Source organism: Lepus europaeus, chromosome 13 (assembly GCF_033115175.1).
Source record: "Lepus europaeus isolate LE1 chromosome 13, mLepTim1.pri, whole genome shotgun sequence".
NCBI lineage: Eukaryota > Metazoa > Chordata > Mammalia > Lagomorpha > Leporidae > Lepus > Lepus europaeus.
The window spans coordinates 44,429,674-44,573,852 of NC_084839.1; the positions used below are offsets into that span (position 1 = coordinate 44,429,674).

General features: G+C 41.3%; 1 protein-coding gene across 7 annotated transcripts; it reads left to right on the forward strand.

Annotated features, from left to right (window-relative positions):
* Positions 1-43,730: 43,730 nt before the first annotated feature.
* Positions 43,731-113,440, forward strand: FOXN2 (forkhead box N2). 7 transcript variants are annotated; one of them, XM_062209409.1, is made up of 8 exons: positions 43,731-43,910; positions 63,464-63,607; positions 72,661-72,788; positions 73,377-73,927; positions 88,629-88,753; positions 93,985-94,049; positions 106,846-106,914; positions 109,317-113,440. In XM_062209409.1, the coding sequence occupies exons 4-8, from the start codon at positions 73,391-73,393 to the stop codon at positions 109,838-109,840; spliced, it is 1,320 nt and encodes a 439-aa protein (XP_062065393.1). In that variant the 5' UTR covers positions 43,731-43,910; positions 63,464-63,607; positions 72,661-72,788; positions 73,377-73,390; the 3' UTR covers positions 109,841-113,440. The 7 variants fall into 7 exon arrangements, with proteins under 7 accessions (XP_062065393.1, XP_062065392.1, XP_062065396.1 ...); XM_062209408.1 differs by having other exon boundaries at positions 63,467-63,607; XM_062209412.1 differs by lacking the exon at positions 72,661-72,788 and having other exon boundaries at positions 63,467-63,660.
* Positions 113,441-144,179: the final 30,739 nt, after the last annotated feature.

The following is a 144,179-nucleotide window of genomic DNA, read 5'->3' on the forward strand; positions in this document are numbered from 1 at the left end:
ACTTCAGTCTTTACTCTGCCATTCCTGGGAAGGAAAAGAAACGTAAACTCTATAATTAGCTTAGTTGACTAGAATCCTGAGTCTGTACCTTCAGGACTTTGGATCATTTCAAAACTCCCTTAGTAAACAAAACTCTGCAGACAAGGAGGTACCACAGCATAAAATTCAGGTCAGAGTCTACGGAAAGACTCAGCAGTTACCTATCAATTGTCTACCTACAGCCAACTTGTTTTAAGCTTCCTTGGAGCTCAACTTGGGAACAGAACTATCTTCTGGAGCCATTCGGTGCTGAGTAACAGTCATCTGCTTCTTATGTACAAATAAAAGGAATCACCCTATCTGAAAACCCACTAACCATAACCCTTCAAAGACATAACATCTCTGACAGCAATTCTTTGGGTACCAAGAATTGATCACCTAGGACAAACCTTGGAAACACTGAGAATGTTTGTGCATTTCTAATATGAAAAAATGCTTTTGCTTCCTGCTTTGGAAACTTTTATCTTCCCATCTGTCTATAATCAGATAACTCAAATGATGCACAAAGAGTGGGTGAACTATTATTTACACGAACACTGGCTTAAAGCACTAAATTTTGACATAATGATACTGGCTTAAAATGATGTATGATTTGTTATAATCCGATTATTATTTAGATTTATAATGTATTTCCTTATCTTAATAGATAATCTACTATTTAAGATTGAGGGATTTGGAGATGGGGAATAAAAGAAGTGAATTAAATTAATTCATTCAACAAGTATTTTTGTGCCTACTGTATGTTTGCCTGGTATCAGCAGTGAGATGCAGAGGTGATTCCATGTTTATTGATAGCAATCCTATGATTTTTTCATGGGATTTCACATTTTACCTTCATTCAGAAGGTACCTGTATCTAGGTAGATATCGATCAATTAATCGATTTCAAACATTACATGTAGTAATGTACCAACTTTAATTATGTATTTAAGGTCAGAGTTTTATAGTTCTTAGGCTATGAGCATTATAAAGTTTAGGGAGTTAGCCCTAGGACAAATACATTCACCTTTTTAGTTCTCCTTTCTGTTGTGGGTTATTTTGTTAAAATAAGGAAAACTTATACTTTGAGAATCCATGTTACTGTTGTTACAGTGTTCTAAAATTTGCCACTTCAATACTATTGATGAAATAAATAACAATGGTTGAGAAGGAGCCAGGTTCCTAGGCTTCTACATTCCATAATTGCTTAGACCAAGAGATCAGGTGGTGAGAAAATTCCTGTGTCCAAAAAGGGAATCACAAAGGGAAAGGTTTATAGCATTGTTGCTGCCCAGCCTTTTCAAAGCTCTCTAGAGGGCAAAGGGCATAAGGGTGACTATTGCTTTAAAATAAAAGTCTCCCTAGAACCACTACTGATGCAGTTAGGAGAAGTAGACCTTAAAACACACATCTATACATTATATACACATTCTTGTTCACACGTATACACATATATTTGTCTTCTTATAGTATATATCTGATGAAAAGTAAAACAAGAAGGAGGGAACCATGTGTGAATCTCTTCCCATTTCAGGACTTTGAAAGGTACTATTTGGCTTTTTGAAGTGAAAACCTCATTGAAGGCAAGAGTAGCCAGAAAGAATTCACACCTGATGAGCCTATTTTGTTTCTTTTTTCCTCTTGACTGTATATCATTAAACAGCAGAATGGGCTGAGAACTCTTTTTGGACAAAGGGTGGTTTAGCTCTTGCTAATGCTAGAAAATTAGTCATTTTAGAGATCATACTTTGGGCAAGAAAATAAAGGTACAGTGGGGTTTTTCTTATTCCAATCACTAAAGTGGAAGTCTCATGACTTCCATAGACTTGGATTACTATATAACCTCACAGCTATATGTCAGACCCCAATAAATATGTATTGACTGAATAAATGAATACATTGAAAGATTAATTGAATTAATGAATGAGCATCAAGTGTTTCCAAATGCAGTAGCGAATACAGAAAACTACATGACATGATGGCTGCCTATCGAAAACTGTAACCAGAGAGGGGTACAAAATTAACAATCATAAAGCAGTTTGAAAATAATAAGTGATTGTAATAGTAGCAACAATGAAAGCTGGGTTAGAAATAGTTCAGTCCATAATGCTCTTAAGGATCTTGGAGGGGCTGGCGCTGTGGCATAGCAGGTAAAGCCACCACCTGCAGTGCCAGCATCCCATATGGGCGCAGGTTGGAGTCCCAGCTGCTCCACTTCCAATCCAGCTCTCTGCTATGACCTGGGAAAGCAGTAGAGGATGCTCAAGTCCTTGGGCCCCTGCACTCACACGGGAGACCCAGAGGAAGCTCCTGGCTCCTGGCTCCCGGCTTCTAAACAGCGTAGCTCCAGCCGTTGCGGCCAACTGGGAAGTGAACCAGCAGATGGAAGACCTTCTCTCCTCTCTCTCTCTCTCTGCCTCACCTTCTCTCTTTGTGTAACTCTGACTTTAAAATAAATAAATAAATCTTTAAAAAAAAAATATCTTGGAGAACTTAAAGATGACACTGAGCTGGGCCTTAAAGAACTGCTAGCATCTAAACAACCCTTCCTCCAAGTGCCTCCAAGTGGTACCTTGGAGACTCTGGGGCATATCCTCAGAATCTCCAAGGCTGGTCCTAATCATTTAAAACTTTAAGAATATTTTAAGAATATTTTAAATCTATCTGTGAGAGCTACCTGTAAAAGTAGCAATGTTTTCATTAGGGTAAGGTAAAGAAAAACAGAAAGTGATAACCACATATTTGGAATTCCTTCAGTCTTAAAATAGGGTACTTAATTTGAAAAATTGAGACTCTGAAAAATCTATGCCCAGTAAATATTGCAAATTGTCTGACTGATACAGATCCTGTGGCTTTCTTCTCACTTGACAGCAGTATCAAGTTATTGCGATACACAGTGGACTCCAGTTCCTTGCTTTAATGAAAACTACAGAAGAATCAGAGCACTTTGCTAAAGACTTAGACTAATTCAATTTGCAGATTGATCTCCAGGGAGCCCTTAGCTGCTCAAAGTCCAAAGATCAACGGATTGAATGATCAAAGCTATTCTTTGTCTGATCTAAAAGGAGTGAGGCTGTAGACCTGAACAGATAGTGAGGAATTCTCTAGCTTCTCAGATTTTGTGATATCACCACACTAATGCTGCCCTACCCAGACCTATACACTCCTAGGAGTTTAATTTCTTTTCCAGAAATATGCTTCAATGACAAAACATTTTTCTTTTCTAGCTTGCTGTCCTCTAGTTTGCTTTCTCCTTGTCTGGTCCTTAAAGCAGTTGCAGGTAAAATGAGTGTTTATTATCCCAAGAAAGGACAGGCTTTTTTTAATTTCGTGGAGGATGAGGTTACATTCTAACTTTTGGAAGATGCTGACAAGTGTTCTAAAATGAAGGCAATGTAGTAAAGCACAAGTCTCTTCTAAAATTCTTAGTGTGGGGTGTTGTGGTGTGGCAAGTAAAGCTGCCTCCTAAAATGACAGCATCCCATTTGAGTGCAGGTTCGTGTCCTGGCTGCCCTACTTCCAATCCAGCTCCCTGCTAATAGCATGGGGAAAAAAACCACTGAAGATGGCCTGAGTACTTGGGCCCCTGCTACCCATGTGGGAGATCTGGATGAAGCTCCTAGCTCCTATCTTCGGCCTGGCGGCTATTATTGCAATTTGTGGAGTGAACCAGCAGATTAAAGATCTCTCTCTGTGTGTCTCTCCCTCTCTCTACGTAACTCTGACTTTCAAATAAATAAATCTTAAAAAAAAAGTTCTTCCTTTGTATTGCTCTTGATAAAAAACAAGATGAAAATGGACAAATGTTTTCACTGAAAAACAAAACAAGTACAATTTGGGACACGCTCAATTGGACTTGCCCCAAATGGTGGAGTTAGAAATGTGACAGGGGATTCCAATACAATCCCATCAAGGTGGCATGTACCAATGCCATCTCACTAGTCCAAGTGATCAATTTCAGTTCACAATTGATCACACTGATAGGTCTAAGAGTCAAAGGGATCACATAAACAAGACTAGTGTCTGCTAATACTAACTGATAGAATCAAAAAGGGAGAGAACAATCCAACATGGGAAGCGAGATACACAGCAGACTCATAGAATGGCGGATGTCCTAAACAGCACTCTGGCCTCAGAATCAGCCCTTAAGGCATTCAGATCTGGCTGAAGAGCCCATGAGAGTATTTTAGGCATGGAAAGCCAAGACACTCTGGCAAAAAAAAAAACCTAAATGAAAGATCTCTGCAAGTGAGATCCCAGTGGAAAGAACGGGGCCATCAAAGAAGGAGGTACCTTTCTCTGAAGGGAGGAGAGAACTTCCACTTTGACTATGACCCTGTCGGAATAAGATCAAAGTCAGCGAACCCTAAAGGCTTCCATAGCCTTGGCAACTCATGACTAGAGCCTAGGGTGATTACTTATGCCATAAACAAGACTATCAAATTGTTAAGTCAACAACAGGAGTCACTGTGTCTTACTCCTCATGTGGGATCTCTGTCCTTAATGTGTTGTACAATGTGAATTAATGTTATAACTAGTACTGAAACAGTATTTTACACTTTGTGTTTCTGTGTGGGTGCAAACTGATGAAATCTTTACTTAATATATGCTAAATCGATCTTCTGTATATAAAGATAATTGAAAATGAATCTTGATGTCAATGGAAGGGGAGAGGGAGCGGGAGATGGGAGGGGTGCTAGTGGGAGGGAAGTTATGGGGGGGGAGCCATTGTAATCCATAAACTGTACTTTGGAAATTTATATTTACTAAATAAAAGTTAAAAAAAGAAAATACACAAAACAAATTATGAGTATATTTTAATGAGTCATCAGGCAAAGACCCTTGTAACCACCATCCAGGCCTAGAAATACAACTCTACCAACTCAACTCCCAGGTAGAAGCTTCTCCATATGCCTGTTACAAAGATAACCTCATTTCCCCTCATAACCACTGCTCCAAATATTAAGGCAATACTTATTTTCTTTATAGTGTGATCACCCAAGTATAATAAAATAATTCAATATGTATTGCCAGATGATTTAGCATTGACTGTTAAACATTTTTTCTTTTACAACTCTTGTAAATTAAGGTATGTCCTCTAATTCCTTTCTGTACACTGTATCAGTTGAAAAACCCCAACCATTTGACCTGTGTACTCTCCTACACCCTTAGTGTTGTAGACTATACACTCTTGCAGTTCAGCCAGTTTCTCTGTCCTCGTTAATTCCTGCATATTGCCAACTAGATCCAAAGACCAGACCAGATCAATATTTTAGGGCAGACTAAGCAAAGGTGTTTGCTTTCACATGGAGGAACATATCTGGGTGTCTCTTTTTATGATGTCAGCAGCCGCTGACACTTAATATCTGTTCATTCACCGAGGATTGAAAAGTGCTGATATTCTATTTCTACCATTTCTTTTGAATTTATTAGTTGGAATACTTTTATATAAAGATGCCTCACCTAATTTACTATTTAGTGACACAACGGCACTGCTCAAATCAGAGAGAGAGAGTGAAAAAAAGAGAGAGAATTTTCTACACACTGGTTCATACCACAAATGTCTGCAAAAAGTGGGAGTCAGGCCAGGCTGAAGTCAGGAGCCAGGAACTCTATCCAGGTCTTCCTCACAGGTGGCAGAAATCTGAGTATTTGAGCCATTACTTTTTGCCTCCCAGGCTGTGCATCAGCATTTGCTGGATCAGAAGTGGAGGTAAGACTCAAACCCAGGCACTCTGATATGGGACACAAGCATTGCAAGCGCAGCTTAACAGGCAGCACAAAAATGCCTGTACCTGGAGATAAAATCTTTACAGAGGTAATCAAGTTAAAGATGAGGTCATTAGCGTGGGCCCTAATTTAATAAGGCTGGTGATCCTTTAAGAAGAGGAAATTTAGTTGCAGTAAAAGACATAGAAGGAAAACACTGTGACAAACAGGGAGACATAACTATCTGCAAGCCAAGGAGAAAAGCCTGAAACAAATCCAGCCCTCACAATCCTCAAAGGAACTTGGACTTGTAGTCTCCCAAACTGTGAGACAATGAATGTCTACTGCTTAAATCACTTGGTTTATAGTACTTGGTTACAGCAGCCCTAGCCAACAAATATATACCTGAGGACCTGAAATCAACCATTTCTTCAAAAAATTCTGGCTTCTTTTAGTGAGAAGTGGTATTTCGAGACCACAGCCCGGGGGCGGGTGTTGTAGCACAGTGAAAAAAGTTGCTGCTTCGGATGCCCACATTCCACATAAGAGTGCCTGGTTTGAATCCCTCCTTGCTCCCAATCCAGCTTCTTGCTAAGGTAAAGTAGGAGATGGCTCAATCACTTAGGTCCCTGCCACCGACATAGGAGACCCATATGGAGTTCTGGGTTTCTGGCTTCATCCTGGCTCAGTTCTTTCATACACACACACACACACACACATATGTCTTTCAAATAAGAGAAAAAAATTTTGAAAGATCACAATCCTTTAAAAAACTTCTAGGAATGCTCATGAGTACAGGATTGGTCACTGTGTCTGGACCTCTTTGGCAAACAGATATAAAATTTTCAAAAGTCCCCACCTTTTTATGGTAAAGCAATGACAACAGAAAAGCATGCATTTTAAACATATAATACCTCTGAATTAATCATCACATTTCCAATTCAAATTCAGCACTATAGGTCTTAAAAAAAAAACTCTCTCCTGTATTGTGTTCTACCCTGGTTCTCAAGGCCAGAGGGTAAAATAGAATTATATTGGGTAATTGCTGTTTACTTTATCCCATATTACATACATCAGAGGCTCAGAAAAATACAAACACAATTACTGAGGACAGCTATAATTTGCTCACAAATTATCTCCTCATTCTCCTCCTAGTTTTAATAGTTGTTATGTATCCACATTATCAGATAGCCATACATACACCATTTTCCTCTTTAACTCTTACTTAATTTTAGTCCTGCCAGTAATTATTTGTTTAATGTTAATGAACAGTCCTTATGTCAACTTCTGAAGCTCATTCTCTGGTACATTCCTTAGGGAGAAGTGAAAGCAATATTCCTTGAGTTTTTGCATGCTGATAAATGTTTGTGCTTTTTACACATGAAGGTCAATTTTGATGAATATAAAATCTTTGGCTAACAATTCCTTTCTGAGTGTTGGAAATACGCTACTTCACTTTTCTCTAGCATGAAGCATTGCTGACAAATCTGATGATAATCTGTGTTTATCTCAGAAAATCATATATTCCTTTTACCTTAATGATTTTTTCTTTCCTTTTTCTTTAAAGCCCAATAATTTTATTAAATTATTTAGTTTTGGTTGTTTGCGGTGAATATTCTGAGATACATTGTATATTCTTTCTTTTTTTTTTAAAGACTTATTTATTTATTTGAAAGTCAGAGTTACACAGAGAGAGGAGAGGCAGAGAGAGAGAGAGAGAGAGAGAGAGAGAGAGAGGTCTTCCATCCGATGGTTCACTCCCCAAATGGCCGCAACGCCCAGAGCTATGCCAATCCAAAGCCAGGAGCCAGGAGCTTCTTCTGGGTCACCCACTCGAGTGCAGGGGCTCAAGGACTTGGGCCATCCTCTACCACTATCCCAGGCCATAGCAGAGAGCTGGATAGGAAGTGGAGCAGCTGGGACTTGAAACGGCACCCATATGGGATGCCAGTGCTTCAAGCCAGGGCGTTAACCCATTGCATCACAGCGCCGACCCTGTATATTCTTTTAATCTTTTTTTTTTTTTTGATAGGCAGAGTGGACAGTGAGAGAGAGACAGAGAGAAAGGTCTTCCTTTGCCGTTGGTTCACCCTCCAATGGCCGCTGCAGCCAGCGCATCCGAAGCCAGGAGCCAGGTGCTTCCTCCTGGTCTCCCACGTGGGTGCAGGGCCCAAGGACTTGGGCCATCCTCCACTGCACTCCCGGGCCACAGCGGAGAGCTGGCCTGGAAGAGGGGCAACCGGGACAGAATCCAGCGCCCCGACCGGGACTAGAACTCGGGGTGCCGGCGCCACAGGCAGATGATTAGCCTATTGAGCCGTGGCACCGGCCACTCCTCCTCCTTCCTTTTTCTCCACTGTCTTTATCAACTGATTTTGATTCCACTCCCAGAAGTCTGGGAGTGTTCTGCTCTGGAAGGGAACCCTGGCTGGTTCATTTCATGAGTTCAGTAGGGCCAAATTGATCTAGCTCCTTCCATCCTCGGTGTGGGCCTCTCACAGGCTCCTGCTATTAGAGTAGGAGGAAATGCCTCCCAATTTTAGCTGCTTTTGCAAAATTGGTCTACTCCACTTTCTATTCACTAAATATCTGGAGACTATTTTTTTCTCTTTTGTCTCAGGTACATTGGGGCCCTACTGATTTACCCTGCTCCCACAGAAATGACAGATCTTGTGGGTACTGGTGGTTTGTTCTCATTTGCTTGTATATTGGATTTTCTGGGGATTTCTAATTTTTATTGTAAAAATTTTTGGTTTTACTATCTAGTGCCTCTAGATGTTAGGTGGGAATTTTGGAGAAATTACAAAACTATGTCACTGGTGCCATGGTCTTAGAATCTTCTCAATCTTAATACAGTGTTAAATGTATATTTAAAACACACCAGTTCTGTCCTGCACACAGCCCCAAAGAAGATGGCTTCCCGACACAGCTGGTTGATCACAGATCTTGGAGCTAGACAAAGCCTCGGGAAGTCATTTGGTCCAGATTCCTGTGGTCACACAGGAAAAGCACAATCCTAAATTCAGAATAGATAGCAAGAGCCCTCAGAAATTAAGCACAAAGTAGAACCTATTGTTTGGCAGTTTTAAATTTTGATGTTTTCTTATAGTGATCATAAAATTAAAATCTAAATGTATAAATGTTACAAAATATTACTCATTTGAGTTAAAATAAACTAACAGTTCCAAAGCATAAATATGAGGTTTATGTTACATTTTGGTATGGATAGATGTTATGAGCCTATATTAACTTTAATCATGAACTGGAAATATTAATTTACAGTACCTTCTTTTTAAAATAAATCTGAAAATCAGTTAAAAGCAACATCCAAATCTACCAGATTGTGAATGGCTTTTTGAGTGAACCAGAATAATTTAATGCATTTTTGTGAATTAATTAGGAAATAAAGTCTTTGGTGATATTAAAATATTGAACTAACAAATGATACCATTTTTTAAATAAAGGGAAGACAGCTCTCCATAATAACAAAAAGAAATAACTACAATATGAGTACAAGATGAAAATAACCTAAAAGCAAACATAACATGTCATTAATAGAGTCCTTCCTTATCTAGCATAGGCTATAATGGAGAGAAGAGTAAGTATAATTCTGTTATCTTACCACAGGCAGTGTGCACACACTGTAAAATCCATCTCTTCATTTTCTGGTTGAAAAGATCTTTGTAGAAAAGGCCTGCCAGGGAGTGGAGGTCATGCTGATTTATTGGCAATTAAACCTGCAGGATTTCTGCACTCCCTTCAAAACAAAGTATCTGAGGCTATTCAGCCACAATGATTACATAGTGGGCTATCTCCTAAAACCCAGGAGTCTTTCTGTTAGTGCACAACAGATACAATTGACTTGGCTGTATTTAGAAAATTACTGCTATTTTCTGTGCAGATTCTTGTTGTATCTTCTCAAATAGCCTCAGTCCAAAGAATTATCTAGTTAGTCAATTTAATAAGGCAGAATCTTACCAAGTGGTATATAATTCAGCCTGGAAGTATAAGAAATTTGGTAAAACACAAATATACATTAACTTAAAGCAAATGAATTACTGAATCTGTATAATCTGACTATGATGTCTCAGTCCTAGCTTTCTGACATGTTGGCTAGTTCAAAATGTTTTGGGATTTAATGCCAATTAAGTAGCTTTTAACTACTTCATATCTAGAGACAACCCGTAAATTAGGTTAGCTGTTTAGACCATGGATGCCGTTATATATAGGCTTGTCCTACAGATTTCCACTTGTCCTACAGATGGTAACAGGCAGGCTCAAGTGTTAGAAATGACAGCATCTCAGTAATACAGGTAGGTGGGAAAGAGAAAGTTGGAAAAGTTGGACGAGGAATAAGAAAGGTGATCAAGGCCGGCGCCGTGGCTCAACAGGCTAATCCTCCGCCTTGCGGTGCCGGCACACCGGGTTCTAGTCCCGGTCGGGGCACCGATCCTGTCCCGGTTGCCCCTCTTCCAGGCCAACTCTCTGCTGTGGCCAGGGAGTGCAGTGGAGGATGGCCCAAGTGTTTGGGCTCTGCACCCCATGGGAGACCAGGATAAGCAACTGGCTCCTGCCATCGGAACAGCGCGGTGCGCTGGCCACAGCGCGCTACCACGGCGGCCATTGGAGGGTGAACCAACGGCAAAAGGAAGACCTTTCTCTCTGTCTCTCTCTCACTGTCCACTCTGCCTGTCAAAAAAAAAAAAAAAAGAAAGGTGATCAATAATTTCTGCCTATGCGCAACCTCATCTAACAGAATGAATGTTACTATACCTGAGTTAGTTCTCCTTTAAAAAAAAAAAGTGAGGAGGGGTGGGATATGGTGGGGCAGGCATTTGGTTTAGTGATTAGGAAGCTGCTTAGGATGCCTGCATCCCATACTGAAGCTCAGCCCTACTTCCAATTCCAGCTTCCTGCTAATGTGCATCGTGGTAAGCAATAAGTGAATAACTCAAATATCTGGATCCCTGCCACCTACAGGGAAGACCCAGATTGAGTTCTGGGCTCACAGTTTCAGGCTGGACCAGTCCTGACTGTTCTGAACATTTGAGGATTAACTCATTGGATGGAAAATTTCTCTCTTTCAAAGAAATAAAAGTTAATTAAAGTACAAAATTGTCACACCGGGTTCTAGTCCCGGTCGGGGCACCGGATTCTGTCCCGGTTACCCCTCTTCCAGGCCAGCTCTCTGCTATGGCCCAGGAAGGCAGTGGAGGATGGCCCAAGTCCTTGGGCCCTGCACCCGCATGGGAGACCAGGAGAAGTACCTGGCTCCTGACTTCGGAACAGCATGATGCGCCAGCCACAGCGGCCATTGGAGGGTGAACCAACGGCAAAAGGAAGACCTTTCTCTCTGTCTCTCTCTCTCACTGTCCACTCTGCCTGTCAAAAAATTTTAAAAAAATTAAATAAAATAAAATAAAGTACAAAATTGTTAAAAAGAAAACAAGAATATGTCTACTGTACACTGTATCATATAGGATCACCTGCCTCAGGCAACAGGCTACCTTCACTATCCCTAGTTTTCTCTTCCTCCCTGTTGGCCTGCTTATTCATACATCCATTTGTCCATTCATTAAATATCAATTGAGCCATTTAACATGTTCCAATTATTATTGCACACTGTTTTTCTTTCATTTTTATTTATAAATCTTTAAATAGAATACAAAGAAATGTGAATCTACATGTAATCCCAACAAATACCAATAAATATTTCACCGTGTATCTTTTTTGTCTGTTAAAAACTTCTAATGTTTTTATGTTAAAAATACTTCATGCAGACAAAATATTAGAGATCCATAAAACAAACATCCATATGTTCATTACTCAGTTTAAAATATTACACATTGACTAGCACTATGGCATAATAGGTTAATCCTCCACGTGGGGAGCTGGCATCCCATATGGGCCCGGGATTCTAATCCCAGCTACTCCTCTTCTGATTCAGCTCTCTGCCATGGCCTGGGAAAGCAGTAGAAGATGGTCCAAGTGGTTGGGCTCCTTCACCCACATGGGAAGAAGTTCCTGGCTCCTGGCTTTAGATCGGCTCAGCTCTGGCTGTTGTGGCCATTTGGGGAGTGAACCATGAGATAGAACACCTTTCTGTCTGTCTCTCCCTCTCATTGTCTGTAACTCTATCTCTCAAATAAATAAATAAAGTATTTTTTTAAAAATGTTACACAGACTATTGAAGACCTCTTCCCAGTTGTATTCAACTCCCTCACTATCAAGGCTTCTACTATTGTGAATATTATTTTTATTTCTTTTTTAGCACATAGTGTATGATGTATAGCATAGCATATTTTTTACTATAAATTTCTAACTGATAGATAAGACTGTGTTGCTTGTTTTAGAAACTTTATATGAATATAATTCTGAATATTTAGACAGGCAGAGTGGATAGTGAGAGAGAAAGAGAGAGAGAGAGAAAGGTCTTCCTTTTTGCCGTTGGTTCACCCTCCAATGGCCGCTGCGGCCGGTGCATCGTGCTGATCCGAAGCCAGGAGCCAGGTGCTTCTCCTGGTCTCCCATGTGGGTGCAGGGCCCAAGGACTTGGGCCATCCTCCACTGCCCTCCCGGGCCATAGCAGAGAGCTGGCCTGGAAGAGGGGCAACCGGGATAGAATCTGGCGCCCCAACCGGGACTAGAACCCGGTGTGCCAGCACCGCAAGGTGGAGGATTAGCCTGTTAAGCCACGGCGCCGGCCTCCCTCATCATTTTTAAAACATTTATTCATATTTTTATATATAGTCCATGTCTTTGATCTTAACTGATGGATCATAGATATTTCAGTAGATTAACATATCATGATTTATTTATTTATTCTCCTATATATTGTATATACATTGTTTCTAATTTCTTACTATTAAAAACATGGTGGAGCTGCTAATGTGGCATGGTGGGTTAAGCCAGCATCACATATGAGTGACCTTTTGAGTTCACGCTGCTCCACTTCTGATCCAGCTCCCTGCTAATGTACCTGGGAAAGCACTAGAAGATGGCCCAAGTGCTTAGGTCCCTGCCACCTATATGAAAGACCCAGATGGAGTTCCAGGTTCCTGTCTTCAGCCTGGCCCAGCCCTGGTCATCACATCCATTTGGGGAATGAACCAGCTGATGGATGGACAATCTGTCTCTGTTTCTGTCTCTGTCTCTCTCTTTCCATAACTCACTCTTTCAAATAAATAAAACTATTAAAAACATGACAATGACTATTCTATTCCTATCCCTTTGAGCATACAAAGAGGAGTTTCTCTAGGGTATATACCTAGGAATAAACCTGTCCAGATAGAGTGTAAATTACCTGGATATTTCCTAACTACCCTTCAAAGTGGTTGTATTAACTTAAACTCCTACTAGTAATATTAGTGTTAATATTTTTTACAGTGTAATATTTCTTTTACATATAAAGAAATACATATATGCCCCACATTTACATGAGTTGTATGCATATAACTTGGATAGCATGTGTATGTATCAGGGCTCAAAAGACTCAGGTCTAGATGTTCCTGCCTGGAACTCTTTCCCTCTCTTCTTTGCCCTGATCCACTTCCTCTCACCTTCCTGTCTAAAGCACAGCTCAAGTTCCACAAGAGGCTTCCTTATTACCAGGTTCTGCATATCCCTCCTTTCCTAAGACTTCCAAAGGCTGCCCCTTTAATACTCACTACCCAGCAAGTGTACTCAGTTCTCAAAAGTCCGTGTTCTGGATCCATATAGAAGGATAAGTTCCTCAAAGGTAGGGACCATCCTGAGGATCTAGTGCCATCTCCCAAAATCCAATGCCACAATCCTGATGGCTTCTTGATGAGGTTGGTGAATTATTAATGGGGTAAAGGCAGTTTGTTTTTTACCTCACAATGAGGTCAGGTCATATTCTTGGAGCACCTTCCTACAAATGGCTATTTGCTCTCATTTTGGTAATAGAGAATTAAGATGCACTCTTTGTCCAATTTCATCTATGTATTTCCTTAAAGAGATTCCCTCACATGTGCTCCTGCTTTTCTATCACACTCTCAGTAAATTCCCAATGATAGGAACACAGATTTAGTCTAATTTTCTTGAAATCACTAAAATGATAAAACTATCGTTTGAAAACCATAGCCATATACATGTCAGCAAATACACACTCAATGAAGGCAACTACAATTTATCTTTGCAAAACATGGAAGAAAATCTATTACTGATAGCCTTCAGTCTGCTCAGTTACCCAAGTACTAATCTATTCTTAGTCCTGAGTCCCTGAAAAATCCAGACTTCTTCCTTTCTTCCTTTCTTTCTTTTTTCTTTCTTTCAGATTTGTTTGTTTACTTGAAAGGCAGAGTGACGAGGAATCCTCCATCCATTGGCTCAATCTCCCAAATGGCCACAATAGCTGGGACTAGGCCACACTCAAGGCAGGAGCCAGGAACTCCATATCCTACATGGGTAGCAGGAACTCAAGTACTTGAGCTCTCAGCCACTGCTTCCTGAGCACATTATAGGGAATAGATTGGAAGCAGAGTAGCGAAGACTCAAACCAGCACTCATATATGGGATGTGGGTGTCCCAAGCAGTGACCTAACCTGTTGCAATACAATGCCTATCCCCAGATGTCTACTTTCTGTTTCTAGCTACCTTCTAGTCTTCTTCATATCCTGAGCAATATACCCTTTTTGGCTATTCTAAATCCAAATCTTGCTGTGTTGCCCTCAACAGGATATCAGAAAAATGCAGGTTCATTTTCTTATCAGATTTTACTGAAACTTTTTTCATTTTGATAGCAGCAGATTTGGTAAAAAGAATGCAGGCTTTAGATTAGATAGAATTGAGTCTGGATTTCTTGCTTATGTTAGACAAATTATTAAGCCACCCCATTAGTCAGGTAAGGAAATTAGTGCTTCTGTCTATAGTTACTGAGAGAATTAAAGGGGATAAAAATAAGTTAAATGCATTTATCTTAGTGTCCTACATACGATAGGCACTTGATAACAGCACCATTCCTCTTTCATTCTCCTTCCTCCTGTGAATCACTGTCAGCTATTTCTTCCTGAGTTAGAGATGTCACAGGAAACCCCCTAAGCGTTTAAAAAGGACTCTTCCACAGCCCACCCAAAATCATCTCTTCTCCTGTTTGCATTCCAGAAATTATACCACTACCATTAAATTATTCTGGGTTCTTACTTGATAGGTATTTTAAGTATCTTTTCCATTGTAAGGGAGTTTATCAGTTATTTAAGACAGAGAAATCTGAAGTGAACCTTTCCCAAAATATACAGTGGGGTCATTTTTTCGTATAACAAGACAATCTTATCTAGTTGTGCTAAAAAATCAGTTGAACATTTGGTGTCTCCTAAAAACAGACATGTTTTGATATACAAACAGAAACCAATGGTGCAATTACACCAGAGATAATCTGTTTCTATATACAGTGAATGTACTTTTTATTACAGGCTTCTAGAGTAGACTATTTAGAATAACTTTTTTTTTTTACATTCATTTATTTATTTATTTGAGAGATAGAGTTACCAATAGAGAAAGAGACTGAGAGAAAGGTCTTCCATTCACTGTTTCACTCCACAAATGGCCACAGCAGCTGGCGCTGTTGAAGCCAGGAGCCAGAGGCTTCCTCCAGATCTCCCACGTGTGGCAGGGGCCCAAACACTTGGGCCATCCTCCACTGCCCAGGTCCCAGGCCACTAACAAGGAACTGGATAAGAAGTGAAGCAACTGGGATTCGAACCAGCGCACCCATGGGATGCCGGCACCTCGGGCAGAGGCTTAACCTACCACGCCACAGCACTGGCCCCTAACATGTTATTCTTAAATAGTCAAAAAAACATGTTGGCATCAATAAAATCCAGCGTTAATTTCTTCCTAAGTATTTCCACAGCAAGGTCCATGCTTTGAATGGTAAAACAGCTAGAAAACAGCTCATTCATTATGAACTTACCTGAAAAAGCTACTGCAAGGCCTCAGCCACATTTTAATTATCAAAGTAGAGCTATTCTAGGCCAGTTATCTACAGGACTTAGATAACTTGAGACTAAGAAAAAAAGAAATCATTCATTAGGAAGTGTGAGAAATGTCTAAGGTTGAATTTGTTTAAATGCCAATGTGAATTAATCATTAGCATTTGCCAGAGCTGTGCAAATAACACCACCTAAGGGGCTAAACCAACAAGGAATTGTTTCAGAGCAATTAATTCACTCCCAAGCTTCTTGTACTAACACCACCTTATTTCCCCAGTGTAGATAGACAATTTGTTTTAAAACTCAACCAAAAACTGTGATATTCTGCCAACAAGATTACAGGGGTGAAAGAACAACCCCCCTAGTCAAATACAAATTGTAGTCATATTAGTATGCTAATGAGCTAAGAGATAAACTTGGGGTCAAATTTTCCCTTCTTCTGCTTAAATAGCACTTGAAAAAGGCTTATTCCTAAATGTCTGGGAAACACAGGAGCAGCAGCAATTAAGGCCTATTACGTGAATATTATCTGTTCAGCAATATGAACAACTAAAAGACTGAACTAAAACAATTCTTCCTATTGATTTACAAATTATGGAGAAACATGGCTTAAAGAAGACATTTAATTCTAAATTGGGAGTGAAATATTTTAAAAAATTTTTACATCACAATTTTAAGGATTTAGGTCTTTTTATTTTTTTATCTGGTTGAAGGAGATCTAAGGAGCCACAGAGGAAAATAGTAGAAAAAACTGAAAGGTGATATATCTTAATGAGAAAGAATGAACTGACATGTTTAGAAGATGTCAATTTCTCTATCACTTAGCAAAAAAGACTTTCCTCATTGAACCTACTCCCTTAACCTGATTTCACCTTATAAAGCAGCTTTGTGTCTTTGCAGGATTTTTCATATTTGCTTGCTTTTATGTGTTTGTGTTCATTTTATAAATTCCTTAAAATTCAGAAACAAACATGATTGCATTTGCAGCACTGAACTCAGCTCCTTGCCTGGAGGTCAGGCTCTGCAAAGCCAAGAGAAAACAAAAGCCAGGAGGTGTGGTGGAGAGTCTGAAAACAGGGTCTCACCGACTCTCTAACTGGTTTCTGTGAGCCTGTGTCCACTCCACTTTTGTTGCCATTTCCACAAGCTTCCTAACCATGGACAAGTTACCGATTCACCCTTAGCCTAAATTTGGACATTTTTAAAATGAAGATAGCATTTTAGGTTCAAAGCAGCAGTCTCAATCTTACCAGCACAATTAAATCACCTGGGGAACTTTAAAAAACCCCTGACTGGGTCCCCTTCCACAGCTTCTAAATTCATCAGTGTGGTTATTTCTAGGGTTAGGGGAGTTTTAAAGCTCCTCAGGTGATGGTAATATGCTGTTGATATAAAGAAACAATGTTCAGGGCCAGCATTGTCGCACAGCAGGTTAAGCCGCTGGTTCATGTCCTAGCTGCTCCACTTCTAATCCAGCTATCTGCTAAAGCACCTGGGAAAGCAGCTGAAGATGGCCTAAGTATTTTGGCCCCTGCCACCCATGTGGGATACCCGGGTGGAATTCCAGGCTCCTGGATTTTGCCTGGCCCAGCCTTGGCAGTTACAGCTATTTGGGTAGTGAATCAGAGTGTAGAAGATTCATTCTCTCTCTCCCCCTTTCTCAATCTCTGTCTCTTCCCCTCTCCCCTACCACCCTGTAACCTGTAACTCTGCCTTTCAAATAAATTTAAAAATTAAATAAATAAATAAATAAATCTTGAGAACCAATGATCTAAGGGGTGTTAGGAGAATTAAATAAAACAAAGAGGGCAGGGAAGAAGCTAATAAACAATAGGGAGATCAAAAATCATTTGCTTTCTCCTTTCTCCAATTTCCTTATTTGTGTTGGTAGTTGTGTTTGATCCTAGTTGGAAGCTAATGAACAGAGAAAAATAAATCCTTATTTCATTAAAACTTTTTATGTAATTTTAAACTTACAAAAAAGTGATAATGGGACAAAGAATGCCATATATCCTTCACCTAGTTTCATCAATTATTAACAATTTACCACATTTGCCCTGTCACACATATATTCATTTTTTCCCAAGCTAGTTAAGAGGTAATTGCAGAAACATGCCCTTTACGCCTAAATAGCATACGTTTGCTACAAAGACATCACCACAAGTGATGTTGAAACTAATTGGAAAATTTAACATTGATACAAGAGTACTATATAGTCAGTATGCAATTATTTCCAATTTTCCCACTAATGTCCTTATAATGTCCCTCTTGTCTCTCCCCCTTTCAGGATCCAACCCAGGATCATGCATAGTAGTTGGTTGTAATGCCATCCCATATGGGCGCTGGTTCATGTTTCCGCTGCTCCTTTTCAGATCCAGCTCTCTGCTATGGCCTAGGAAAGCAGCAGAAGATGGCCCACTTGGGCCCCTGCACCTGCGTGGGAGACCCAGAAGAAGCTCCTGGCTCCTGGCTTCAGATCAGCCCAGCTCTGGCTGTTGTGTCCATTTGGAGAGTGAACCAGTGGGTGGAAGACCTTTCTCTCTGTTAACTCTACTTCTTTTTTTTTTTTTTTTGACAGGTAGAGTTATAGACAGTGAGAGAGAGAGACAGAGAGAAAGGTCTTCCTTCCGTTGGTTCACTCCCCAAATGGCCTCTACGGCTGGCGCGCTGCACTGATCCGAAGCCAGAAGCCAGGTACTTCCTCCTGGTCTTTCATGCAGATACAGGGCCCAAGCACTTGGGCCATCCTCCACTGCCTTCCCGGGCCACAGCAGGGAGCTGGACTGGAAGAGAGCAACCGGGCTAGAACCGGCACCCATATGGGATGCTGGCGCCGCAGGCAGAGGATTAACCAAGTGAGCCACTGCATTGGCCCCTAACTCTACTTCTCAAATAAATAGATAAATAAATATTAAAAAAGTGTAAAACATAATGTTTTTTGGTGAATGTACAGAGTTGTGCAGCAATCACTACAATCCAGTTTTAGAACACATCAAATAAATGGGTCATACAATATATACAAAAGCATTTTAAAATGTTCATTGAAAAATAGAATTCAAAGGTAATTTTTTTGTGCAAGAAAAGTTTGAAATCCATGTATGGCATTTTTAATAATACACATTTTCCATGTTTTTAAGCCACACATATGCATGGATTTCAAAAAAAATTTTGCACTAAAATCCATGTTTTAATTCCATTTTCTACTGAGGTACGGAAGTACCCACGTATATTGTGTCTAGTAATTTCCTGGGCAATCTATAACCTTAGAATAAATCCTGTATGGGTCTTACTGTCCTGGCTACCCTGTTTCTACTACACCATTGATTGGATCAAGGAGAAATGAGCAATTTCCCAATCAGATTCTCTGGCTCAATATTTTGGTACCTGAGCCATTAACAGTGGAGCATAGTACTCCTAATGCTGAAGGAGCTGAACTATATTGATTCATGTCCTTTCTGAGGCCTTCTAAATTGTACCAATTCTTGTGTTTCCTCAAGTTGTTGCATTTCCTTAAAGACCATGAGATCATATATTTTTAGGAAGGTTCATTATTTATTTGGAAGGCAAAGTTACAGAGAGAGAGAAAGAGACCTTCCATTTTTACAACAGCCAGGACTGGGCCTAGCCAAAGCCAAGAGTCTGGAACTCCACCTGGATCTCCCATGTGGGTGGCTGTGGTCCAGGCACTTGGACCATCTGCTGCTGCCTTCCCAGGAGCATTAGCAGGGAGCTGGATCAGAAGTGGAGCATCCAGGACTCACAAGTGTTCTTAAGGGATGCCAGCCCTGCAGGTGGTAGCTTAACATACTGTGCCACAATGAAAGTTCCATGAAATCATATTTTTATAATGCAAACCCTTTTAAAATAATATTTTGTATAAGGACATATACAGAGATAGCAAAGTCTACAAAGAATAACAAGAGAATAATTATCTCAAAAAAGCAGAGTTGGGACAGTTGTGGCACAAAGGGTTAAGCCACTGCTTGGGACTCCAGCATCACTTATGGGAGGAATACTTTGTTCTGGATGCCTTGCTTCCAACCCAACCTCCTGGTCCTGAGCTTGGGAAGTCAGTGGAGGATGGCCCAAGTATTTGAGCCCTTGTCTCCCATGTGGGACACCTAGATGGAGTTCTGAGTTCCTGACTTCTTCCTGGCCCAGCTCTGGCTATTGGAGGTATTTGGGAGTGAACAGCAGATGGAAGACCTCTCTGTCTCTCTCTCTCTCTCTCTGTCTCTCTCTGTTTCTCTCTCTCTGTCTCTCTCTGACTTCCAAATAAATTAATCTGAAACAAATTGTGTAATGGTTACTTCTGGAGTAGGAAAGAGATGTTTTCAGAGGGGGGCAAAGAAAAGGCTTGAAAGGTATAGCAGTACTCTATTCTTTTATTCTATTCTTAGCTTGGATGGTGGTTATATTATAGTTATTTTTAATGTTAGTACATGTGTGTTTTATATACTCTGTCCTATATGACACAATTTCTCACATGAAAAAAGATTTCTAATGAGATAATTTAATAGATTTGTATTTCTTCATGCAAACATTTTCCAGACCCATATTTATTACATGAAATCTAGTAGTAGTACTCATTCAAATAAAGTGTGTATATATGTGTGTCTAAAGAATGCTATTCAAATATCATTAAACTCTGGAATTAGGAAAAACCTTAAAAGTTTTCTAGTTATTTGAAGATCTTCACTTAATAAAGAAAGAACTGAGAACTCACTCAGCATCTTGGATCCTTTCTACCAAGCTATATTACTTCCCAACATAGAGACAGTAATAATATCAGCAAAAAATACACATCAAAGATTCAATTATTTTAATACTTGTTTTATTCTTAGGAAACTTGACTGCCTTAGTACCAAAATAAATTATTTTATATAATATAAAATCTATAGATAAATAATATTTTATATCATGATTGCTGGATATCAAGAACACCCAGAAAAGAAATTACTGCAATTCAAAATGAAATTTTACTGACAACTACTAAATTTTATTCCCTGCTTATTAATTTTAAACCATATAATGAAGTGAGTTTAATGATACAGTGAGTCTTATGGATATGGGAAAAACTGCTTCCCCTTTGCAAAACCCATCAAATGTAATTGAAGATTATCTTATAATACTACATGTTATAAAAATTGGCTTATTTTCATTACTGGAAGATATATCACTACTTCTGATGATATAGTACATGGCTTAGACAGAAGAAGTAGAATGCCTATAAGACAGTTCCAGCTACATAATTTTCAGGGCCCAAGGAAAAACTGAAAATGTGGGTATTTTGTTAAAAAGACCAGGGGGCATTAAATGTACAAAATATATTTTTTCTTTATTCTGATAATTCTTTCAAATCATCATGATGGTTTTTATTTGGACTTAATGGCGTGCTCCCTTGCACAAAGCTACTTGCAGGCTGAGCATAGACGCAGGTGCTCTAGGGCCCTATTCCATGACTCCCTGTGCTCTCTCTACATGCTGTCCAGTTCACTCTCACCAACTGGAAGACCAACATATTGTGCCCTGCAAGAAGCAGGAAGTCAACCTCATGTTTCCATGGCCTACCATTCATGTATCTTCCCCTCCACAAGACTGCATCCTCCACACTGGAAGGCCCTCAGTAGCTGGATTGCAAGTGAGCAAGAGACTTGCACCTGCCAAGACATGTACCACATACACAGAAGCACTTCCAGCCCAGGACAAGGATGCCTGCCCCATGCCCTATCCCAAAATGCTACAGGGTACACATGCTGCACCTGAACCCTCCCCACACCATTCCCAGATTGCTTCTAGAGGCAGAGTGCTGGTGAAACACAATCCCATCCCTCAAGTTGCTAACCTGAGCAGAAGCAGTCATTAGGCACGGTAAAAAGGGGGAGGCCAGGCAGGGTTTCAGACTCTATAGCATGGTAGAGTCTGGAGCCAAGAACCTATCTTAGGAAACAGAGAGATGGAAAGACATGGAACCATGAGTTACTCAAGATTCTAAGCTCCCATCATATCTTCACTGTCCCATAAACTTCACTCATAAAACATATATCCAAAGATATAATTATTAATATTTTTAATATGAGACTGTAGACATTGTAGCCAAAAAGCAAAGTTCTGCTGAGGATCATGTCCCATAGGATTGTACTGATCACACTTATGAAGCCATCCCTGCCTACATAACTAGTTATTTCCAGAGTATGTAAAACACACACATACACACACACAAACATCTGTGTATATTTGTGTGTACAGGCCTATGTAAGTGTTTAAATGTCTTTTTAGATAAAAATACGACAGCTGGTGTCAAGCACCAGTCTGCAATGCAGTCATCCCAAATGGGCACCTATTCAATTCCCGGCTGCTCCACTTCCAATCCAGTTCCCTGTTAATGTGCCTGGAAAAGCAATGGAAGATGGCCCAAGTACTTGGGCCCCTGCCACCCACGTAAGAGACCCAGATGGAGTTCCTGGCTCCTGGCTTCAGCCTGGCCCAGCCCAATCAGTTGTGGCAATTTTGGGGAGTGAATAAGCAAATGGAAAATCTCTCTAAGAAAATAAAAATATTTATTTAAAAAAAAAAGAAAATATGAGTACTGTCAAGATTCAAGTCATGATGCCAAGCAATCAATAAAGGTAATTTTTCCAAAAACATTATACAGCTTTGATTTTAAGAAAAAAAGGGAAATACTGTGTACAAATACTTTAAAACTTTAAGACATTTTACCTACAATATGAAATACAGACAATTATAAAATGTTTCCAAGTTTTGGAGGATTTCAGGATCTTCAATTACAGGAAGCATCAATTTTTTTCTTCTACTACTTGGAATGTCATTTTTCTATTCCACACTCTATTTAATGATCCTCACTCAGGCTAATCCTCCGCCTTGCGGTGCCGGCACACCGGGTTCTAGTCCTGGTTGGGGCCGGATTCTATCCCGGTGGCCGCTCTTCCAGGCCAGCTCTCTGCTATGGCCCGGGAAGGCAGTGGAGGACGGCCCAAGTGCTTGGGCCCTGCACCCGCATGGGAGACCAGGAGAAGCACCTGGCTCCTGGCTTCGGATCAGCGAGATGTGCCGGCCGCAGTGGCCATTGGAGGGTGAACCAATGGCAAAAAGGAAGACCTTTCTCTCTGTCTCTCTCTCTCACTATCCACTCTGCCTGTCCAAAAAAAAAAAAAAAGATCCTCACTAATCTTAAATGCCAAAATTCAAAATTCCAACTTTTTCTTAAGGCCTTCCCCAACTAACCTGTGTTAGTCAGCATTTTTTTTTTTTTCCAATTTATTTGAAAGCAAGACAGAGATTTTCCATTTAACAGGTCATTCCCCAAATGCCCATAACAGCCAGGGTTAGAACAGGCCAAAGCCAGGAGCCCAGAACTCCCTAAGTCTCCTATGTGAGTAGCAGGGACCCATGTATTTCAGCTATCATCTGCTGCTTCCAAGCAAGCTGCAGTCAGAAGCAGAGCCAGAACTCAAACTTGGGCACCCCAATATGGTATGCAGGCATCCCAAGCAGGATCTTAACAAATGAACCAAATGCCCACCCCAGGTGACTTTTTATTACTACAACTAAAACACCTGAGAGAAGCAAATTTATAAAGAAAAGGTTCAGGGGCCGGTACTGTGCCATAGCTGGTTAAGCTGCCACCTACAGCACTGTCCTCCCACATGGGCAATGGTTCGAGCCCCGGTTGCTCCACTTACAATCCAGATTCTGTGCTAATACTCCTGGGAAAGCAGTGGAAGATGGTCCAAATGCTTGGGCCACTGCAACCACATGGGAGATCTGGAAGAAGCTCTGGGCCCCTAGCTTCAGCCTGCCCCAGCTGCAGCCATTCTGGCCATTTGGGGAGTGAACCAATGGATGGAAGATCTCTCTCTCTCTCTCTCTCTCTCTAACTCTGCCTTTCAAATAAAATAAATAAATCTTTTTTAAAAAAATAAAGAAAATGTTTATTTTCTCTCACAGTTATAAAGGTTCACAGTTCAAAACTGGACAGCCCCATTGTTCTGGTGTCTAATGAGGATGGTGGATGGCAGAACACATTCAAAGGATCACATGGTGAGTCAGGCAGCAGAAACATAGGGAACACACTTGTCATCTACATGCTGTGTCCTCTCACCTTTTAATGCTTTCATGATTTGATAGTGGGCCGCATCCTAGCAACCTAATTCAATGCATTCACCTTTATATACCGTAATTGGATTATACTAGATCCTACTCTGTTAAAATAAGACTACGGAGATCAAGTCCTTAACATATGAGTTTTTGGGACATACTCAAAACTCTTATCCAAACCGTAACATATACCAAAATTGTCTATGATTTGTTTCTTTTTCCACCACTGCTTATTGTTCATTACCATCTATGTGTATGCAGAGTGCACACTGCAGAACAGCAGGAAAAGCTGCCACCTGGGCCGGAACCGCGGCTCACTAGGCTAATCCTCCGCCTGCGGCACCGGCACCCTGGGTTCTGGTCCTGGTTGGGGCACTGGATTCTGTCCCGGTTGCTCCTCTTCTAGTCCAGCTCTCTGCTGTGGCCCAGGAAGGCAGTGGAGGATGGCCCAAGTGCTTGGGCCCTGCACCTGCATGAGAGACCAGGAGGAAGCACCTGGCTCCTGGCTTCGGATCAGCACAGCGCACCGGCCACAGTGGCCATTTGGGGGGTGAACCAACGGAAGGAAGACTTTTCTCTCTGTCTCTCTCTCTCTCACTGTCTAATTCTGCCTGTCAATAAAAAGGAAAGAAAAAAAAGAAAAGCTGTCACCTGCAACACTACCATTCCATATGGGCACCAGTTCAAGTCCTAGCTGCTCTATTTCTGATCCACCTCCCTGGTAATAAGGCCTGGGAAAAGCAGACCTTATTGAAGATGGCTCAAGTGTTTGGGCCTCAGTTACCCATGTGGGAGACCTGGATGAAGCTCTTGATCTATTTAATGTTTTGGCAAAAATATTCCTGAAACTCTTCTTCCATCCAATTATAAATTTTCTCCTTTAGCTTTTTTTTTTTCAAGGCTTTGTTTATTATGTATTTAAGAAGCTAACTAACTTCACAGATGTGTTAATGAAAGATGGGATATACCCTACCAATTTCTGTTAGGTGACATTCACACATTTTAAAAAATGCAGGAGTTGTGGAGCAGTGGGTTAAAGCCATGGCCTACAGTGCTAGCATCCCATATGGGAGACCGGTCTGAGTCCTGGCTGCTCTGGCTTCAGCCTGGCCCAGCCCCAGTCATTGCAGCCATTACAGGAATGAACCAATGGATGGAAGAGCTCTCTCTCTCCTTCTCTCTCTCTGTAACTCTGCTTTTCAAATAAATACATAAATCTTTTTTAAAAAAAAAAATAGGTAGATCCTGTGAGATGAAACTCCCTTTCAACTTTTCTTCTTTCTCCTGCCCCACACTTGAGTGTTGTGAGTACAGCATTTCAATATTTTCCCATAGAGAGGCTAACTCTCACACCTTTCTCTATGCATTACCACTTTTAATCTCTCATTTCTTTACTGTAATTGACCTAACTAGAATATTGGCCTGAAAATGAGGGCCAAGTAGTTCTAAAAATAATAGTTATTTGGATGCTAAAGTTCTGTTCTGTGCACAGACTGGGTATGGCAGATGACTAGAAAGGAAGTGAACATGACATAAAATTATTAAACAACATGAGGAGCATGGACTCTTTAGGTGAGAAAATAGGCCTATCAGTTTAAAGTAAGGTTGTATTCAGAACATACAGAAGTTTTTATTGTAGCACAAAGAAGAAAATGACAACAAAGCAAAAAGAAAATGGAAAATCCCCAACTCATGTAATTATTTGCTTTGTTAAATGATTGTCAATTTAATTTAGTCTTTGTCCAAATAATATACCGCAACCAACATACACAAGTAACCACAAAATGAATTAATTCAACAAATATTTGTTGAGTACATATTATATGCCAAGCCATGTTTGAGATGTTTATAATACATTAGTGAGCAAAACAAAGACTGCCTCTCTTGCAAAGCTCACATTCTGGTGGGAGAGACAGATTTAACCAAAATATAGTAAATACATGATCTAGAGTGATAGAAAATTTGATTGCTAATGGAAAAATTAAGCGCAATGAGGAAGGAGGACTGGGTTTCTTGGAATGTGGTTGGGGTATTTACAATATTAAGTAAGGAGATCAAGGCAAGCCTAGTTGAGAAAGCAAAATCTGAGCAAAGACTTAATGGAGGTAAGGGTATTAGAGAAGAGGTGTCTGGAGGAAGCATTTTCAAAGGCCACTGAACAGTGTGTGCCTGGCATTGTCAAGGAAGAGCAAATGTTAGTGGGAAGGGGTAGTTAGATCATGCAAGACTTTGTGGGTTATTGTAAGGACTTCGGCATTATTCTGAGTGAAATGAGGAGGCACTAAAAGAATTCTGAGCTGTGGAGTGTTATGAACTCACAAATTTTCAGAGGATCGCTCTGGCTGCTATATTAAGAAAATACTGTTTGAGAGCAAGACTAGAGACAGGGTTAGGAGGTTACTATAGTCATTCAGGTGAGAAAGTGCTGTGGCTTTGACTAGGGTGGTGGTTGGGGTGGCAGGGAGAAAGGGTCAGATTCTAGATATACTTTGAAGGCATTTTAAAAAAGAGTACAACCAAGAATGACTCCAAGGTTTGGGACTTGCATAACCAAAAAGACAGATGAAGTAACTGACCATAGATAGAAAAAAAAAAAAATGTCTGATTCTAAGTACAACACTGCTATGGAACAAAAAGTTGCATTTACTATAATTTGAAATCTCTTTAACATTCTCTGAATTTCCTAAACATTTACCTCATTTATCAAAAACCATTTTCACAATTATGGTACTAAATTTGAATAAACTCTACTCTATTGCTACAGATAAAACCTGTGTTTCTCTCTGAGCAACAAAAAAAAAAGCAGTCCTCTCTAGCTCCACATATGCAATCCTTTAAAAAATTTTAACTTATTTTGTTTTATTTGAAACCCAGAGAGACAAAGATATCTATCTTCCACCTACCTGCTGGTTCACTTCCCAAATGCCCACAAACAGCAAGAGATGGGCAAAGCCAGAGCTGGGAGCCCAGAATACCATCCAGGTTTCCCAGGCAGGTGGCAGGAACCCAAGTACTTGGGCCACCATCTGCTGCCTCCCAGGACACTCATTAGCAGGAAGCTGCATCAGAAGCAGAGGAGCCTGGACTAGAACCAGGCACTACATTATGTGATACAGGCATTCCAAGTGATATCAAACGACTGTGTGTCATCCCAAGAGATATCTTAACCACTGTGTCAATCTTTAGATGATTTCTAAAATTGAAACAGGTTGATTCTTTAGTTTTCCATTTAAAAAAAAGATTAATAGCAGCTAACATTTATTAAGTACTTATGTATCAGGCCATGTCCTGAATGTCTCACATACATTTGTCACACAGCAGCCCTCTGAGTCTGGAATTGTTAACTACATTTAGACACGAAGAGATTTAGAAAAAATTTAAATATTTTGCCTGGGTTAGAAAGTTGCAGTCAGGATTCAAATCAGAGTCTGTCCAGGTCTAGGGCTTTTAAAACTATATATACAATGTTTCTCCTCTTGACTACTTAAAAAAAAAGGGGGAAGGGTATGGAATTTTAGCATATTCTTGTCCCTAAGATTTAGTGAAGTATTATGTTTTTCCTTTTATTAGCAATCAGTACCATATAAAGATTTATTTATTTATATGAAAGAGTTACAGAGAGACAGAGGTAGAGAGAGAGAGAGAGAGAGAGAGAGAGAGAGAGAGGTCTTCCATCCGATGGTTCACTCGCCAGATGGACACAACGGCCAGAGCTGCACTGATCCAAAGCCAGGAGCTTCCTCCAGGTCCTCCATGTGGGCGCAGGGGCCCAAGGATCCAGGCCACTTTCCACTGCTTTCCCAAGCCATAGCAGAGAGCTGGATCAGAAGAGGAGCAACCAGGATACAAACTGGCACCCATATGGGTTACTGATGCCACAGGTGGAGGCATAACCCACTAGGCCACAGTGCTGGCCTCTGCATGAATCTTAAGTACAGCCTAATTCTATAAACAGCAGCTCAGAGTAGATGTGCTTTATTTAAAGATGGGAGGATGCTATTTTAAAGGCAGGGAAGGTTTGGAAAAGCCCAAGCATTTCTATCAAATGTACCTCTAGGACCACAGTTTGAGAACCACTGGCTTAACAGAATGAGCAAAAGTAGTTTTAGAATTTTCAGGCCTGGGCTCTGTCAAATTCCTAGATCCATTTCAAGTAATTGAGAATACAGCAATGAATCTCTCTTAACAATGACACACAATTTGCCTTGAAAGAGTTAATATTTTTAAAAACTTAGGAACCACTGATCTAGATTCCTTCTCTTAACTTAAACATAGCCCAATCAAGACTCAGAATGTGACAAATAAAAAGTCATTAAAACATCTAGATTTAAAACCACACAGTACTGGGGCCAGCGCTGTGGCATTGCGGGTGAGGCTACCACCTGCTTGCCGGCATCCCATGTGGGTGCCAGTTTGAGGCCTGGCTGCTCCACTTCCGATCCAGCTCTCTGCTACGGACTGGGAAAGCAGTGGAGGATGGCCCAAGTCCTTGGGCCCCTGCACCCGCGTGGGGGACCTGGAGGAAGCTCCTGGCTCCTTGCTTTGGATTGGCGCAGCTGCGACCGTTGCAGCCATCTGGGGAATGAACCGTCAGATAGAAGACCTCCTCCACCCCCACCCAGTCTTCCCCCACCGCCCGGCTCCTGGTTTCAGATCAGCTCAGTTCTGGCCGTTTCGATCATCTGGGGAGTGAACCAGCAGATGGAAAACCTTTTTCTTTGTCTCTCCCTTTCTGTCTATAACTCTACCTCTCAAATAAATAAATAAAATCTTTTAAAAAAAAGATTTCATGCAAACAAAACAACAACCACTTGATGTTAAACAGTCTGAAAACTACTATTGCAATTCAGGGCTGTTCATACTTCAGTGTTCATATAAATTGACAGATTGTCTGCTTGACCTAACTTTAGTCAGGTTTCTAAACATTCTCCTAAGCCCTCTGTGCATTTCCTATAAGGAAATACCAAGTTTAAGCAAAGAACTCTGCTAAAGTCAGTTCAGCAAGAACCTGCTACCTCCCCAACCCTCAATATCTAATCACCCCCCAGTATCTAGTTGGATTCCTCATCCTCCATCATCTACTCCCCACCCCCAGGTGATATCTGGTCACTCTCATCCTTCTTTAGCCAAGAATCTTGTTAGGTTGGTATAGCCAGAATCTTTCCTTTAACCCTGACATTTCCTCAAAGTAATTTTCCATCCACTGATGTCCCCCTACTTCACTCCTTTGCTATAAATTCCCACTGCCCACACAGTTTGGAGTTGAGCCCAACTCCTCTCTCTTCTATTGCAAAACCCAGATGCAGGAGTCCTCATACTAATCATAATGGTCTTGAATAAAGTCTGCCTTACTGTACTTCAACAAATAACATTATGTTTTTCTTTAACAGAATCACCTGTGGTTTTTTTTTTTTTTAATTGCAGATCCTTATTCCAATTTTGCATTTCTAACAACTCCCCAGGGATGCCAATGCTGCCAAGTATACTCAAGTCATACATTGAATAGCAAGGGACTAAAAATGCTTGCCTATGATTTTTAAAATTCTAATATTTTTTCTACTTTTCCAAAAAGATTTTGCTTATGAAAGATTTTCCCCACAATGATCATAAGTTTTTTTTTTTAAATGGTTAATTCTAGGTTTCATTGTCTAGCAGCCTGTAACTTTCCATTTGTCTCATTATCTCATTCATATTCTCTCTCTCTCTCTCTCTCTCTCTCTCTCCCTTCTTTCTGGAAATAATATTTAACCTTCTGGACATGCACATCAAAATCTTGACATACAGTAAACATTGTTCCTTAGCCAGTTCATCTCAGCAAGAGCTAACTATGCAGGATCTGGGAAATCTGCCACAAGTTATTTAAAGGTTGTTAAGGTGACATGCTCTCCTAAATTTAGCATCTTAATGAACTTCTCCAGATTAAGAAGTTTCTGTCTTGCACCCTCTACCCTTTGTGTAAAAAATGTAGAACATACTTGAGATTATTTTCTTTCCTGTGTTAGAGCTTTCAAGCAGTTCTTTTCTCAAAACAATCCCTCAGCCACCGTTTTTACACAGTATCCTTTTTCTGTTGAGAGGGAGAGGGGTTATCTACTCTTAAAGTGTCCCTTACCAGAACTGACTCCTCCTAAGTCTCTCTATGGGTCCACATCTCTACATTAACTGCTCAATGCACTTTTTTATTAAAGATCTAGGTAATATTTTTGGCTTTTTGGTCCTTAGATTCTCTGCAGTAACTCAGATTTGTCCTTGTAATGCCAAACCAGTCACAGACAACATGTAAATGAATGTACGTAACTCTGTCACATTAAAAGACATTATTCAGGGGCCGGCCCTGTGGCGCAGTAGGTTAATCCTCTGCCTGCGGCACCGGCATCCCATGTGGGCACCGGTTCTAGTCCCGGCCGCCCCTCTCCTAATCCAGCTCTCTGCTACAGCCTGGGAAAGCACTAAGAGTATGGCCCAAGTGCTTGGGCCCCTGCACCTGCATGGGAGACTGGGAGGAAGCACCCTGGCTCCTGGCTTCGGATTGGCGAAGCTCCGGCCGTTGAGGCCATCTGGGAGCAAAGCAAAGGAGGGAAGACCTTTCTGTCTCTCCCTCTCACTGTCTGTAACTCTACCTCTCAAATAAATAAATAAAATCCTTAAAAAAATTATTCATAGAAGTAGCAGACCAGCCAGATTTGACTCCGAAAGCCAAACCTGACCTGTGATCTACAAGCTTGTAGGAAGTTAATCAGTCTGATTATAGCTCCTGGGAATTTGGAATTGGGACCCTGATATTGAGTCAGGTAATAACTGTGGGTTGCTAAGCAGAGACATTGGATAAATTGAGTAGGAAGTAGAAGTGGAGAGCCAATACCATTATTTTATCCATAATAAGCCACATTTAAGCAGATAAGAGAGCAAAGAAGCTAACCTACAAGAGGTGAAACAGACCCACAAAAAAGCCAACATCAGAGATGAGATGAGAGGAAAGGGAGAGTTCTTAAATGTTGCCTGTGAGTCCCACAGTTGTGTCTCACATACTCCCTGCCTATTTTTATATTCATTTCTCCTTTACTGTAGCCAGCTGGCATAATTTTGTTTCTTGAAACCAGATAACCCTTCACCTGAGCAACCTTTTATACTCTAGACATTTCAAATGGCTGAAATTCTGTGACTTGAACAGCCATGTTCTTATAACACTAGACTTTGCTAGGTGTGACTTCACTTCCTGATTCCCCTGTCCCACTTCTTTCTTTCCTTTTTTTCACCTTTGCTCAGGCATCATGTTTCATGGCTGAGTTGACTTGGTTCCCACTGCTCCTTCTGTAAAGCTGTATCACTGCACTTAATAATGGTAACACATTGTATTTTCCAATTTGTTTATCTGTAGTTTTAACTACAGCTTTCATCTTTGTACTAAGTACAGGATTCAGAACATAGTAGGAACTTAGTATGTTTATTCAATGAATGAGGCAAAGGTACACATGGTAACATAATTGTAAAATAGGGATAGGTCATAACCAGCCTGAAGGCTCAGGAGCCTCTGAAGTCTTTTCCAGCTTCATGAGCCCAAACAGAAATAACATAAACTAATAAATTTGTTCATAAGTGAAGGACTACAATAATGTATATCATATGCCCTTATACTCAACTTTGTTAGCCATGTTGTTCAAAATTATATTCTTACTGAATTTTTTGTATGCTTTATCAGTAACTGAATATGTTAAAATCTCCCACCAAAATTTCAGTTCTATAATTTTTCCTTTATATACATTAAGGTTATGTTATTAGGAGAATATAAATTTAGAATTATTTTAATCTTCTTGGCAAATTAAAGCTTTACCATTATTAGGAGTTTGCCTTCATGTCTATCAGTACATTTTGTCATCTAGTCTACTTAATGTGATATTAATATAGCTAATCTTGCTTTCTTTTGGCAGTATTGCATAGTGTCTCATACGCTTTTATTTTCAGACTTTCTGCATTTTTATATTGTAGATAATACATCACTAGTAAAAAGCACACAGTTGTATTTTATCTTCCAGTTTGACAATCTGTAATGGGGAATCACATAAATTAGTGGCCTTAGGTTTATACCACCTTCTAGTTGTTATACCTTTATCTAGTTTCCTCCCCTTGCCTCTGGGAAGGGCCTGTAATTTGCATTATCTGATATAAAGTGGCAGAAGTGACAATGCACCAGTTTTTAAAACCTAATCCTTTTAGGAGCCCAGAGCATAAAAAGTCTGCCTATCCTCCTGGAAACACTATGTGGAGTTAGTCATGTGGAGAGAAAAAAGTGTTGGAATTACTTGAGGAAAGCCAAAGAACCCAATCAACAAAGAATGAAGGGCTCACACAAATGGTCCCAGCCAAGCCATTACAGCTAAGCACCAGCCACTGGAGCCATCCTAGCTGAGGCGCCAGACATGAGTGAAGAAGTTATCTGGAAACATACCAGCTTTATCAGTATGTATTACCTATAGAAAAGATGTGCTAACTCCATTATTGTATCCTATCCAGATCACTGATTCACAGAATTAACTTAATTTTGGAATAGCTTATTACACAGCAATAGGAAACCAAAGCAATCTTTGTCATTAAACAAGAACCTGCTTTCAGTTACTGTTATTAGTGAAATATGCAGGTTTAAATCTGTGACTTTACACATTTCTAATTCTCTGAGGATTAGTCAAAATTACTGTCAATACTAGCATTTATACAAATATGGACATTATTCATAATTCTAACATTTTGGTAGTATTTAGGAAAGTTGCATCCTAGTTGTGGTCTCATATAATTTAAGGGAAATTACTTCTTTTGTTGACAAATATTATTGAACATCACTTCTGTACCAGAAACTCTTCTAAGAAATTAGACTATAAAGATAAAAAAGAAATGGTCCTTGACCTCAAGGAACCTGAAGTCCAGACTTCTTATTGACAAACTTGTTATTTTTACAATTAGCAATTCATGATCACCAAGTCTTGTTAAATATATGTACCTTTACCCAATAATAAGTACATTTAAGACATAAACATGTATATTTATGAATTCTTATCACTTTTTAGCCTGAACTCAAGGGCATTTAAAATGATGCAATTTCTAATGCATTTTGTCCTCCTATGCTGTTTGTCACTGAGTATCTTTCTTTGAAGTATTTTAGAGAATGAAGAATACAAGCTTCACAACAGATCTTAAGTGTTAGAATCCTCTCTTTCGTAAAGAGTTAAATTCTGGTTCCTTAACCTTTTTACTTTTTCAACTCCTAGAAAACCCTATTGGAATCATCATTATCTTTAATCAGAGCTTTTCCTGGTAGATGTTCAAAGTCCCCTAAGATAGTCTCTAACCTACACTCTTACACTAACCGTGTAACAGATTTGCTAAGAGACCTGAGTCTCACAGAGATTATCTGACTACGCTCAAACTCTTAGGGTTGGATCAGTCAGTACAAAGTAGCAACACAGAGAATTTAGTGAAAGAGGGTGCAGTAGAATCATTCATTATCAGACCTTAGATAAGCTACATAAGTTTTCTGGAACTGTTTTTTCACCCATGTTTGATCAGGTTGCTGGACATAACCTATACATGAAATATCTTCCAACTCTCAAATTCTGTGATTTTTTTCTGGAGTTGAGGATTGTTTAGTCACTTGAGTTTGAAATAGATGGAGTAAGAATAATGAAGGAAAAAGAGAATTAAAGTTCAAAATGTGACATAAGGTATCAGTTTAAAATCTGTAAGGAGCTGAAGACCTACACTGTGTTAGTGGCCATCATGACAATGGAAGCAGAGATAAAACAAGACTCGAGTCTGAGGAGGCTGTGGCTCCTTAGCAGCCACCTTCCCTTCCTTTTACCTCTGCTCCCTTTCTACTACGCTCTTTTTCCAGGAACGCCCTTCAAATTGTCCACATGAGGTTGCAACAGTGATTCCTCTGCATGGAGAAAATGCAGCAACTCCTACTCCACTTGAAGCTCATTGTACACTTGCCTTGTGGCCTCCAACACTGAATGCAGCTGTGAGGCCCTCCAGGCCCATATAAGGAAAAACAAATGGAACCAGTGGATGACCTTGGACAAATAATATAAACACAGTGTTTTCATCTGTGGAATGAGGGGATCAAATGCTTCCATTTTTGTTTTTATGTATTCTGATGCCTATAATTCTTCTGTATCTCTGTCATCCCCACAGCTTGACTTGTTTTATTGTCAGCAGGCAGCTTGTTTCATACTAAGCTCATTTTATACTCAGAGTCTGGCCCTGAGAATAAAGCAAATGAAGTTCTTTTGAGCATTTGTTCAGGCAGAGTCCAGCTTCTTTTTTTAAATCCACTCAACACCTTTGTGAGATAGTATCACTGTTGTAGTTTTAGAAGATATAGAAATTAAGAGATTTAATGATCAGAATCATGACGGCAATAAACAGGAACCTTAGTTCTGGTACTTACCTCGTACTTGATGGGGCTGTTCTTAGTTCTGCTAATTGCCATGTATTTGATGGGTTACTTTTTGAAACTCGTTTCCTTTTCTGTAAAGTGGGAATTTATAAGAGTAAGGATAGAATTAGCAGTTTTAGCAAAATACCACAAAGAAGCAGGAAGTATACAACAAATAGAAAATTCCTTTATATTTTGTCCACATTTATCTGAAATTCAGACTTAGGTGGGCACACTGCATTAGAATTATAGTTATGACAATGCATATGAAGTCATCACTTAGCACTCAGTGAGTCCTCACCAAATGTTTTGCCAATCAAATTTGAGATTCCAACACCCATTTTATTTCCACCTCTGTTGCATCCACTCATTCACTAAAACAGAATGTTACAGAGGCTAGCGACAGTCATGTGCTAAAATTTTATTTGAGAGGCAAGGCAACCTATCCTTACCAGAGTGCAGTCCCCAACAGTGAGTTACATGGCTTTTTATAGAATTCTGTCCACTAGGGCTCACAATTTTGAAACCCTTGTCATGCAGTTACCAGGCCCAGGATGTAGTTCTAAGACAAACATGGCAAGGCACATTTTTTTTACTCTTAAGCAGAAGACTGCATTGGGCATTTTCTTGGTTCCTGGAATTTGCCCCACACAGTTTCACAAGATAGCCGTTAGCAAGCAAGCAAGCAAGACTGATGTTTACAGAAGCGGGAAATCATGCAGTTAGTTTTTTTTTTCAATTTTCAATTTCTGCAGATGCAGCTATGCCTGCATAATAAGGGAGTTTAGGATCCAGACAAAACCAACAATCTTTGGTCACGTTTGGCTGAGTTTGGTTAACAAGTAGATACATAGACCTTATGACAGATAGTCAATGTTCAGTCGGGGGTTTCTCCTGGGGAAATTCTATGTGTTTACCAGTAACTGGAGATGTTTTGGGCCCCTCCATAGGTTTATGAGGCCTTAAGGGTCTCATTATGTGGTCTGGGTGGCCTTTGTAAAGGCTTATTAGGACCAATGGGGTTGGTTGTGAGCATCTTTTTGGTTCTTTGTATAGTGAACAATATTCCTGGGTCATATCCAGGAACATATGCTCTGAGTCCCCAGGTTAGTCCTGTGTCCCATTTGGTAATGGTGTTAAGTGGGTGCCAACCGGATAAGACCTTTATGGTGACATTATTATAGGCCTCATAGGTCTGGCAGTCTGATTGAGGTTGATGAGTAAATGTGATGAAAGGGTCTATTTTTGTCCAAGGGGCAAACGATACACAAGACCACTGGGCACAATGATACTGCCCATTTCCTTGGCACTCCCGAGGACCAGATGATGGACATCCATAAAGCTGAGTTTTTGTCATTATTTTACTAGACCTGAGATCCCTGCATGCATATTTTGCCCCTCCCCAAGTGGGATCAAATCCCTTCCCCCATAAATGACATAGATCGAAGACAAAAACAGGCTGACCGACACCCTGATAGGTAGCGACAATTTCTCCAGTTATTCCGTCCCTTAATCTCCACAGGTAGGGGGAAGGGGAATAAGGATCAGATGGTGTTCCTAGACATAGTATGAGCATCAAACTGATTAAGAACAAGTAAGTTGTAGCTTTACGAGGTCCTCTGGATGGTTCTCGATCTCCATTTCCTCGATCTGTCAAGGTCCTTTTTGTGTTTTCCTTCTGGTTGGGAGATAGTGGTTTCTTTTTTTACCTGGGAGTAGTGTATCCAAGTCTTTATGCCATCTACCTTGACAGCCAAGGGTATTGTTAGAATGACAAAGTGAGGTCCTTTCCAGTACGGTTCCAGGGCCTTTGGGTGGTGTCTTTTGATCCAAACCAGGTCTCTGGGCTGGAAAGGGTGAGGGAGAGCAGGGAGGTGAGTAAAAGCTGCTTTGACAGCCATGGAAAGATCTTTCTGTATTCTTTGAAGAGCTAATAATGATGTCAGCAGCTGGTCCTGTTCCAATTGCACAGCCACATCATCGCCAAGCCTAGGCAGAATAGGAGGTGGCCTTCCAAACAAGATTTCATAGGGAGAGAATCCTTTAATAGAAGGGGTGCACAGAGTGTGCAAAAGAGCAAAAGGTAACACCTCAACCCAGTTTTAGCCAGTCTCAAGGGATAACTTAGTCAAGGTCTTCTTTAAGGTCCAATTCATCCTTTCAACTTGTCCCAAGCTTTGGGGCCTGTATGCACAATGTAATTTCCAATCAATCCCCAAGGTGTGGGCTAGCCCCTGAGACACCTGTGCCATAAAGTTAGGGCCATTATCTGAGCCAATATGTAAAGGCAGTTCGAACCTAGGAACAATCTCATTTAATAGCCTTTTGACTGTCACTTGGGCTGTTTCTGACCTAGTGGGGATGGCTTTAACCCAGCCTAAAAAGGTATCTATGAATACAAGTAAATACATGTAATTATATTTTCTTGGTTTAATTTTTGGTAAAAAGCTACTTCCCAGAATCTTCATGGCTCCATTCACCTATCCCTTTTTAGTTCTGAGACTTCCCAGGGCGCTCCTTGATTTACTTGGGTGCATGCCACACACTTTTCAACTTCTTCTTCAATTGCCTTACCCAGTCTTTTTGCTATAAATTTCTTTTTCATCAGCTCTGCCATTTTAGTCTTCCCTAGATGTGTTCCTTGATGTAAGTGGTGGATCATGTGCTTCCCCGGCACTGCAGGCAGCAGTATCTTACCTTCAGGGTCCTGAAACCAGTCCTGTCCAGGCCTCCTACTTCCCCCTTTTTTGGAAATCCATTCCAAATGGTGTAGGAGCAGGGTGTAGGTGTAGGGAGCAGCGGCTCAACCAGAACGGGGAGCGCTTGTGCTGTGGAGGACTCACTTTCAGTTCATGCTGAGGCAGCTGCCCGTGCTGTCTGGTTGGTGAGGTGATTTTTTACTGCTTCGAGGGAGTTGCCCGTGGGCCAGGCAGTGAGTGATAGCCACCCTGGTAGACTCCAAGTTAGTGACTAGAAGATCCAGGATTTCAGCTTTGTTCTTAATAGTTTTACCCTCTGCCGAAAGAAGACCATGTTCTTGGTATATGGAGCCATGCACATGTGCGGTGGCAAAGGCGTATCTGCTGTCGCTGTATGTTAACCAACTTGTCTTTTCCGAGCCTCAGGGCCTTTGATAGAGCAATAAGTTCTGCATGCTGGGCCAAGGTCCCTTGTGGAAGAGTCTCCTGCCACAGGACTTTGGTGTCAGTTGTGAGTGTGGCTCCAGCTTGTCTTTGTCCCTGGACCACAAAACTGCTTCCATCTGCCCATCAGGGTCCCATAAGGGAAAGTCCATGAGGTCAGAGCAGAGGAACAAAATCGTGGCCAGCACTTTGGGGCAAGAATGTATGGGAGTGCCTGGTCCTTCAGGCAGTAGAGTGGCTGGATTTAAGACAGCAGGGGCACAAAAGCATATCTGAGGCTGCTCAAGCAATAGCACCTGGTACTGGGTGATCCGGGCATTTGATAGCCATCTTTCCTGCAGTAGGGTTTCCACCTCATAGAGCTAGTAATGGCCAATGCCTGCCCCGAAGTTAATTTATCTGCATTTTTGATCAGCAAGGCAGTGGCCGCAATTTGTCGAACACAGGTAGACCATCCACTAGTGACCGGATCTAGCCTTTTGGACAGGTAGGCCACTGGCTGGCACAAGGGTTCTAGGCGCTGGGTCAAGACTCCTCTAGCCACACCTCTTCTTTCATCTACAAAGAGGTGAAAAGGCTTAGTCGGATCTGTCAAAGCCAAAGCTGGTGGGGACATAAGGGCCTCTCGTAGGGCCTGAAAGGCTCTGTCTTGATCTTTACCCCATGTGAAGGACTCAGGAGACCCCTTAAGTTCTTCGAAGCCAGGTATCCACAGTCAGCAATATTCCGCTGCCCCCAGGAACTCAAGTACCTGTTTGTGGGTCTTAGGCCTGGGAATGTTGAGTATGGCACGAACCCTTTGTTCCCCAAGGTAGTGCTTACCTTCTTTGATGTTGTAACCCAAATAAGTAACTGAAGTCTGACAAAATTGTGCCTTCTTGGCTGACACATGGTATCCCAACATCTATAGGAGCTCTAATAAGCTGATCAATAGCACTTAATCATTTTGAATGAGAAGAGACTGCTAACAAAATACCATCGACATATTGTAGCAAAGTCCCTGGGCATTAAAGGCCAAAAATGGTTCCAGATCCTGGTGTAGAGCCTTGGTAAAAATGGTGGGGGAGTTCTTGAAACCTTGAGGAAGTTGCTTCCATGTGAGTTGTCTGGCCCTTCCTTCTTCAGGATCAGTCCACTCAAAGGCAAACAGCGGCTGGCTCTGAGGTGCCAGTGATATGACGAAAAAAGCATCTTTTAAGTCTAACACTGTATAACATACCTGAGAAGGTGGCAGCAGGCTGAGTAGGGTGTAAGGATTTGGTATAGTTGGACAGATGTCCAGGACCCTGGTGTTTACTGCTCTCAAGTCTTGAACTGGGCGGAAGTCAGAGGAGTTAGACCTGTGAACAGGGAAGAGCAGGGTATTTCACGGATATTGGCATGGAGTCAAGATTCTTACAGCAAATAGGCTTTTGATATGGACAGCAATTCCTCTTTTAGCCTCCAGAGACATGGGTATTGTTTTAGTCTCATTGGGAGTGCCGATGTTTAGATATCAGTCGGGATGAGTTGCAGGAAAGATATGTTTAATGAGAATCGGGTCTTCTGTTGGCTGTCCATTCACACCAATGACAAGTTTCCAAGCCTCGTGACAGATTTTGTCTCTCTTCAGTGGTGAAAAAAACCCGCAACAACTGCTGACAATTGTCCCAAGTGGGCTGGTGATTAACAAAGACAGTTTCCAAAAGAAAAATAAGTGTCTGGGTTTTTTAGAAAATGATGGGTTTTGGAGTTTTTTAGTTATATAGATCACTAGTGGAAAAAGGGATATAGACTAAAATGGTCTATTACCAGAAGTTCCTGGCAGCGGCAGACCCTGGCACAGAGGCAAAATCATGGGGCGGGTTGGAAATGCATCCCGGAACGTGTATGTGTTGGACTAAATGGTTCCCCGCATTCCCAGCCCCCAGCCTCCTCCTTTTCTTGACGGGTATTTTGGGGAGGAACAACATATGGTGGTGGCAGAGGCTCCTTGTCTTTAGGGGCCGACGGGGGAAGAGGACTATGGAGGGGGGCACATCCTTACCACTACTCTTACCTCTGAAAGCCAAAGCCTGTACATGACTCTCTTGACCAGGAGGGACAAAAGGCTTAAGCCAGGGGGAAGGGTTATCCACCTATTTTTTCCATAACTCTATATAAGGGGTCTGATCATCATTGCTAGACAGAACAGTAGCATGAACAGCATGAACAGCAGATAGGGAGAAAGTTCCTTTAGGGGGCCATCCCACATTCATTTTTGGCCACTCGGTTTTGCATAGAGTCCATAGGGTTGGTTTTTCTGAAAAGTGAAATAACACCAGGGACAAAGGAGTGGGAGGCACTATTTTCCTGACCAATGATGGAGGGGAGGGCAAACGAGAAGAAAACAACACAGAGATCACAAACAGGGATCCAAAAAACGATGGTCTAGAGATCTCGAGGCTAGTAAGCCGCAGCGGCCACTTGTCAGTAAGATCCTCATCAGAGGACACCAAACCAAAAGGAGTCCACTGGTGTCCTGGCAGGAGCCCGGACTCTAGGTCTTTAGCCGTGTTTGGCAGATTCTCAAGAGTCATCCAGGTGCACCCTCCAAACAATCCTTAGCTCTCCAATCCAGAGAAAGGGCCCTGTTTCAGGCCTTCAACTTCCCTGGCCGACCCACCAAATGTTGCACCCACTTGTTCACTAAAACAGAATGTTACAGAGGCTAGTGACAGTCACATGCTAAAATTTTATTTGAGGCAAGGCAATCGATGGGAGCAACACTCCTTACCAGAATGAAGCCCCCAACAGCTTTTTATAGAATTCTGTCCACTAGGGCTCACAATTTTGAAACTCTTGTCATGCAGTTACCAGGCCCGGGATGTAGTTGTTAAGATAAATGTGGCGAACAAGTTTGAAACATATGATACACAGATTCAGGTCACACAAATTAAAATGTATCTTTGATTGATTTTAGCAGCTTAAATTTATGGACAATCTTATCTATAAGCCATTTAAAATAAAACTCTTAATAAAATTTCCCCATGTGGACATACAATATGTACACACATATAACATAACATAATAGACCAATATAGCAATTTTAATAATAGCTTTTAAAATCTTTAACTCTTTTTGTAGATTGCCAATTGATTTGAATTGCTTTTTTAGTAACCTCAGTTAACTATACCTTCTCTCAGTTGGTACTGTTAATACATTATTGGCTTCATCTGTTTACAGAGCCATCCCAAAGTACTGAATACAATGGAAGTGGCTGGAAAAAGTCCATAGGAACCTATAGGAGGACAGCTAAACACAGAACCAACAATGTTTTAGTTTTATGAGCAGCAAATCATATATAACTGTGGATGACAAAACACTTTAAGTCGCCATGTTTAAAATTATAAACACATCAACCAACAAGAGGCACTTGCTTACGTCACAGTATTTTTGAAAGCACCTGTAGGATTTTACAAGTATTTAATCCTTTAGGCCTCTGGGGCTTTCTCATTAAGATAACTATCATGTCGAGTAACACAAAATCATTAGACTTTTTAATTCTCAAACATTTGTATTAATAGCATTTTCCATTATAGAAATTAAAGTTTGGTACCACATCACATCTTGACAGTACTTCTAATATAATCCAAATAGCCTGATTAGTTGGTGTCTCTATAAGATGAGAGACATAGGTCCTTCGATTTTATATGGTTGTGCTTAAGTTTACTGGTTAAACAAACTACACCATGTTAGATATTTAAGAGGTGTTTTCAAATACATGATTCTTAAAATTTATAGAAGGCATTGGACCTTCTGGTAAATGTTTTCTTAAGTTGTTATCTAATGGTTGAAACGGTTTGCTAAGTATTCATGTGATATTGCTATTGTCAGCAAGTGATCTAGGACTTGCTCCCTCATTTCTCTATTCTAAGCCCAACTTGTTCTTTCATTTCTCTAATTCTCTTCAAGGTAGGAAACTAATTCTATTATGAAGGAATCTGTAGGACGCACAATTTAATCTTTAGACCTTATAAAAGAGATGGCTAACATTTTTCTGTAATAGCATAGCCAAAATAAGAACTTAAAGAATAATCTCATAACTAGATTCACTTCGCCATCAGCGAAGTATACAGTAAGTAGAAAAAACCTCCCTTTCAGAACAAAGGGAAAGAAAGTTTTAAAGTGAGAATATAATTTTTCTCATGGGCATTGTCTACCTTAGAAAAACTACTACAGAACATGCCTGTGACTATAGACTTGTAGTTCAGGCCACCGAAGATTAGAGATCGGACACGGGCACTCCCTTGACTTGCATCCTCTGGTCTGCTTGAACAAAAACCAGGAGGAAAAGAAAGCTAGGCATCAGAAGCAATGGGTGGCAGGCCTGTTAATGGCTGATCTGTACAGTGATCTGCCCTCAAGGAGACCCAACAGGCCAGTCCACTGCAGTGGCTTTCAATGTGGTAAGCCTGGGCTTCAGCAGAAGTCAGCTTGTGAAGAGCCCTGGCAGCTCTGCCAAGAGTTGGATCACTGGAAATGGACCTGCCCTGGAGTCGAAGGATGCCCAGCTCAGAGCCACAGATCTTATTGGCTCTAAGCTGAAAAGCCCTTCACTCGGCCCAACTTCCAAAGTGACCACTGTAGCTGAGGGGATGGTCAAGTAGGGTCAGCAACATTGCAGGCAGAACTGTAAATTTCTTGTTAGAAATGCCCCCTGCCTTTACCTGGCCAGCTCTCCTCCTAGGCCAGCCAAGTAATGAAAGTCAACAGAGTGCCTTCCCCTAGGAGGTTCACACCTCCCTTAGGATATACCCCATGTGAAGAGATAGATAGGTCTGGGCCTCTTAACTTACAAGGCCTAAAGCCCACCAGATTATTATCAAGCCCCTTCTATCAGGTTCTATTTGCCTCTCAATCAGAAAACTTAATTGTAGCTTAGACAGCACCTTTCTTAGCTCCTCTAATAATGACTCTGTCCTTTGTTCTGGACCCTCTCTAGCGTACTTGGGCCTCATTCCTTTGTAATCATAACCTCTACTCTACCACCAATGGCTCCACTCCCAACATGTGTGTACTGATGGTCCTCTTCCCCACTTAATGCTGTATAATTGTTCAAACCTGGTTAATGCCACTCTTAGGATCATTGGTTACTATCCTCACCCTGTCTTTTATGACCTTGTCTAAATATGATCAGAGTCGGCAAACTTGGAAGGCTTCCATAGCCTTGGCAACTCATGACGACAGCCTAGGGTGGTTACTGGCACCATAAACTAGAGTGTCAATTTGTTGGGTCAACAACAGGAGTCACTGTGCACTTGCTCCTCATGCGGGATCTCTGTCCTTAATGTGCTGTACATTGTGATTTAATGCTATAACTAGTACTCAAACAGCATGTTTCACTTTGTGTGTCTATGTGGGTGCAAACTGTTGAAATCTTTATACTAAATTGATCTTCTGTATATAAAGAGAATTGAAAATGAATCTTGATGGAAATGGAAGGGGAGAGGGAGCGGGAGAGGGGAGGGTTGGGGGTGGGAGGGAAGTTATGGGAGGGGGAAGCCATTGTAATCCATAAGCTGTACACTGGAAATTTATATTCATTAAATAAAAGTTAAAAAAAAAAGATAAATGTGGCGAGGCATATTTCTTTAATCTTAGGCAGAACACTGGATTGGGCCTTTTCTCGGATCCTTGAATTTGCCTCACACAGTTTCACAAGATAGCCATTAGTAAGCAAGCAAGACTGATGTTTACAGAAGCGGGAGATCATGCAGTTAGCTTTTAGCCACAGTTACTCCATTTTGATTTCAACTCTACACCACAAACAGCTGAGCTCAGCTTCCACATAAAATTTCAGTCACGCAAGGGTAATACTATTTTAAAGTAATGCTTTACCGTTCTTAAAGCGCCTTCCAAGCCCGGCCAATGCTGAAGGCTCTGAGGCGTGCCACAGTCGCTTGGGCTGTGGAGCGACAGTCGCCAACAGCCCCGGCAGAGGCACCGCCGGCCGACCTGCCTGGCAGCCTTCCTCGCCCCGCCCCGCCCCGCGCCGTCTCGACCACTCAGCGACCGCGCCGCGCCTCCGCCGCACGCCTATAGGCCCTTCCCGGGACAGGCGAGGCCTTTCCATTTTCCCGCCTTCCCTTGCCCCTGTCAGGCCGACACCCGCACTGGCCCACTACGTCTCCGCCCTGCCTTCCGTGCGAGCCCCGCCCTTCCGGACACCGCCTTGCACCGCTTACCCGGCCCGCCTTGAGGTAGGAGAGGGTAGGGGGAAGGGAGAGGCGGGCCGAGCCCGTTCCTTAGGGGTCGCGGGAGGCGGGGAAGGGAGTGCGGGGCGGGGCTAATCTCCTTGGCGCCGCGTTGCCATGGCAGTGGGGAAGGGGGAGGGAGTGGAGGAAGCGAGCGGGAGGGGGATGTGGTGCTGCCGCGGCCGCCACCGCAGCTGCCGCTGCCTGCTCGTTGCCGCGTCTTCCCGGAGGCGGCTGCTGGAAGCCGCAGGGAGCAGCTGTGGTGCTCTGCCATATTGTGTCTCCCTCTGTCCGTCCCTCACCTCCACGCCGCGGCGGCCGAGCTGACGGTGAGTCCCGGGAGGAGCGGCGCCCTCCCTAGCCGGCGCCGCCCGGCGTTCGCGCTCCGGGCTTCGGCCCGCGGCGTCGCTCCCTGGCGCTGAGGCAGCTCGTGCGGCCGGCGTGGAGCGCGGAGGCGGGTGTCCCGTGACGCTCCCGGACATGTTTGTCCTGTGAGGAATTGGCGCCGGCTCGGCTGGTGTATGGGCCCCCGAGGGTGTCGAGCTGAGGGGAGTGTGGCCCCCGCGAGGAGTTAGGAGTTCCCCCCGAGATCTAATGCCCGCCCGGGATGGGGTGTCGCGCGGCGGAAACCGCAGCGAGGGGTGGTGGCTCCCGGGACGATTAGGGCTCGATTCCGGGGTAGCCTGCGGTTCGGAGAAGTGCGCCAAGCCCCGCGGGAGCCTTTGCAAAGCCCCCTCCCCCGGGCCGAACTACTGCGAGACGTGCGGGGCGTGGAGTCCTTGTCCCGACCCAGGCGGGGCCCCGCGAAGTAGGCTCCCGGCTCGGCCCGGCGTGAACTTCGGGCTGCGGGGCGTTGGGGCGGACGGGGGCGGGTCCCGGATGTGGGGGTGGCCGACCCCGGCAACCTCTCGCCCCTCCTCCGGCAGGCGCCCGGGGGTCCCTGAGGGTGGCTGTGCTGGGAGTTAGTGTTTCAGGGCTGCAATATGGACACTTCCTGTTTGCAGCCTCCTTTAGGGCCGCGGTTACCTCTGAACTTTAGTCCTCTCTTTCTGGCGAGGTGAGCAGTCAGCCGGAGGAGAGGCCCTGGAGCCTTCCGAGTGTGCCTCACGTAGCAGCAGCCTGTCTGCTACCCGGGGCATGGTGGGGGTTAGGGGAAGGCAGCCCTTGTGCGTGGAGTTCCATCCTCCACTTGTACTTAACTCCTCCCCGTTTTTACTCGCTTGCAAAAAAAAAAAAAAAAAAATCTCTGTTCCCAGCTCTGCTTGCAGGATATCTCATTCGTTGGGGATCCTTCTACACTTGATTTCTACTTTAGAGTTTTGTTAAAAGCTGTCCCTGTACTTCGTTCATTCCTTACAGGGGAAAAAAAAAGTCTCAGCAGGCAAAGAAATGGCACAGACTTACTTTCTCCTACCCCAACTCTTAACTGAAAGGAGAGAGGCGGCTATTTGGGTCCTGCTGGTCGGTGCTGTCTCCTGTGGGCCTTCTGATTGTGACAGCCACGTGGCCGGCGGAGTGCAGTAGAGTGCTCTAGCGGCAGGCACTAAGGGCCCAGGTTCTTTGGGAGCCAAGGGCTTTGTAACCGTGCTGTAGGTTCGCTCGCGTGCGCTTTTATCTTGGTGCATTCTGAGAGGGGGAAGTGGAAAAAGCTGAATCTTTCACGCCTATTTCTCTTTCACCCCAAGCCTAAAATTTGTTTCCTTGTAGTGCTGGTAAGGTATATATTAATGTTTTTGCCGTCCTTTGCTGATTCGATGATTTGTCTCTAAATTCTTAAAAGTATTAGGTGCCATTTAAGAGTAATAAAATAGTGCGTTAGAGAGTTACCCAACTCTGGGGAAAAACTCATCTGAATTTCAAAAGCGTTAGTAAAAGATCTGTTGTGATTTTTAAAAATCACATTCCGGAGGATTTCTTTTTCAGAGTTCAAAAATATCTCAATTTTTTCCCTTTATGTAGAAATGATAACCTAAGAGTACATAAATAACCACTGAAAATACTTTTTTAGAGATGAAATAAATAATAGTTTAATTTGTTTTGCACTCTATTTTAGAAAAATATTAGAAGTTAATAGGAATTTAGCAAGCAGATTTTATTTTAAGGCAATGAAATATGATTTTTACATTATATAAAAGTGAAAGGTCAAAGAGTTGCAAATTAAAAAATTAAACTTTTGGAGAGTTTGGAAAATTTTAGAATTAGCATACAAGCTTTGGTTACCAGTGCATCATTTTATTTTGTGAATATTTCGGTGAATTTGAATTATTTCTGCTACATATGTTTTTATTTTGATCAGTTTTACTTGAAGAATGCAAAATAGAAGGAAACATTTCAAATCTGTAAAAGAATTGTGTGGAGTAATGTACCACCACTTATTGGCATTTTAATTATTCAATAATGTTAATTCTCAGTCAGTGAAGTTAATAAAGGTATTGAAGAGCTACTCTAGGCTTTAGTGCAAAAAATACAATTCTATGAATATGTGTGAGTATATGTGCTGACTACCGAGTGCAGTGCTTAGTTGAGAAAAAAAATAAGATGATGAAATATTTGAATAAAGTGGTAGGCACTGACTGAAACATATGTTGGAAGATAATTAACTTACATTATTAGCAATTTTGGAATGTTAAGTACCAACATGAAAACTTTAAAAAGTGCCAGCCAAATTGAACTTAATCTTATTCTTATGACATTGTGTATGTGTCTATGTTTTAAATGTCCTTTTTGTTGCTTTTAGATTTTTGTCATTATTGTAACTGCATTTCTCATGAATCAAAAATGCCCTTAAAAATCAGTTAGGGTACAATGCTTTTTTGATTTCTTGGGGAAAAAAGAGACCTAAGATTTGACCTCTATTCTTAGGTTGAAAAGATTTATGCATATGAAAAGTTCACAATGAGAGAGGAAATAATTAGATGTTAAACTGTATGATGTAGGCAGGTGCTATAAGAGTTAAGGAAGGAAGACCTTGGAAGGTTTGATTCTTGCTTTCTGAAATATAACTTCGTGTTATTCCCACTAGTCTTCCTGAAGATTATATCACTGTAATGACCAACATGAGTACCAACATGTGTCAAGCATGAGTACCAGATTGTTTTATTCTCCTCTTAATCCTCCACTTATTCACTCCCTCAATGTGATGTAACAATTTTAGACTTGCTGATACAACATTTTTCTGTTGGAAATGCACATGTACACATCATCTTAAGTACTAAAGATCTACTCAAGCTTAAGGACTGGCTGAAATCTTGATTTTGAGACCCACCTTCATTTCTACTACTGAAAATTCTTTCCCTTCCCTAACAGCATTTAATTCTTTTGAGCTATGGTCTTTTATACTGCCTTGCTTTCATTGAATAAATATTTTTTGAGCACTTACTGTGTGCCAGACACTATTATACTGTTAACAGCAGCTAAGTCTACAGTGTTGACCAAGACAAATCCCTGTATTCTTTGCTAGCTGTCTTTCTAGGTTTTATCACTTGAACTAGATTTTAAGGTCTTGGATCACTCAAGAGTTTTGTTTTCTCCAGCATACATTATATGCTTAATGATTGTTTGAATAAAGGAGAAGTAGGACTTGTGGCATGAGGTAGAGGGTTGAATGGAAGGGGTTTTTGTTTTTGTTTTTGTTTTTTTTTTAACCAGTGAAGAGTACAAAAGAGTCACCAATTATGGATGGTCTTGAAAGTATCACTTCTGAATTTAAGTATAGTTTAGCATCAAAATAAAAGTATGAGCTGAGGAATAATAATAAAATCCCTATCTAAGGAAGGTTTGTTTGACTGCACTATGGGATTGGATAGGAATTGGGAAAAGATCTATTGAGAAAATAAGAGGGAGACTTGAACAGGTACTTATTATCAAGAAGATGGTTAAGTTTAGTTAGTTGAATGTAAGGGTAACTGAGAGATATCAATGTGAATATAATCTGTAATGATGTATAGGGATATGACATAATATACAGGTGACAGCACAAATTTTTTTAAAATTTTATTTCAAAGGCAGTGACAAAGGGATAGAGATGTCCTCCACCTGCTGGTTTACTCCCCAAATGCCCGCCAGCATCCAGAATAGGACTGGTCCACATTGGGGCCCAGAGCTCTACCTTCACCTCCTACCTGGGTGGCAGGGACTGAACTTAGACCATTGTTTCCTGCCTTCCTAGGCGCATTAGCAGAAAGCAGGATCATAAATGGAGGAGCCACGACTAAAACTGGCATTTCATGGGATGCAAGTTTCCCAAGTGGTGGCTTAAACCATTCCACTAGTATGCCTGAGGCAGCACAAAGTTTTGTCATAGAGTTAATCATTGAAATGTTGAGAACTAGGACCAGGGTTGTAGCACAGTGGGTTAAGCTGGTACCTGTGATGTCAGCATCCCATTTGAGTGCCAGTTTGATTCCTGAGTCTTGGCTGTTCCACTTCTGATCCAACTCCCTGTTAATGCACTTAGGAAAGCAGCAGAAGATAGCCCAAGGACTTGGTCTCCTGCTACCCACTTGCGGGACCCAGATGGAGTTCCAGACTCCTGGTTTTGGCCTAGCCCTGCCCCTGCCTTTGCAGCTATTTGGGAGTGAACCAGCAGATAGAAGATCTCTGTTTCTGTCCTTCCCTCTTTGTGTAGTTCTACCTTTCAAATAAATAAATCTCTTTTTTACAGAGAGATCTTTCATTTGCTAGTTCACTGCCCCAAAATGGCCACAACAGCCAGGTCTGGTTCAGGCAGAAGCCAAGAGCAGGAACTCCATCTAGGTCTCCCACATGGGTGGTAGGGGCTCAAGGATCTGGGCCATCCTCTGCTGCTTTCTCAGGTATGTTACCAGGGAGCTGGATTGGAAGTGAAGCAACTGGGCCTGGAACCAGCACTCTTATGGGATGCTGGTATATCAGGTGACAGCTTAACCCACTGTACCACAACACCAGCCCAAGAGCAAGTAACTTTAATTCTTCCCAAGTAGGTGTGTTACTGTTAAATTACCAGGATAGTTATTTGCTGTTACTTATCTTCATATCTTAAAAAAAAAAAATTTGCAGATGTTACAAAAAAATTTTGTCTTGATAATATTTTCATATGTATTTGGTGCTTATGCTACTTAGAAGCCTTTTTTTTCTGAGAAGTGATTTGAATGATGAATTGGGGGAAAACACATTGGGCAAAAATCAGGCACCCTGGGCTCTCTTTATGCGAAGCTATAATTTGTGAAAAAGAAAATAAGGTTAAGGAAATAAAGAACACTAATTAAAAAGTTTTAAAATTGATGATAAACTTTTTTTGGAGGAAGTCACTTTATGCTTCATAGAAGAGTTTAAGAGTGATGCCATTTAAAAAAATTTTTTTTTTTAATTTAATTTTTTTCTTTGACAGGCAGAGTTAGACAGTGAGAGAGAGACAGAAAGAAAGGTCTTCCTTCCGTTGGTTCACCCCTCAAATGGCCACTACGGCCGGCACGCTGCACTGATCCGAAGCCAGGAGCCAGGTGCTTCCTCCTGGTCTCCCATGCGGGTGCAGGGCCCAAGCATTTAGGCCATCCTCCACTGCACTCCCCGGCCACAGCAGAGAGCTGGACTGGAAGAGGAGCAACCAGGACAGAATCTGGCGCCCCAACCAGGACTAGAACCCAGGGTGCCGGTGCTGCAGGCAGAAGATTAGCCAATTGAGCCACCGTGCTGGCCAAGTGATGCCATTTTAACACTGGAAATGTTATTGGGAATATCAGTAATAAAATAATATGAATTTTGTTGAGGATAAAATTTGATTAAAGATTCAGTGAAGGGGCCAGCGCTGTGGTGTAGCAGGTAAAGCCACCACCTGCAGGGCCAGCATCCTGTATGGGCACTGGTTTGAGTCCTGGATGCTCCACTTCTGATCCAGCTCTCTGCCATGGCCTGGGGAAGCAGTAGGAGATGGCCCAAGTCCTTGGGCCCCTGCACCCACGTGAAAGACCCGGAGGAAAGCTCCTGGCTCCTGGCTTCAGATCACTGTAGCTCTGGCTGTTGCAGCCAATTGGGGAGTGAACCAACGGAAGGAAGACCTCTCTTTCTCTCTCTCTCTCTGCTTCTCCTCTCTCTGTGTAACTCTGCCTTTCAAATAAATAAATAAATCTTCAAAAAAAAAAAAAAGACTCAATGAAGATTTCAATTAAATTTTTTTCTGGTAAACAGAACACTCCTTTGAATTATTTTTTTTTTAAGATTTTATTTATTTATTTGAGAGGTAGAGTTATAGACAGTGACAGAGAGAGAAAGGTCTTCCTTCCTTTGGTTCATTCCCCAAATGGCTACAATGGCCAGAGCTGCGCCGATCCAAAGCCAGGAGCCAGGAGCTTCTTCAGGGTCTCCCATGTGGATGCAGGGGCCCAAGCACTTGGACCATCTGCTGCTTTCCCAGGCCACAACAGAGAGCTGGATTGGAAGAGGAGAAGCTGAGAGTAGAACCAGTGCCCATATGGGATGCCAGTACTGCAGGCGGAGGATTAATCTACTGCGCCACAGCACGGGCGTCTCTCTTTGAATTCTTTTTGAAAATCTTTCTAAAATGTATTTTTTAAATAGTGACAGGAGTGTCATTTAAATTTTTTGTTTTCATTTTATTTAAAAGGCCGAGAGAGAGACAGATCTTCCACCTGCTAGTTCACTCCCTCAAATGCCATCAACAGCCAGGGTTGGTCCTGGCTGAAGCCAGGAGCCTGAAACTCAGTGGGCCTTACTGCTGACTCTCAGGGTACACACTAGCAGAAGCTGGACTTGGAAGTGGAGCTTGTACTTTAACCCAGGCACTCTGATAGGGAATATGGGCTTTCCAAGCAGTTTCTTAACCACTATGCCAAACCCCTTTCCCTTTAAAATGTGTTGTCAGTATACTTTATATTGTATGGCATACTGAGCAGAATTTAATGTTTAAGTTTGAATTTTGCAGTGCTGCATGGTTAGCAAAGTTATTTTGAATTGTATTCATAACCTTGGAGGTAGAGAATTGAGAAAATTGATAAACTCTTACTTCTTTGTGCTTTTTTTATCTTATGAAATACAGGAAGAGATTTCTTGTAAATTAAGATTTTACTATTTCTTTCCCATTGCAGTATGCCATTGTCCAACTCCTTTATCCTTAAAAATCAGATTTAAATGCTACCTATTTTTATATTGATTTAACAGAAGTTATCAAACATAGCAATAGTTGCTGCATTTTTTTAAGATTTGTTTATTTATTTTATTTGACAGGTAGAGTTACAGACAGTGAGAGGGAGAGAAAGAGAAAGGTCTTCCTACCATTGGTTCACTCCCCAAATGGCCTCAATGGCTGGAGCTGCGCCGATCCGAAGCCAGGAGCCAGCTGCTTCTTCCTGGTCTCCCATGTGGGTGCAGGGGCCCAAGTACTTGGGCCATCTTCTACTGCTTTCCCAGCCCATAGAAGAGAGCTGGACTGGAAGAGGGGCAGCTGGGACAGAGCTGGTGCCCGCCCATATGGGATGCAGACGCTTAAACCTACTGCAGCACTGTGCGGACCCCCAGTTGCTGCTTTTTTTATGAAGTGTCTACTGTGTAGACAAGCATGATATTATGCTAGACGTGTGTATGTAAATTCATTCCTAGTAACCCTGTAGTGAGTGTTGTGTTCTTGTAAATATAGAAGCAGATAATGAAAAAGTACTTAAATACAGAGCTGGGTATTTGAACGCAAATCTGTCAGACTAATAATCTATATTCTTTATACTACCGTCTGAAGTCCATTTTAAAAAAATGAGTATTTGCTAGGATGAGGCACTTGTGTCTTTATTTGTCCCCAGGAAGGAGTAGAGAAGAATACCAGGTAAAAAGGGAAACTAATGTTTGTAGGATGCCCATTCTATGGTAGGAATGCCTACTGCTTTATTGTTGGAGTGAGTTAAGTAAGTGGTATTTCTTGAAATTCAAGAAAGTTCAGTCGTTTGTCAAAGATTGCATAAGTTAAGTTGCTGACTAAATGTGTCTGCTTGACTTCAGATTCTTTCACTTTTCTAGTATGGCATGCTGCTATATTCACTCATTCACTTAAACATTTGCTCATAAAATTGATTAGAGCATAAAAATGAATGTAGTAAGTTCTGCCTACTTAGATTTACATTCTATTGTAGTATTTCTTAAATGGGTGGTAGAATCAATTTGGTAAATTGTGACCAACATTTCTTAGAAAACAATCTATGTAGAAAGTTTCAGTGTATCATATGTGGTAATATAAAATTGTTATTTCATGAAAACTTTTTTATATATGTATGTGTGTTGTGGATCTCTGAAAAATAAATTTTCTGTTGTGGGATAATATCAACTGTTTGAGAACTACTAGCCTAGAGGTGGGTCTGTGAAGATAAGCAAATAATTATGAATAATCATAACAGCAAGTAAATCCTGCAGAAGGACTCATGATGGAAAAAGCATGTAATTCAAGGGGGTCTACTGGAAAGATGTCTGAGCAGTTGTAAAGCATCTCTAAAGCCTGAAGAAATGAAAGATCTTAATATTTTCAGGAAGCTTGAGGTAATGTGAAGCAAACAGGTGTTTCTTTGCATCTGTATTTTGGGGAGCTTGTAGACCATCAAAATAAGATTTTTGATTTTATTAAGCCCAGGGTTTTTCTGGAATCTTATGGTGTTCTGTTGCTAAAAAGCAAATATATACACATATACGTTTGGTTGTATCATATGCCTAGGAAGAACTTTAGAGATGAAAAATCTGAGCATTTAACAAGTATAAAGTATAAATGTTGACTATGGACATAACTATGCAAACAATTAGAACCAAAAACAGTTAAGCTGTTTTGAGATGATGATCAGATGCTTCTTTCCTATGTTTTCTTGTGACTTGTCATTTACTGCCTGAGTCCTGAATTTTAATAAAACTTTCTAAGAGAAAAAGGTATTTGTTCACTTTTCCTTTAGTTGGGAAGACCACCATTATTAAATTCTGAGAAAATCTAGGGACCAGCTATTGAAAAACAATTATCAAACCCCTTGCTGCAAGTCAGTTTGTAAACTTTACAGCTTTGTTTTGTTTGGGTTATAATATTTTCCCAAATTTTACATTTTTTATCTATGTGGTGCATATTTTAACCAAATCTAGAATTTTGTCATCTCTTGAAATATTGAATATTGTGACAGTGTTGATTTATGTAGTAATTGGCTAAAACTTTGAAGTCACTTCTCTGTTTCCAGGCAAGGCAGTCCCATTATTATCTGTTGTGTTACACCAAGCCCAGCTTCACTCATTTGTTGCCTATTTGGCCCTTGTAGCTGTTTGAATTCTTTGCTTTGTATAGTACTCTGTAAAACATTTTTATAGGGAGATTTTAGTCTTTAAAAGGTGGTTCTTCCGGGCCGGCGCCGCGGCTCAATAGGCTAATCCTCCGCCTAGCGGTGCCGGCACACCAGGTTCTAGTCCCGGTCGGGGCACCGATCCTGTCCCGGTTGCCCCTCTTCCAGGCCAGCTCTCTGCTGTGGCCAGGGAGTGCAGTGGAGGATGGCCCAAGCCCTTGGGCCCTGCACCCCATGGGAGACCAGGAGAAGCACCTGGCTCCTGCCATCGGATCAGCGCGGTGCGCTGGCCGCAGCGCGCTACCGCGGCGGCCATTGGAGGGTGAACCAACGGCAAAAGGAAGACCTTTCTCTCTGTCTCTGTCTCTCACTGTCCACTCTGCCTGTCAAAAATAAAAAAAAATAAAAATAAAAAAAGGTGGTTCTTCCAGTATTGGGGAGCATGAATTAGAAAATATGAGAAGGGCTTGGTTAGCATGTTAATGCAATGGAGCAGATGAGATGCTGTTCTTTTCTTCTCAACCCATAGTATTTTGTACCTTTTTCAAAGCACTTTCTCGATGAGTATGTAACTTTCTGTTGCAGTTCTATTTGTTATTTATCCCTTCAACTAAATTTTGTAAACACTTCTAAGTTAGTCACCTTTTCAACATTGTAACTAAGTACCAAAGACAAGCTACTTATGAAGGAAGGAAGTTTATTTTGGCTCATGTTTTAGTGGCTAACAGCCCAAGATCAGGACCCCATTGATTCAGCTGTAACTGTGCATGTCAGGATGCCTTGTAGAAGAAAGAGGAAGCAGAGAGAGCTGCTGGGCGCAACTAACCAAGCCTCTGGAGAAAACTGCCTTCTTGAGGCACACCCTGCACTTACATGGGAGACCAGGAAGAAGCTCCTTTCTTCCACCTCAACCTGCCAGGGCCATTTGGGGAGTGAACCAGTGGAGGGAAGATCTCTTTCTTTCTCCCTCCTCTTTCTGTAACTCTGCCTTTCAAGTAAATAAAATAAATCTTTTTAAAAATGATATTATCAGCACATTTTATTTTACTGAGTTCTTTTAAAATTCTTTTTGTTATAAAATGAGATATAGAAAACTAATATATAGCTTAATGAATTATTATAAGGCCAGCATCTGTGTGAGCATCTTCAAATTAAGGAATAAAATTTACCAGCCACCTTTGAAATACTTTTCCCAATCATAGTCTTCAAGAAGGAACCACTATCATGGCTTTTTGGAAGTCATTAAGTTCTTTGTTTTAAGCCTATTTGCTTGCTCTGATTCTACCTCCTCTTTCTTCTTGTTGATTGTTTTCTTCTTTTACACTTTCTGTTTCTCTTAAGGCTTTTTCTGGTGTATTTATTTTCTTCTTGTAATATTTTAACTTAAAGTCTTTGTTTCTGGAATGGCTTTTATCCTTGAATTTCAAATTCTTTCTTGAACTGTCACTTCATTTCTGAGCTTTTCTAATGCTGATATATATTTTTCTTTCAAGGCTTTTATTGCTTTTCCCTTTTGAAATAGGAGCTAATTTTTTATCTTTTATATAATTTTTTTTTTTTAATTTTTGACAGAGTGGACAGTGAGAGAGAGAGACAGAGAGAAAGGTCTTCCCTTTTGCCGTTGGTTCACCCTCCAATGGCCGCCGCGGTTGGCGCGCTGCGGCCAGCGCACCGTGCTGATCCGATGGCAGGAGCCAGGTGCTTATCCTGGTCTCCTATGGGGTGCAGGGCCCAAGGACGTGGGCCATCCTCCACTGCACTCCCTGGCCACAGCAGAGAGCTGGCCTGGAAGAGGGGCAACCGGGACAGGATCGGTGCCCCGACCGGGACTAGAACCCGGTGTGCCGGCGCCGCAAGTTATATAATATTTTTTATATTTTTTTGAGTATCTCTTTCAGGCATGCTTTTATTGTCTGTAGGAATGTATTGTTCCCGTTTTGAAAAACTGTAACTGTGGAATTCAACCTTAATAAATATTAAAAATTTTTTCGTTTTTTCTTTTATTTATTTATTTATTTTGACAGGCAGAGTGGATAGTGAGAGAGAGAGAGAGACAGAGAGAAAGGTCTTCCTTTTTGCTGTTGGTTCACCCTCCAATGGCCACTGCAGCTGGCGCACCGCGCTGATCCGAAGCCAGGAGCCAGGTGCTTCTCCTGGTCTCCCATGCAGGTGCAGGGCCCAAGGACTTGGGCCATAGCAGAGAGCTGGCCTGGAAGAGGGGCAACCGGGATAGAATCCGGCGCCCCAACCAGGACTAGAACCCCGTGTGCCGGCGCCGCAAGGCGGAGGATTAGCCTGTTGAGCCACGGCGCCAGCCTTTTGTTGTTTTTTATCTACTTGAAAGTCAAAGTAACAGAGAGAGAGAAAGAGAGAGAGAGATCTTCCATCCACTGAATCACTCCCCAAGTGCCCACTACAGCCAGGGTTGGGCCAGGCCGAAGCCAAGAGCCTAAAACTCCATCTGGGTTCTCCAATTGAATGGCAGGGGCCCAACCACTTGAGGCATCATCTGCTGCCTCTCAAGATACATTCATTAGTAGGAATCAAAATTGAAAGCAGTGTAGTCAGAACTGTAACTGGCTAGATCGGAAGTGGAACAGGTGGTGGCTTTACCCACTGTGCCACAATGCTAGCCCCTCCAGGACATTTTTTTTTTTTTTTCCAAAAAAAGATTTATTTTATTTATTTGAAAGACAGAGTTACAGGGAGAGGTAGAGACAGAGAGTCTTCCATCTGCAAGATGGCCACAACAGCCAGAGCTGTGCCAATCTGAAGCCAGGAGCCAGGAGCTTCTTCCACGTCTCCCACATGGGTGCAGGGGCCCAAGGACTTGGGACGTCCTCCACTGCTGTCCCAGGCCACAGCAGAGAGCTGGATTGGAATAGGAACAGCCCGGACTAGAACTGGCACCCATATGGGATGCTGGCACTAGCAGGCCAGGGCTTTAACCCACTGCACCACAGCACCGGCCCCATCCAGGACATTTTTAATTTGGAGGGTGGTCATATCTTTTTCCCTAATATCTTGACAAAGAGTTAACTTTTCCATTTCTTTTAGAACTGTTACCAGTTAATGCTGCCCACTGATTTTACATGTCAAAAATTTCAGGACCTGTTTGTCTTTGATTATTGTTAATTAAGATGGCAGTTAAGAATTCGTTAAAGATCCTTGGGGAAACGTGTGAAAGAGTCAGGGATTATCTTTCTATCACAAATACATGAGTGTGGGGCCGGTGCTGTGCAAAGTGGGTAAAGCCACCACCTGCAGGGCCAGCATCCCATATGGGTGCCGGTTTGAGTCCTGGCTGCTCCACGTCTGATCCAGCTCCCTGTTATGGCCTGGGAAACCAGTGGAAGATGGCCCAAGTGCTTGGGCCCTTGAACCCATTTGGGATACCTGGAAGAAGCTCCTGGCTCCTGACTTCAGATCAGCACAGCTCCAGCTGTTGTGGTCAACTAGGGAGTGACTAGCGGACAGAAGACCTTTTTCTCTCTCTCTGTGTGTGTAACTCTGCCTTTCAAATAAAAATCTTAAAAGAAAAGAAAAAAAAAAACATGAGTGGGGCCGGCATTATGGTATAGTGTGTAAAGCTGCCGCCTGTGATCCTGGCATCCCATATGGCAACTATTTAGGTCCTGGCTGTTCAATTTCTGATCCAGCTTCCTGCTGATGGCCTAGGAAAAACAGCAGGATATGGTCCAAGTATTTGAACCCCTGCCACCCATATGTGTGACCCATAAAAAGCTGAGTTCACCCTGCTCGAGCCCTGGCTGTTGGAGTCATCTGGGGAATGAACCAGCAGATAAAAGCGCACTCTCCCTCTCTCTCTCTCTAACTCTGCCTTTCAAATAAATAAATCTTTTTTTTTTTTTTTAATTATTCTCAAGTACAGTACAAGCCTGTCAAAAACACCAAAGTGAGGGCCATAGTTGGCATAGCAGGTAAGGCTGCTGCCTGTGACACCAGCATCCCATTTGGGCACTGGTTCATGCCCCAGCTGCTCCACTTCCCATCCAGTTCCCTGCTAATGGCCTGGGAAAAGCAATGAAAGATGGCCAAAGTGCTTGGGCCCCTGCCATCCACATGGGAGAGCCATCCACATGGGAGACTCATGAGAAACTCCTGGCTTCATTCTGGCCCAGCCTTGGCCGTTGCAGCCATCTGAGTAATGAACCAGTGGATAGAAGATCTCTCTCTTTCTCTCTGTCCCTCTCTCTGAGCTCTTTCAAATAAGTTAAATAATTTTTAACAAAGTGCTGGAGGCTAATTTGTCTATATGACTGGTAATATAGATGATACTAACTTCTAACACTAGGTGGTAAGTATATGATTATTTCCTACTAGTAGTGATTTTTGTTTGATTTCTGTGCTGTCAGTTTTTTTCTGCCTTTAACATATTTTTGTTTGAACACAGCATTGATTTAATCCCAAAGTTTCAGAAAATGATTTTTCTAAGCTTGATTTATTCTGAGCGCTGATATTGCTTCTATTCTATCATTATATTTGGTAATATTTAGGGTAAATTACTGCTATGACTTAGTTAATAGAAGTTAAAATTATTTTGTCATCAACCTTTTAAAATATTTATTAGAAATAGCCATTTTCTTTATCAGAGAACACCATTTTAACTCAGTTGAGATTTTTCATTATACTGCTTTTTAAGATCACTATCTGTTTGAAAGGCATGATTATGTGCTAGGGATTCATTGTAAAGAAAACTATTTGGTCTCTATATAGAAAATATCAGATTATTCAGTGTTTACTGCATACAACAAACATTTCATTTTTGAATTTATAAAGTTATTGCTTCATTTTAACTTCTCTAAGGGACCAATGAACAACAGCTACATTTTTCTAGAAACAAATGCAGTAAACGAAGTATAGGGGTGTTATATATGCTATGAACAAATGTCAGAAATTATTTAGATAAAAATGGCATCTGAGCACATGGTTTGCAAAGAATGTCTGGGCAAATTAGGGTAGGAGAGAAGGAGATTCAGTGGAAGGTTACTACACAGAAATTTGTTTTGAATTTTAGTGGTTTCTGTCTTTTTAGCCTGAATTGGAGAAAGCCTCCCAATTTTATTTCTTTTCACACCCATATTTGAAAGATAGTTTTTTTTAAAAAACAGATCTTTGACCCTTTTGTATTCTCCCCACCCCCGTCTTGACCAGAAAATGCAGCTGCACACATTTTTTGTTGAGAGACAATGGATCACATGCTGTGTCACCTAAATCTATGACCAAGAGGCAGTTTTATCCCTAAGAGACCATAATGCTTTAGTTGTCCTGGATACGTGTCATCATGTAGTATTTTTTTTTTTTTGACAGGCAGAGTGGACAGTGAGAGAGAGAGACAGAGAGAAAGGTCTTCCTTTTGCCGTTGGTTCACCCTCCAATGGCCGCCGTGGCTGGCGTGCTGCGGCCGGCGCACCGCGCTGATCCGATGGCAGGAGCCAGGTGCTTCTCCTGGTCTCCCATGGGGTGCAGGGCCCAAGGACTTGGGCCATCCTCCGCTGCACTCCCTGGCCACAGCAGAGAGCTGGCCTGGAAGAGGGGCAACCAGGACAGAATCCGGCGCCCCACCGGGACTAGAACCTGGTGTGCCAGTGCCGCAAGGCGGAGGATTAGCCAATTGAGCCACGGCGCTGGCCTCATCATGTAGTATTATTTATCAAATATACATCTTCTTGGAGTACATTTTGGATTTGAATCTACCTTCTATCCTCAGTATTGGATTTTATGGGATGGACACTATTTATAATGGAGAGTCTTAATTAAAACAATGTATTGCTCGATCAATAGGAAAGGTTGTGAGTTCTTTCTATCCTGCATGTCTTTTTTTTTTTTATTCTGCAATGAACTAGTATATTTCTTTTTTTTTTTAAGATTTATTTATTTATTTGAAAGTCAGAGTTACACAGAGAGAGGTCTTGATCTGCTGGTTCATTCCCTAGTTGACCACAACGGCCGGAGCTGTGCCGATCTGAAGCCAGGAGCGAGGAGTTTCTTTCAAGTCTCCCATGCAGGTGCAGGGGCCCAAGCACTTGGGCCATCTTCTGCTGCTTTCCCCGGCCATAGCAGAGAGCTGAATCAGAAGTAGAGTAGCTAGGACTTGAACTGGCACCCATATTGGATGCTGGCACTGCAGGCGGCAGCTTTACTGAGTACGCCATAGCACCGGCCCCCTTGAACTCATATCTTAAAAGCTATAATGTTAGGTTTGTTATTCAGTACCTTGCATAAAATATGGGATCAGTAAATGTTAGACTTTATTTTTGCTATCAATTCAGTAAATTAACAGAAGAAAATAGTTTTCTTTTTTGAAGATGAGGAAGTTTTGAGATTTAGAAAATAATTTGTATCTGTAAGTTGCTAAAATATTTTGTTACACTTAAAATAAACTGATTATACTTTTGAATAAATCTGGAAAATATAATGCTGTGGCTTCTAGTTGTGAGAAATGGTACCTTCATTAGATTTAATGAACAAATATGGTTCATTCCTAAGGAAAGTGAAAGTAAAGAAAGAAGAGAGAGATTCAGTTGAATTTCTTTTTATTACACAGTAAATCTTTGTTGGTGGCAAAGCCTAAATTACAATGAGGAACTGAGGTAATTGCTAGATAGTTCCAATAAAATTCACAAGCATTTGGATTTCTATGCTGTGCCTTAGCTCTGCTGTAGACTTTTGTTTTATGAAAATCATTGTTTAGATCTAAATTAAATGAATGCCTATTTCCCTTTGCTAGGGTTATCTTATACTAAGTAAAATGTTTTTTTTGTTTTGTTTTGTTTTTTTGTTTTTTTGTATTGGAAGTAAAGTGATCAAATAGAAAAGACACAAATATGAGATGGCATCTCCTCTGGTTACTCTTTTGACATATGTGAGATTGCTTGGTTTGCTGCTGACATTGAGTTCTTGGGGGGTGGTGAAATGGGAAGTCAATAAAAACAAAGTTTCCAAATGTCTTTACCTAAAAAGAATTAGAAATTGCAAACTCTTTTTAAGTGGAACCAAAAAATCCCATTCATTTGTCACGTTTCAGGTATTCAGATATATAAATATTTAATAGACTGCTTGTAAGCAGGAAGCTAGAGTAGTAGCATTAAAATGGTGAGAAACAGCCGTAATTGAGATCATACACTATCATAATGATTTCAGGTTAATCATTCCAAACTTTAAGCTTAGGAGTGACTTCAGTCTTCTTCAGCTCTTCTTGCTACAGTTGCTCAAGTGTTGGTTTCAGTTTCTTCCCAGTTCTAGTAGAATGTAACAGATGGCATGGTTGCTTTTCACCCCAGTGTAGTTGAAGTTTATTAGAAACAGTAAAAATCAATTTTCCCATTGCCCTCTCTGATAATGAGGAAAGAAGTATTCAATGGCTGGCTTGAAGGGTACAAGGAAAAAATAATTGGATTGTTTGCTTTGGCGTATCAAGAATTGACTATCCTATTTTGTTTTGATCTGAGTCTTTTTTCAGTGCTGTATTTTATTTTTTTCTAGTAGGAATATTAGTACAAAATAGATTTATTTGTTTATTTGAAAGGCAGAGTCACCTTTAGAGAAAGGGAGACACACAAAGATCTTTCTGTATGCTGGTTCAATCCCCAGTGGTCACAACAGCTGGGGCTGGGCCAGGCCAAAGCCAGGAACCTGGAACTCCATCTGAGTCTCACACATGGGTGACCAAGGTCCAAGCACTTGCCGTCTTCTACTGCTGTCCCAGATATATGAGCAGGGAGCTGGATTGTTGAACTTGAATCAGTGCTTATAAAAAAAAGATACATTTATTTGAAAGGCAGAGTTGCAGAGAGAGAGAGGGGTCTTCCATCCTCTGGTTTACTCCCCAGATGGCCACAACGGCTGGAGCTGCGCCAATCTGAGGCCAGGAGCCATGAGCTTCTTCCAGGTCTCCCAACCGGTGCAGGGGCCCAGGCACTGGGGCCATCTTCTACTGCTTTCCCAGGCCATAGCAGAGAGCTGGATCAGAAGTGGAGCAGCCGGGACTCAAACCGGCACCCGTATGGGATGCCAGCACTGTAGGTAGCTGCTTTACCCACAGCGCTGGCCCCCAGGAATATAATTTTCAAAGTATTTTGGGGGGCTGTTGTTGTGGGGCAGCATGTTAAGCTGCCTCTTGCAATACCAGCATCCCATATAACAGTGTGGGTTTAAGTCCCAGCTGCTCCACTTCCAGTCCAACTTCCTGCTAATGCACCTGGGGAAGCAGCAGAAGATAACCTTGCTACCTCCACGGGAAACCTGGATGGAGATCCTGGCTTCCAGCTTTGGCCTGCCCCAACTTTAGCTGTTGCAGGCATTTGGGGAGTAAACTAGTGGATGGAAAATATCTTTGTATCCCTCTGTTACTCTGCCTTTCTAATAAATACATAAATCTTAAAAAAAATTAAAAGCACTCATTGAAAGTATTGAGCACGTCATTAATGGAACTGAATTAATTTCAGTTATTCCTTATTTGCTATATTATCCTTATTTGCTATAAATCTACATAACTTACATATAGACTAGAAAACTTTTATGTTTATTGGAATTAATAGAGTGAGAGCCTGATTTTTGGTCATTAGATACTTTTTATATTCATGAACCCATATTTTTAAAAAACTATGGAGACTATGCAAGTAATATCTTACAAGTAGATAAGAAATTATTATTTTGAATATTTTAACTTGATAAGAATTCTGAAATAGGACAGTATATTCTAAATTAATTGGATACAAACTGTATGTAGCTAATTATAATCCTGTCCTGTTTTGATTATGCCAACACATCTATTGCTATGCATTAATAGTGAAAACTGAGCATTCTTAAATATCAGAGAAAGTGTAGTTAATTCTTTTACTTTTAAATTTTTTAATATATTTTTATTTTATTTGAAATGCAGATCTTCGGTCTGCTGGTTCGTTCCCTGAATGCTGGCAACAGCCAGGGCTGGGCCAGGTCATAGCCAAGAGCCCAGAACTCAGTGTAGGTCTCTCTTATGGGCAGGACTCACTGGCAAAGACCTAAGTCATTGAGCCATCATCTGCAACCTTTCAAGGTATAAAGTAGCAGGAAACTGGATTGTAAGCAGAGTAGCTGGGACTCGAACCTGGCACTCTGATATGGATTACAGGCATCCTAAGTGGCTATTTAAACACTGCACCAAAAACTCTTCTTTTTCTTTACTTTTTATAAATTCTCTTGTGGTAGAATGTTTGGATCATGTACAGCTGTTTATAAAGGAATCTACACTATTTGGAGACCATTAGTAACAAAATACTAAAAGTTCTGAAAGCTTACTTGTTTTAAGTTCTTTTAAATTATTTAAACTTCAGATATTTTAAGAAAGGTTCTATCATGCAACATGATTAGCACAGTATTGACATAATAAAGTGACTGGAAACAAAATAAGGAAGTGAAAGTCATAGCATAAGGAAAATGATGAAGTAACTATTGCAGCACTCTTCTGAGAAGTCCCAATTTCATTTTGCTGCATTGTCTGTGGTGGTCATAAGGGAGGCACATCCTTTTTTTTAAAATTTTTTTATTTTTGACAGGAAGAGTTAGACTGTGAGAGAGACAGAGAGAAAGGTCTTCCTTCCGTTGGTTCACCCCCCAAGTGGCCGCTACACCGACCCGAAGCCGGGAGCCAGGTGCTTCCTCCTGGTCTCCCATGCAGGTGCAAGGCCCAAGCACTTGGGCCATCCTCCACTGCCTTCCCGGACCACAGCAGAGAGCTGGACTGGAAGAGGAACAACTGGGACTAGAACCTGGGGTGCTGGCGCCGCAGATGGAGGATTAGCCAAGTGAGCCGTGGCGCCGGCCATGGGAGGCACATCCTTAATCCTAGAAAAAACTTTAATTTCAAAACTTAGAAACAAAGTATTGTGACTGATTTTGTACCCTAATTTTTATGTTTGAAAAATATAACTCTTTTAAATCCTTAGGAAGGAAGCTAATAATAATTTAAAAATTAATAGCAACAACATTATCATTTCTGCAGTTAGCATTCATTGTATATTTGTTATATGCATCTATTCTAGATGTTTTTATTTTAAAAAGCCAACTTTATTTATTTAATTTATTTGAAAGGCAGAGAGAGATCTTTCACCTGCTAATTCAATCCCCAGATGCCTACAACAGCCTGAATCAGTGGGCTACGCCAGGCTGAAGCCAGGATCCTGGAACTCACTTGAGGTCTCTCACACTGATGGCAGGGACCAAGGCACTTGAGCCACATAACCTTCTGCCTTCCAGGGTGTAATTAGCAGGAAGCTGGATCAGGAGTGGAACTTGTACGTAGGCACTCTTGATTTGAGATGTGGCCATCCAGAGTGATGAGTACACTCCTGTACCAAATGCCTGCCTCCAAGTACTTTATTGTTATTTTCATTTGACTTGTACTAAAATCACACAAAAGTAAGTGCAGTGCTGCTATAAATATGAATTGATAGCTATTATAGCCTAGTGAGTATATCAAATTTCTCCTTTTTTCTGAGGCAGGAGACCCTTAAAAACTGATGAGCTAAAATGAAAGATAATGTACTTTACTGACATTGCCGTCAGAAACTAATGTAAACATCTGTTTTCAGCAGCCTGGTGAATTAAGTGCCTGGACCAACCTTTCTTCTAAAAATAATCCAAAATGCTGGATAAAGTAAAATCTTAAATGCATCAAAGCTCTGGCACAGAGGTAAAGAATACTTAAGCCAAACATTAATTGGAAACTCATGAAGGTAAGCTGAGTTCTGAAGCTAGCTGTCAGCTTTGAGGGTGTTTGCCAAATCAGGTGAGCTTTTATTTTATTTATTTATTTTTAAAGATTTATTTATTTGAAAGGCAGAGTTTACAGAGAGAGAGAGATCTTCCATCCTCTGATTCACTCCCCAAATGACCACAGTAGTCACAGCTGGGCCAAACTGGAGCCAGGAGCCTCTGTTGGGTCTCCCACATGGATGTAAGGACTAGGCCATCCTCTTCTGCTTTCCCAAGCACATTAGTAAGGATCTGGATCAGAAGTGGAACAGCTGGATCTTGAACTGGTGCCCAAGGGGATGACAGTGGCTTTTACCTGCTACTTGTCAACACCAGCTCCTGAGCTTTAATTCTCATGGCCTTGTGGGATCAGGAAGCAAAAGTCAGACTCAGTCAAGGTAGAGCATCTAGAAGGAATAGTCTTCTCTGTTAATTTGGAGTTCCATAGGGAAGTGCCTTCTAAATGAAAAAATAGTCTAGAAATCCTTTCTCTTCAGGTTCCTACGAAGTATGTATTGTCTTCTACTTCCATTATTACCATTGAAACCTGGTATTCCTTTGAAGGAAATTTTTCCCTTTTCTGGGGGAGCCAGCGCTGTGGTGCAGTGGGTTAACATCCTGGCCTGAAGCGCCAGCATCCCATATGGGCACTAGTTCACGTCCCAACTGCTCCTCTTCCGATCTAGCTCTCTGCTTTGGCCCGGGAAAGCAGTAGAAGATGGCCCAAATCCTTGGGCCCCTACATCCACGTGGGAGACCAGGAAGAAGCTCCTGGCTCCTGGCTTCGGATTGGCACAGCTCCGGCCGTTGCAGTCATCTGGGGAGTAAAGCATCGGATGGAAGACCTCTCTCTTTCTCTCTCTCTGCCTCTCCTCTCTCTGTGTAACTCTGACTTTCAAATAAATAAATAAATCTTTAAAAAAAAAAAACAGAAGAAGAAGAACAAGGGCTTAAAGATTTATTGTTGGGGGTCAGTGCTGTGGCGCAGCGGGTTAAAGCCCTGGCCTGAAGGTACCAGCATCCCATATGGGCGCCGGTTCTAGTCCCACTGCTCCTCTTCCCATCCAGCTCTCTGCTACAGCCTGAGATAGCAGTGGAAGTTGAGCCAAGTCCTTTGGCCCCTGCACCCACAGGGGAGACCTGGAAGAAGCTCCTGGCTCCTAGCTTCAGATCGGTGCAGCTCCAACCGTTGTGGCCATCTGGGGAGGGAACCAGTGGATGGAAGAGTTCTCTCTCTTTCCGTAACTCTATCTTTCAACAATAAATCTTTTTTTTTTTAAGATTTATTTTATTTATTTGAAAGATAGTCTTTCTAGTGGGTGGAAGATCTCTTTCTCTTCCTTTCTCTGTGTAATGCTTCCTTTCAAATAAAATAAATTTAAAAAATATATAAATATGTATATATTTCCATACTATTAGATGACAAGTGAAAAGAGGGGGAAAATCCCAAAAAAATTAAAAAGAAAAATTAATGTGAAAAAATATAATGAAAAAGTAAGGTGATAGAAATACATCCAAGTTACACATACCTCACTAAAATATTCAGCCCATGTAGGTGTATGGCACAGCAATAAGATGTTCCTTGGGATGCCCATATGCCATTTTACAGTGCTTGGTTTGAGTCTTCTCTGATTCTGATCCAGCTTCCAGCTATTGTGCCTCCCTGGGGGATAACAGAGAACAGCAGGTGATATCTCAAGTCCATGATTCCCTGAGACCCAGATTGACTTCTGGGTTCCTGACTTCAGACAGGCCCTGCCCTGGCTGTTACAGGCATTTGTGGAGTGAGCCAGTAGATGCAAGATTCTACCAGTCTCTTTTTCAAATAAGGCATAATTTGGAGCCAGCACTGTGGTGCGGCGGGTTAAGCTTCTGTCTGCAGTTCTCGCATCTCACATGGGTGCCAGTTCAATTCCCAGCTGCTCTGCTTCCAATACAGCTTCCTGCCAATGTGCCTGGGAAATCAGTGGAAGATGGCCAAAGTCCTTGGGCCTCTGCACCCATGTGGGAGACCCAGAAGAAGGTCCTAGCTCCTGGTTTCAGTCTGGGTCAGCTCTGGCCATTGTGGGCATTTGGGGAATGAAGCAAGAGGATGGAAGATATCTCTCTCTCTCTTTGTTCTTCTCTCTCTCTTTTTCTCTTTCTCATGTCTCTTCTCTCTCTCTCTCTTCTCTCTGTAACTCTTTCAAATAAATAAGTAAATCTTAAAATTAAAAAAAATTTCATGGGTACCAGGTTCTAGTCCCAGTTGCTCCTCTTCCAGTCCAGCTCTCTGCTATGGCCTGGGAGGTCTGTGGAGGATGGCCCAAGTTCTTGGGCTGCTGCACCTGCATGGGAGACCAGGAGGAAGCACCTGGCTCCTGGCTTCGGATCGGTGCAGCGCCAGCCGTGGTGGCCATTTGGGGAGTAAACCAATGGAAGGAAGACCTTTCTCTCTGTATTTCTCTCTCACTGTCTATAACTCTACCTGTCAAATTAAAAGAAAAATCTTGCCTTGCCTTTTAAATGAAGTACAAATAAATAAATAAAACTTTAAAATAATAAAAATATTCAGCTATGTAGGATTTAGAATGGAAACTACAAGGAAACAAAGGGAAAAATATTGAAAGTAAAATAATAGAAGATGTACTAGGCAATTATTGATTGGGAGAAAGCTAATATACCATTTGAAATAGGCTGGAAGACAAATACAATTACTAGATATAAAAGAATTGGTACCTAATGGTAAATGGCTCAATTGCCAGGAATACATAGTTGTTTTTTTTTTTTAATTTACATATAAATCCCTGTCGCTGTGTAATTCTGACTTTCAAATAAATAAGTATTTTTAAATAAAAGAAGTTTAACCTAAGGAATATTTTTAAGAAAAATCATATGAGGCAGCCGGAGCCGCAGCTCAATAGTCTAATCCTCCGCCTGCGGCGCCGGCACACCAGGTTCTAGTCCCAGTCGGAGCGCTGGATTCTGTCCTGGTTGTCCCTCTTCCAGTCCAGCCCTCTGCTGTGTCCTGGGAGTGCAGTGGAGGATGGCCCAAGTCCTTAGGCCCTGCACCCACATGGGAGACCAGGAGAAGCACCTGGCTCCTGGCTTTGGATCAGTGTGGTGTGCCGGCCGCAGCAGCCATTGGAGGGTGAACCAACGGTAAAGGAAGACCTTTCTCTCTCTCTCTCTCTCTCTCTCTCTCTCTCTCTCTCACTCTCTCACTGTCCACTCTGCCTGTCAAAAAAAAAAAAAAAATCACATGGGGTCTGCATTGCAGTACAGTGAGTTAAGCCACTGCCTGCCATCCCAGTATCCCATATTCGTTGTATGAACTAGCAGATGGAATATATCTCATCCTCTCCCTCTCCCTTTCTGTAATTCTGCCTTTCAAATAAATACATCTTAAAAGAGAAAAATTGCATGAAATTCAAGAAAAGTTATTTTGAATAACTCATGGTTGAAAGAAGAAATACTGGTGGAGATTGGCCTGCTCTTTGGGAGGTGATACCAAGGTAAAAAGCCTTGCATTCTTGGCATACTGTAGGAGTGCTAAAGACCAGCACCAAGAGAATGGTGCTGGAACAATTGTGTATTTGTTTATGTAAAAAAGAAATGAAACAAAACATATATGCAAATGTATATTTTTGGTAAATTGAAGACTTAAATGTGAAAGGCAAAAATTGTAAAACTAACTGCAGACCATAAAGAGTTAATAAATTCCTTATGAAAGCTTAGAAATTTTTTCATTAAGAGGTAGCTTAAAGAGACTGGAAAAGACAAGCTATCCATTTGGGAAAGGTATTTGTATAACATATACTTTGTGTATTTGTTAGCTTTTTGTTACTTTAAAATACCTGAAAGGAGCATCTTGGGAAGAAGTTTAATTTTAGCTTGTAGTTTGGAAGTTCACAATTGAAGATCAGACAGATGGTTTAGTCTTGTATCTGGTGGAGGTTGGCAATGATGGAACACGTGCAGAGGAACCATCATATGGTGAGCCAGGAAACAGAGAAGAGGTAAGTCTAATTTGGCTTAAATAACCAACCCTTTGGCCAGAACTGCCTTCCAAGGATAAGCCCCCCAGTGACCTAAAAACTTACTGCTGGGCCCACCACCTAGCTTCCATAATTAGATAAATTCTCCACCCTAATCCACCAACCCTTAGCAGTAATCCATTAACCATTAACATAAGAGTTTGGAGAGTCAAGTCTTTTTCAATCCACAGCAGTATGCAGACATTACAAATCATTAAGAAAAAGACAACCCAGTAGAAAAATGGGCACAAGACTTCAGTAGACACTTTGTAGGAGACGAAACCTGAATGGAATGAAAGATGTTCAGCCCCATTACTAAAACAGGAAATTAAAATTAAAACTGTAAGATGCAATTTCATAGTAATCAGATTGGCAAGTACATGGAGCAACTTGAATATATGTATTTCTAAATAATGTAAATTGATTTGACCACTTTTGGAAAGCAGTTTGTCTTTAACAGATAAAATTGAAGAGAAGAAAACTGTAACCTAATAATTCTATTCCTTTCCATATATTCTACTTTTAGATATATACTTGAGAAAAATTTTTACTACTTGTGCTCCAGGTGATATGAACAGAGATGTCTATATTGGTACTACTCACAACAGCCACAACCATAAATTAATGTTCCCCTAAGAGTAATGAAATTGTTGTATATTCACAAAGTGGAATAATACTAGTCTCTGAAAAAAGGAATTACTGCTACTGCAGTAATAACTTGGGGGAAAAAACTTCCAGAATGTATTCAAAATGTGGAAAACATAAGTGAAAACTAAAGTAAGTTTAAAAAAATCTGTGATTAAAACCAAAATTTTGTAATTAATAACTTCCTTAGTTATTTTGGGAAAAAGACTATCAGTATGATGCATCTAATTATCTGTAATTCAACATGTTCTATTTTAAATAATATTGAAAATTCTGTGGTTTAGTTTTCCTTTTCTTATCTAGTCTCTGCAAAGTATTCCTCTCAGACCAGTGTTAATGCCAACCTAAGCAAAAATGCTCTCCTCTGAGGCAGGCATGTGGTACAATGGTTAAAACACCAGTTTAGATACCTGCCTTCCATACAGAGTGACTGGGTTTAAGCCCTGACTCCCTTTATGAGAGGCAGCAGGTGATGACTCAAGTACGTGAATCCCTGCTACCCACTTGGGGGACCCAGACTGAGTTCCAGGCTCCTAGCTCCGTCCTGGCCACAAAGAGAGGCTTAACCTACTACACCACAGTGCAGGCCCCTCTAGTATCTTTAATAATTTTTTTAAAGATTTATTTATTTGAAAGAGTTACACAGAGAGAGAAGGAGAGGCAGAGAGAGAGGTCTTCCATCCGCTGTTACACTCCCCAGTTGGCCACAATGGGCAGAGCAGCACTGATCTGAAGCCTAGAGCAAAGAGTTTCTTCGGGGTCTCCCATGTGGGTGCAGGGGCCCAAGGCCTTGGGCCATTTTCTACTGCTTTCCCAGGCCATAGCAGAGAGCTGGATTGGAAGTGGAGCAGCCGGGACTCAAACCAGTGCCCATATGGGATGCTAGTACTGCAGGTGGTGGCTTTACTCACTAAACCACAGCTCTGGCCCCTATCTTTAATAATTCTATACACCTCTGCTTGTGGGTGGGTGGATCAGAGAAAATGAAAGGAGAGAAGGGGAGTACCTTTTCTTTTCCTCTATATAGGCTTATTTAAGTAAAGTGCCTAATATATGCTGTTATTGAACCAAACAATATGAGGCTTTAAAAAATTTTTATGCATGTTACCAGTTAGCTTTCCAAAATGGCCCTGGAGAGCCTTGCCTGGAATTGTCCATTGTATATTTTTAAACTGTTGCTAATTTGGGCAAAAGCAGATGGTTATTTTTATTAGCTAATGTTTGTGCTTTCTACATACCACTGTCCTGAGTAGATTGTTTAATATTGTATTTTTGTTTTATTTTTCATTTCCTTGATTATTAGTGAAGTTGGATATTTTCTATATATTTATTTGCTATTTGCATGTATTTAGTTTGTAAGAAAAGACAGTTTGCCTATTTATCCATCATGGTGGACACAAGTGGATAATGTTCTTAATGGAAAGTTTAGAAAAAAACTGTTATTTCTCCTTGAAAATACAGTGGCACTTCAAACCTTATTAAGATGATACCTGTTTCAGTGTCTGACTTGTTTTTTAAACTTCACTTAGATCCACACTTTGCCACTCTTTGACATATTTGTTACTGTACTGTTGTTTTGCATATTAAAGTAATGAAATTTTGTCTTAAACTTCTAGTTCAGAGAAATTTGTCACCATCTAAATTAGTTTCTCATGAGAATAGTAGTTACTGTGAAACTGGATTTTTAGTATCTAGTACATTAGTAGAATTCGTTACCTCTGTTTTAAAGTAGTATTTTTTTTTTAAAGATTGAGTTCAACTCCAGTGAACAAAAGTATTAAATATTGAACTGAGCCTGGTTTATTATTTTGTCTCAGTGTTTATTTGCGTTAGCACCTTAAGCAAATGGCCAAGAGAGAGAGGTCTTCTATCTACCAGTTTGCTCCCATACTAGCCACAACTGCCAGGCCAAAGCTAGGAGCCAAGAGCTTCATCTGGGTCTCCCACATGGGTGGCAGGGGCCCAAGCATGTGGGCCGTCTTCCACTGCTTTTCCAAGGCTATTTGCAGGGAGCTGGATTTCAAGTGGGGCAGCTGGAGCATAAATGGGTACCCATATGGGATGTCAACATTGAAGGTTGGTGGCTTTGCCTGCTACACCACAATGCAGTGCCAGCCCCTAAATAGAATTCTTAGCCTAAGTCATTTATCTCATCTATAAAATAGTTAATAATAGTACCTACTTTATAGACTTTGCTTAATGTTTGAAATATAGTATAAAAATGTTTATCATAATGTTTGGCCCCCAGATATTAGCTGATGCTGTTGCTACTGAATGCTCTAAGACTATATCCAGTAGTAGCTGTCAGAATCCTAGTAGATTCTTCAGAATTAACGAGGTTTCATTCTTAAAGTAACCTGCCAGTTATGTTCTAAGCAACATAAAACTCCAGAGGTACTTCCTCCTGTGTCGGTTATAAAAGTGTAAGTAGATTTAGTAAGATAATAGATTTTTCACTAATTCAGAAATGAGGTATCTTTGTGAACCCTTGAAAATAAATAGCACATTAGTCCCATCATTTTCCTCAATGATCAGTTATTCTCCCATGATAAGTGTTTTGAATTGAGAGGTATTTAAACAAAACAAAAATCATTTTAAATAAAAATAGTTTAGTAACAGCTTTTCCCCCTTCTCTCTTTGACAACATAATAACAGTTCAAACTTCAGCCTTGAAATATGAGTACTTGATTAAATGGTATGGAATGCCAAATTAAAATATTGGAGTTTATAAAAAATAAATGTATAGTAGTTTTAATTTAGCTGATACTTTAGTGAATATAAGATATTGGAACAGCCATTTTTTGGCCCTGGGGTTAACACACCTGTGAAAACACCTCTGTTGGTGGCCAACACTGTGGCACAGTGGGTTAAGCTGCCATCTGCACTGCCAGCATCCTATGTGTGTGCTGATTCCTGTTGTGGCTGCTCTACTTCCAGCCTAGCTCCTTGCTATTGCGTGTGGGAAGGAGACCCAGATGAAGCTCCTGGTTCCTGGCTTTGGCCTGGCCTAGCCTTGGCCATTGCAGCCATCTGGGGAGTAAACTAGTAAACTAGCACATAAAAGATCTCTATCTGTCTCTCCTTCTCTCTCTCTTTCTGTAACTCTGCTTTTCAAATAAAATAAAATCTTAAAAAAAAAAAAAAAGGAAAGGAAAGGAAAATGCCTTTGCTGCACATGGGAGTACCTGAGTCAATTACCAGCTCTGATTCCTGATGCTAACTTCTTACTCATGTAGATTGATGACTGAAGCAGCTGGGTTCCTACCTTCACTGTGGAAGACCTGGATTGAATTCCTAGCTCCTGGCTTCAACCCGATCTGTTGTGGTCATTTTGAGAGTGAACCAGCACATCAAAGTGCTCTGTCTACTTCTACCTGTCAAATAAATAAGTAAATGACACCTTATCGGGGGCCGGTGCCGTGGCTCACTTGGTTAATCCTCCGCCTGCGGCGCCAGCATCCCATATGGGTGCCAGGTTCTAGTCCCAGTTGCTCCTCTTCCAGTCCAGCTCTCTGCTGTGGCCTGGAAAGGCAGTGGAGGATGGCCCAAGTGCTTGGGCCCTGCACCCGCATGGGAGACCAGGAGGAAGCACCTGACTCCTGGCTTCGGATCTGAACAGCACCGGCCATAGCAGCCATTTGGGGAGTGAACCAACGGAAGGAAGACCTTTCTCTCTCTCTCTCTCTCTCTCTCTCTCTCTCTCTCTCATAGCAGCCATTTGGGGAGTGAACCAACGGAAGGAAGACCTTTCTCTCTCTCTCTCTCTCTCTCTCTCTCTGTGTCTATAACTCTACCTGTCAAAGAAAAAAAAAGTGACACCTTATCATATTCATAGAAGGAAAGAGTAGAATGGTGGTTACTAGATACTATAAGACAGTAAACAGAGAACGGGAAGATATCAATCTAAGGTTGCAAAATTTCAGTTACACGGGAGGATTAAATTCTAGTAATTTTTTGTACAATGTAGTGACTATAGTTAATAAAATGCTTTATATTTCAAAATTCCAAGAAGTATATATTTTGGTATGGTTATTTATAAAGTCTAGTGATTAAGGTATCTGTGTCCCACACTGGAGCTTATGGGTTCAGTTCCTGGCTCTGGCTCCTGACTGCAGCTTCCTGGCTTGAGTTTGTAGTTCCCAGCTTCACTCTTGTCCAACCTGATCATCATGGACATTGGAGGAGAAAACCAGTGGATATGATATCTCTCTCTCTCTCCCTCTCCCTCTCTCTCTCTCTCTCTCTCTCCTTCCCTCCCTCCCTCCCTCTCTCTCCCTCTCCCTCTCCTACTCCCACTCCCACTCCCACTCAAAATAAAAAGAAGGAAGAAAAAGAATACATTTTTTTAAATTTCTTTTTTATTTTTTTGACAGGCAAGGTGGACAGTGAGAGAGAGAGACAGAGAGAAAGGTCTTCCTTTACCGTTGGTTCACCCTCCAATGGCCACTGCAGCCGGCGCTCTGCGGCTGACGCACCGCACTGATCCGAAGCCAGGAGCCAGGTACCTCTCCTGGTCTCCCATGGGGTGCAGGGCCCAAGCACTTGGGCCATCCTCCACTGCCTTCCCCGGGCCACAGCGGAGAGCTGGCCTGGAAGAGGAGCAACTGGGACAGAATCTGGCGCCCTGACCGGGACTAGAACCCGGTGTGCCAGCGCCGCAGGCAGAGGATTAGCCTATTGAGCCACTGCGCTGGCCTAAGAATACATTTTAAATGTTCTTACCACTAAGGGAAATGGTGATAGATAAATTAATTAGCCTTATTTAATCATTCCACAATGTATAATAATCAGCTGCTTAATATGTGGCTACTGTGGGCTATGTATTTTACTAAGTATTTAAAGTATATTTATTTTTGCTAATATCTATAAAAATGTACTTTATAAAAAATGCAAATAATATGAAATTATATTATCCTTGCATCATAATCATCATTATCTTCACTATGTAAATATTTTACTTAATTATTTTGTGGAATAATTGATCATAAAAATCTCTGATTTGGGGACATGTAACTACATATTTTTCTCTTTCCCAAAGTTTAAGAATCTTAACTATTACATTGATTAATAATTCTTTCCTTTGTTGCAGAACTAAAAGAGTAAATGGGTCCAGTAATTGGAATGACTCCAGATAAGAGAGCTGAAACCCCAGGAGCTGAAAAGTTTGCAGGATTAAGCCAGATTTACAAAATGGGAAGTTTGCCTGAAGCTGTTGATGCTGCCAGGCCAAAGGCCACTCTAGTGGACAGTGAGTCAGCTGATGATGAACTGACAAACTTGAACTGGCTTCATGAAAGTACTAATCTTCTAACAAACTTCAGCCTTGGAAGTGAGGGTCTTCCAATTGTTAGTCCATTGTATGACATTGAGGGAGATGACGTGCCATCCTTTGGACCATCCTGCTACCAGAACCCAGAAAAAAAATCAGCAACTTCAAAGCCCCCATACTCCTTTAGTCTTCTCATTTATATGGCTATTGAACACTCTCCAAATAAATGTTTGCCTGTCAAAGAAATTTATAACTGGATTTTGGACCGCTTCCCATATTTTGCTACTGCACCAACAGGCTGGAAGAATTCTGTTCGACATAATCTGTCCCTGAATAAATGTTTTCAGAAAGTGGAAAGAAGCCATGGCAAGGTCAGTGTTTATGAATGTTGCTATATTTGGTGAGGTGGGGGAATTAACACAGAGCCCTTAAAATATGGAGAAATCAAAGAAGACAAAAAGCAGTCGTATCAAATTACTTTTAGCTTGGGCTTAATTATATTAGTTGTTCATTTGCTTTCATTTGAGATGTTTTAAAATTTCTTAAATATTGATAGAAACCTAGCAGAATTATGTTCAGTCTACCATAAAAATACATAGATTAGTCTTTTTAATGTTTCAATTTCTTATTCTTAGTTTCTGTAACTATATCAGTACATGATTCCTATTTACACAATATGATGATCTGCCTTAAAATCGGAATGTAGACCATTTACATTAATGTAATTAATGTGGTTGGGTTTAAATATATATATATAAATCTTCAACTTTCATAGTCTACCTTCAAATAATGTTGACTTTTTATAGCAAAAAACGTTATCTAGCTTGTGATACCTTATTTGGATCAATTCTTTTTGCCTAGAGCAGTTTATTAACATATCTCATAGTTCAGATCTGCTATCTGATTTTTAAAATTTTCATTTATATTTTTTCTGAAAGTCATTTATATATTTTCTGAAAGACAGATGGACAGACTGAGATACAGAGAGATATCTCCCATCCCAATGCCAGCAACAACTGGGGCTGGGCAAAGCAAGGCCTGTAACTGTAACTGAATCCAGGTCTCCCACATGAGTGGGAGGGACTCAAGTATTTGCGACATCTTCTGTTGCCTTCCCAGGCATATTACAGGAAGCTGGATCAAAAGTGGAACCAGAACTTACTCAGTGCCTCTGATATGGAATGGGGGCATCTCAAGAAACAAATGTTGCTTGTTTTTTGTTTTATGTTTTGGTTTAGTTTGGTTTGGTTACCTTTTTATAAGGGGGCAGGTATAGAATTTCTAGATTGACAATTGCTGTTTTTCAGTACTTTAATGACATTATTTTCTTCTAATGAGAAATTTGCTGTCATCCTTTATTCTTCTATATATAATGTTTACTGGCTATCTTAAAGATTTTTTTTCTCTTTATCACTGCTTTTTAGCATTTTGACTATGAGGGGCCAACGTGTGTTTTGTGGTGTTTTTAAAGACAATATATAATCTTTCATTAAATTAGGAATTGTTTACTCATTATCTCCTAAAGTGTTTCTTCTGCCTCACCTCCTATTTCTAGTACTCCAAGTAAAAATATATTAGACCATTTGCTTTTATCATATCTCTTGGTTGCTCTGCCCTTCCCCCCACTCTTTTTTCTTTTTGTTTTTGTATAATTTCCATTGATCTTTCTATACGTTCACTCTTTCTCTATTGTGTCAAGCCCAATGAAGGACTTCATCATATTTTTCATTTCTGTTATTTTAATTTGCCATTTTAAAACATTTTCCATCTCTCTGATAAAATTCCCCAACTCGATCCATAACCATACAAGTATAATACTTATAATGTCTATCTGATAGTTTCTTTGTCTGATACATCTGGAGGTCTTGTTTTAACATTTTTATCTCTTAGTGTATATTTCATAATTTTGAATTGAATGTGAGACATTGTTTATGAAAGAAGAACAGACTAAGGTAAATAAAATTACCATCCAGAAACACTCTCCTACTTCTCTCAGGTTGTTAGTGTGAACAAGTATTGGTCAGTCTAGTTAGCAAGCATATAGAGTTTGAATATTTTGGTTTCCAGTTACCTTTTGTCCACCATAGGCTTTTTTTTTAAGACTTATTTATTTTATTTGAAAGTCAAAGTTACAGAGAGGAGAGGCAGAGAAAGAGGGCTTCCATCCTCTGGTTCACTCTTCAATTGCCCACAACGGCCAGAGCTGAGCTGATCCAAAGCCAGGTGCCAGGAGCTTCTTTCTGGTCTTCCACGTGGATGCAGGGGCCCAAGGGCTTGGGCCATCTTCTACTGCTCTCCCAGGCTACAGAAGAGAGATGGATTGGAAGTAGAGCAGCTGGGACTCGAACCGACGTCCTATGGGATCCTGGCACTGCAGGCGGCAGCTTTATCCACTACGCCACAGAGCCAGCCCCTGTCCACCATAGTCTTTAGAGTCCTACAAAGATAGATGACCAATACTTGTGCATGGTATGAGACCTGAAGTTTCAGGTGTTTTGTATCAGCATTCCTGCTACACCTACATGTTTCATAGCTTGTGCACATTTAGAGTAAAGAGAGAGGTAGGATATCTATGCACTCTTATACCTCCCACATTTTTTTTTATTTGACAGATAGAGTTAGACAGTGAGAGAGACAGAGAGAAAGGTCTTCCTTTTGTTAGTTCACCCCCCAAATGGCCGCCACAGCCGGAGCTACACCGATCCGAAGCCAGGAGCCAGGTGCTTCCCTCCCGGTCTCCCATGCGTGTGCAGGGGCCCAAGCACTTGGGCCATCCTCCACTGCCTTCCTGGGCCACAGCAGAGAGCTGGACTGGAAGAGGAGCAACCAGGACTAGAACCTGGCGCCCACATGGGATGCCAGCGCCGCAGGCAGAGGATTAACCTAGTGAGCCACGGCACCAGCCCTATACACCTCCCACATTAATACGTAGATGACTGTTGTTTAACTGTGCAAGGCTCTTGGAAGGGGCAGAATAGGTTTCTTGTTTCTTCTTTTTAAGTTGTAATCTTAAACAGGCTATGTATGCCAATGTCTCAAAGAGGAGGCTTTTCTTTTTCTCCTCCAAGAGTAGACAGGCTCTCCAGCTACTCAGAATCTAGAACTGTACTCTTCAATAACCAATTATCCACATGTGGCTAGTGACATATTATACAGCACAGATTTAGGGTAGCTCTGTCATAGATAGTCCTGTTGAACGTTCAGGCCAATTTCCTGTTCATTCTCACTGTGTTAGGTAAACTCTGCCTAGTATCACTGGGAGGTTGTGGGCGAAGTGAGCAACCACTCCCTTTCTCAATAGAAATAGATCACTAAAATTGTGGAATCTGGACATGAGCAGATTTCTTATCTCTCCTAATGACTCATATAGCACATTGCCTAGTGTCAGGGAAATATGGGGATAGCTGGGTTTTAAACTTCTCTCAGCAGCAGCCATCCTTTACCTGAGCTTATAGTGAGGTCGATATTTTGCCTCTCCCTCAGTCAGTAATAGGCAGCTATATATTGCATTAAAGAAGAGTCCAGGGTGCTGCCAGTTTGTGCCTGTCATACAGCACTTGCTTTCTACTTTGTTTATTCGGGGCCCAGAGCATGTATGAGTTATGCCTGATATCCTTACTACAGCCTTGGCATTGCCTATCTGTATTCCTCTATAAGGGTGTCTTCCTTAGGTCTCCTGACCTGTCTACAGCCTTCTTCCAGAGCACCAGATGGAGCTCATGGAAAAAGAGCTGGCCAGTGGATTCAGACTCTTTTTCCTAAGACTGCCGGTGAGGCTGGCGCCGCGGCTCACTAGGCTAATCCTCCGCCTATGGCACCGGCACCCCGGGTTCTAGTCCCGAGTGGGGCCCAGGATTCTGTCCCGGTTGCTCCTCTTCCAGTCCAGCTCTCTTTTGTGGCCCAGGTCTTTGGGCCCTGCACCCGCATGGGAGACCAGGAGGAAGCACCTGGCTCCTGGCTTCGGGTCGGCGCAGCGCACCAGCTGGCGGCCATAGCGGCCACTTTGGGGTGAACCAACAGAAAAAGGAAAACCTTTCTCTCTGTCTCTATCTCTCTCACTGTCTAACTCTACCTGTCCAAAAAAAGAAGAATGCTGGTGATCCTTAAACCATCACACTAGTTCACTCTCTTGGTTTAAGAATTTGTTAAAAATGTCAGTAGTTTTTTTCTTACCTTTTATGATTACCACTTCTGTGCTCTGGCAAAAGTTAAACAATTCATATGTTACATCACTCCTCATAGGGCCCTGTCATACTTTAGAATTTAGTTCATTCAGTTGCCATGTAGCCTTAGCTCCTGGATGCACTCATTGAAAAACTATGATTTTGTAAATTGTTGGGTTCTTTTTCTCTTGTTAGAGTGAGAATGATTTTCTCTTAATGGCTTTCTACATCTTAAGTGAAAGCAGAACTCTCCTTATTTAGAATTTTTAAAAGAGCAGGTAATTATATTTTTAATGACTGAAGGATTTTCTGGATGAATACTATTCAAACTTGAATGTACATCTTTATCACCTGGAATCTTGTTAAAATGTAGGTTCTGATTCAGGAAGTCTGGAATGGAGAATGCAACTCTCATGTCTGACTGACTCCCAGGTGATCCTAATAATGTTATCCATGGACACATGTTGAATAGCAAGACATTAGAATACCTTCTCATCTTATACCTAACCTAAAAGAAGTTGTATTAGTTATCTATTATTATGTAACAAATTACCCCAAAATTTAATAGCTTAAAGCAACAACATTTTTTCTAAGATTTATTTATTTATTTGAAAGGGAGTGATACAGAGATGACACAAGGTGGGAGAACTACGTAGAGAAAGATTTTCCATCCACTGGTTCCTCCCCAAATGGTTGCAACCATACCAGGGGCCTGGAACTCCATCTGGGTCTCCCATGTAGGTGAGGAGGCCCAAGTACTTGGGCTATCTTCCACTGCTTTTTCAGATGCATTAGCAGGGAGCTGGATCAGAAGAGAGGCAGCCAGGGCTCAAACCTGCCCTCACTGGCAGTGCCAATGTTGCAGGAGGCAGCTTTAACCTGTTGCCCCACAATATCAGCCCCAAAGCAATAACATTTGTTATCCATCATTTCTGTAGGTTAGGAGATTCTCTGTTTTAGGTCTCTGATAAGGCTGCAGTCATCACCAGGCTCAAATAGAGAAGAATGTGCTTCCAAGTTTACTCACATGGTTTTCAGCATTCTGTTCCTTGTAGGCTGTTGCATTCAGAGTTTGAATTCTTTGCTACATGGACCTCTTCATAGGACATCCTGGGTTCATCAGGACAAGCAAGTGACAAGATCCAAATAGAGTCCAAGACAGAAGTCCCAGTATTTTGTAATAGCAGGAAGTGAGGGTGGAGAAGGAGCTCCGTGCCACAGAATTACTAATTGTTTCCTTATGTTAAAGGGAATTATGATTCACTTTATTATGTAAGTTATTGTAAATAGTAAGCTCTGTTTGAGTAAAACAAAATTTCTTCTGCATCACATGTCAAAATGAAAACTAGTATGACCAGTGAACTAGGAATTTGAAACTTGTAAGTTAGGAAATTACTGACTTTATGAGCTCACTATACCTCTTTTATTTATCTGTATTTTTTATTTATTTATTTTGACAGGCAGAGTTAGTGAGAGAGAGAGAGAGAGAGAAAGGTCTTCCTTCTGTTGGTTCACCCCACAAATGGCCACCACGGCCGGTGCGCTGCGCCAATCCGAAGCCAGGAGCCAGGTGCTTCCTCCTGTTCTCCCACGGGGGTGCAGGGCCCAAGCACTTGGGCCATCCTCCACTGCCTTCCCGGGCCACAGCAGAGAGCTGGACTGGAAGAGGAGCAACGGGGACAGATCCGGCGCCCCAACTGGGACAAGAACCCAGGGTGCTGGTGCTGCAGGCGGAGGATTAGCCAAGTGCACCGCAGTGCCAGCCTTTATTTATTTATTTTTAAAGATTATTTATTTGAGGCCGGCGCCATGGCTCAACAGGCTAATCCTCCGCCTTGCGGCGCCGGCACACCGGGTTCTAGTCCCGGTCGGGGCTCCGGATTCTGTCCCGGTTGCCCCTCTTCCAGGCCAGCTCTCTGCTGTGGCCAGGGAGTGCAGTGGAGGGTGGCCCAAGTGCTTGGGCCCTGCACCCCATGGGAGACCAGGAGAAGCACCTGGCTCCTGCCATCGGATCGGCGCGGTGCGCCGGCCGCAGCGCGCTACCGCGGCAGCCATTGGAGGGTGAACCAACGGCAAAAGGAAGACCTTTCTCTCTGTCTCTCTCTCTCACTGTCCACTCTGCCTGTCAACAAAAAAAAAAAAAAAAAAAAAAAAAAAAAAAGATTATTTATTTGAAAGATAGAAGGAGAGACAGACAGAGATCTTCCATTTTCTGGTTCACTCCCCAAATGGCCACAATGGTCATGGCTGGACCAAGGTGAAGCCAGGAGACAGAGGCTTCATCTGGGTCTCCCATGCAGGTGCTAGGGTCCGAGTACTTGGGCCATCCTTCTCTGCTTTCCCAGGAGCATTAGCAGAGAGCTGGATTGGAAGCAGAGCAGTGCCCATGTGGAATGCTGTTCTCCCAGGCGATGGCTTAATCTACTATGCTGGCTCCCTTATTTTTATTTATTTGAGAAGAAGACAGACAGAGCCCCCACCACTAGCCAACTCCTCAAATGGCCACAGTAGTTGTGGCTAGACCAGGACAAAACCAGGAGCCCAGAATTCAATCTGGGTTTCCCACCTAGTTGACAAGGAACCAAGTATTTCAGCCATCACTGCTGCTTCCCAAGATATGCATGGACAGGAATCCAGAGTCAGGAATTGGAGCTGGGAAATCAGACCCAGGCACTCCAGTATGGGATACATGCATCCCATCTGGAATCTTAATTACTAAACAAAACATTTGCCCCTCAGTTCTTAATATTTGTAATGGAATCACCTTATCATTGATGTCACTGGGTAAGGCATTTCTCCAAAGAAAGAACTTTTAAGTGATAGAACACTCAGTAAAAATTGCAGCAGGGATTCTATAGGTCTATTGTTATAATTGTATTTTGAAAATTTATTATCAATGAAATTTATACTAAGGAAATGCTAAGGTTTGGGACCAGCTTTTGAGTTGAGGCACATATGTATGGGGGAAAAAATTCAGTCCAATAAGAGACACAATACATAAAGTAAGTGAATTTACTGTGAGTCCAATAGATGTATGGGAGGCACTTTTAGATGGTTCCTGGCTTGATGGAGTTTTAGTTTTTAATAAGAAGGCAAATAATTAACCATATATAAAAAGAAATATAGTATTGGCAGCATGAGCAAAGTACTGTGTGATCAAGAAGAGCAGATGATTAATGATTGCCTAGTAGAGTGGGACAAATTTTATGAAAGAGTTGACTTTTACAATATGTTTTGAAAAAAAAAGCTTTCTATAGGTAGAGAAGGTATAGAAAGACTATACTGAGTGTAGAAAATTAGTATATTCTGCATGTAGCTCGGGTGAGGGATGGGTTGGCATATTCTCTGTGGCTTAGGAATGAAGGAGAACAGGGTGGGAAAACACCATGAAGGGAGGTAAATATGCTAGGTTGCTTGAACTTCAGCTTTGAGGTCAAATCAGTGAGAAGTTTTGAAAACCATGAAGTTTTCCTATATTTCACTTGTGACAATGTAAGTAGCAGAGCAGTACCTTTTCTTAAACAGCATTTGAATTCATTGCCAAAGTTATAGTCAGTAAAGTGTATAAACAGATGGTATTCAGTGAAGATGTAGCATTTGAACCGTTGTTTATCACTACTGTCTAAATCCACTGATTTTTCTGTCTTGCCAGTCTGAAACTACATCATGAGACAAGATAAGCTCAGAAATTCACCTTTGCTTTGGCTTGTATAGCACTATGCCTGGTTCTCCATTTCCTTACCTGGGTACCCTGGGTTTTTTTTGTTCTTGTTTTATTTCATTGTTTTCATGGGTAATCTCACCCATTTCCATGGCTTTATTTACCACCTGTATTCCAGTGATTCCTACATCTCTCTCTAAAGTTCAGACCTAAATTTGCAACTAAATATTAGATGTAGAGATGTCTCAAATTCATTGTGTAAAATATTGAACTTTATTTCTCTCTCCTCCTAGAATCTGTCTAGGATTCTAAACTAGAAATTTGAGTCATCTGGGCTAAATTTCAAAGGAATTTAGAGATTATCCTCTTGAACATCCTTATTTTATAACCAGGAAAATAAGACCCATGTAGGTAAAGTAAATTGATCATTGTCTGCAAAACCTGTCAAAACCAGGATTAGAATCTAGAAAACACAATATCTAATAGTACCTGTAAACACCTAGGAATTACTTTTTGATTCTGGCAGTTTTTTTCCATTTCTGCAGTAACATTGGCCTAGTTCACATCTTCCTCATTTGTCATCAAATTCAACTATTATGTAAATAATATAGGAGTAAATGCGGAGGATTGAAATCAGGTGTTTCTAGACCCAGGCATATGACTTGATGGAGCTAGTCTCTTTGAGCCTTATTTTGCTTCAGTTTTGCGAACAGTAAACTTTATCGAATAGTAACTTGTATGGCAAATAAAAGCCATACCTTTTTTCTTTTTAAATATTTGTTTATTTATTTGAAATTCAGAGTTACAGAGAGAGAGAGGAGAGGCAGAGAGAGAGAGAGAGAGAGAGAGATCTTCCACCCACTAGTTCACTCCCCAAATGGCCACAATGGCCAGGAGTGGGCCAGGCCGAAGTCAGGGATCAGGAGCTTCTTCCAGGTCTCCCACATGGGTGCAGGGACCAAGGACTTGGGCCATCTTCTGCTGCTTTCCCAGGCACAGCTGGTAAGTGGAGCAGCTGGGACTTAAACTGGTTCCCATATGGGATGCCCGCACTGCAGACAATGGGCTAACTCACTGTGCCATAGCAGTAGCCCCAAAACCAGACTTCTTAGTGTAGTTTTCAAGGCCCTCCCCAATTGGCCTCTACCTGTTTTCTCTATGATCTATCCCCACTAGATTATTACTATCCAGAATACTATAAACAGTTCTTGTTTAGTTTGTTTCTTGTGTCTACAATGCAATTTTCTGTCTATGGAAATACTAGTTCCTTAAAGCCTTGTTCAAAAGTCACTTCTCAAAGCATTTTCTGCATTGGAAGAGGAATAGCTGAGACATGAACCGGTGCCCATTTGGGATTCTTGTGTCCCAGGCTGTAGCTTTACCCGCTATGCTACAATGCCAGCCCCTTTTGCCTTCCTTTGAATTGATTCTCTGTGCTCCTACTTTATTCCATTACTTTTTCTTTGTTAACTTTGGTAATGTTATGCTCTAGTTGCTATTGTTTCTAATACCAGAAATTACATTATTATTGTATGTTATCTTTTTTTTTTTTTTTTTTAAGATTTACCCTCATAGTTACTGGTATTGCTGTTTACCATTGTTTATACATTTAGAATTTCCTTAGTGAGTCTTTTGATAATACACATTCAACATCTTTTAGTCATAATTTAATTAACATATTTGTTAATTAAAAACATAACAGTGTTTAAAGAACCAGTTTTTTCCCATTGGAATGGTATCAAATTAAGCAAGGACATGGGGAGATATTGATAGTTTTAAATCACTGATGTATAGATGAGTATGACTGTTCTTTAAGGTACCCTTGCAGTGGTTATTAGAATCAGAAATATGTATAATCTTTTGATCTAGCAGATAAAATTCTAATCTTACCCCTTGAATAATGTTCAAAGCACACAAGATGTGAATAGGGATATTTGTAATAAAAGCTTCAAGGCAATATGTGGATAATTTGTTGTAGAGCTCAAAAGGGACTTACATGTTGTCCATAATTTTGAAATCTGTACATTATTAATATAATTAACTTGAACATTTTTGAATATTCAGTGAAAGAAAGGAATTAAGGAATTAAGAGCTAAGGGATGGAAAAGGATACATTACAGTATAAGTAGAATTTGATACTAAAGAAGTCATCTTCCAATAAAATATTCAGGAATAAATATAGAAATTGTAATATTGGAACAAAAATTGGCAGACTATCACAAGTCAGGGTAGGAGAGAAGGAACTTGTAGAGTGATGTTCTGCATAAAAATCAATAGATCACTTTGTCTAAATGTGTAAGATTTAAGCAGAAAAAGATACATTCATGTAGGATTGAGAATGCATATAGATTTTTTGTTGTTGTTTATGAAACCATTCTTGAGTCAATGTCTAAGAATGAAAGTGTTTTTCTTCTAATCTGGAAAGGAGGTAAGTTATACTTCCATTAAATGTTGGAATTGAATTTGGTTACCTTGACAGTATTTTTCTGATAAACAGCTATTATTTAGAGATGATGATAATCCCAAAAAGAAGGCATGATAGCAAGTTCCAGATAAACTATAAAGTAGTAATCTTATTCAACCAGCTTATGTAGCTGCTGATTAGCTTTTTTTTTTTCTCTTATCCATATACCATGGTTACAGGTCCAAAAATCTCAACTTGACAATTACCTGTTTAGGATTTTAAAACTACAAAAAGCATGGTACTGTTTTATTTAGGCTTGGTTCAGTTTGATTTGGGTTTTTGTTTTGTTTTATTTTTTTAGAACATAACTGAGATACTTTATTGGGGGAAAGGGTGATAAACTATTTTACTAGTAACACTAGTTGTAGTATATAACTTCATTATTTTTCTAAAAAGATTTATTTATTTACTTGAAAGGCAGAGTTACAGAGAGAAAGAGGGAGAAACAAAGAAAGAATCTTCCATCTGCTGGTTCACTCCCTAATGTCCTGGCTGAAGCCAGAAGCCAGGAACCTCCCGTCTCCCACATGGGTGTATGGGCCCACGCACTTGGGCTATCTTCCACTGCCTTCCCAGGCACACTAACAGGGAACTGGATCCTAAGTGGAGCAGCCAGGACTCAAACTGGTGCCCATATGGGATGCTAGTGCTGCAGACCACCTCTTTACCTGCTATACCACAGCATCAGCCCCTATACTTTATTTAAAAAAAAAAAAAAAAAGATCAGCTAATTTATTTAAGAGAGTTACGGAGAGGGAGAGACTCAGAGAGAATGAGATCTTTCGTCTGCTGGTTCATTCCCCAGTTGGCCACAAGGGCCAGGAGCTTCATCTGTGTGTCCCACTTGGGTGCAAGGGCCCAACTTTTGAGTCATCTCCTGCTTTCCCAGGCACATTAGCAGGGAACTGGATTGGAAATGGAGCAGGTGGGACTCTATGAGATACCTGTATCAAAGGTAGCAGCTTTGCCCACTGTGCAACAACACTTGCTCCATGGTATGTAACTTTAATAACAGGCTTTATTAATTGTAAATATTATTAACATTTTATTTCAGAATAGTTTTAAATTTACAGAAGTTGTGATGTAGTAATACAAAGAATTCCCATATACCCTTTACCCTGTTTCCCCTGTTAATATCTCATATATTTGTCAGAATGCACCACACAGAACTTCCCCTATGGTTTTGTTTTGGTTTTGTCTTAAACTTTAATATCTAAATTTTAATTTTTTTTTTTTTTGACAGGCAGAGCTAGACAGAGAGAGAGAGAGAAAGGTCTTCCTTCTGTTGGTTCACCCCACAAATGGCTGCTACGGCCAGTGCGCTGCGCCGATCCAAAGCCAGGAGCCAGGTGCTTCCTCCTGGTCTCCCATGCGGGTGCAGGGCCCAAGCACTTGGGCCATCCTCCACTGCCCTCCCAGGCCACAGCAGAGAGCTGGACTGGAAGAGGAATAACTGGGACAGAATCCGGCGCCCCAACTGGGACTAGAACCTGGGGTGCCGGTGCCGTAGGCGAAGGATTAGCCAAGTTAGCCACGGCGCCGGCCTAAATTTTAATTTTTCAAGAGGTAGAGACAGAGAGAGCTCCCATTTACTCGTTCATTTCTGAAATGCTCATAACAGCCAGGTCTGAAGCAAGCCGAAGCCAGAAGCCCAAAACTCATTCCAGATTTCCCACATGGGTGGCAAGGACCCAAGTATCGAACCATCACTGCTGTCTCCCAGGTTGTTCATTAGCAGGAAGGGGATTTGAAAACAGACTCAGCACTCAAGTTCTGTGATATGAAATGGGCTTGGGTCCCATTTGGGGCATCTTACCCACTGTGCTGAATATGCCCCCCAATTTATTTTTTTTTAATTCTTTTTGTAATTCAACTCTTAGTGTATTCCTCATTTTTTCAAAACCTAGAGAGTTCCCAAAATGCAAAATTGTGAGAGAATGTGCACTTCCTATTTCTGTTGCACAAAGGATTTATTTTGTTGTGGGTGAATTTAGTTTAAAACAATATTTCTAAAACTCTTACTCATGTTCTACCATCTAAACACAATAATATAGAAGCCAAGTTTTTAAGTAAGAATTAGTTAAAATAAGATCTGTTTTGGATAAATTCTAAAAACACAGATTACCAAATGCATAGTTTTATCTCTTGATACTTCTAGTTCATGAACAGACCCACTGAAAGGAAGTGCTGCTATGGTAACATAACCAGACTGTTATTTGAGACCATACTCAAAATACTTAACTGGCCTGAAACTGCGAGTTTTCAATACCAGTTCTTGCAATTTGCTGTTTAAAGGAAATAGTCAATTCTGTGATCAAAACAATTTGCAATCCTCTCGCAGTAGAATTTTAAAAGTATACTTGAACTAAACAGTTTCTAGGAGTATAAGCTCAAGAATACTAAGGTAGACTATGACTAGAATTGCTAAAATAATTGTCTTAAGTGTATGAAAAGTAATCTTTTCTATATGAAAATGAATTGACTTTGGAGAAAAGGATGCTTTGAAGTTTTATTTCCCTGTCATCAGAATGCATGTATCAATTGGGCCATCTAATTTAACTTTCATCGTTTAATTCAGAAATAATTTGTAAAATTTGGCCTTTGTTGGAAAAAAATCAAAATGCCAGTACTTGTTTAGTTTAGTTCAAGTGACATTGTGATATTGAATACCAGAACAGAGTTGCCCCTGTTTATCTGGTATTTCTATAAAGAATATGATACTACATTCATGATTTTTCTTGCCCTGTGTATTTAAGTTGCTAAGATGTTTAAAAATGCTTCACACCCAGTGGCTATACTTTCCCACAGACATGAAGGTTTTTTTTCCTTTTTAAATTTATTTTATCCCTTGTTCTTTACCACCAAACTTTTATCCTTTATTCAGAATTAATTGATTTTTTTGTTCTTACTGTTAAGTTCTTTTGAAAAAAAAAAAAAAAAACTCCCTCATCTCTTGGAAGTAAAGGAGTAGGAATATACTCTTATTCAACAAACATTTAATAAATACTTACTGTATGCCAGTTTCAGAATAGCCCATTATTATTCACTTATTTTTGCAGCTCTTTGTTACTTGCATATAAATTACCTAAATTGAATATTATCACAGCTTAGGGAAGTGACCTGGATTGTTGTTTTGTTTTGTAGGTAAAATGTGAAGTTGAGGACCAACTCTAATATTAAATGACTTGTCCAATATCATATAGTGATTCAATGAGTGATTAGGACTTCAGTTTTATATTCTTGGGACAGTTTTCTTTCACTATGTCATTCTGCTTTAAGAATTATAATGTAGGGGCAGGTGGTTAGCCTAGCTATTTAGATGCCTGGGTCCCATATCACAGTACCCAGGTTTGATCTTAGATCCAGCTCCTGATTCCAGCTTCCTACTAATGGAAACCCTGGGAGGCAGTGATGATGATGAAAGTAATTGGGTTCCTGCCACCCATGTGGGAAGCCAGGATTAAGTTCTGGGCCCCTAGTTTTGACCAGGGGCATTGTAAGCATTTGGGGAGTGAACCAGCAAATGGGAGCTTGCTCTCTGTCTCTGAAATATGTTAGATGTTTTTAATTATTATGTGACATTCAGAGATAAAAGCCTCAGTTAGATTCATATTATCTTGAAAAAGAATTTGGGAAATGTTGATCATCACGTTTAACCTTCAATCATAATAGCTTATATCCTACAGGAATTCTTATAAACAAGAAAGAGTGAAGAACAGGGAACAAGTACATTTTATTGTTGCTTAAATAATTTTTTATAAGGTGAACTATTTCTTTTTCTTTTTTAAAGATTTATTTATTTATTTATTATTTCTATTATTACTTATTTGAAAGTCAGTTACAGAGAAGGAGAGGCAAAGAGAGAGAGAGGGATCTTCCATCCACTGGTTCATTCCCTAAATGGCCACAACGGCCAGAGCTGGGCCACACTGAAGCAAGGAGCCAGGAGCTTCTTCCAGATCTCCCATGTGGGTGCAGGAGCCCAAGAACTTGGGCTGTCATCTGCTGCTTTCCCAGGCGCGTTAGCAGGGAACTGGATTGAAAGTGAAGGAGCGAGGACTCGAACCGGTGCCCATATGGGATGCCAGCACTGCAGGCAGAGCCTTAACCTTCTGTGCCACAGTGCAGGCCCCTAAATAATTTTTGATGTAGTTGTAAAGTGTAATTCGAGTTTAGAGAATTTTTAAAATAGAAAGGCATAATACAAAAACTAGAACTTAATTTGAATCTCACTCATCTTGTAAATTAAAGGAAGTCTTACACATCACATAATGACTACCGTCATAAGTAGCAAGCTCAATTCAACCTTTGTATTGTACTCAAACGATAGTAGAGGATCCCCCACACCCCCAGTACATATATTAAATACATCCAGCTAGGAGCTGGTGTGGTGGTACAGCTGCTGCCTGTGACTCCATCATCCCGTATGAGTGCTGGTTTGGTTCCATATGCTCTACTTCCAATCCAGCTCCCTTCTGATGCACCAAAGAAAGCCGCAGAGGATGGCCCAAGTGCTTTGGCCCCTGTCACTCATGTGGGAGATCTGGATGGAGTTCCAGGGTTCTGATTTTGACCTTTACCAGCCCCAGCCATTGGGCCATTCGGGGAGTAAACCAGTGGATGCAAGATCCTCTCTCTCTCTCCTGCTGTCTCTTCTTCTCTCTCTTATCCATCTTTCAAATAATAAAACAAATAAATCTTTTTAAAATTAAAAAAAACATTCAGATACTGATTATGTATATATAAAAATTCCAGTTTATTAATTCTTAAATATTTTTTTCTAGGTTAATGGAAAAGGTTCATTATGGTGTGTTGATCCAGAATACAAACCCAATCTTATACAGGCACTGAAGAAACAACCTTATCCCTCAGCACCAACATCTTACACCTCTCCCGAATCTCTACAAAAGTAAGGATCTTCCATATAAATTTAACTCTAAGTGGTGATTTCTGAGATTTTATTGTAAGATAAAGAAATGTAACAAGGATTTAGGGTTTTTTTTCCATACAGAGAATTATTTATAGGTTAGACAGTAGCCTAAGGCATTTTTTAAGGTTTATTTATGTTTTTGAAAGTTAGAGTTAGAGACAGGCAGAGAGAGAGAGAAAGGTCTTCCATCTGCTGGTTCACTCCCAAGATGGGCGCAACAGCCAGAGCTGTGCCGATCTGAAGCCAGGATCCAGGAGCTTCCTCCAGGTCTCCCATGCGGATGCAGGGGCCAAAGAACTGGGCCATCTTCTACTGCTTTCCTAGGCCATAGCAGAGAGCTGGATCAGAAGTAATGCAGCCGGAACTTAAACCAGCGCACATATGGGATGCTAGCACTGCAGGCGGTGGCCCCGAAGGCATTTTTGCTTAGACTAGTTTGTATTTTCCTATAACTGCCCTTGAATTTGTTTTTGTTCATTTATTTTTTCAAGATGTCTTTTTATATATTTGAAAGGCATAGTGATAAAAAGAGAGGGAGAGACAGAGAAAGAAAAAGACATTCCATCTACTGCTTCACTCCCTGAATGGCTACAATGGCTAGAGCTAGTCCATACCAAAGCCAGGAGCCTGGAACTCTATCCAGGTCTCCTTTGTGGGTAGCAGGGGCCCAAGTACTTGGGCTACGTTCTGCTGCCTTCCCAACACATTAGTAGTAAGCTGAATCAGAAGCAGAGCAGCCAGAACTCAAGCCAGCACTCTGAATCAGGATGACAGCATTGCAGGCAGCAGCTTAACCCACTGTGCCACAATGCTAGCCCCAACTTTGGTTCTTAAACCCAGTGACTCCTTATTCACCTTCTAGCTTGCTTGTTTTATGTTAAATCCAAAAATGATATGCCCTCCTTAAATCTGATTTTGTTTCTTTTTCCTAAAGAAGGGTTCAAAAATGCTAGATTTTACTTTTTTAAAGATAGTCTATAGGGGCCTGACATTGTGGCATAGCAGGTAAAGCCACTGCCTGCAGTGCTGGCATCCCATATAGGCACAGGTTCAAGTCCTGGCTGCTCCACTTCCCATCCAGCTCTCTGCTATGGCCTGGGAAAGCAGTAGAAGATGGCCTAACTCCTTGAGCCCCTGCACCCACATGGGAGACCTGGTAGAAGTTCTCTGCCTCTGCCTCTGTGTAACTCTGCCTTTCAAATAAATGAGTAAACCTAAAAAAAAAAAGATTGTAGTGCTTGGCCTGTTTTTTGAAAACTTTTTTTAAAGTTTTAATAAAACAATAAATGCAAAATTTTTAAATATATACAAAAAAGTAGTGAAAGCATTTTAATGAATTCTAAGCCACAAAAATTTTCAGTATATCATGTTAGTATCAGGTTATTGGATTTTTTTGAAAAGCAGAGTTAGTTATAGAGAGAAGCAGGGAGAGACAAAGGAATCCTCCGTCTATTGCTTCACTCTCCAGAACTCCACATTGGCCCATAGCTATGCCAGGCTGAAGCCAGGAGTCCAGAGCTTCTTGCATTTCTCCCACGTGGGTTTAGGGGCCCAAGCATTTCCTAGGCACATTATTAGTAAGGAGTTGGATTGAAAGTGGAGCAGCTGGATCTTGAATTGATACCCATAGGGATGCCAGCATCACAGGCAGCTGCTTAACCTGCTATGTGACAACACTGGTCCCTAATTTGGATCCTTTAAATATTGCTCGATAGCTTTTAGAGGAGTGGTTGTAACCGATATAGAGTAAAAAAAAAAAAAAAAAAGCTGGAAAGGCTTAAGTTGAAATACCATATATAAACTCATTGAAATTAACCATATTTGTAGATTAGATGGATGGTTTAAATAGAACTGAGCGGTTATTTTCTTGTGAAATAAAACCTACAAAAGAAGTTATCTGAGTACCATCATTTGGGAATTGCTATCTTCTTTATTAGTTAATATTGATATTTTTGAGGTGTTCTAATTAAATAATTATCCCGAAACATATGGAAAGTTCTGCTTATGTTCACTTATGTGTTTTGTGAGAGATATTCTCAAAAAGTTAATGTAGGGGCCAGCGCTGTGACGTAGTAGGCTAAGCCTCTGCCTGTATCGCTGGCATCCATATGAGCGCCGGTTCATGTCCTGGCTGCTCTTCTTCCAATTCAGCCCTCTGCTTATGGCCTGGGAAAGAAGTGAAAGTCAGCCCAAGTGCTTGAGCCCCTACACCTGTGTGGGAGAACCGGAAGAAGTTCCTGGCTCCTGGCTTTAGATTGGCTCAGCTTTGCTCTGGCTGTTGCAGCTGTGTGGGGAGTGACCCAGCGGATGGAAGACCTTTACCTCTCAAATAAATAAATTAAATCTTTAAAAAAAAAAAAAAAAAAGTTGGACCAGCACTGTTGCATAGTGGACTAAACCTCTGCCTGTTGTGTGGAAATCCATATAGGCAACGGTTCAAGTCCCAGCTGTTCATCTTCCAGTCTAGCTCTCTGCTATGGCCTATGAAAGCAGTGGAAGATGGCCCAGGTTCTGGGCCCTTGTACCCACATGGGAGACCCAAAGGAGGCTCCTGGCTCCTGGCTTTGGATCAGTTTAGCTTCGTCCATTGCGGCCATCTAGGTAGTGAGCCAGTGAATAGAAGACCTTTCTCTCTGTCTCTCCCTCTCTCTGTCTATAACTCTGCCTCAAATAAGTAAATAAAACCTTAAAAATAACAACAACAAAAGGTGCTATCCCTTTAAAAAAAAAAAGTTAATGGAAAATGCATGTTATAAAAATCCAGTGCTTGAAATTCAAAGTTTTTTGACACCAAAGTAAATTTGTTTTTATTTGTTTTTTAAAGATTTATTTATGGGTCTGGCTGGCACTGTGGTGTAGCAGGTGAAGCCACTGCCTGTGGCCATTTGGAGAGTGAACTAGCAGATGGAAAATCTGTCTCTTTGTCTTTCCCTCTCCCTCTCTTACTCTGCCTTTCAAATAAATAAATAAATAAATCTTTTAAAAATTTTATGTGAAAGACAGAGAGAGAGAGAGAGAAATGTATCATCTATCCATTGATTCACTCCCCAGTGTCCACAAAACCAGGTCCAGGCCAGGCCAAAGCTAGGAGCTAGTAGCTTCATAGTGGTCTCCCACATGGATGCCAAGGGCCCAGGTGCTTCAGCCATCTTCCACTGCCTTCCCAGGCACATTAACAGGAAACTGGATCAGAAGCAGAGTAGTTGGGACTCGAACCAGCACTCTAGTTTGAGATGCTGTTGTTTTAAAGCAGTGGCTTAACCCACTATATCTCAACTTTATTTTTTAATTTTTTAAATTCCATCTTTTTCATAAATGTTTACCTATGCTATTTTTTTTTCAAAAAGATTTACTTAAATATTTTTAAAGCAGAGAGAATTAGAGTTCATTCTTCCATCGACTAGTTGACTCCCCAAATGCCTATAACAGCCAAGGTTAAGCCAAGCTGAAGCCATGAGCCCGAAATTCCGTCTGAGTCTTCAGTGTGGATGGCAAGGACTCAAGTGCTTGAGCCATCATCTACTGCTTCTCAGGAGCATTAACAGGGAGCTTAAAGTGAAGCAGAGTAGCTAGGAGTTGAACCAGCACTGTGATATGGGATGCAGTTGTCCCAGGTGACCGCTTAGCCCACTGCACCACAATGCCCACCCCACCTGCATTATTTTTTTGATTAAATATTAAATGGGAGAATCCACTATTTTTTGTAAGCCATCACAAATATATTTTACTGTACTTTTGACATCTTGCGTTTTCATGCTTATATTTTTTTAGCCTTGTAAGTTGAAGTGGTAAAGGTAATTTTTCAGGTATTTTAAAAAGGTGGATAAAACCACAGCACAGAGGTGTATAATCTTTGACTTTAGAACTTAATATATAATGAAATATTTTTTCCTACTTGTCCTATGACATTTCCATCTGACATGCTTTTGTGTAGCCTTCATGTTATAATTCATAAATCTGGAGAAGAGAATGAAAAGCAATATATATATATAAGGCTCTAAATAGGAAATAAACTTTTTGTCTACTCAGCAACAGATTTTCTTAATATTACCATTAATTCCAAAGATCAGAAATGCAGTTTATACCAAAAACGTTTATATATTTCTGGGATTAAAAAAAGATTAAACTGCTTGTATCTTCCCATAAATATATAAATATTTATACATAATATAAATATATAAATATAATAAATATTTATATAAATATATTTTATATAATATATGTTATATATTTATAAATATATGTAATTTAGCTTCGAGAGAATTATAAATATATATGTAATTTATATATATATAATTTAGCCTAGAGAGAGAGAGATCTTCTATCTGTTAGTTTATTCACCAAATGTCCACAATAGACAGGGCCAGCCCTGGCTGAACTGGGAGCCAGGAACTCCACCCCAGTCTAACATGTGGGTGGCAGGAATCCAAGTACTTGGACCTTCATCTGCTGCCTGCCAGGTGTATTAACAGGAAGCTAGGTCAGAATCCATGGCGAAACTGGATCTCAGGCACTCCAGTAGAGAATTCAAGTATCCCAAACAGCTGTTTAACCCTCTGTGCCACAACACCCACCCTCAGAGATTATTCTTATGTAATTATCACAACAGCTCTATATGGGAAATCTAATTATTCCTGTTTTACAGATGAAGAAACTAAGAAATTAATTATTTTGCCTTGAAATATCCAAATAATTTTTAAATCTAGGACCTTATGTTTTTCCCGCTTTAGTAGTCTTTTCCCAGGCTGAGTAGTATTAGCAATGAAAGCAAGTTAAAGGGGGCCAGCATTATGGCATAGTGGGTCAAGCCGCTACCTTTGGTGCCAGCATCCCATATGGGCACCGGTTCATGTCCCAGATGCTCCACTTCTGACCCAGCCCTCTGCTAATGGCATGGGAAAAGCAGCACAAAATGGCCCGGGTACTTGGGCCTCTGCCACCCACATGGGAAACCTGGATGAAACTCCCTGCTCCCAGCTTTGGGCTGGTCCAGCCCTAGCCTTTTCAGCCATGTGGGGCGTGAACTAGGGGATGGAATATCTCTTGCTTTCTGTCTCTGTAACTCTGACTTTCATTAGAAATAAATCTATTTTTAAAAAAGCAAGTTGAAGAATTCATATTTTTATGGTATAAATTAGCTGTACTGGTGACTACTATGAAAAGTGACATACAGATTATAAGCTCATTTCTCTTTTCTCTTTATTTTTCAGTGGTTCTTTATCACCTCAGTACTTAAGCTCTGTACTCAAGCAGAACCAAGTGCAAACCCTCAAAGGTATGTGTGAAGAGCAGTGTTTAAAATCATGAGAACTCAGGTCAAAGTTCAGGATTTTTTTTTTTGTCTAATTTCCTAATTATGTAAGTATTATTATTATTTTTTTTTTGACAGGCAGAGTGGACAGTAGAGGGAGACAGAGAGAAAGGTCTTCCTTTTTGCCATTGGTTCACCCTCCAATGGCCGCCGCGGTAGGTGCGCTGCGGCCGGCGCACCGCGCTGTTCCGATGGCAGGAGCCAGGTGCTTCTCCTGGTCTCCCATGGGGTGCAGGGCCCAAGCACTTGGGCCATCCTCCACTGCACTCCCTGGCCACAGCAGAGAGCTGGCCTGGAAGAGGGGCAACCGGGACAGGATCGGTGCCCCGACCGGGACTAGAACCTGGTGTGCCGGCGCCGCAAGGCAGAGGATTAGCCTGTTAAGCCACGGCGCCGGCTAGTATTATTTGTTATAGTCTTTTAAAAATGTTTATTTTTATTTTATTTGAAAAAGTCAGAGAGAGATCTTCCATCTGCTGGGTTACTACTCCCCAAATGTCCATAACAGCTAGGACCACACCATACTGAAGCGCTGGAGCCTGGCAGAATCTGTACTCCAATACTTGAGGCATCACCTGCTACCTCCCTGGATGCACATTAGCAGGAAGCTGAATAGGCAGTGGAGTTGCCACAACAAGGCACTCTGATACACAATGTGGGCCTCTGCTCCAAATGCCTACCCCCTCTGATTACTTTTATGTGTATTTTATCTTGAAAATAGGCTTTAACTTCAGTAGAATTATCCTTTTAGATCTATCTTCGACTAGAATAGGGGTTGGCAAACAATGATTCCCTGACCATATCTAGCCTGTCACCTGTGTTTTGTGTGGTCTGTGAGGTAAGAATGGTTTTACATTTGTAAAATGGTTAGAAAAAAATTCAAAATAGCAATATTCAAGACTTAAAAATTTGCTACAATAGGAGAGTTCAATAGTTGCAGCAGAGACCTACATGTTATATCCTTGATTTTACTTCTTGGCCTGCGAAACCTAACATGTTTACTTTCTGACCCTTTACTGAAAAACTTTGCTACCCCCTAGGTTAGATATAGTTCTGAATATTTCTACAGGTTGTTTGTATAAAGAACTTCAAGAAGGCAGTAAATTAAGTTTTTTAGAATTCTGTCTACTTTTTGAAAGCATATCAAAATTCCAAAGTAGTATGATTTTTTCTGCTTATAGTTAATATTGTGAGTTAGTCGTATATTAAAATAAGTGTCTAGCATTCTTGTTTTGGAGACTAGAGATATTTCTACAACTTATAAAAATATAAATTCTCAGACTAAAGCCTTTCTGTGTATCAGAGATATTTTGGCTCTTTGGAACTATACTAAGTTGGGCCTCAGAGGCTGTGCTGTGACCTATAAAAATAAGGGATGGAATGAATGTGAAAAAGCTTCAGTGAACTCGACAAAGAAGTTAAGTGAATAGGCAATCCATTTCAGAAAATGTTCTGCCTTAATATAAGGCACATATATGTTTTCCTTTTTCCTTCATGAGTAAGTATGGTTTCTCTGTACATTTAGATGTTGCTGAAACTCCTTTATCTTTTTATTATTCTTTGAAAATTATTTAATACACATGTTTTGAGAATATATTTTTTGTGAATTCTGGGGTTTGCTTAAAATTTCTTCTTGATTTTGTACCATTCCACCCACATTCACATTCTTCCTTTGGGGAGCAGATATTTCCACAAGTTCTCCCGCTAGTTTCAGCCATAGTCTTTCATAACTAGAGCAGAGGTACTTCTCTGTCGTTACTATACAAATTACAACTTATCTCTCCAGAGCTGGTAACACTTTGGTTCCTCCTTCCCTAGTTATAGTTACTTTGATTTGCAGGATGTTTGGTAATTTCATTTAAAATAAATGCATGTCTCTTCTAGAATAGAACACAAAATTGTTATGAATTTTAAGGAAAGAACATAAGAACTCACAAAAACTTCAGACAGTTTATAGGGAAGATCTATTAGAGAAGATGGTGTGATACTTTGAGCCAAGCTTCAAAAGATGGGAAGATATTTGACCTTCAGGTTGGGTAAAAGGCAGGGGATTTTGGCAGAAAGACTCATAGGCAGTAGAGAAAGGTATCTGGCAGTTGCCGAGAATTTGGGGGCCTGATGAGTATGACTGAAGCCTAGGACTATATAGGAGGACTAGGTAGATGTCATTTAGCATGACCAAGGCAAATGAAGCAGTAGTTTAAGAGCTTATTTAATATTATAAGGAGTTTGAACTTCTTCCTCTAATATTAGTAAACACTAAGCTGCCTACCATGATGCTTTGCATGCACTATCTTATTTAATCCTTAGAGCTGAGGTATGGTTACCTTCTATTACAAATAAAGAAGCTGAACTCTGGAGATGTTAAGTAGCTTTCTCAAGGTCACACATCTAGTAAATGGAAGAAGGATGCAGAGCCTGCACTCCAACCAGAAATGAGGCCCTGAGGAGCTACTGAAGAACTTTAAATAACGAAGTAACAGCATCAGTTTTAAATTTTATGAAAATTAGTTAAGTAACATTGTTGGGCTCTAATATTAAAGCTTATTATTCATCTATTACTTCAAAGACTCATGTTTACTGATCATTACATTAGAGCTACCTTTAGGCACATGAGTATTAAGAGAGGTTAGGCTTTGGAATTCCAGAAACCACCATCAGCCAAAATAGTTATAACAGTTTGTCTAGCATATAGTTGTCTCTCTTGCTCAACCTACTAATTTTATGTTCCAATATTCATATTACAGCATTGCATAATAGGTAGATGAGACAGTCTCCTACTGATACTACAAAACAAAATATTGTGGGGGAAAATATTTTGGTTTTGTGTGGGTCTAGGTATAGTCATCTGTTTAAAAATATTACTGAGCTGGCTGGCGCCACGGTTTACTAGGCTAATCCTCCATCTGCACCGCCGGAACCCCGGGTTCTTGTCCCGGTTGCTCCTCTTCCAGTCCAGCTCTTTGCTGTGGCCCAGGAAGGCAGTGGAGGATGGCCCAAGTGCTTGGGCCCTGCACCCACATGGGAGACCAGGAGGAAGCACCTGGCTCCTGGCTTCAGATCGGCGCAGCGCACCAGCTGTAGCGGCCATTTGGGGGGTGAACCAATGGAAAAAGGAAGACCTTTCTCTCTCTCTCTTTCTCACTGTCTAAATCTGCCTGTAAAAAAAAAAAAAAAAAAAAAAAAATTACTGAGCTGTGATTGGCATGCTTGTAGGCACTGGAGTACATCGTTGAACAAAGAAGACAAAAAGAGAACTTACTCCAATTAGTAAAATTTAGCATTAATATATAAAATACCTAATATACTACAAATATCTATATAAATTTTAAGTGGCTGATGGGGATGTTAAGGGCAAAGTGCAAATCTAAATTCAGATTTAAGCATAATTTATATCTTATTGAAGTAAAATAGTGGTCCAGACACCTTAAAGTATTGGTAGTTCATTTTAATTGCTTCCTTGCTTTAAAGAAATAAATTGTGGGAGTGGCTCTGTGTCATAGTAGATTAAGCCTCTGCCTGTTGCACCGGCATCCGTTATTGTCACCAGTTGTGTCTCAGCTGCTCCTGTTCCTATCCAGCTCTTTGCTGATGGCCTGGAAAGGCAGTAGATGACCCAAGTGCTTGGGCCACTTCACCGGCGTGGGAGACTCAGAAGAAGCTCCTAACTCCTGGCTTCAGATCAACCTAGCTTCAACCGTTGTGGCCATTTGGGGAGTGAACCAGCAGATCAAAGACCTTTCTCTCTGTCTCTCCCTCTCTTTGTCTGTAACTCTGCCTCTCAAATAAATAAATTAATCTTTAAAAAAAAAAAGTAAATTTGAATGCTCTGTAAATATGTGTTCATTTTGATAGAGGCAATAAATCTATGTATAGTTAGTTATTACTGAGCTATACCCATTTAAATTGTGCTTTTACATTTCTCATATAATTGCTGCAATGGACTGAAAATAAGACAACAAAAGCACTCATTTGGGGCAAAAAAAAAAAAAGTAGCATCTTTTTCTTCTTTCTCAGTTATTAGTTATTCCCAATATCACAACTAAGGAAAAATAAGCCAGAAAGTAAAAATTAACAATTTTGACTGAACTTTATTTGAACAGATATGAAATCAGTAGCATTATCTATTTATTTTTATGCTTTTTCTTTTTTAAAAAAGATTTATTTATTTGAAAGAGTTACACAGAGAGAGGAGAGGCAGGGGGTGGGGGGTCTTCCATCCAATGGTTCACTCCCCAATTGGCTGCAACGACCGGAGCTGTGCCGATCCGAAGCCAGGAGCCAGGAACTTCTTCCCAGTCTCCCACGTGGGTGCAGGGGCCCAAGGACTTGGGCCATCTTCTACTGCTTTCCCAAGCCATAACAGAGAGCTGGATAGGAAGTGGAGCAGTCGGGTCTTGAACCAACGCCCATATGGGATGCCTGTGCTTTAGGCCAGGGCGTTAACCTGCTGTGCCACAGCACTGGCCTCTTTCTCTCTCTCTCTCTCTCTCTCTCTCTTTCTCTCTCTCTCTCTCTTTTTCTTTTAAAGACAGGCAGATGGAGAGAAATTTCCCATCCACTGGTTTACTCCTCCAAAATCCTCAACAGCCAAGGCTGGGCCAGAGTCAAGAGTCTAGAACTCCATCCAGGTCTCCCATATAGGTGGCAGGGACCAACTACATAAGCCATCATCTACTACCTCCCAAGGTGCACATTAGCAGGAAGCTGGATATGAGGCAAAGTAGCCAGGACTCAAACCATGTACCCTGATGTGGGATGTGGTCATCCCATTCAGCACCTTAACCACTGTACCAGATGTCCACCCCCGAAAACTAACGTGTTTTGAACTATCAAATTTTGGCTCCTGATGAACTGGGTTATGTTGGGATAATATTAGCTAACAGAGATTTTTTTTCTTTCAAACAAAATTTTTTAAATTTTACTTAAGAAGTGGACAGAGAAAGAGCTCCCATATATTGGTTCACTCCTCAAATGCCCACGAAGGCCAAGGCTGCACCAAGCTAAAGCCAGAGCTAGAAATTCAGTTCAGGTCTCACATAGGAGTGTCAGGAACCTAATTACTGAGTCATGACCACTGCCTCCTAGGGTTTGCATTAGCAGAAAGCTAGAGTTAGGAGCTGGAGCCAGGTATACACCAGGTACTCCAATATGACATTCATTAAGTATTTTACCAATGAAAAAAGTAACTTTATATTTTCAAATACGATAGTAAACAAATGTGTCTTCAGCTTAAATGTTATACCAAAATTTATTGGGTACTATACATGAGAATTGTTTTTAAATTCTATCTACCCAGAGAATTTTGTGTTGCTTTTGTGCTAAGAAGTAGAAGATTATGCTTTGCAGAAACCTTGAAAATTCAGGTATTCCTGATAACCATAGTGTTTTTGTTCATATCTCTCTGACTTATTTTTTTCAACATTAATTGGCAAGGGATCACAAGAAACATAAATGTTCTAAGCAAATCAGGCATAGGTGCATTAGTTTGCAAAGAAGTGTTTGGTTTCACAAAGTTTCATGTACGAGTGTTCAAAATTAATTTAGCTATGATGAATTCTCTACAGAAAATAAATCTAATGGCCATTTTTCCTATTTTTACACTGTTATAGAAATAGTACCTAATATTGTTACCACTTTTAAAAATTTAGAAACCTTGGGCAGACATTGTGGCACAGCAGGTTAAGCTGCTGCTTGGGATGCCTGCATTCTATATTAGTGTATCAGATCAAGTCCCAGCTACCGTGCTTCCAATCCAGCTTCCTGCTAATGCACCTGGGAAGGCAGTGGATGCCCAAATGCTTGGGTCGCTGCCACCCTCATAGGAGATCCAGATGGAATTCTGTGGCTCCTGGCTGTTTCAGGCATATGGAGAGTGAACCAATAGTTGGAAGATACCTGCCCGTGTGTGTGTGTGTCCCTCTCTGTCATTCTACCTTTCAAATGAATAAATAAATATTTAATAAAAATTAAAAATAGAAATCTATTTAATGTGCTGTACACTCTTATTTAATGCTATAACTAGTACTCCAACAGTATTTTTTTTCACTTTGTGTTGCTATATGGGGGCAAACTGTTGAAATCATTACCTAATATATACTAAACTGATCTTCTGTATATAAAGAGAATTGAAAATGAATCATGATGTGACTGGAAGGGGAGAGGGAGCGGGAAAGGGGAGGGTTGTGGCTGGGAGGGAAGTTTTGGGAGGGGGAAGCCATTGTAACCCATAAGCTGTACTTTGAAAATTTATATTCATTAAATAAAAGTTTAATTAAAAAAAAAAGAAATAACACCATAAAAAAAAAATAGAAATCTAGAAAGCTGGTACAAGTGTTGTGGCACAGCAAGTTAAGCCACTGCTTGATTGGCCCATATCCCATATTGGATACCATTTTGAGTCCTGGTTCAGGTCCCAGATTTTCTGCTTCTGATGCAACTTGTCTGGGAGGTAGAAAATGCTGACCCAAGTACTTGGAACCCTTCTACCTCATGAGAGACCTAGGGTGGAGTTCCCAGGCTCCTGGCTTCAATCTGACCCAGCTCTAGCTATTGTGGGTATTTAGGGAGTAAATCAGTGGGTGGAAGATCTTTCTCTTCTATGTCTTTCCATCTCTCTCTGTCACTCTGCCTCTGCCTTTCAAATAAATAACTTTTTAAATAAAAATTTAGATGCTCAATGGTTAAACCACGACTGGAACTCCCACATCCCATGTCAGAGTGGCTGGATTCAATCCCAGCTCCACTATCAAATCCAGCTTCCTGATAATGCATAACCTGAGAGGCAGCAGATAATGGCTCAAATACTTGGATCCCTGCCACCTATGTGGGATACCTAAATTGAGTTCACCACTGTTGGTTTGAGTCTGGCCCAATCCCAGTCTGTTGTAGCCGTTTAGGGAGTGAACCAACAGATAGGAGATGTCTATCTCTCTTTCTCTCTGCCTTTCAAGTAAATTTAAAATAAATTTTTAATGAAATTTCCTCTTTATGTCTCTCTCTCTCACTATCCACTCTGCCTGTCCAAAAAAAAAGAAATTTCCTCTTTGTTTCTAGCAATATTTCTTTTTAAAAAAGTTTATTTTTTATTTATTTGAAAGAGTTACAGAGATGAAGACAGACACAGAAACAGAGAGCGAGATCTTCTATCCACTGGTTGAATCTTCCAATGGCCTCAGTGGCTGTGGCTGAGCCAGGCCAAAACCAGGAGCCCACAGCTTCTTCCAGGTCTCCCATGTAGGTGCAGGGAAACCTGGGCCATCTTCTGTTTGCTTTCCCAAGTGCATTATCAGGGAGCAGGAGTGAAAATGGAGCAGCCAGTTCTCAAACCAACACTCATACAGGTTGCTGGAATCTCAGGCAGAGACTTAACCTGCTACACCACGATGCTGGTCCCAGTTTTTTAAATTCATAAATTAAGAAAACAGATGGTGTTCATATAGCTTTCTTATGTTTTCATAATAAGCCTCTTAACAGTTTTAGTTGTTGTGTTTCAGAAATACATTCCTTGAATTACAATGGAAGTTCGTTACAAGAAATCAAGTTACATATATACTAACTATATTTTAAATATATATTTATTTTAATTATTTGAAACAGAGAGAGACAAAACAGAGATAGAGAGATCTTCCATCTTCTGGTTTGTTCTTCAAATGCCTGCAAAAACTAGAGCTTGATGAAGCTGAAGCCAAGAGCCTAGAACTCAGTCTAGGTCTCCCATGTGGGTGGCAGAGACCCAAGTACTTGAGCTATTACCTGCTGCCTTCCAGGGTGCACATAAGCTGGAAGCTGGAATCAGGAGCAGAGCCTGAACTCAAACTCAGGCACTCCAGTATGGGATGTGGGCATCCAATGTGGTATCTTAATTGGTACACAAAACACTCACCTCAACTTCCTTTTTTTTTTTTTTTTAAAGATTTATTTACTTATTTGAAAGGCAGAGTTGGAGAGGCAGTGGCAGAGAGAGAGGTCTTCCATCTACTGGTTCACTCCCCAGATGGTCACAATGGCCAGAGCTGTACTGATCCAGAGCTGCACTGATCCAAAGCCAGGAGCCAGAAGCTTCTTCCAAGACTCCCATGTAGGTGCAGGGGCCTAAGGACGTGGGCCATCTTCTACTGCTTTCTCAGGCCATAGCAGAGAGCTGAATGGGAAGTGGAGTAGCCTGGACTTGAACCGGTGCTCATATGGGATGCCAGCACTGCAGGCAGTGGCTTTACCCACTGTGCCACAGCGCTGGCCCCCTTAACTTCCCTTTCAAAAAGAAAATGCCTTCCCTCCCCTCTAGTTTCCATGGTTTATTTAATTTTATTTTTTAAAGATTTATTTGTTTGAAAGGCAGAGTTGCAGAGAGATATCTTCTATGCACTGGTTCACTCTCCAAATGGCCACAACACCCAGGGCTGGGCCAGGCTGAAACCAAGAACTTCATCTGGGTCTCCCAAGTGGGTGGCAGGGACCCAAGCACTTTGACCACCTTCTGCTGCTTTCCCAGGCACATAAGCAGGAAGCTGGATGAAAACAAAGCAGCTGGGACTCTAATCTGTGATCATATGAGATGTCACATCACAGGTGGAGGCCTAACTCACTCTACCACAATGATGGCCTCTAGTAAGATTTTATAGATGCTTCATGTTATAAGAATACACATTTCCTATAAATGGTTCCTTATTATAAAAATACCTATGGTAGATTCTCCTTTACTACCACATCCCTTTTTTATAAAACTGGAAATAAGTTAGATTCTCTTTAAATTAAATAGTTAATAATTTAATAAGTAAAAGAAAAATTATTTCATGGAGCAGGAAACTTTGCTAGGTTAGTTATTCCCTGTACAGGGCCACCTGGCTGAGGTAGTGAATGGGGTCTGAAAAACAGCCCACACTCCATTCTGCTAACCATGTTCCTTGACTTAGAGAAGCACTGACCTGGAAGAAGACTTGCCTTTTTCCAGTTTACATACATAATATGGGCTAGGGGCTGCAGCTTTTTTGTTCAAGGTGTGTTAGAATACAGAATTATTTCAAGTTGTCTCAAGTCTAATTCTAAAAGACAGGAATTGGAGAAGTTTTTATTTTACTAACCTCTTAGCTATGACATATGAGACATCACTGATTCAAATCCTTTATCTTTGCGGTTTTTTCTGCCTCAAATGCTTTTCCTTCACATTTCTCTCACTTCCGAGAGCTCTTCACAAAGCTGTTACCTTGTCCTTGAGGCATTCTGACCTCTGTTTGAAATTACAACTATCTCTCACCACTCTCCATAATCTCTCTTCCTTCTTAATTTTCTCCCGAGTGTTTATCATGATATGGCATGTTTTAATTATTTCTTTGTGGAAACCCAACAGACCAGAGGGAAGGATCGAAGAAGTAAAGGATGAAATGATGCAGAGGCTTATAACAGAATACTCGATTTATTAAATGAATAACAGTGAAGAAACTCCAGTATATTCTGTTATTTCCTATAAAGTTTCCCATTCTTTTTTTGTTTTTTTTTAAAGATTTATTTATTTGAAAGAGTACAACGAGAGAGGGAGAGACAGAGAGAGAGGAGAGATCTTCCATCCACTGGCTCATTCACCGAATGGCCACAATAACCAGGGCTGGGTGAGGTGGAGCCAGGAGGCAGGAGCTTCTTCTAAGTCTCCCACGTGAGTGCAGGGGCCCAAGCACTTGAACTGTCCTCCTCTGCTTTCTCAGGTGCATTAGCAGGGAGCTGGAGTGGAAGTGGAGGAACTGGAACTCAAACTGGTGCCCATAAGGGATGCTGGTGCTGTAGATGGCAGCTTAACCCACTGCCCTACAGCACCAGACCCCAAAATTTCCCATTGTAATTGTAGATTCTTAGTCAGCATTGAGATGTGGTAATAGACTAATAATTGAAGGCCTGAGTTCTAGAGGTAGATTGTTGAGGTTAAGATCTTAACCTCTGTTTCCAGAGATGCCTCTGTGTCTGTTTTCTAGTATTTAAAATGAAAGTATTAACAGTACCCAAATCAGAGTTGTGAGGATGTTAATACAGACTTAGAACATGCTAAGTCCACTGAAATACTTGATGTTAGTTTTTAATTTGGTGATAATCAAGTTAATCTAAGGAATAGAGGGTAAACGTGTAACATACTTGTTCTTGGCGTATTTATCAAGAGCTAAGACATGGTTCCTATGCTAAAGTAGTTGATAGTCCAATTAGGACAACATTAGTGTAGATAATTGTTCCATGAGGTCACATTTTCTTTGGGACAAAAGAGCTATTGTATTGTATGCTTTCTCATAGCAGCTATCTTCTGACTTAAATTTACTTAAGCCTCTTTATTAAAGTCAGTATCAGTAACATTTCCTATGTTAGAATTTATGATCAATAGAAAACATGTCGGGGCTAGTGCTGTGGCGGCGTAGCAGGTAAAGCCACCACCTGTAACGCCAGCATCCTATATGGGCACCAGTTCAAGTCCCAGCTGCGCCACTTCCAATCCAGCTCCCTGCCAATACACCTAGGAAAGTAACAGAAGATGACCCAAGTCCTTGGGCCCCTGCACCCACGTAAGAGACCTGGAAGAAGCTCCTGGCTCCTGCTTCAGGCTGGCCCAGGCCCAGCCCCAGCTGTTGCATCATTTGGGGAGTGAACCAGTGGGTGGAAGATCTCTGTCTCTCCCTCTCTCTCTTTCTCTGTAACTCTGCCTTTCAAATAAATAAAATCCTTAAACAAAGAGAGAAAGAGATAAAACATGTCAATATCTTCATGGCTTTATTATCTACAGTAATATTATAATTAGATATTGCAAGTAAACTGGAAAAATTAATGGTAAGAAAAATTTCCAACTCTGAAGTATGGATGTGAGGTTTCATGTCTGAGTTTTATTTTAAATTCATCCTTTAAGAGCTGAAACTTATAAACATTGTATAACTTTGGCCTCAAACTTTAGACTATACCATTTTACTTTAAGTAGTTAGTTTAATAAATTACCAAGATGGAGAAGAACTTATCATAGTATATAAATAAATTTGAGGGCATAATGACTTTATCTGTAATAGCAGCTGCTGGCTTCACTAGCCTTTTAAAGCCTATTTTTCTTATGAAATATCCATAATTATGTTTGACTTCATGAATAATATATAAAACTGTAGTACTTATAGGTTTGTGTATAATTATGACTGAAAACATTACTAATGTTTTTGTTCCTACAATAATTATTCCTTAAGCATTGATAGATTCTGATGACCTAGAATGACCAATTACATATGTTTTTATAACTTGCAACTAATTAATGCAATAGTACATAACTGGGCCAGCGCCGTGGTTTAACAGGCTAATCCTCTGCCTTGCGGCGCCGGCACACCGGGTTCTAGTCCCAGTTGGGGCGCCGGATTCTATCCCGGTTGCCCCTCTTCCAGGCCAGCTCTCTGCTGTGGCCCGGGAAGGCAGTGGAGGATGGCCCAAGTGCTTGGGCCCTGCACCCGCATGGGAGACCAGGATAAGCACTTGGCTCCTGGCTTTGGATCAGCACGATGCACCAGCCGCAAGCGGCCATTGGAGGGTGAACCAACGGCAAAAAGGAAGACCTTTCTCTTTGTCTCTCTCTCTCTCACTATCCACTCTGCCTGTCAAAAAAAAAAAAAAAAAAATAGTACATAACTGCAGGTATGCATAGAATAAGGCTATTATTCCAAGTAAAAATGCTAAGAAATAGTAATGCTATACATTCTTATCTAATTTAATTTGCTTAAGGGCAAGGCTTATTAACATGAAGTTTGAGTTTTCATTGTGAATAAAGAGAATTTTTTTTAAAAGATTTTATTTATTTAGTTGAGAGGTAGAGTCACAGACAGTGAGAGAAAAAGACAGAAAGGTCTTCCTTCCGTTGGTTCACTCTCCAAATGGCTGCAACAGCCGGAGCTGCACCAATCAAAAGCCAGGAGCCATGAGCTTCCTCTTGGTCTCTCACGAGGGTGCAGGGGCCCAAGGACTTGGGCCATCTTCTACTGCTTTCCCAGGCCACAGCAGAGAGCTGGATTGGAAAAGGAGCAGCCAGGACCAGAACCGGCGGCCATATGGGATGCTGGCACCACAGGCGGAGGATTAACCTACTGCGTCATGGCGTCAGCCCGAGTTTGCATTGTGAATAAAGAGAATTTTTTTTCTTTTTTTTTTTTTTTAATTTTTGACAGGCAGAGTGGACAGTGAGAGAGAGAGACAGAGAGAAAGGTCTTCCTTTGCCGTTGGTTCACCCTCCAATGGCCGCCGCGGTAGGTGCGCTGCGGCCGGCGCACCGCGCTGTTCCGATGGCAGGAGCCAGGTGCTTCTCCTGGTCTCCCATGGGGTGCAGGGCCCAAGCACTTGGGCCATCCTCCACTGCACTCCCTGGCCACAGCAGAGAGCTGGCCTGGAAGAGGGGCAACCGGGAAAGGATCGGTGCCCCGACCGGGACTAGAACCTGGTGTGCCGGCGCCGCAAGGCGGAGGATTAGCCTACTGAGCCACGGCGCCGGCCAATAAAGAGAATTTTTAATTTTCCTAGTACTTCTCCATTCTCGTTTATCCATTATTATTCACAAGACCGTTCCCTACTTTTAAGTCAGTAAAAACAGATTGCAAAATCTGTATATCATTTGATTTACATTTAACATGTTTATGCTTTTTTTTAAGTAGAAAAATATACACCATAGTCTTCAAGCTGATTATCTTTGATGAATGCAAATACTTAATGAGTAGCCTTCTTTTTTTTAAAGAACATTAATATTACCTCTCTTTTCCTTTTTCAGAATCTGATATTGATGCTGCCACTGCAATGATGCTTTTAAATACTTCTATAAAACAAGGAATTTTAGAATGTAAGTAATTATGCAATTTCTTTTTAGGATATATTTGTTATGAGTGCCTAAATCTAATTTAAAATATAAAATATTTACATGTTATAGATACAAATTACTTATTTGCCATTAATTGATATTTGAATCTGAATAACAGTTTCTATTTCATCTTATTTCCATTAATTTACATGAACAATTGAAAATTAATTGAAGCTAATGCTATGTGAATTTTTTTTTACGTTGACCAAGAGGTAGAGAAATAAGTAGTTTATTTAGAAAATAAGTTTGAAGAGCTAAAAGCAATAATGAAGCCTGTAAATAAGAAAATATAATAAAGTATATTTACAGCTTGAAATAGGAAAAGCTTTCTTTAAGATATGAAATGTAGGGGCCAGAACCGTGGCTAACTTGGATAATCCTCCACCTGTGGCGCTGGCATCTCATATGGGCACCGGGTTCTAGTCCCTGTTGCTCCTCTTCCAGTCCAGTCTCTGCTGTGGCCCGGGAAGGCAGTGGAGGATGGCCCAAGTGCTTGGGCCCTGCACCCGCATGGGAGACCAGGAGGAAGCACCTGGCTCCTGGCTTTGGATTGGCGCAGCACTGGCCGTGGTGGCCATTTGGCGGGGGGGCGGGGGGGTGAACCCACGGAAGGAAGACCTTTCTTTCTGTCTCTCTCTCTGTGTCTATAACTCTACCTGTCAAATAAATAATAAAAAATAAAAAATTTTTTGAAAAAAAATATGAAATGTAAAATCCATAAAGGAAAAAGGTAGATAAATTTAATAAAACATTAAAATTTTACAGTTCTAACAAAATATATCCTTAACAAAAGTGACATGAACAAAATACTGGGAGGATATATTTTTAGCCACATATAATAGACAAAGGATTAATATTCTTTATATATCAAAGGATCCTACAGGTAAGAAATAAGAAAACAATTCAACAGCAAAGTCAGCAAAACATATATATAGGTGGGCCTCCAAAGAAGAAATATATACAGTCAATGCACATAAAAGATGTGCGACTTCTCTAGTTAATGGGGAAATGCAAAATGAAACAATATTGCAATACTATTTTTTCCATAAGATTATCAAAACTCAAGATGAGATTTTTAGATGTTAACTATGGGAATAGGTTTTTGTCATACACCATTGTGCATAAATTGGTACAATCATTTTGGATGGCAATTTGGGAATACCAGTTATAATTTCAAAATGCATATTCCTTTAACCTAGAGATTTTATCTGTTGGTATCCTTCTTAGAAAATTATTTGCACATATGATAAAAGGTTATCCATAAGGATTTTTATTATAGCACTGTGTGGACCAGTGAAAAATTGAGAACATCCCAAATATTGACAAGGAAATGGTTAGCTAAACAGTAGTGTATTCATGTTGAGGCATTCTATATGTGCAGTTCAGAATAACTATATGTTCCATGGAAAGGCCAAGACATACTGTTTAATAGTTTTTAACTATTCATTTTAGGTGGCCTCTGGTTCATTTTATTGCTGTCTTATTGCTATTGCAAATGTTTTACTTACCAAAAATGAAATTTTAGAGTAAAGCAGCCTGGAGAGATTTACTTCTTAGAATTAAGTTTATATGTATTTAGATTTAGTCATAATTATGGAATTAATTTACTCTTTAAAGAAAGACAAAATGCAGTTAAATGTAGGTACAATTTAAATACTAATTTCAACTTTTTAATGTGGAGCAACTGTGCCTACTTTTGTTTCATACCAATGGTAATGGTATAATTTTCAACTGGCAGATTGTGAACATCAGCCAAGTTTTTCAGAGTGTGTCCTGATAAAAATTATGGAGTAAAGTGGCTTATTCTTTTTCAAGTTATGTGAGTTTAGTAGATGTTTTCCTCTCAAAGAGCAATTTAAAAGTATGTTACATACTATCCAGTAGTTTATTATTTTTAATTTTGAAATAATTGTAAATTGCAAACACAGAGATCTCCCTCTTGCTATCCTTTTTGTAGTTACACATCAACCCACCATGTCGCCCACTGTGGTCACAACCACTAACTGTTTTGTCATATTAATGAAATTATATAAGAAATGATTTAGATTTTGGCTCTTTTGCTCAACATAATGTTGAATTGTTCAAATTGTTTCATATATCAATAGTTTGTTACTTTTTGTTGATAACAAATGTGTCATAGTATGTATTTAGCACAGTTTGTGTAATCACTCACATATTGAGGAACATTTTGATTATATCCAGTTTTAGTTATTATAAATAAAATTATTATGAACAGTTTGTACAAGTTTAAAAGAAAAAATAGTTTTTAATTGTTTCAGATTAATATCTGTAGAATAATGTTTTGGGTTAAAGAAAAACACCTATATTTTCTATTTTTGCAACCAGATGCATTTGACCTATTGATAGAAGTTTATTTCCCACAGGTGAGAAGCCCCTTCCTCTTAAGACATCACTGCAAAAAAAGAGGAGTTATGGCAATGCATTTAATCATCCCAGTGCTATACGATTACAAGAGAGTGATTCTTTAGCCAGCAGCATTGATCCAAAAGAAGATCACAATTACAGTGCAAGTAGCATGGCAGCACAGCGTTGTGCATCCAGGTCTAGTGTGTCTTCCCTGTCATCTGTGGATGAGGTATATGAATTTATTCCAAAGAATAGCCATGTGGGAAGTGATGGCAGTGAAGGATTCCATAGTGAAGAAGATACAGACGTTGATTATGAAGATGATCCTCTTGGAGACAGTGGCTATGCATCACAGGCTTGTGCAGATACCTCTGGAAAAGGGCAGCCAGGGAAGAAGATACGAAAACAGTCATGTCAAGAAATTGATGAGGAGCTCAAAGAGGCAGCTGGATCTCTGCTGCACCTTGCTGGAATTCGTCCATGTCTTGGCTCCCTAATAAGTACTGCAAAGACACAAAATCAAAAGCAGCGGAAAAAATAGAAATACTTGTTAGTGTAAAATTATTTTAAAGTGTGGCAATACTCTTCTACATAATTCTTTACAAGGGATATCAAAGCCATAATGGACTTCTTTAGTTTTAGGGTGGGAGAAAAATGATAATTACTTTTTTTTTTTTCCAAAACATTTTTGAGTTTACTTTTTTAATTTTTATTAAGAAATTGCTGTTAGGATCATGCCCGATCATAAATATATGAAGTCCTAAAAGCATAATTTTTGTGATAAATGTCTCCAAGATTAGGAAATTTGTATATAAGAAAATTTTAAAATCTTTAGTCTCTGTTGTAAACTTGTAGGAAAAACTTTTCTTCTGTTAATATGTCAAAATGTAAGATTTGGCAACTCTATAAAACTTGTTTAATTTTTAATCTGTATTTAACTATAGTTACTGATCCAGATAAACTTTTTGCTGAAATCTCTTCAATGTACTTTTCACCTGACACATGATCCAAAAGGATAAAATTTGGGGTTTTTATTTTTTCTGTTTTATTTTTTGTTGTGACATGACAAAGTCAAATATAAATTGAAAAAGACCCTAGATGTCAAGAAAGTTCCTTTTGGTTTTGTAGGTAGAAAATACAACAGAAATTTCTGTGATTCAGAAAAGGCAATTTGGGATGTGATTTCATTGAAGACTCCAATTCCTATTACAATAGTATCTTTGAGATTTTTTTACTTCACAGATAGCATATAGCATTTATTGGGTCTTTTGTCCTTCCCAAAGTTCTTTGCAACCATTGTTTAAATTGTAGCCGCAAGCTGTCTTTGTTGAGTAAAAATTATCCAATGAGAGGATATAGCCATAGAGTGTGTTATGGAGTAACACCCATTTTGACACACTTTTGCAATAAGAGACTCTTTGGTTTGCTTGCTTTGTACTACATTCTGAGAATCTTGTGATAGGAACAGAATATAATAAAACATTTTGAATACATATTACTTAATGTTATCATAAATAAAATTGGATTATTTAGGAAAAGCTTCTGTCCAGGCTTTGTATGGATTAAAACTGTGTGTATACCAAATTAAATTTTGGGAGATGTAACAGAACTGCGGAGACGAAATACTTTCATGGAATTCAAAATTTGTGTAAAATTAGATCTTCCATAGTACAGCCTTTTGAGGAGGCAGTGTAATACCCGTATTTGCCATTAATCCATGCTAAAAAGTTTTATATTACTGTTCCAAAAGTACATTGACAAGTATTTTAAGTGTTTGAACAAATCTGCTTCTATAGACAGTTTTTCATAATACCATCTGTACAGTTTGACTATATTATTCATAAAGAACAAGGGATACTAATAAACTAAACGTATTCATTATATTTTTTTAAGAATGGTGGAAGCAACTTCCAGAACTTCAGTCTCATCTCATAATATACCCTATGTCAATGACCTTGTTTTCATTTTTCTCATAACTTATGTACATGTATACACATACATACACACACATGTGTGCACAAGTCGTGTTGCTTTGCTGCTTTCAGCTCTTTCCATGATTATAAAACATTTTCTTGGGTTTTTAAAAGAGAATGACAGATATTTTTATTTTACATTTAAAATTTTTAGGATAAAACTGCCAAATGAGAAGAATGATAACAACAATATCTTTTTCAATTGATAAGACTTTAATCCAGGGATAATAGCATTAATGACCTTTGTCCTGTTTCTGTGTTACTTGTAATTGAATCTGGATAGCCACGTTAATAGAATTGGTGCTGTTGAAATATAATTTTGTAATTGTTGAAATGCAGGATGAGGTATTCGGATTTTTTCCTTCTTCCTGTATGTCACATCTACAAAAATTGGGTAAACCAAGTTGACCCCTTTTACTGTAGACAGTAATAAAACATCAACAAAAAAAAAAATGGCGCTTTTACCACAATATAAATAGTAAAGAGACTACAAAAATCACTTTAATAAAAATATTTTTAAGCTATATACTTAGGCCCTCTGGAGAGACCCTAGAAACAGTGTTTCAATGATCTGGTTCCAGTTTTGTTGTTGTTGTTATCCTACTGAAATTCTGTGCCATAGATGTTCTCAGTTCTACTCTTAAGTCTGTATAGAATTCAATGAATCACTTGCCATCTGCTAATATACCAAGTTGTGTTCAAGGGGAAGAACCATTTATGTTATGTCCCCTGTTACTACTTTCATGAGGATTGTGATCTCATTCCTCAAATGTGTTGAGATAGAAACATGGCTCATAACCACCCACGAAAGTCATTCCAGATGCTATGGACTGGAAATGGTATTCCTGGTAATATTAGTAACAAATTTTACTATAATATAAACAACTTGGAAACCTCAGAGAGGTTAAATATTTTTAGACATATTTTTAAACTGTGATTTTAATAATTTGCCTTAAAGTATTATTAATTTTGTTACAACTCATTCCAGTTTATAACCCTAGCAAAAGTTTTATCTCAGCACAATTAATCTTCATCTTTCACATCCCATAAAGAATCAGTGTTTCTTAAATATGTACTTTTGAAATTTGTGCAATATATTGCTTATAGTCAATATTTTACTTTTCAAATTCAGAAAAAGAAAACATTACTTTTATTTGTAGGAAAGCTAACTTGGTGTGTCACCTCCCTTTTTCCACTTTTGAGCCTTTCCTGTCCTTATAGCCAGAATGACTCCTCTTGACTTAGATTCCTTTGTATATGGTGAAACTTAGTATATCTCTATATTTTTCTTTTTTTTTTTTTTATTCTTTGCTTTCTGAGGCATTATGTAAAGGGTTCTTACTAGATGATCAGTTAAATATTCATTAGCACAAATTCAAATCTAGTGAAAGTGTTGATGGGATATACATGTATCAGTAAACTAGAAGGCCTTTCCCAATAATTTAAGAAACAAATGTGAATATATCACAAAGCTGTAAAAAACTATTGCTTTAAATACTGCAGTAACTTCAGCACCCTCTTATGAAAACTTTAGCATTTACTTAAGAAACTTTGAGACCTTCTGGTTTACATATATTTTGTAGTGTTTTGTTTGAAATGTGTAAGCTTTGATTTAAAGTTTACTTCAATATGTTAATGATGTAGTCAAAATATTTATTGAAAGGCAAAGTACAGTATTTTAATGTTGTACCTGCCATTTTTTCTCAAAGCACATTCTTTGCATCTAACTGCCAGTGCCATTGTCAAACTTTTTTTTAAAATTGTTGTATATTTCTTATTAAACTAAGTGCTTAATTTTAAAGTATTATGTTACCATCATATAGGGTATAAAAATGTGTAATTGCCAATCCACTGTAACTATTTATTTTTAAATGAAAGTATAAGAATGCTTTCTGATTCAAGAAATTCCTTATTAAACTGTTTCCTTATCCTCTTTTCTGCTGTAGCATAAAAATTATCCTGAGTTTGAATAACTGCCAGTAGGTGACCAGTCACGAGTGAACCACTTCTCAGTTTGCCAGTCTTTTTGCTTATATTAAAACAACTTACAAATGTTTAGTTTTTGTATCTAATCTCTCTGATTATTAAAATGTTTATAAAGTTTATTTTTACCAAAGAAATGCAATTCATTATGATAAAGTATTGCAGAATAAACTTGTTTTATAACATTTTTGTGTTTCCTGTATTTTTTAAGGGTGGGAGGATTGTGTAGACGGCCTGTGTTCTGTACACACACATGCTTTACATTGTATTACAAAGTTGGAGTCATATAGTAAAAGAATAAAGTTTTCAATTTCAGAATTTTTTAGATTTATCTCAATCGTTGAAAGTTAAATCAATATTAATTAAATTGTTCTCTTCCTAAAGTTGAACTTTTCCTTTTTATTTACATATGTCTGAGATATTTTTAAATATAACTAGGAAAATTTGAATAGAATATGAAATTATTAAAGTTCTTTTTTAAAAAAAAATATTTATTTAAAAGAGATACAGAGAGGAAGAGACAGAGAGAAAGAGATCTTCCATCCTCTGGTTCACTTCCCAAATGGCCGCAACAACCAGGGCTGGGCCAGGCTGAAGCCAGAAGCCAGGAGCTTCATCCAGGTTTCCCACATGGGTGCAGGTGCTAAAACACTTGAGCCATCTTCCACTGCTTTTCGCAGGTCATCAGCAGGAAGCTGGATTGGAAGTGGAGTAACTGGGACTCAAACCAATGCCCGTATGGCATGATAGCCTCACAGGCGGCAGCTCCACCTGTTATGCCACAACACTGGCCCCAAGGTTATTTCTAAGTATAGCAGTAATTTTTTTTTTTTTTTTGATGGTTAGAGTGGACAGTGAGAGACAGAGAGAAAGGTCTTCTTTTTGCCGTTGATTCACCCTCCAATAGCCGCCGCGGCTGGCACATTGTGCTAATCTGAAGCCAGGAGCCAGGTGCGTCTCCTAGTCTCCCATGCAGGTGCAGGGCCCAAGCACTTGGGCCATCCTCCACTGCACTCCCAGGCCACAGCAGAGAGCTGGCCTGGAAGAGGGGCAACCGGGAAAGAATCCGGCGCCCCAACTGGAACTAGAACCTGGTGTGCTGGTGCCACAGGCGGAGGATTAGCCTATTGAGCCGCGATGCCAGCCAGCAGTAATATTTTTAAAATACCAGTAATACCACCTGTTTGAAAAGTGGAGCATCCATTATGAAATGAACTACTCTCCAAGCAACGTTTTGATCTTAATTTGCCATCCATCTGAACTTCTATACTAAATACTACAGTTTGCACCCACATAGAAACACAAAGTGAAAAATACTGTTTAAGTACTAGTTATAGCATTAAATCACAATGTACAGCACATTAAGGACAGAGATCCTACATGAGGAGTAAGTGCACAGTGACTCCTGTTGTTGACTTAACAAATTGACACTCTTGTTTATGGCATCAGTAATCACCCTAGGCTCTAGTCATGAGTTGCCAGGGCTATGGAAGCCTTTAGAGTTCGCCAACTTCGATCTTATTCCGACAGGGTCATAGTCAAAGTGGAAGTTCTCTCTTCCCTTCAGAGAAAGGTACCTCCTTCTTTGATGACCTGTTCTTTTCACTGGGATCTCACTCGCAGAGATCTTTCATTTAGGTTTTTTTTTTTTTTTTTGCCACAGTGTCTTGGCTTTCCATGCCTAAAATACTCTCATGGGCTTTTCAGCTGGATCCAAATGCCTTAAGGGCTGATTCTGAGGCCAGAGTGCTGTTTAGGACATTCACCATTCTATGAGTCTGCTGTGTATCTCGCTTCCCATGTTGGATCGTTCTCTCCCTTTTTTGTTCTATCGGTTAGTATTTTCAGACACTAGTCTTGTTTATGTGATCCCTTTGATTCTTAATCCTATCAGTGTGATCAATTGTGAACAGAAATTGATCAAATGGACCAGTGAGATGGCATTGGTACATGCCACCTTGATGGGATTGAATTGGAATCCCCCTGGTATGTTTCTAACTCTACCATTTGGGGCAAGTCAGCTTGACCATGTCCCAAATTGTACATCTCTTCCCTCTCTTATTCCCACTCTTATATTTAACAGGGATCACTTTTCAGTTAAGTTTCAACACTTAACAATAACTGTGTATTAATTACAGAATTCAACCAATAGTATTAAGTAGAACAGACAAAAAAATCACTAAGAGGGATAACGTATTAAGTTGTTCATCAGGGCAGGGGCTGATCAAGTCACCGTTTTTCAGTGTCCATTTCACTTTAACAGGTTTCCTTTTTGGTGTTCAGTTAGTTGTCACCGATCAGGGAGAACATATGATATTTGTCCCTTTGGGACTGGCTTATTTCACTCAGCATAATGTTTACCAGATTCCTCCATTTTGTTGCAAATGACCGGATTTCATTGTTTTTGACTGCTGTATAGTATTCTATAGAGTACATATCCCATAATTTCTTTATCCAGTCTACTGTTGATGGGCATTTAAGTTGATTCCAGGTCTTAGCTATTGTGAATTGAGCAGCAATAAACATTAATGTGTAGACCGCTTTTTTGTTTGCCAAATTAATTTCCTTTGGGTAAATTCCAAGGAGTGGGATGGCTGGGTTGAATGGTAGGTTTATATTCAGGTTTCTGAGGAATCTCCAGACTGACTTCCATAGTGGCTTTACCAGTTTGCATTCCCACCAGCAGTGGGTTAGTGTCCCTTTTCCCCCACATCCTCGCCAGCATCTGTTGTTGGTAGATTTCTGAATGTGAGCCATTCTCACCGGGGTGAGGTGAAACCTCATTGTGGTTTTGGTTTGCATTTCCCTGATTGCTAGTGATCTTGAACATTTTTTCATGTGCCTGTTGGCCATTTGGATTTCCTCTTTTGAAAAATGTCTATTGAGGTCCTTGGCCCATCTCATAAGTGGGTTGTTTGTTTTCTTGTTGTGGAGTTTCTTGATCTCTTTGTACAGATCCCTTTATCTGTAGTATAGTTTGTAAATATTTTTTCCCATTCTGTCGGTTGCCTCTTCACTCTCCTGACTGTTTCTTTTGCAGTACAGAAACTTCTCAATTTGATGCAATCCCAAATGTTAATTTTGGCTTTGACTGCCTGCGCCTCCAGGGTCTTTTCCAGGCAGTCTTTGCCGGTGCCAATATCTTGCAGGGTTTCTCCAATGTTCTCTAATAATTTGATGGTGTTGGGTCGTAGATTTAGGTCTTTAATCCATGTTGAGTGGATTTTTGTGTAAGGTGTAAGGCAGAGGTCTTGCTTCATGCTTCTGCATGTGGAAATCCAGTTTTCCCAGCACCATTTGTTGAATAGTCTGTCCTTGTTCCAGGAATTGGTTTTAGATCCTTGATCAAATATAAGTTGGCTGTAGATGTTTGGGTTGATTTCTGGTGTTTCTATTCTGTTCCATTGGTCTATCCATCTGTTCCTGTACCAGTACCATGCTGTTTTGATTACAACTGCCCTGTAGTATGTCCTGAAATCTGGTATTGTGATGCCTCCGGCTTTATTTTTCTTGTACAAAATTGCTTTAGCTATTCGAGGTCTCCTGCGTCTCCATATGAATTTCAGCATCATTTTTTTCTAGATCTGAGAAGAATGTCTTTGGTATCTTGATTGGTATCGCATTGAATCTATAAATTGCTTTTGGGAGAATGGATATTTTGATGATATTGATTCTTCCAATCCATGAGCATGGAAGATTTTTCCATTTCTTGGTATCCTCTTCTATTTCTTTAAGATTTTGTAATTCTCACCGTAGAGAGAGACAACCATATTTTAAATAACTACTTGCTAAGGCATTTTGAAAATACCAAGTAACTTAAAGTCATACCTTTTGAGAGTCATGTATTTCTTTCCTTAAAAGAGAGTTTTACACTATTATGAACTGTGGGTTAAAAATACAAGTAGTCGGGCCCGGCGCTGTGGCACAGTAGGTTAATCCTCCACCTCTGCACAGCATCCCATATGGGCGCCAGTTCTGGTCCCGGCTGCTCCTCTTCCAGTCCAGCTCTCTGCTGTGGCCTGGGAAAGCAGTAGAAGATGGCCCAAGTCCTTGGGCCCCTGCACCCGCATGGGAGACTCAGAGGAAGCTCCTGGCTCCTGTCTTCAGATCAGTGCAGCTCTGGCCGTTGCAGCCATTTGGGGAGTGAATCAGTGGAAGGAAGACCTTTCTATCTGTCTCTCTCTCACTGTCTGTAACTCTACCTCTTGAATAAATAAAATTTAAAAAAAAAAAAAATACAAGTAGTCTTCCTTACGAATTTCAAGACACACTAACGTGATGGTTAACTTTTTAAAACTGAGAGTAAATCTATCATACAATGTCTAAAAACATTTTAAATTATTGAAAAACTTTAAGAGGAAAAAATTTACTATAGATTCTTTCCATAAAATAATTTTTTATTTATTTTAAAGACAGAGTTACAGAGAGCGTGAGAGACATGGACAAAGAGAGATCTTCCATCTGGTTTTTAATTCAAATGGCCACAAGGGTGAGCTTGACCAGGCCAAGGCAGGAGCCTGGAACTCCATCTGGATCTCCCATGTGGGTGGCAAAGTCCCAAGCCCTTGGGCCATTTTCCACTGCACTGCCTTCCCAGACACAGCAGGGAGCTGGATCCAAAGTGGAGCAGCCAGGACTCAAACTGGCACCCATGTGAGATGCCAGCATTGCAGACAGCAGCTTAACGCAGTGTGACATGGTGCAGGCCCCAAAATTTTAAAAGAGAAATGTTTACAAGCTGCCAATTGAAGTTAAAATACATGCAGAACATAACTCATATTTAAGAACAATTTGTTTTCCAAAAGTTTGTTTACAAGTCTGTTGAAAAACAGGAGCAGTTTTATAGTGAACTTAACTCAAGCTATAAAGCTGTAATGCAGTATGATGTAATTCCTCCTTAACTGGAAGTGAATCTTACACCAAAAAATTGCAGAAATGGATTTAGTTCCATTAAAAATTTTTCTCAATCTTGAGATGTTGGTTCAAGTTAATATTTAAAAGTCAGAGTTTTGGGGAAGATGTAATAAGAAACAATCTGGCACTGTGGCTTAGGCTAAGCCACCACCTTAGGTGCCAGCATCCCATATGGGCACTGGTTCGAGTCCCAGCTGCTCCTCTTCTGATCCAGCTCTCTGCTATGACCTGGAAAAGCAGTAGAAGATGGTCCAAGTGATTAGGCCCCTGCACCCACATGGAAGACCTGAAGAAATTCCTGGCTCCTGGCTTCCAATTGGCGCAGCTCCGGCCATTGTGGCCTTCTGGAGAGTGAACCAACAGATGGAAGACCTTTCCCTCTGTCACTCCCTCTCTCTGTAACTTCAAATAAATAAATAAATAAAATCTTTTAAAAACCAGAAAAAAAAGATTATAGGAAGTAGAATTAACTTAGGGGAGATTTATGAAACTGGAGAAAAATGATTCTTTTGGTTGAGAATTCTGGGGAAACTGTAGCTAGAAAGTACTCTGCTAAGTTCATATGATCTTGTGTCCTGGAGAGGAGTTGAGAAAAATGTCCTCAGCTTCAGAGAACTGAGCATCTCCTGACTCAGCTTTGAATACCCAGCCCCAAGCAATGTGCTTTAAAATGTTGGACATGCAATATTCACCAAGAAGCAAAAATAGACAATCCCCCTCTTGCCTGTAAATATGAGATAGTGAATTGTGATGATTGTCATGGAAGAAAAAGTGGGGCCTGCCTATAAACATGTGACATTTAAGCTGTGATTATCGGGAGCTACCCTGGGAATGTGATTTAACCTGAGCCCTAAAAGATTCGAGTGTTAATTTGGGAATAAAATGTGAATTGTTCCTGGCAGGGTAATAGTATTCTCTTATTTTTCTCTAATTTTTAAAATTTTTCTTTTGTTTATTTTAAGATTTACTTTATTTTATTTGAAAGGCAGAGTTAGAGGGAAGGAGAGACAGACAGATCTTCCAACTGCTGATTCACTCTCCAAATGGCCACAATGGCTGGGGCTAGGCCAGGCCGAAGCCAAGAACCCCATCCATACAGGCCACCCATTTGGGTGCGGGGGTGCAAGCACTTTGGCCATCTTCCACTACTTTCCCAGGCAGATTAGCAGGAAGCTGGATTGAAAGTGGAGCAGTCAGGACTCGGACCAGCGCCTGTATGGTATGCTGGTGTCTCAGGAAGCAGCTAATCTGCTATGCCACACCAGTCCTCCCCCCACCTCTTTTTAAGGAATAATTATATTCTGAGGGTCACATCAAACTCATGATAATTACTACAACACAGTTTTCATCAATTCTCATGTTAATGTGATATTAATACTAAAAGAACAGATTCAAAGTTCATAGAATTCTAAGAAAACAATGATACTTCCCTTCCTCCCTCCCTGGAATAGGAGAAAACATTCAGTGAATTAAAAGGCTAGTGTGCTAATTGATCATAATGATAGGACTAAGAGTCAAAGGGATCACATAAACAAGACTAGTGTTTGCAAATACTAACTGATAGAATAAAAAAGGGAGAGAACGATCCAACATGGGAAGCGAGATACACAGCAGACTCATAGAATGGTGAATGTCCTAAACAGCACTCTGGCCTCAGAATCAACCCTTAAGGCATTTGGATCCAGCTGAAAAGCCCATGAGAGTATTTTAGGCATGGAAAGCCAAGACACTGTGGCAAAAAAAAAAAAAAAAAAAAAAAATGACCTAAATGAAAGATCTCTGCAAGTGAGATCCCAGTGAAAAGAACAGGTCATCGGCCGGCGCCGTGGCTCAATAGGCTAATCCTCCGCCTTGCGGCGCCGGCACACCGGGTTCTAGTCCCGGTCGGGGCACCGATCCTGTCCCGGTTGCCCCTCTTCCAGGCCAGCTCTCTGCTGTGGCCAGGGAGTGCAGTGGAGGATGGCCCAAGTGTTTGGGCTCTGCACCCCATGGGAGACCAGGAGAAGCACCTGGCTCCTGCCATCGGAACAGCGCGGTGCGCCGGCCGCAGCGCGCTACCGCGGCGGCCATTGGAGGGTGAACCAACGGCAAAGGAAGACCTTTCTCTCTGTCTCTCTCTCTCTCTCTCACTGTCCACTCTGCCTGTCAAAAATTAAAAAAAAAAAAAAGAACAGGTCATCAAAGAAGGAGGTACCTTTCTCTGAAGGGAGGAGAGAACTTCCACTTTGACCTAAATATGGTCAGAGTCAGTGAACTCAAAAGGCCTCCATGCAACTCATGACTAGAGCCTAGGGTGATTACTGATGCCATAAACAAGAGTGTCAATGTATTTAGTCAACAACAGGAGTCACTGTACACTTAACTCCTCATGTAGGATCTCTGTCCTTCATGTGATGTACATTGTGATTTAATGCTATAACTAGTACTTAAACAGTATTTTTCACTTTGTGTTTCTATGTGGGTGCAAACTGTTGAAATCTTCACTTAATATATGCTAAACTGATCTTCTGTATATAAAGAGAATTGAAAATGAATCTTATGTGAATGGAAGGGAAGAGGGAGCAGGAGAGGGGAGGGCTGCGGGTGGGAGGGAAGTTATGGGGGGGGGAAGCCATTGTAATCCATAAGCTGTACTTTGGAAATTTATATTCATTAAGTAAAAGTTAAAAAAAAAAAAAAAAAGCTAGTGTGCTGGCATCCCACGTGGGTGCCAGTTCTGGTCCCAGCTGCTCCACTTCCCATCCAGCTATCTGTTGTAGCCTGGGAATGCAGTGGAGGATGGCCCAAGTGCTTGGGCCCCTGCACCCACATGGGAGACCGAAAGGAAGCACCTGGCTCCTGGCTTTGGATCTGCATAGCTCCGGCCGTTGCAGCCATTTAGGGAGTGAACCAAGGGAGGGAGGACCTTTTTTTTTTTTTTAATTAGACAGGCAGAGTTAGACAGTGAGAGAGACAGAGAGAAAGGTCTTCCGTTGGTTCATCCCCCAAATGGCCGACACAACCAGCGCACTGTGCCGATCCGAAGCCAGGAGCCAGGTGCCTCCTCCTGGTCTCCCATGCGGCTGCAGGGCCCAAGCACTTGGACCATCCTCCACTGCCCTCCCGGGCCACAGCAGTGAGCTGGACTGGAAGAGGAGTAACCAGCAACTAGAACCTGGCGCCCATAAGGGATGCCAGCACTGCTGGAAGAGGATTAACCAAGTGAGCCACGGTGCCGGAGGACCTTTCTCTCTGTCTCTCCCTCTCACTGTAACTCTCTCTCTCAAATAAACAAATAAAATCTTAAAAAAAAGGGGGGGGGGCTAGTGTGACTGCAAAACAAAGGAGCTGGGACCAGATCTTGCAAAGCCACAGGAGTCCAAAATTTGGGCTTAAAAAACCTGGGGGGCTGGCATTGTGGCGGGTTAAAGCCCTAGCCTGCAGCACCAGTTTGAGTCCTGGCTGGTCCTGGCTGGTCCACTTCCTATCCAACTCCCTGCTAATGCACCTGGGAAAGCAGTGGAAGATGGCCCAAGTCCTTGAGCTCCTCCTGCACCCACATGGGAGACCCGGAAGAAGCTTCTGGCTCCTGGCTTTTGATTGGCTCAGCTCTGGCCGTTGCAGCCATTTGAGGAGTGATCCAGTAGATGGAAGACCTCTCTCTGTGTCTCTGCTTTTCTCTGTAACTCTTTCAAGTAAATAAAATAAATCTTTAAAAACAAAAAATCCTGGGGAAGCCACTAATATTCAAACAAATTTAAAATGTTTGCTTTCCATTATGAAAAAGAAAAGGCAAACAACAAAATGGAATAAAATATTCACAATACTTACTTCTGACAAATGATTGTATTCTCTTTTTTTTTAAGATTTATTTTATTTATTTGAAAGAAGAGTTAGTGTGAGGTAGAGACAGAGAGAGAGGTCTTCCATCTGCTGGTTCACTCCTCAGATGGCCTCAACAACCAGAGCTGCGCGAATCCAAAGCCAGGACCAGGAGCTTCCTCCTGGTCTCTCACACCAGTGCAGGGGCCCAAGGACTTGGGCCATCCTCTACTGCTTTCCCAGGCCAGAGCAGAGAGCTGGATCAGAAGAGGAGCAGCCGGGACTAGAACTGGCGCCCATTTGGGATGCCGGCGCTTCAGGCCAGGGCTTTAACCCACTGTGCCACAGCGCCGGCCCCGACTGTATTCTTAATATATAGAGAGCACTTCTACAACTCAATGAGTCATAAACCCAGTAAGGAAATAAGTAAAGCGACTAGCATTGTGGCACAACTGGTTAAGCTACTGCCTGCCTGCACACCTACATCCTTGGTTCAAGTCTTGGCTGCTCCACTTTCAATCCAGTTCTCTGCTAATGGCTTAGGAAAGCGGCAGATGGGGACCCAGTACCTTGAGCCTCCCTTCTCAAGTGGGAGAACCAGATGTGGTTGCAGGCTCCTGGCTTCAGCCTGGCCCAGGTGTTGGCTGTTGTGGCCATTTGGGAAGGAAACCAGTGGATGGAAGATGGAAGATCTTTTTCTCTCCTCTATCCCTCTCTGTAACTCTGCCTTTCAAATAAATAAATAGATCTTAAAAATAAAAATAGGAAGGAAAAACAGAAAATATTTTAAAAGTGTTAACCAAAGAAGATACATGAAGAGGCAGTAAAAAGAAGATGACATGCAAAGAGGCTCATTGGTTATCAGGAAAACACTTAATAAAACTACAATGAAACACCCCACTACATTCCCAGTTAACTCAGTTCTAAAATTAAAAAGACTGACAATATCAAATGTTTTTGAACATGAGCCATTGAAAATCTTCATGTAGCTAGTGGAAATGTAAAATGACACAACCACTTGGGAAACAGAACACTGGTTTCTTCTAAGACACTACACTTACTGTATGATCCAGTGTGTTAGCTTGGGTTGCCATTCCAAACACTACAGACTGGGTGGGCTAAACCATGCAATTTATTTTTATGGTTCTGCAGGTTCTGAAGTCCAAGGTCAAGGTGTCTTCCAGTTTTGGTTCCTTCTAAGGCCTCTCCACTGCCTTTCTCAGGTGTCTTCTTGACATTTCTGCTTGGCAAACAAACATCAGATCCAAATTTTCTCTACAGTATAAGAACACCAATTAGACTGGATTGGGGCCCACCCTAGTGGCCCCATTTGTAACTTAGCTTACTCTACAAAGGCCTTATCTCTAAATATAGTTACATTCTGAGAGAGGCAGGGCTTTGAAATGTGAAGTTGGAGTAGGGAGAGAGACACAATTCACTCCATAGCATCCAGCAATTTTGCTACTGGTTATTTACTCAACAGAAATGAGTTGTACATGAATGTTCATGAGGCAAATGCTCATAGCAGTCTTATTCATAACAGTCCCAAACTGGAAACAATTGCAATGTTTATCAACTGGTGACTTAAACACATTATGGTGAATCCTTACAGTGGAACACATCTCCTAAAAAAGAAGAAGAAACTGCTGATAGCTCAACAATGTACATGAAACCGATCCAGACACAGGATCCCATTTACATGGGATTTTTAAAAAGATTAAGCCTCTCTATATTTTTTTAAAGATTTATTTATTTATTTATTTGAAAGAGTTACACATAGATAGGAGAGGCAGAGAGAGAGAGAGAGGCCTTCCATCCGCTGGTTCACTCCCCAATTGACTGTAGTGGCGGAGCTGTGCCGATCCGAAGCCAGGAGCCAGAAGCCTCTTTCGGGTCTCCCACATGGGTGCAGGGGCCCAAGGACTTGGGCCATCTTCTACTGCTTTCCCGGGCCATTAGCAGAGAACTGGATTGGACGTGGAGCAGCTGGGACTTGAACTGGCACTGATATGGGATGCTGGCGCTTCAGGCCAGGGCATTAACCTGCTGTGCAACAGTGCCTGCCCCAAAACCTCTGTATGTTGACAGCAGATCAATGATTGCCTAAGGCCCAGGCTGGTGGGTGGGGGTGAGAAGGTTAAGAACCTATACACATGTGGCTTGTGGCACAGTGGGTTGAGCTGCCACCAGTGACACTGACACCAGGATCCCATATGAGCACTGGTTTGAGTCCAGGCTGCTCCACTTCCAATCCAGCTCCTTGCTAATGCTCCTGGGAAAGCTGTGGAAGATGGCCCAAGTCCTTAGCTAAGCCCCTGTACCCATGTGGGAGACCTGCAGCTATTTGGGTAGTGAACCAGCGGATGGAAGGCCTCTCTCTTTCTCCCCCTTTCTCTCTCTGTAACTTGGCCTTTTTAGTAAGTAGATCTTTTTAAAAAGAAATAAGAGAAGTTTCTTGGTATTCTAATTTATTTTTTGCAGAACAACAACAACAAAAACCCAACTTGCCCTATTTGAATTTCAGAGTAAGAAAAATAGTAAAAATATTTACTAGCAACAAGAGAAATTGAAATACATCGAACAACTTTTATTACTTTCAGAGCTGATAGTTGTATGAACACCCTTCAAGTCATGCTGATGACTCCCAGGTAGACTTTGAGATGGACTGGAGAGAAAGAAACACTAAGGAACCCTCTGATGATGGTTAGGGGTGACAGCCAGGGTGGGGGGTGGGGGTGGGGTGGACAGGAATGGTTGCTAGGAGTTCAGTGGCTTTTTAATTTTTTTCTTAAAGAACCATTTGAGTTGGACTTAGTTATCTGTGATAGTATTATCCTGGAATGCTGTAACTACTATCTAGTGAATGTTTTCTGTTTTCCTGTCACAGTAAGCACATAGCCAAGCCTTTATATGTATGTTTGTTATGTAATGTAATCCTTGCATGAACTCTATGAAGTAAATGAGATCAATGTTTTTCATTTATAGATGAAGAAACCCAGACTCAAACAGCTTAAATTGCCCATGGTGACACTAGCTACTAAGTGATTTAAAAACCAATTCTGATTCCTAAATTTGTGCCTTAATTACCAAGTTTCGCTGCCTCTAGGTTACAGGAATATCTAAGCACAAGAACATGCTTGGCCATTTCTTCATTTGTTTAGCAAATCTTCTTTAAGCACTTAGTAAATATCTACCACTGTGTTGGGTCCTAGCGGTTTGGCATGACTAAAACAGGCAAAAGTCTTTGTTTTCACAGAACTTTAATATTCTAGTGGGGGGAAGCTGACAAAATTAAAATTTGGGGACCAGCACTGTGGTACAGCAGGTTAAGGTTCCATCTGCAGTGTGGGCAGAGTCCCAGCTGCTCCACTTCATATCCTGCTCCCTGCTAATGCGCCTGGGAAAGCAGAAGATGGCCCAAATGCTTGGGCCCCTGCACTCCCATGGAAGACCCAGAAGAAGCTCCTGGCTCCTGGCTTCGACCTGGCCCAGCCCTGGCTGTTGCAGCCATTTGGGGAATGAACCAGCGGATGGAAAAATCTCTCTCTCTCTCTCTCTCTCTCTCTCTCTCTGTAATTCTGCCTTTCAAATAAATAAATCTTTTTTAAAAATTAAAATTTGGTAAATTTTAATTTATCAAAAGAAGTGATAACTGCTATGCAGAAAATTAAGGTGAGGAAGAGGAAGTAGAATGGCCACTTTCAGATGACAGAGAGAACACTTACCAAGGGTGGCTCCTGCGCAGGGATCGGAATGGAACTCAGAGGGAGATGTCCAGATATCCAGGGGAGGCTTCTAGGGAGGGACCAGCAGAAGTAGAGGAAGTGGTGCTGAAAGCAGAGGCTGTGGCCTTCAGTGGTTTTACAGGAGCAACAGAAGGACCAGCTGTTTTGCCCAGAATAGACCATGCAAAGGAAAGACTGGTGGGAGATGATGCCGGAGAAGCATTTGGGTTCTGGGAGCCACACAGAATCTAATTATAGTTAATAATTAATCTAATTGTGGAATCTAATGTATATTTTCAGAGGACAACCATCATACTAATAGAGGGTTAACAGCAAATCTAAAATGCAAATTCCTAATCAAATGGCTTTCTGACATCTAACCTATAATAGTCACTTCAAACCACAACTCCTAGACCTAGAAATGTACAATCAAGGAAGTTTAGAAAGGAGTAGTTTCTCTGAACTGGTGTACGTATTACTGAGCCTTATTAGGAAGTTATTTTGTAGGGTAAAATCTTACCTATTCCCATCTATATGAAATTCAGCCCATATTACTTACAAGTGTATTAAAACACATACTTACTACTTTTATACATAATTGGAACTAAACCACCCAAGCTTTTTAGGCATTAAAGGCATAGAGAAGAATCGTTTTATAATTAGCCTGACAGATTTCATTAATCTGAGCATTCTCTTAAGGTCTTGCCTAAAGGACTGAATTTCTTAACAGGAAGAGTAAAAGTAAATACAAAATTGATTCTTGACCAAATTGTACTATTGTCAGTTTTACAATACCATTACTTAGCTCACACACTCACTGACGCTTCAAGTAACCATAACCAGGCACTTTAAGGGCTGCAGGGTTCCACATCTTTCTCATCAAATGAGCAAACCCCACGTCAGCAGAACTTCCCCTCGTATCATATTCAGATTTTAAGAGAATTTCTACCCACTCTGCACAGCAAGCTGAATTTTTAAAGGAAATTGTATGACATTTGAAAATTGCTTTTTCCCCCCTAAATGAAAGTATGTGAAGATCATTCTGAGGATGAGTGTTTCCTTATAAATTACTTCTGTATACATACTCTCTTTCCCTTCTTTTAGACAAATTTCCCCCAGGAAATGTGAGGTCAGCTTCAATTCCCTTGAAGAAACACGTTGGTTGTTCAAATGAGAAATTATGATGCTTCAGTTCTTACAGCCAGCTTTCGTTAGAGCCTGCAGTGTATGTAGACATTCCAGCTGACGTGCTACAGCTTCTTTATCAGTGGAGGTAAAAGCAGAGCCATATATAATTTATTAGTTCTCTCTGTGTGTAATTGCTTTCCAGGAGAATTACAGAAAGAAATTCTCATTCTCTCTTCTCTTTCCCAGGGGGGGTTTGCCTTTGTCACAGCTCAACTATAAGCTTTATATGGAGTTGAAGCTTTGGAAATAGAGCATTAATTGGAAACAATTATCCAATCATACCAGCTGTGACTATGCTGTATACTGAATATATACCAAGAAAAGAAAGCATTTAACAGATGATTTAATGTAGCAGCCCGGCACAATGAATCTGCAACTGACACTGCAATCCAAAAACTAATGTCTTCAATGGATGAACTAGTCAACAGCGCATAGTGTAAGAAAGAAAAGAAAAGAAATACTATTTGTTTATTCAAAAGAAAATAAAGACTATTAAGCTTGATTTTCAAAGCAAGGCAAGCATGCATGTTGTAAATTCCAAAAGTAATCAAAGAGCTTATATTTCTTATCTAAAATGCATGGGATTTCTACAACTGTTTAATTTTAAAGGCAGATATCCTTTCAAGTTTAATCAATTTTTTTTTCTTTTACTCTTTTGATGCCTCATGCATGTACCCTGAGGTCTAGGCTGTCCTTGAAATTGATGCTTTGGAGCCACTTTAGGTACTTCTCAGATAAGCGCCAAGAGGAACCTGCCTTGTGTGAAATTCCACTCTGCAAGAAATGGCTGTGATAATGAGCTTCTGGGCAGTCATTTTCTGCCTGTAATCTATTCAGCTTCTCAAGTGCTGACCAAGTGCTCAGCACCGGCAGTGAAAGGCTTTGGCTGGGTTTGCATTGATTAAATGTACATGGAGATAATCCGTATGCTGTCAAGGAATATTTTTATGGATAAAAAATCCACTACCAACACCTGCAACATTGGCTCTATGAGAAATGGAGAAAATATTTCATCTAATTTGTTATATCCACATTAAAAAAAAAAAAGGAATCAAAACACTTTGCTACCAACTCTTGAGTCCCCTTATTGGTGCTGTCTTGACAAAGAGATGCCATTCCTTCATAGGCTGTGATGTCACCTTTGGCCAATCATAACCTTCCTTAGGAGCCGGGAGGATAAGTCTGGAGACAAGGTGAGTGACAGCAGGAAGCAATGCAGCAGTCACTAGGCAACCAGAGCCAGCCTTCAGTGGAAGAGAATTTTAAAACATTTAACCCTCCCACTGTCTGGGCGTCTTGTTGCTGGCACGGCAGGAATCTCTGGGCAGAGCCCTAATGTGAATAACGCAGCCTGTTCCAAAAGCCAGGGAACTTCCCTCTTAGACTGAGAACCCTTACTCAGCTTGAAAAGATAATAAGAAATTTGTAAAACCTCTTTTTCCCAAGAGTCACAGTTTAAACCACATGGGTATCAGCCCATAAGCCAGGCTGCCGCACAGGTGTGCGCTCTGAGCAAAGTCACACTGCAGGGGCATTACGGGGAGCTGAAATCAGCCTCGCCAAGGTACCTCCTTCTTAGGCAATCTGGAGAATGCTTTTCCTCATTTGTTGCCCTGATGGGGTGCCAGTTTGTGATTTGTCTGCCTGAAGGAGGTGCTTGTTCCAAAGCTGGGCAGAGTTGCTGTGTTTGCTCTTGGGTGGGAGGCCTTGCAAGCACATCTTGCCTTTCCAACCAGTTGGAGGCTCTGCACCATTGTCCCTCCTCCTTCACTTGACTCTCCTGTAGAAGTTAGCACGGAGCTGGACAGACCCAAGTGTGGACTGGAGAGATTGTTTCCAACTGGCTATCCAGAGTTATCTCATTGTAAATTAATTCTGTATAAATACTATCTTTCCCTTCCTCTAGACAAATTTTACCCAAGAAATGTATGGTCAGCTTCAGTTCACTTGAAGAACCATTATTTGGGTTTGTTTCCAGGGGGAAAAAAAAAAAAAGATTAGACTTCTCTCCTAAAGATAATTTTTTTAAAACTTAATTTTCATTTTGTTTTAAAGGTGGAGAGATCTTTCATTCATTGGGTCACTCCCCAAATGACCACAAAGGCCAGGACTGGACCAGCTGAAGCCAGGATCCAGGAGCTTCATCTAGGTCTCCCACATGGGTGCTGGGGCCCAAGTACTTGGGCCATCCTCTGCTAATTAGCAGGGACCTGGATTGGAAATGGAGTAGCCAGGACTTAAACTAGCACCCATATGAGATGCCAGCATTGCGGGCAGCAGCTTTACCTGATACACCCACCACAACACTGGCCCTGCAAAAGACATAATTTTAATCTACTCTATATTCACGGCCATAATTCACCACTAATCATAATATTTAACAAGTAAAAAGTAGGAATGATGTAGGCAGGCATACAAGTTAAAATTGATTAGTTTGGTGAGCTGGAAGACCACGCCTTCACCACACCCCTGTGTCACCTCATGCCCCTACCTGGCCACACCTGTGCACCCCCTGGCCAATCAGGTTAATTAACCACTCCCCTTTGAAAGTGGATTAAAATCCTGGGACTTTGTGTGCCCACCCTTTCCTGTTCTTGGCCTCTTGCGAGTATGGGGCTTGCTGCAGCCCTGTGCCTCCAGGGTGCATGGCCTTCGGGCCACCCACCCCATACTTCCTGGCTTAGATGTTCCTCCACGTGGCTGGATTAAGTTCCCAGCTCCTGGCTTTGGCTCCAGCTGTTGCAGGCACTTGGGGAGTGTACCACAAGTGGGAGTTCTCTCTATATATTTGTCTCTCTGCCTCCCCAATAAATAAATAAATATTTTTAAAGTAAAATGGTAAAATTAATGTCACACAAGATAGATTCTAAGGCAAAAAGTTATAATAAGGAAAGATACTTTATTTTGACAAAAGTACAGTCTACCAGGAAAATGGTCTGATAGCCCTGAATGTTTGTGGGCAAAATAGGTAAAGCAAGAGTGGTTACAAAGAGTTTGACAAAATCACAATTAGAATGGTAACTTTAATAAGTCTCCCAAATTTACAGGATACATAGAACAAAATAATTAAGATAAAGTTTGTATGTATACTTAGCAAGCTTGAATTAATAGATGTAGCACTTTGTATTCAACAAAAATACATATTCTGCCAAGTAGACATCTTTTTCATCATTAGCTCCCACTGGAATTATTTTTTTTTCTTTTTGTTTACACTTTTTATTAGAACAAAGAGAACATGTTTCATGTAGTTCATAGATACAATTCTAAGAATATAGCAATAATTCCCCCATCCCTTTCAAGTAGACGTTTGAAAAGGTAAATACTAACACATTCTGTGACCAAGAAATTAATAAGGCAACTTTCCCTACCATCAAATGAAATAACCTGGAACTAGTCATACAAATTTAAGACACAAAGGAAATATAATTTGAAATTATAAATTATAATCTAGACATTAACAAGTGAAAATTCATAGCAAAATATGTATTCTGGGGGGAATTCATAAAGATTAAGCTTTTGTAATAAATATGATATGAGGGTAAGTGCTGTGACGCAGTGGGTTAAGCCACCTCTTAGGACACCAGTTCAATTCCTAGCTAATTTGCTTCTGATCCAGCTCCCTACTAATCCACCTGGAAAGGCAGCAGACAATGGCTCAAATCCTTGGATTCTGGCCACCCATGTGGGAGACCCAGATGGAGTTTCTGGCTCCTGGCTTCAGCCTGGCCCAGCCCAGCTATTGTGGCCATTTGAGAATAAACCAGTGGATGGAAGATCTCTTTTTCTGTGTGTCTCCCTCTCTCTGTCACTCTGCCTTTCAAATAAATAACCATTTAAAACAAAATAAACTTGAAGTGCTGAAATAAATGAAAGAGGGTGGAAAGAACTAGTATGAAGCTGAAATTAAAAATTCATAAAAGGATAAAAGTAGACTATAATTTCTTAGAAATGAAAATAGGCTTAATACATAAACCTATGAATTATTAGTTTGAAAGACAATGAAATAAGGAAACTTCTCACAAGTATGATTATGAAAATAAAAGGGACTACAAATACACAATGATAGAAGTAGAAAAGTGGTGTAATGATTGGTACAACAAATTTTATTCTTATAAGAATATTATATAAGTTTTAAGGTGATAGCTCTGAACATTTAGATAAAATGAATAATTTAATGGAAGAAAATACAAATATATAAGTTACCTTAGAAAAATGGAAAAGTTTGCCAAATACACACTTATCTCCATTTTTAACAAAAATACTACTTCAATGGTTTAATAGATGAATCTACCAGTCTTTCTAGAAGCAGGTAGTTTCTTATGTCAATTGCTCCAAAGACTAGGAGAGGGAGGGAAGGACAGTGTCTTGGTTTATTTTCAAGGCTATAAAACTCTAATACCAAACCAGCAAAACACTACAAAAATGCTAAAGGTCAGTCTCCAGAAGACAGTGTCTTTTTCGTCTATAAAATAGACAGAGGTTTACAAGGGTGATGTAACTTGATGTTGGCTTGGTGTTCGTAGGTGTATACACTGGTACAACCTTTATGGAAGGTTGTCAATGCAATTTTTTAGGATTCCCATTTAACCCAGAAATTCTATTTCAAGAAACTCCACCCAAAAATAGGATAAATATTTTATTTATTTTCAAATGATTTGTTTAAAAGAGTGACAGGGAGGGAGGGAGAAACAGAAAGAGAGAATTTTCCATTGGCTAGTTTACTCCCCGAATGCCCACAATAGCCAGGGTTAGGCCAGGCAGAAGCCAGAAGCCAGGAACTCCATCTGGGTCTCCCACATGGGTGGCAGGGACCCAATAATTGGGCTATCACCTCCTGCCTCCCAGGCACATTAGAATGAAGCTGGATTGAAAATGTTGAGTAGCTGGGACTCAAACCAGGCACTTTCATACAGGATGCAGGCATCACCCAAGAGTAGCTTAACTCTCTGTGCCAGAACATGCATCTCAGGTTAAGGATTTTAAAAACTGATTGCAGGGGCCGGTGCTGTGGTATAGCAGGTAAAGCCGCCACCTTCAGTGCCAGCATCCCATATGGGTGCCGGTTCGAGTCCCGGCTGATCCACTTCTGATCCAGCTCTCTGGGAAAGCAGTAGAAGAGAGCTCAAGCCCTCGGGCCCCTGCACCCTCATTGGAGACCTGGAGGAGGCTCCTGGCTCCTGGCTTTGGATTGGTGCAGCTCCAGCCACTACAGCCATTTGGGAAGTGAACCAACAAATGACTCTCTCTCTCTCTCTCTCCCTCTGCCTCTCTGTAACTCTGCCTTTCAAACAAATAAATAAATCTTTTAAAAAAAGATTGCAATGTAGTATAGAATATTAAAAGTTTGGAAATAACCCTAGTATTCTCTAAGTGCAGTGATTATAATGAAATACTTTATTGTTGGGATATTTAAAATATTGATTTCTTTTTGTTAAAGATTTATTTATTTATTTATTTATTTATTTATTTATTTGAACAGTGGTTACAGAGAGGCAGAGATAGAGACAGGAAGTGAGGTCTTCCACCCACTGGTTCACTCCCCAAATGGCTGCAATGGCCAGAGCTGTGCTGATCCAAAGCTAGGAGCCAGGAGCTTCTTCCAGGTCTCCCATGAGGGCACAGGGACCCAATCACTTGGACCATCTTCTACTACTTTCCCAGGCCATAGCAGGGAGCTGGATCTGAAGTAGGGCAGCCAGGACTCAAACTGGCACCCATATGGGATGCCAGTACAGCAAGTGGCGTTTTACCCTCTATGCCACAGTGCCGGCCCCAAAATATTTATTTTATTTATTTGAAAGGCAGAGTTACAGAGAAAGAGGGAAAGAGACAGAGAAATAGATCTTCCATCTACTAGTTCACTCCCCAAATGGCCCCAATGTCCGGGGCTGGGCCAGGCCTAAGCCAGGAGCTTCTTCTGGGTCTCCCACATGGGTGCAGAGGCCCAAGGACTTGGGCCATCTTCTACGGCTTTCCCAGCTGCATTAGCAGGGAGCTGTATCAGAAGTGGAGCAGCCAAGACCAGAACCAGCGTCTGTATGGGATTCCTGCATTGCAGATGGCAGCTTAACCCGCTATAAAACAGTGCTGGCCAACATGATCTATTGTTAAGTGCAAAAAGAGTTTGTACCTCAGAATGTATAGCACTTACTTATTTGCTTAGAACAAAGTCAACAAATACACTCATATGTGAGTTTACACATTGAGACCTCCAAAGAATTCTGTAACAAATTAGTAGGAAAAGTTATCTCTGGGGTGTGAGGTTAGCTGACAGGAATGTATTTTATGTAATTCTGCATTATTTAAATTTTAACACTGAGCGTAAGAGGTAAATGTAAGATTACCACTTTTGTAAATGCATAAGTAGGAAAGTCAGTAGGCAAGATAGGAAATAAAGCTATTAAGTTTCCTCTCTCTTGCCCCTACAGAAAAACAAATGAATGCATATGTAGATAAATAAAAATATTAAGGTTCTTCTTTCTTTTCTGTTCATATCCGTCAGGTCAGATACAATTTCTGACTCTACTTATTTACACTATTGTGATCATACCAATAGCACTGGGTTTCTCTCTTCTTTTGCCTGATTTTTTTTTTTTTTTTTATGGACACAGAAAGAAAGGGAAATAGTGCATCTGATGGCCGACTTTGGAGCCATGGTTCTCAAAGTTCTTCCAGAAATTTCTCTCATTTTCTTCAGTTTTGCTCAAATTTTTAAGTCATTTAATACCCTGTAATTAATTCTTTTTATTTAAGCCAATTAGAATGAATTCTATTTCATATGACACAATCCTGAATGCACAGGGAGTTATTAATAGCCATAACAAAAACAGTGGTTCACAAATCGGCTTATTTTGCAGGTATTTTTAAGACCATTATATCAAGTCACCAAAAACCAAAATTGAATTATTTTACATGAAATTTATTGTGTTAATAAATAAGTTTAAGAGTTGGGTTGGGGCGGGAGTTGTGTCATAGTGGGTAGAGCCACCACTTGCAGCACCAGCATCCCATAGGGGCACCAGTTTGAGTCCCGGTTGTTCCACATGAGAGACTTGGAAGAAGCTCCTTGATCTGATTTCAGCGTGGCCCAGCCCTGGGGAGTGAACCAGCGGATGGAAGATCTCTTTCTCTCTCTCTCTGACTCTCCCTCTCTCCATAATTCTGCCTTTCAAATAAATGGAATAAATTAAAAAGAAAGAAAGAAAAAGAGAGAAAGAGAGAGAGGAAGGAAGGAAGGAAGGAAGGGAAGGAGAGAGGGAGGGAGGGAAATACTGCTGATTGCCAGTGGTAATTATAACCCAGATCCGGCTGCCTGGATGTTCCTAAGTTCCTCAGTAAAAACTGCATTCATCTTCCTTAAATAAAATTGCTAGTGTTGAAGTAGCATTGATCTCACTTCTATGGCACACAACTAGAATGTGAGTACCACATTGTTTTATTCAGTAATATATCCTTCTATTTACAAAAATGCTTGGCACATAGCAGATAATCAATAAACAGTTGCTAAAGGGATCACTTCAAGTGAATTCTGTGTGTTGTATGGAATGTACCATCTTTATTCCTTAACCTACTATTACTGGTTAGAATAAGTTGGAAACAACCACATCTGGCTGGTTTCCAATGTGTTATCAGTATAAATCAAGCACTCACCAACATTCTTGGTTTTCTATTGTTCAGTATAACCTTAGTTATTGTCTTGATATAAATTCTTAAAAGAGAAATTGCTAGGTAAAAAGAGATGAACTTTGAAACTTTGAAAAGTGCTGCCAAGTTGTCCTCTGGAGAGAGTTTTGAAGCAAAGAAAGAATTAGAAATTTCCAAGTACAGAGGTTTTTTTAATTATTTTGCATATCTCTGGATATTTCCCAGTTCCAAGAACTGGCATGGCTTCAGCCCAAGAACAATTTCTGCAAGGTGGAAAATAAAACAAGCATACTTCAGGAATGTTTTCTGGGGCACAGTTGACTGAAGGGAATGGAAGGGAAAATAAGTAACTCCTCGGCCCAAGAAACCTCAGCCCCAAGAGAACAGACTCCTCTCCAGGCATCACCAAGAAGAACTGCACAGCACAATACAATTCTTTTTGGAGTACAAACTCGGTACAGCACTGTGCTGGCTCTCATACCCAGCATATCCCTCCCATAGCATTAGCCTCTTTAGGGTATAGTGACCCAGCTCTCCCCTTATGCCCAGACCATAAGCTCCAGGGAAAAGACCTTGTTGGTTTCATCTTGCATCCCTGGCACCCAACATAAGAAACACAGTAGATGCAGTAAGTGTTTGTGAAACTGATCAGAACTCCCCTAGGAGAAGTCTAGAGGGATTGGCACAAACACTGGAAAACACACACACTTGTAGCCATTTGAATGACTATCAAATGTAGGAAGCTAAACCACTGTCATCTTGACTTACCACTCTAGATTTTCTTCAGTTTCGGGGTTTGAGTCCCTTATCCTCAGATGAGTCTGCTTCCTCCAGATTTGTTTAGTTTCAGGATCAAGGTAAGGAGATCATGTGATGAGGCTTCCCTCTGCTCCTTTGTATTAAACAGCAGCACCCAAATGGAAGCCCACATAAGCTTGAGACCCTGAGCCAGGTAATTGAAGATTACCTTCCTGGGGCTGGCGCTGTGGTGCAGCGGGTTAACGCCCTAGCCTGAAGCACAGGCATCCCATAAGGGAGCTGGTTTGAGACCAGGTATTCCACTTCCGATCCTGCTCTCTGCTGTGGCCTGGGAAAGCAGTAGAAGATGGCCCAAGTACTTGGGCCCCTGCACCCACGTGGGGGACCCGGATCCTGGTTCCGGATCGGCATAGCTCCGGTCGTTGCGGCCAATTGGGGAGTGAACCATTGATTGGATAAAAGACCTCTCTCTCTCTCTCTGCCTCTCCTCTCTCTGTATAACTCTTTCAAATAAATAAATTAAAAAAAAAAAAAAAAAGATTGCCTTCCTGTCTTAAGATCTGTCTGGGATCCACATTTGGGGCTGCAGCAGGTTCCCTGGGCACCAGCACTGGGTAAAACAATTCAGTAGAGATGGCTAACTGCCTACTCAATATCCCTTGGTTCATGCTCTTCACTGCAGAATGCGATATTACTAGAGACAGCGAGCACTGAATATGTTCCATTTCCCGGCTTACACTGAGGACAAAGCAGGCAATGAGGTACAAAGAGAGCTGTTGGGCGGAACTTCCAGGAATACTCCTGAAGGAGGCTTTTTAATCCGCCAAGTTGCTTTGCTCTTCCCTCCTTCCTCCTTTTTTTCTTTTTCCTCCTTTCTATCTAAATCACAGACATAATGCTTCAGCAACCAGTCTGTGACCATGAACTTGATGATGAAAATCAGTGGTGAGGATGCCAGGACAAAAAGGATAGGCAGTTTAGACAAACCAGCCCAAGACTGCCTGCTTCCAAATTTATTTAATTTGCAAGAAAAACGAACTTCTATCTTGTTTCAGCTATTGATACTTGAGGACTCTGTTAATAGTAGTCATAGATAATCGCAAATAGAATGGTTTTCCATGGGGTTAAGAGCATAATATTGAAGGCATCTGGGAAATTTGGTGAGGGTTGCAATTTTCGTTGTTGTCCCAATCAATGGGAGCACTACTTGTATTTGGTAGACGAGAACCTTGTATATCCTGTCTCAGAGGTTCAAGTAGATTTTAAATAAAACAATTTAAAAAGCAAAATGTTTACAATTACCTGTGCTTTGAACCTGTGTTTTGAACCCTGTTTTTATATAAGCACAACATATTTTTTTGCATGGATTTAGACATACCTAATTTTTCAATGCAGTTGCCATGTAAGACGAAGAAATCTTGTATTTGCTTTTGGAACTTTCATAGGATTTGTTTACCATTTGCAAATGTAAAGTGACATTGGCAACACTAATTTTATCTAATACAACACATCTGTATTAATCTATGGTTACAGTTACCCCATTCGTGGTGAATGTGTGAATAGATAAAGCATTTGACTCCTTCACTGTACCTCCTAATGAGTTGGGCACAAGTACTTTCATACTGAAATACATGTTATTTTATTATAAATTACCTTCCTTTTATTTTTCATTTGCATCTTTCCAGGCAAGGCATTATACTAACCCTATCTTTAAGAAGTAATGGGTAGGTAGATGTATTAGTCATATTTTTGTTACTATAACAAGTACCTCCCACAGGCTGTTTATGAAGAAAGGAAGTTAATTTTGGTTTATGATTTTGGAGGTTCACTGGTCAACATCAGGCAGGCTCCATTGGTTTGGCTCTCTGGTGAGGCCAGAAGACAGTGAAGGAAGGATCCCACAGCAAGTCAGGAAGCAAAGAGAGAGAGAGAGAGAGAGAGAGAGAGAGAGAGAGAGAGAGATGCGAGGCTTGACTCAGGCTTCTATAAGCAGCTTTTTATGAGAGTTTCCTTCTGGGGGCATGGGCCTCTGACCAAAGGACCTCCCAGCAGGCTCCACCTCTTAGCCACCATAATCGGATCAATCTGTCACAATTGGATCAAGCCTCTATCCTGTTAGTACAATCATTCTAGGACTGCATGAGTTCGGGAGCCAAGTCATGTTCAGACTATAGAAGTAGATTATATTATTTATAAATTTCATTTCAGGGTCATCATAATTGCTCTATAAACCGAGCAGGGAAGGGACATTGGTCTTCTCAGTGCCTATCATTCTAACTGCCTTAGTGCTCAGGTGCGGAAGGCACTGACTATAGGGAGCCTAGTGTTGGGGTCTGTGCTTCAAAGCGAAACAGCCACAATTTCTACCTCCATCTGTGGCAGCCTGGCCTGGGCACAAATGCAGAAGATGCTTCATATACAGTGTCTACTTGGGAGCTCATTCTCTGTGAGAGTTAACAATCCCACACAACATAGATGGAGCCAGAGCTCGGTGTCTGTGGGCGTGGAGGCAGGGCCAAGACACAGCTCTGGAACTCCAGGGACTCAGAGAGGAAAGGGTGGGGGAAGAGGGAGCCGGCCATCTGGGGGCAGGGAAGGAGTGCCAGGGCCAACAGCGTGCACTGGGCCACCAGAGGACTCGCGCCAGCCCTGCCAACTTCACCGTTCGCCTTGGTCGGTCCTCTGGAGTGTCTGAATTAACCACATCGCGCTCCTTAATTGGAGCAGATAATTGGTGAGCTGGCTTAGTGCTCAGGAAATGTGTTGGGATGGATTTGGCCGAGCGGAACAGGAAGAATGGGGACCACCTGATTTCATCCTGTGCCAAGGAGGGCCATATAAAGCTGCAGTGTCTCCTATGGAGCCTGGCCCAGGCAGAGCAGGGAGACGAGGATCACAGGAACACAGGCTGGCCGGGCGCCCTGGGGCTGGGCTCTGGGGTGACAATACCTCTCTCCTGACCTTTGTGTCTGTTTCTTCCGTGATGAAATAGATGAGGGTACACATGTTACCAGCCCCTGACAATCGTGTTACTCCAGCCCATCCAATCCACAATGCCACTTGGATTCCCGCCCTGTGGGTAGGAACTGTGAGGGGTGGAGGGTGGGGGTGGGGGTGGGGGCTCAGCCCCCCTCCGGAGGACACCCTGGAGGAGTAGGAGGCGCAAGACTCACTCACATCAACAGTCCTTGCAGGGCCCTCTGGCGCCTCGCCTTCTCCCCAGAGAAATCCCCACCGCTTTCCCTTCAGCTTGGGAAAGGCAGTCAAACCTCCCACCCCTGCCCTTTGCCCAGCTGCTCTCAGAGGGCCCCGGGGAGAGGGCTGTTTGGAGGTGGCCGTTGCCAGGGTAACAGGGCCGAACAGCGGCAGAGGTGTCACTGTTGCTTGGGATGCAGGCAGTGATGTGTGTGCCTGATGACCGCCTTGACCGCCGCACGCTCTTGTCCAGCTCCTTTTTTGGATTTTTCATTGTTGGACAACCTTTTGCTGTGCACACAAACGCAGGCATGTGCACAATGCTGGTGTATGGATTTCCTCCTGAACAGCCAGGAGCCCTGGTTGCAGCTGGCCCACACGGAAGGCAGAGCCAGTGCTGGCTCTTGTGGTTTTTTTGTGCAGCCAGAGGTTGACAAAGTGAGACCCTGGGCAAGTCTCTTGACCTCTCTGATTGTCAACGCAGCAGTGAAGGCTTTTATGTTCTTTAAGATGTATTTATTTAATTTGAAAGAGTTGAGAGAGAGAGAGAGAGATCTTCTATCCACTGGTTCGTGCCCCCAGATGGTTGCAATGGCTAGCACTGGGCCAGGCAGAAGCCAGGAGCCAAGAGCTTCTTCCAAGTCTCCCATGTGGGTACAGGAGCCCAAACACTTGGGTCATCCTCCACTGCTTTCCCAGGCCATTATCAGGGAGCTGAATTGGAAGTGGAGCAGCCATGAGGGACATGAACCAGCACCCATATGGTATACCGTTGTTGCATGATGCAGCATTACCTGCTATGCCACAATACCAGCCCTGGCTTTTGTATTCTAAAGGGAAACTTAGGGACAGATTACCAAAGAACACAAAACCACATTTTTTTAAAAAGAATTTTTTTCCTATTTGAAAGGTGGAGTTACAGAGAGGCAGAGAGAGAGAGAGAGAGAGAGAGAGAGGTCTTCCATCTGCTGGTTCACTCCCCACATGGCTGCAATGGTCAGAGCTGGGATGATCTGAAGCCAGGAGCCAGAGCTTCTTCTGGGTCTCCCACATGGCTGAGGGGCTGAAGGACTTGGGCCAACCTCTACTGTTTTCCCAGGCTATAGCAGAGAGCTGGATTCTAAGTGGAGCAGCTGGGGCTTGAACCAGCATCCATATGGGATGCCAGCACTGCAGGCAGCAGTTTCACCCACTATGGCATGGTGCCAACCCCATAAAAACCATACTTCTGACATTATTATTATTGTTTACCCACATTAGAGTACATGGGTTTAATTCCCAGCTCTGGCTCATGATCCCAGCTTCCTGCTAATGCAGACCAGGGGAGGCAGCAGATGGCTCAAATAGTTGGGTCCCTGCCATGTGGGAGAACTGGGTGGAGTTTCTGGCTCTCAGATTCAGCCCAGCTCAGTCCCAGTTGTGAGCATTTGGAGAGTGAATCAGTGGATGAGAGATCTTTCTGCTGCTGTCTCTCAAAAGAAAAACGAATTTATTCATTATGATCCAGCAGTTATTCAAATGAGCATTTTCTCTGAGTAGACCCAGTTGGTGTAGAGCTGTCCACTAGTAATAGTAACATCCATTACAAATGTGTAAATGCAGAAATTCATTTGTATTTTTATTAAGCTTGTTCATCATGCACAGCTTAGTGTGAATTACAGACATTAATCTCATAAGAGCTATAAGTGGCATACATTTGTAGAATTTATTTTGTAAATAAATAAGCTATAAAAATCATCAAATCTCTCCAAAGGTACAATGAATCAGGGAGTTACATGTCATTCTGTGACCAGCTTGTAAATGACTTATTAATCAATTTCCACAATTATATTCTTCACTGGCACATTGTGAAGTTTCAACCAGAATATCAAGCTCTTGTTGCCCTTTAGGCACCTAATAATTGAGAATTATTACTACTAAGTTCATATTCTTAAAAACTGATAGATATGCAAAGACACACATCTTTTTGTACACTTGTGTACACACTCCTTTCAGATAGAGTTTCACTCTGGTGGACATGGACAGAAACTGTCTTCAGAATCCCAGCATGGAAACCAGACATTTATTTTTTGCTTTTTGGATCGTAGGTCATCTGAGCACAGGAAATGTCCCTGAGAGACTGGGAGTCCAGCCCTGCCTAGGTCAGCCCCTGACCTCACAATTCCAGGCCAGCTGGGGAAACCACATTTAAAAGGCCACCAACGAACCCAGGACTGCATTAGGGTAAATAATGTGAGTACAGGTGAGGCCTGGACTTCAGGATCACCTGGGCTACTCTGATGGCCAGTGCTGGGAAGACACTTAGGAAGAGAGCATTTCTCCTCCTTGCTTGGCACAAGAGCAGGAAGTGGCTGGAAGGACAAAACACGGCAGCTTCCTCCAGGATAGGCGGGCCAGGGGACTGATGGCAGGCTTAAAAAATGACATTTGGGGTTCACCTGGCACAGGCAGGTAAGAGACAAATTTGGGCTGTGGATGTTTTGCAGGCAATGCCAGCCGCCGAGCAGCCACACTGACCGTCTTCCTCTGACCACACATCTTAACTGCGCAGTGACGTGACAGGTAACCCCAGCCAGGGGAATCTCCAAGAGCACACAGGGCCTTAAAGCAGCTAAGTGTGCCGTGCTGTCCGTCCTCTTATCCCCCTCCTGTTCTGTCCAGCACTCCCGGACTCTCCTCCTTCCTGGATTTGAGAGCTAGGTCTGGAGAGAAGGGCTCTGTGTGGTCCTTTTCAGGGAGAGTGGATCACAGCTGATGTGTAGGTCACTTCTCCAGGGAGTCCAACCTCCGGCCACAAGCACACAAGCCTGGCTTGCACAGCCTGAAGACTCGCCACACGGGCACCCAGGCAGGAAGAGGAAGAGGTTGTTTCCATCCAAAGCATTGATTCCTCCTCTGGAAAAAGACACTTTAGACTGCGGGGCCGGGTGGGGGGTATTGGAGCAGGCTCGCTCATGGGGTCAGACTTTTCATCAATGAGCCGATTTGTCAAGCGACAACAAACTCGCACAACATGCCCCGGGATCACTGAGCTACGAGCACGGTCAGAGGGAGAGGGAGAGGGAGAGACAGAGAGAGGTCTTCCATTTGCTGGGTCACTTCCGGGAAACAACTCAGACCAAGTCCCGCCCTGCGTTCACGGAGAAGGCCGGGAAGAGGCGGTGCGGGGACGGCCGAGACCACAGAAACTGGCAGACGCCCCCAGCTGTCCCTCGGACCGTGAGCCGGCCTCTCGCGGTACCAGGCCACGTGTCCGGAGCTGCGGGAAGACCCGCTGCGGTCTGACGTCCGTCTCCTGCTTCCCTCGCCCCTGCTCCCGCCACGCCCGCCCCCGGCTGCTCCCCACTTCCGGGGTGTCCGGCCCTGCTGTTCCCTGGGCCTGGAACAGGTGCCCCAGACAAGCCCGCCCAGTGAGGCGCCCCTGCCCGCCTCCCCTGGCCCCCTGCCCCAGCCCTGGGGTCTACTTCCTTGGATTTATTACTTCTGCCCACGGCCGCAAGACGGCGACCGCTTCTTCACATCGAACACCCGGCCCTCCAGAAACCGTCCCTACACTTCGCTCCTCTGCCTCTCCGGCCGCGGAAGCGCCGGCTTCCTGTTCCTGGAGAGCCCGGAGCCCCCTCAGAATGAGCAGCCGCTGATGCTCCCGCTCTTTCTCCGCCTCCGCCGGGCCGCGGCACCGGAAGGCCCAGCCCCGTGCCTGGCGCTATGTCGGTGAACTCTGGTGTGCGAGGGAGGGTAGGCAGACTGCAATTCCACGCAGTCCCCTCGGTGATGGCGGTGCCGCGAGGCCTGAGGCGGGGCGGGATTGGCAGTCGCAGGGGCCATCTGTACCTGGGCTCTGAGCAAGCTGCTCCTTATTTATTTCTGTTGCTCTCCACTTTTTCCTGGGCCCTCTTCCCTGCCTCTCACTGGCTCGGCAACTCCCTGGTCCCAGGCTACGGGTAGTTTTCCACCTGGGAGAGAAGACAGCTACCTTCCAGGTATGATGGGAGGGGATTCTGGAAGGTTCCTTGTTTCCCAATACTTTCTCCACCCCAGTGCCACTTTCTTTTTTTCCTTAAGATTTTACTTATTTGAAAGGCGGGGAGAGATGGGGGGTGGGGTGGGGATCTTCCATCGGGTGGTTCACTCTCCACGTGGGCTGGATGGCCAGGGCTGGGCCAGGCCAAAGCCAGGAGCTCAGAACTCCATCAGGGTCTCCTGCGTGGGTGGAAGAGGTCCAATCTGCTGCTTTCCTGGCAGGGAGTTGGCTCAGGGGACTCAACCGGCCTGCCAGCATCACAGGTGCAGCTTAACCCACTGCACCCCAGGGCCAGCCCCTCCAGTGCCACTCTCCTGGGGGACCACTCGGGGGTGTGATGGGCGTGTGAAGGATATCAGTCTTCAGGGTTTCACAGAGATGCTTCTGTGTGGGGATGTCAGAACACAGGGCTAGGAGTTGTGGCAAAAGCTCTGGAGACAAAGCTCAGGATGCAGCAGGAATCCCTGGGAGCATGGGAGGGGCAGGGAGGGGTCCTGGGCAGACGCAGCAGACGCCTCGCAGGGAGCACAGGGCAGAGCAGTCAGGGGGGGCCAACGGTGCAGGCCTCCTAGATTCTGTCCCCTCCCTCATGGCTGCGGGCAGCCCTCTAGAAGGGTCTTCTGGGGCAGGATCTACTAGGATCAGATCTGCGGTTCAGGCCCTGGCTTCCCCAGAGGCATTGGTCCCACAGCAAGAGCTGGCCAGAAGGGACCACAAGGCCCAGGGATGTGCTGGGAGTCAGTTCCTGGGGCCTGGGGAGCACATGCAGTTCCGAGCGAGTGGTCCTTTCCTACGAGGGGTCTCTCCCACCAATGTGGCTTCTAAAGGTGAGAGCCAGATAGAGGCCTCTGTCTGTCCCCAACAAAGCCCCCTGCACCCAGGCCAGCGCTGCTCTTGCCCCGCCTGCACAGATAAGGGCCCACACCCTAAAGCCCAGCTTCAACGCAACCTGGAAAGCCCCAACACGTCGGCAGGACGAGCTAGTAATCTTCCAGTCACTCATTTGCCTTACCTGCCCTGTTCCCACTGGCTAATTGATTCCTCGAAAAGACTCGGGGTATGGTGGGATGAGCTCACCAGAGACGTGCCTGAACAATGACAAACGCTGGCGCGGTCCCCAGTTACCCCGACTGCTCCGACTCCACGCGGACAAACCCGGGGAGGGCGCGCCCCCTGGTGGTGGCTCGAGATTATTCCAGGCAGAAGGAACGCTCTTAGGCAGCCATGCCCAGCCGTGTACTCATGTGTGATAATTTCTCCATAGCTTTTGTTGATTGAAATATGAAATAAAGGTGATGGGTACAATCCACTTCTAACTATGGCCTTGAGATGTGTGAATTTTAGCAGGAAGTGAATCTTCAGCCAAGGCAGAAAGCAAGCAGGATGAGACTGTTCCTGGTCCCATAAGAAAAGAGAACGTGACCTCGAGGGCTTCCATCGACTTTGCTTTGACATTGTGAGTCTTGCATTCTCTTTTTGCTTACCTCAGGTAGTTAGTCTTTGATTATAAAAATTTTCGAATATATGCATATTGGTGTCACCTAGGTTCTGGAGTATCAAAAACAGGGCCCTCCCACCCTACACCTCCCCTCCTTTTTTTTTTTTTTTTTTTAATCTACTTGCTCCCTCCTTTGGTATGATAACCCAGACATCCTGTTGCTCTGCCCTAAGTGC

Excerpts from the sequence above, each read along its gene's own strand:
- FOXN2 (XM_062209409.1), top strand. The coding sequence starts at position 73,391 with ATGGGTCCAGTAATTGGAATGACTCCAGATAAGAGAGCTGAAACCCCA. Across the intron at positions 88,754-93,984 it reads TCTCCCGAATCTCTACAAAA|TGGTTCTTTATCACCTCAGT; the intron begins GTAAGGATCTTC and ends TTTATTTTTCAG. Across the intron at positions 106,915-109,316 it reads AAAACAAGGAATTTTAGAAT|GTGAGAAGCCCCTTCCTCTT; the intron begins GTAAGTAATTAT and ends TATTTCCCACAG.